The 142,895-nt window shown below is 49.7% G+C and overlaps 1 protein-coding gene across 1 annotated transcript; it reads left to right on the top strand.

The window, feature by feature from the left end:
- Window positions 1-39,872: 39,872 nt before the first annotated feature.
- Window positions 39,873-113,547, top strand: MVB12B (multivesicular body subunit 12B; the record flags this gene model as incomplete). Its single annotated transcript, XM_080709362.1, has 6 exons — window positions 39,873-39,932; window positions 53,723-53,845; window positions 96,743-96,850; window positions 101,543-101,639; window positions 109,638-109,771; window positions 113,425-113,547. 6 exons carry the CDS (start codon window positions 39,873-39,875, stop codon window positions 113,545-113,547), a joined length of 645 nt encoding a protein of 214 aa, XP_080565488.1.
- Between the last annotated feature and the right edge of the window lie 29,348 nt (window positions 113,548-142,895).

Here is a 142,895-nt window from a genome sequence, read left to right as displayed (position 1 = left end):
TAAACCCAAATGGCCAATAAACATATGGCTCGACCTCCTACTACTGGGGAAATGCAAATTAAAGTAACAGTGAGGTATCACTTCTTGCCCATCAGATTGGCAAAAGTTCAAAAGCATGTTCACGCCTACTGCTGATGAGAGAGGGAGATGTAGACTCTTAGACATAGCTGCTGAAAAAGAGAATCAACGCTGGCTTTTGGGATAGCTGTATGGGGGAGAGAATCTATCTAAAAGATGCAGGGAAACATATACAACCCTACCCAAAAGAATTTGTCTTCAGAAATAGGTGAAGGCAATCCAATGTAGGAATGTATAAAGGTGTCGAGGGCAGAGGTATTTGCAGCCTCCAAAAAGCTAGAAAGACCCAGTCAATAGGATAGCGTTTAAATCAAAGATGCAGCAATTAGATTAGAACGGAATCGATTTCTAGTCATTGGAGGCTGAGATAGGGGTAGCGCAGCTTTGAGGCCAGCCATAGTCATTTAGGGAAACTCTCAGCAACTTAGTGTGCCTGTTTCAAAACCCAAAATTAAAATGGCTGGGAGGTATATCTTGGAGGTAGAATACCCCTGGGTTCAATCCCCAGTAACTAACACACACGCACGCACACACACGCACGCACACACACACACACACACACACACACAAGAAATAATGGATCAGTTCAGATATGTTTCCTCAATGCATTGCTAATTGAGAAAATCAAGAAATATATGGAAATCTAGGTTTGGTGGCGCACGCTTGTAATCCCAGTACTTGGGAGCCTGAGACAGGAGGATCACAGGTTTGCAGCCAGCCTCAGCTACTAAGTGAGGCCCTCCGCAACTTAGAGAGACTCTGTTTCAAAATAAAGAATGAAAATATAGGGCTTGGCGTGCAGCTCAGAGGTAGAATGCCCCTGGGTTCCACCCCCAGTACCACAAAAAGAAATATATGTAATACCCATTTTGTTACACAAAGGTCTGCAAGCCTCCTTGTGTCTGACGCAGGGGCGCAGGGAGGGTTTGGAAGGGTGCCCGCCAGGTTATTAACATCGATTCCCAGAGTGTTAGGGAGGGATCGAGGAGACAGAAAAGAGTTAAACAAGAGAGCCCATTTTTTTTTTTTTTTTTGGTGGTACTGGGGTTCCTGGAAGCCCTTCTACCTCCGGGCTACACTCCCAGACCTATTTTATATTTTTGAAACAGGGTCTCTTACGCCAGCGTGGCTGGCTTCGAACCTGCGCGATCCTCCTGTCTCCGCCTCCCAAGCGCGGGGATTACAAGCGTGCGCCACCACGCCCGGCAAGAGAGCCCATTTTTAAAGCATCCTTCAATCCATCGCAGAAATATCTGATATGACGCATTCATGTGCAAACACGTGTGCAAAAGTAGAGAAACAGGTATTTGGGGTGTGACCTTAAAATGTGCTCTGTGAGTTTCTGGGATTATAAACTTGTTCTTTCTACATTTCTACTTCTTAAAAATCTTGTAAGTACAGCTGAGTGCTGTGGTACATACCTGTAATCCTAGGACTCGGGAGGCTGAGACAGGAGGATCAGGACCAAGCCTCAGCAGCTTAGCTAGACCCTGTTTCAAAATAAAAAATAACAAGGGCTGGGGGTTTAGTTCAGAGGTAGAATGCTCCTGGGTTCAATTCCCAGCACCAAGGAAGAAAGGGAGGGAGGATGGCTCTTCGGCTCAGCCTCTGGCCACCCTCATGAGCTACAGGTTCAGGGACCAGTCTGCCTCTTCCACAACTCCATCTCGATGGGCAACTCAAACTGAACTGAGCCAACACAGGTGTCTTCATCCTCTCCCCATCTTTCCATATCAATAAATGGCACCACCACTTAGCCATTAATCAAGCCCCAAATCTAAAGCTTAATCCTCGTTCTTCTGTTTCTCTTCCATCCCATACCCCATCAAAGCGATCTCTAGATCTCTATCGGGTCCAAACTAGGTTCTGAAGCCCATTCCCAGCTACGCTGATAATCTGCCAGATTTGGTCTTTGCAAAGAAAACTTCCTATTTGGCCTGTGATGGTGCACGCCTATAATCCTGGTACTTGGGAGGCTGAGATAAGAGGATCAGAGGTTGGAGGTCGGTCTCAGGGAAGAGAAAAAAAGCAAAACCCTCAGCAGTGAGACCCTGCTTCAAAATAAAAAATAAAAATAGGGCTGGGATATAGCTCAGAGGTAGAATGCCCCTGGGTTCAATACCAGCACCAAAAAGAAAGAAAGGAAAGAAGGAAGGGAGGAAGGGAGGAAGGAAACCGACCTGTTTGAAATTGAAAATATTATGCTGAATGGCTCTTGGAAGTGGTGTGGAAATTCTGTGTCCCCAAAATTTCATCAGAATCTAAGTCTTCTACATTTTCCATAGAGTTTTTCTTCCTCTTGTCTTTGAGTTCGTGTTCATGGCCTGATTTTCGTTTCTGTGCTATAATCCATTACTGCCCAAACTGCTCTTTGGCCACCTCCAAGCAGTCTCCCGAGTCCTTTCTGCGTGTCCCGCAGTCTTGTGACATCTTTGCTTTGCAGCCCAACAGGAAGGGGGTGAGTGGGAAGTGTAAATATAGGCCTTATAGTAGGGATGGCTCGATCAGTGCTAGACTTCACGGGCATGATGTTAGGGTGAAATGTTGTGATGTCTGCAATTAGTCCTTACATGAGGAGAAAGAGGAAGAAGCCAGTGTGAAATCTTAGCAGGTTGTGATGGTGCACACCTGTAATCCCAGTACCTGGAAGGCTGAGATAGGAGGATCACAGGTTCAAGGTCAGCCTCCACAACTTAGTGAGAGTCTCCACAGCCAATAAAGGCCCTGTTTCAAAACAAAAAGCAAAAGGGGCTGGGAGTGTAGCTCAGAGGTAGAGTGGCCCTGGGTTCAGTCTGCACACACACACACACACACACACACACACACACACACACACCCCGTTGCCTTTGCTGACCTAGGCCTCATGCTAAGCCCCACTTGAGTGGACACTGCTAGACCACTCCACAGCCCCCGGCTGTGAAGACCCCAAACCTCCTGGCAGAGCTCCCCTCCCCCAGACAGATGATCTGGGAAATGTGGGGGCTGGGGACAGGCACCCCTGATTTATGACGGCCTGAGGCTTCCGTGGGGAGCAGCAATGTCACCAAAGCCATTAGCAGTCTGGGCAGAGCTGTAAGACATGCCCGCTCAGCACCGCTGCCCCCCCCACACACACACAGGTGCTGCTGCAGGCACCCGGCCTCCGGGTGACCTCCCTCAGAGCCAGAGGCCAGGCGAGCAGGGCAGCGGGCGCGACTGCACTCCTCAGCCGTCCGTGCACTGGCGGGAGGGCCAGGCGGGCCCGGGGCAGGCAGAGGGGACGCTCTCAGAGAGGCCTGGGGAGGGGCTGCGGGGCCGCTGGCACAGGCGACGCCCAGCCCTGGGCACAAACCCACCATCATAGAAGCGTTATAGAGATGAATATTGAACCAGGTCCTGCCATCCAGAGGTGGATCGTTCAGTAGAAGAAAAAGGGAAGGTCTAGGACCTGGGACCAGCATATATGGAGCACCTGCTATGTGCCGGGGAACAAGCTGGGCCGCTGACATGTGTGGTTGTCTTTTGGCGTCTCTGTCCCAGGTAAGAAGGTACTTCACATGCCATCTGACGGACAGAGAAACTGAGGCTGGGGTGAAGTGACCTGCTGGGTTCTCACACAGGCTGCAGTCCCTGCGGCGAGGCCTTGGAGGGTGATGGAGAGCCCACTCCAGGCTGATTTTCGTCCTGCCTTCAGGCCTGGTGAGGTTCTGGACTTCCCAGAAAGGATGAGCCCCTTGGGATGGGTCCCAGGGCCCAGGCTGCCTCCCCTCGGTGGTGATTAATGCCTGGCGGTCTCTCCTCTTGCGGGGAACTCATCACACTAATATTTCCCAGTGTGAACTCTGCGTTGCCCTCGGATGAGAAATCCCACCCCCCTGGCGTTCTGTGCCCCAGACGAATGGGCTCCCATCCTGGAGCCGGTGAGCAATGCGGCCGGGTCTGCAGAGGGAGGTCGATAAAGCCTCTTCATCAGCACCACGGGCCTGCCAGCCCTCGGGGGTCCCTCTCCACGCTGCTCCCCAGGGGCTGGGCCTGGAGCTGCCCTCCAGGATGCGGAGGCAGGTGGGCGCCCAGCCAGGGCCAGAGAAGAACTCAGCTTTCTCCAGCCCCGCCACAGGGTCGGGCTCCTGGGGCCACTTGGGGAACAGCAGTGTCTGGCGACATTTTCCTTTGACTTTCACATTCCCAAGAGCCCAGGCATCAAAACCAAAGTCATAAGCGTGCGCCCGAGGTCCTGAGCGTGCATCTGCTTGGGGCAACTGAGAACTTCAGAGGCCCCGGGCAGGGGAACAGAGGATGCTGGAATCCATGGGTCAGAAAACAGAACCGCTGCAGAACTAAGAACAAAGACATTACAGCCAGCACGGCTGGCCGAGTGCTGCGTGCCGGGTGCCAGATGTTGGTGCACACTGTACACTGACTGAGGCGAGATGGTCCCATTTTACAGCTAAGACGAGCGAGGCCGGGAGCAGTTACAGGCTACGCTGAGCAGAGCTGTCAGGAGGCAGAGCTAATTCCCTCAGCTTCTGAGCTCTGAAACGCCAGGGCGTGGATCCAAGGGAAAGCTCCCCTGGACGTGGCTGAAGTTGGAAAGGGCTAAAGGTCAAAGTCAGGAAGAGAAGGAGGCCACCCTGCCAAGCAGGTACCCGTGGGCTGGTGGCCCAAGAGGGTGGCAGAGAGCGCGAGCAGCTGAACAGGAACCAGAGCCCAGAGCAGGAGTTACATCCGGGCTGTGGTGGGCGGCAGGGCGGGCGAGCAGGAGGCTGCCTCAGGTGGCTGCGAGACACCCCTCCCTCCTCCTCGGTCAGTACTTGGGCCCGTGGACCTCATGCTCCCCTGGTTGAATGGCGGCGTCTCCTGCCCTCTCCCACCCAGAGCTCCTCCTGCACCCTGAGCCTGACCTGTGGGTCATCCTTACCCCGCCCCAACCCCATTCCTGAGTCTCAGCCCAGGGCTCACATTCCACCTCTGAGACCATCCACCCCCATCCTGAGCCTCACCTCACCCCAAACCATTACACCCTAATATTTTTTTAATTTTGGCAGTACTCAAGGGCATTCTACCTCTGAGCTACACCCCCAGCCCTATTTTATTCTTTACGTTGAAACAAGGTCTCACCAAGTTGTGGAGGGCCTCAGTAAGTAGCTGAGGCTGGCTGCAAACCTGCAATCCTCCTATTTCAGCCTCCCAAGTATTGGGATTACAAGTGTGCACCACCCCGCCCAGCTGGATTACCTCCTTTCCAACTCCTGGTCCAGGCTGGCCATCTCACACCCCACCCGGCTGCCCTCAGCCCACCCTGCCTTGGGAGCCAGATGGGGACCCTCTCGGAGGAAAGATGAGGGCATCTGTTGATTAGGATTTGGGTGTGGGGGCTGTGGATGAAACCCAGGGCCTCACAGAGTGCTAAGCAAGTACTCCACCGCTCAGCCTGTCCCAGCCCACTTGTGAATTATGTTAAAGCTGAGAGGGTCCTTGAGCACCTGCAATCCCAGTACTTGAGAGACTGAGACAGGAGAATCGTAGGTTCGTGGCCAGCCTCACCAACCTTTAGGAAGGCCCTATGCAACTTAGTGAGACCCTGTTTCAAAAAAAAATGAAATAGGGCTGGGAGTATAGTTTGGAGGTAGAACGCCCCTGAGTTCAATTCCCGGTTACACCTCCCAGCCCTGGACAAATACTGAGAGTTCCTACTTTTCTTTGAGGGCCCGAAGAACAGGCGGGGCTTTCAAAATGATCTAATTAAAATGCCCTGTGCAGAATCAACCCACAGTTTCAGCCTTAGAACCATAAGAAGGGGCCGGGCATGGTGGCGCACGCTTGTAATCCCCGCGCTTAGGAGGCGGAGACAGGAGGATCGTGCAAGTTCGCGCTGGCTTAAGAGACCCTGTTTCCAAATAAAAAAATATAAAATAGGTCTGGGAGTATAGCCCGGAGGGAGAAGGCTTCCAGGAACCCCAGTACCACAAAAAAAAAAGAAGAACCATAGGAAGGGTGGCCCCCTGTGGGCAGGCAGGGCTGAGCCTGGAGGGGGGCCAGGGGCTCCTGGGGACTGGAGGCTTCCTCTCTCCTCTGGGCACTGGGGGCATAAGCATATTTATCCAGCTGATAAGATTAATCGGGCAGTACTTATGATTTGTATGCTGTTATGTTTTTATACTTGTTGTCGTCTCAATACAGAGGTTTTTTGGAGACGGCCCACAGGCTGGGCAGGCGGCCACTGGGCATGACAGAGCTGGCGGCTGGGTCTAGGTGGCAGGTGGATATGTCCTGGGAGGTGGGAGAGGGTCTCCACCTAAAAGGAACCTTGGAGACGCTCAGTCTGGCCCTCTGTGGCCACCACCATCTTGCAGTGCAAGGGGGAGGCCGGCAGCCCCCCCACCGCGCACCCCAGTGCCGGCCCGGCCCGCCTCGGTGCCAGCTGCCTCCCCCCCAACAGCTGTATTTTTCAGGTACAGTATGACAGGCTGAATCCATTCCTGTTATATATTTCCCAGTAAATGGACAAGGTGAGAACAGTGTCCGTTCAAATCACTATCATGACACTTAATTCTGATTTACTGGGCCTTTTGCTGCAATCTTGAAAGTGCTTCCATCCGTGCTCAGCCGGATCGCCCAGCCAGGCCCCGCGGGGCCCCGTCCAGATCAGCTCCAATAAAAGAATTTAGGGTACGGTGGCCCCAGGTGGGCAGGGGGCAAGCCGGGGCCCGGAGCACCAGCCGCCGGAGACTCCGAGGCCGCCCTTCTCCCACGCCGCCCTCCCTCCGACTCTTTGTCCCCGGCCCTGTGGTTTGCAGCAGCTGGGAAATTTATGGAGGCTCCATAAACGGGTTTTACAGACAGCTGTTAGAGCGTGCGGAGCAAGACTGAGCTGTCGGGGGACCTAGTCGCAGGCTTACAGCCAAGACACTTAAATATTATGGCTGCACATATATAAAAAGTGGGCCGCGTGCGTCCTCCGCTGCCTCCCCTCCCTGACCCAGGAGCACGGGGTCTGGCCCGAGAATAGCAGCGGATCGCAGCCGCTGGCTCGGCAGAGATGAGTGCCCACAGACCCTCGCTGCACTCTGGCTTTTCTGAAAGCGTGGATTTGGGGAGAGGCACGCCTCCCCCAGCCTCTGCGCCCCTGGTCCAGGCTCAGGGCACCAAGGGCTTTTAGTAGCCTCAGGGCTGGGGCCCCAGCTGTCCCTATGGCCTTGGGAGTTCTCTGTCCCCTCCTGGCCCCATCCTTTCTTCCCTTCCAGAACTCCGCCTCAATATGACTTTGTAAGATCTCCCCCGTCCTCCAGAGTCAGGTCTCCTGTTATAAATGCACGTAGCCCCCCCGGACTTCGTCATAACATTTATAACAATTGTAATTAAATAATTATTGGCGTCATTATCTGTTTAATGTCTATCTCCCCCACTGGACAATAAACCGCGTGGAATGGGGGACTCCATTGGCGAGCGCCGAGCCTGGCACTCCATAAATTCGGGGCGAAGGAATGAGAGAATGGCAGCAAAGAACCGGCAGAGACGAATCCCTCGCCACTCTCAGAGCAGGAGACAGGAGACAGGTTTACAGGCCAAGGGAAGCCACACGGTGGGGGGAGCCGGGGAAGGCTTCCTGGGAGAGGCAGCGTTGGACCTCGTGGTGTAGGGGTGCGGGCTTTTATAGAAGTCCCAGCCATGGGGCTCAAGATGTGGGACAGGAGGTTGGTCCCTCAGTCGCTCTGAGCCTCAGCTCTCCAGTCTTTAAAACGGGGCTAACGACTATGTGATGTGGTTGTTACAAAGATCTCAGTACTTGCACTTGGGAAAAGAGTTCCCTAAGCTACGTTACTACGTCAGGGAGCGAGAGCTTGGTACTTCCAGGCAGTTGTTTATGACGGATTAAAAACCACTTCCCATGATCCCCTGCGGCCTCGGAAGCCATGTTTTGTATCTTGTAAACCCAGCCCGAGTAATTTGACGGGGAGAGAATTTTTGACCCAGTGAGAGCTGGTCACAGGGGCCTGTGCTGGACCGATCAGATTTTCTCTCGGGTGACTGATGGAAGAGATATCGGAAGAGCTGGCAGAAGGAGCAGATGCTAAAAGTTCTGTGATGGAAATAGCATTGCATAACAGAATAAAAATTACAACCTAAGCCTATGATGGAAGGTTCCCCCCCCCCCCCGCTTGAGGAGGAAATAGAGGCAGTTAAATTTGACTTCTCACTCAAAAACATACTGCTGTGTGATTTTAGACAGAACACCTAACCTCTCCGAGCTTCAGATTCTTCATCTGTAAAAGAGGAACCATGGGAGCGCTGATCTCAGAAAGCTGTTGTGTGGATTCGGTAAGACGATTGAGTCACCATTCACTAATATCCTCCTCATCGAGGACAACCAGCCTGGCTGCTGCTTATTATTATTATTATTATTATTAGTAGTAGTAGTAGTAGTAGTAGTAGTACTGAAGATTGAACTCAAAGGCATTCGACCTCTGATCTATACCCTCAGCTTTATTTTATTTTAATTTTTTTGGTAGTACTGATGATGGAACTCTTCTACTTCCGAGCTCCACTCCCAGACCTATTTTATATTTTATTTGGAAATAGGGTCTCTTAAGCAGCTAGGCTGGCTTCGAACCAGCACGATCCTCCTGTCTCTGTCTCCCAAGCGCAGGGATTACAAGCGTGCGCCACCACGCCCAGCCTATTTTATTTTTTGAAACAGGGTCACACTAAATTGCTGAGGTTGGCCTTGACCCTAAGATCCTCCTATCTCAGCCTCCCAAGTACTGGGATTACCTGTGTGTGCCACCATAACCTACTCAGCCGAGTCTAAAAGGCATTACAACTGCTTAAGATGTAACTCAACCTGTAGTGTTGGGCCTCTTATCTTTTGTGGACAGAAAAAAAAGGCTGAGAAATCTGTTCAATTTTCAAACTGGGTATATTCTTTTTTTTAATTTATTTTTATTGGTGCATTGTAATCATACATCACATTGGAATACAAGACTTGAGAGGATATACAAGCACACATCATCCAATTAGCCCTCATCCAGTCCCCATCCCACTCCCTCCCCCTCCCTCGATCCCATGCTCGTTTGGTGATTAACTTTGATACATTTGTTTATGTACCTCCTGCTTTTTAAAGAGGCTCCATCCTCCCCTATTCCATACCCTCTGATTGGTCACCTTAATTGCTTCACTGTAGGGCCCTTTCTATAGCTCAACCTCTTCCTGTTGCCCCTTTCCTCCTAGTTATTGCTGATTAGGGGAAGCATCTGCTTTTAATTTTCTGCGATATTTCTCTGTGCATGCCGCGTTGCAAATACCGATCCCACTCTTGACGGCCCCACAAACTGGGTATATTCTACATAGAAGAAGGACAGGTGGAAAAAAATGGGTTTCCATGCAACTCAACGTTAGAAGTAGAAGGATCTCCCAAGAGCATGGAGTTGTGGAGGATCTTGGGCTGGAGATGGAAGTGGAGCCTAAAGAAGTGAATTCTTTGTCTTTCCACGGGGATATATGGACTGGGGAGTTATAGGGCAGGGGCAGAGTGCTTCCCTAGCGTGCATGAGGCCCCAGGTTCATCCCTTGCACCACCAGTTGTGCTCATTTGCATCACCAGCAGTACTTGAGAGTTTCTATTTCCATATGACCTCCCTAACATTTAATATCCAGCTTTAATTTTTTTTCTTGCCAATCTGATAAGTAAAATATGGTCCGTTGGAGTTTCATGTTTTATTTTCTTGATTATGGTGAAAACGAGCATGCTTCAAGTTTCTTGGCCGTTTGACTTTCCTTTTTTATAAATCGACTTTTTTAATCGTTTGCCGAGCATTCTATCGAGCTCTTTGCTCTAGTGTTTCTTACTGATCGTTTAGAATTCTTCATCTAGTGTGTATTTGTTAGAATTTTTTCTTACTGATTTGCTAGAATTCTTTATATAGCCTAGATGCTAATCACCCCGGGAGATGCAAAGGGCCTGATCAAGGAGCCTAGAGTGACACCTCTTGAAATGTGTGCCCAGCATGATTTCGGAATTTCCACGGATCAGTGACTGCCCCCTACTTTTGTCCCTTTGGAATGGGGGCCTTTAGCAGGGGCTGCCTGTCCTGGTTCTTCACGATATATTGGGCCTGTGGCTAGATCTTTCTTTCTGGTTTTTCTGGTTCTTAGATCTCCAAACCACACTGGACTCCTCATCTCTTCTCTCCAAAAAGGGAAGTTTCGGCATCATGTAAGAACCTGGACTTTGGGCCTGAACTTGACCTAGAGGCTAGATAGGGGCTGAGACTGCGCACTGGAGAGGAGCGGGTTGTACAGCAGGAGGGAGAAGAGATCAAACAGGCTCTGACTACAAGAACAGATCACTCTCGATTATGTTATTGGTCCCTCGTGCCCCACCCCTTGAAGTCAGTCTTGGCCACGTAACTTATTTTGGCCAATGAACTGTGAGTGGAAGTGGCAAGTCCCATGAAGCAGAAACTGTTAGAAGCTAATTTGTATTTTGCCACATTCCCATTCCTACTAAAATGACAATCACCACCAACACCGTTGCAGACAGGAAATGCTCCGGGATCCAGTGTGGATCCTGGAAGAGCAAAAGGAAAAGCCACAGCTGACGTGTGTAGATGGGTAGCTTGAGTGGAATATAGACTCCGGCAGTTGCAACATCCTGGGATTTTGGAGAATTTTGTTTCTGCAACATAGCCTGGCTTATCCTGACTAATGGCATGCAAATTACTTTGGACAGAGTTTGGCTCAGAAAAAGTACCATACTCCTTTCTTTCCTCTCTTTTGAAAGTCAAAGAATCCTATTAGAGGGATTAGAGGAAAAAATATGTGTTTGATTTGGTAAAGAATTCAAAGGAATTAGAATGAAGGCTACACAGAGTGGTTTTTTTTTTGGTTTTTTTTTTTTTTTTTTTTTTTTGGTGGTGGTACTGGGGTTCCTGGAAACCATTCTACCTCTGGGCTACACTCCCAGACCTATATTATTTTTATTTAGAAACAGGGTCTCTTAAGCCAGCAAGGCTAACTTCGAACCTGCGCAATCCTCCTGTCTCCGCCTCTCAAGCGTGGGGATTATAAGCGTGCGCCACCACGCCCGGCCAGAGTGGGTTCTTGACAGTAAAAGTGATTCAACAGAGTACGGCTTGGTGGTGCATGCCTGTAATCCCAGTGGGAGGCTGAGACAGGAGGATCACCAGTTTGAGGACAGCCTTAGTAAGACCCTCAACAACTTAGCAAGACCCTGCTACAAAATAAAAATTACAGTAAGACTAGGGGTACAGCTCGGAGGGAGAATGCCCTTGGGTTTAATTCCTAGTCCCCCCCCCCCAAAAAAAATAGACTGGATCAGGAATAACTCAGAATAGAAGCCATATGTCTGGCAGGGAGGGAATGGAACCTAAACTTTCCATCAAAACAGAGAGCACCTGCTCCGCTAAGCCATCCTCTTTCACCCCAAGCTAAATCTAAGCCTCTCAGGAGGAGAGGTATCATTGGAGAGGATCAGAAAGTCGCTCCTGTACCCCAGAGGAAAGACCTCTATTTCTGGCTGTTGTTTCTCTGCCTCTCAGTCTCTCAGCTGAAAACAGACTGGCCCAGAGCAAGCAGCGGGTAGGAAGACACCGATAGATAGATAGTGTAGACAGCAGATAGTGCAGTGTTACTACACTAACACGAAACGCCAGCACACGCTGTAAGCCGGGCCAGAGCACGCCACAGCTGGGGAGAAACGTCTGCAGGGTAGAGCACAGGTAAGGGGATAGCATCCAGGATATATAAAGAATTCTAACAAATCAATAAGAAAAAGACGACTTCCAGGAAGATGGCGACTGAGAAAAGCGGGGCTTAAGAGTCCCGCTAACAACAAATCTCCATTACCACAAAATCAGCACCTTTCATAGCCAGAAAACACCATCACCAGAGAAACAAAAAAATCACCAGGCTCCAGAGAAAAAGCGGACTGAGAACAGAGCCAAGGAGGAGATACACCGGCCTCACGCCCGAGGACGCGGCAGACGCGGCAGCAGCACCATACTGCCGGCGGCACCTGCGAATTCACGGGACGGCTACAGCAAGCAGAGGTGAGCCTCTGCGGAACAGCCAGGCGGGATTTCTCGGCACAGAGGGCATCTAAAGCTCCGAGTGGCCGAGCTCAGCACACGCTGCAGGGATTCAGAGTGGAAATCAAAACCAAGAAGAAAAACTTCAGCCCCACAGCCGAGGGCGTAGCGCGGCGCCATATTGCCACCGGCGGCAGCAGCAGCGAATTCAGCGAGGCCAGTACAGCTACATCTGCGTACTCAAGAACAGTGAGTCAAATTGCGGGCCACAGAGGAGAAATCCCAGTACTGTACTCCCAGGTACTTGACCCAGTGGGGGAGGGGCGGTGGCAGAGATATCACACCATAGGAGAATGTGCAACCTGGCACCCCCCACAGTCTAAAGCATCCTCTATCGACTCTCTGAGTCGGAGACTCTGTGATACAACCCAGTAAAGGAGTAGTGGGGTCTGAGATACTACTGACTCGAGATCCAGAACACCTTAAGTGAAGTCATAGTGACCCAAGGGAAGAACCCAGAGAAGGCACAAACATTCGAAATCATGGGAAAGAGGAATAATACTGGAGCAATGAATGCCCACAACCCCACAACATCAGAACCCGATAAAACAGAAAATCAGAGATTTCTAGAAGATCAAATCAGGAAAATAACTGTAGAAATAATAGAGGTGCTTCGAAAAGAACTCAGAGAGAGCCAAAAAGAGATAAAGGATGCAATTAATGAAGTAGAGTCCTCAATTCAAAGCACAAACAACCGATTAGGCCACATGGAGAACAGAATCTCGCTCTTAGAAGATGAGCAATCCAAAAATGAACGCATAGTTTCTAATCTAGAAAAAAATATCCGACAGCAGGAATCTGATATTGAAGAAATATGGGCCCATTTTAAGAGAGCTAACCTAAGAATAATTGGAATAGAAGAGGGAAAAGAAAGTGAAACCAAAGGGATCAACAATCTCTTCAAGGAAGTAATAGCAGAAAATTTTCCAAACATAGAGCAAGAGGTTGATACACAGGTCCAGGAAACTTATAGAACTCCCTTTAGACAGGATCGGAGAAGAGGATCCCCACGCCACATAATTGTCAAAATGACCAATGTGGAAGCCAAGCAGAGAATCTTAAAGGCAACAAAAACAAAGGACCAAGTGACATTCAGAGGAAAACCAATTAGAATCACTCCAGACTTCCCAAACCAAGTCATGAGAGCCAGAAGGGCTTGGAGTAACATATTCCAAACTCTGAAAGAAAACAACTTCCAGCCAAAAATTTCCTACCCAGCAAAACTTTCTATCAAATTAGATGGAGAAATAAGAAGCTTCCATGACAAACAGAAACTGACGGAATTTATGTCTTCAAAACCAGCGCTAGAGAAAATACTCAAAGAGATTAACTACAAAGAAGAAATAGGTAACACACACCAGAACCAGAGAAACAAGATTTTCCATCCAACAGACAACTAAGATTGGTTATCTGTGGAGATTCATTATTTATGTTAGTCTTTTACCTATCTCTAAAGGGTATTGTTTGCCTTTATTGTTGTTAATTTTTAGGATTTCTAGTTGGAATATTAATATACCTTCAGATATAGCATTTGTGAAATATTTTATCCCATTCTATCAGTAACTGTTAACTCTGTTTACATTGTCTTTGGATATACAATATTTTTTTATTTTTTAGGGAGTTTGTATATTCTTCTGTTGCCTGTGCCATTGAAATCATAACCAAGAAATCACTGCCAATTTCAATGTTGTGAGGTTTTATGACCCAGATTTTCTCCTAAAAGTTTATAGTCTTAAGATTTATATTTAGGTCTTTTATCTATTCTGAGTTAATATTTGTATATGGGATTAGGTAAGGGTCCAATTTTATTCTTTTCCATGTAATTATTATTTTTCAACAATATTTAGTTAAAAGATTAATATTTCCACCACCAAATGTTCGTGGAAACCTTGTCAAAAATAACTTGACAATATAGGGAAGAATTTAGCTCTAGGCTTTAATTTAACTCCAATGGTTTATATATCTGCCTTTAGAATAGTACTACACTGTTTCAATTATTGTAGCTTTATATGGTTTGAAATCAGAAAATATATATCTTCTAGCTTTGTTCTTTTTCAAGATCGTTTTGGGTACCTAGAGTCCATATAACATATTAGGATAGATTTTTTTCTGAAAAATAAATATATAAATATATGATAGTTTCACCTAAAAATAGAAAAAAATATTCTCTGGTAAGAAATAAAGCAAAAAGAAATATTGAAATGTTATCTTTAAGTCATCAAAAGCTTGGTATCAGACAAATGAAACTGTTATGTGAGATTATCATTTTTAATTTTGGATAAATTGCCATAATACTAGATGTTAACCACTAAGCCAAGCATGGGAGGGAGGGAAAGGGAGAGAATGGGGTGGGGATTGGGTGGGGGCTGACTGGGCGATGTGTGCATGTATGTCTACAAAAGTATGTATCTCACTATGATGTATGAATACAGTGCACCAATAAAAAAAAAATTTCAAAAAAAAAAATAAGAAAAAGACAAGTCATCCAACAGAACACTCAACAGATGATAAAAAAGAAGTCAATTTATAAGAAAGGAAATTCAAATGGCCAATGAACTTGGTGAATGCTTATTTTCACTAGTAATCACGGAAATAAAACATGAAACTACCACAGACCGTATTTTACTCATCAGATTGGTTAAAAAAAGAAAGAAAGAAAATTAAAGTCAGACACTAAGTGTTAGCGAGGGTACACGGAAATGGGGACTCTTAAAGACTGCTGGCAAAGGCCAGGTGTGGTGGTGCACACTTGTCATCCAGAGCTTGGGAGGCTGAGACAGGAGGATCATGGGTTCGCGGCCAGCCTCAGCTACTTAGTGAGGCTCTCCACAACTTGGTGAGACCCTGTTTCAAAATAAAGATTAAAAAATAGGACAGGGGGTGTAGCTTAGAAGTACAATGCCCCTGGGTTCAATCCCAAGTACGTCAAATAATAATAATAATAATAATAATAATAATAATAATAATAATAAAAATAAAAAGTCTGCTGGAGACAAATCAAATTAGCTCAACTGTTTTATTTTTATTTTTATTTTTTGTGGATCTGGGGGTGGAACCCAGGGGCATTCGACCTCCGAGTTACAACCCTGCCCTATTTTATTCTTTATTTTGAAACAGGGTCTCACTGAGTTGCAGAGGGCCTAAGTAGCTGAGGCTGTCCTCGAACCGCCATCCTCCGGTCTCAGCCTCCCGAGTGCTGGGATGACGAGCGTGCGCCACCACACCTGGCTAGCTCGACTGTTTTAAAGGACAAAGGATCCACTTGCTCATATGTTCCCTGGAGAAAGTTTTTGCACACAAGCGCTAGGAGGCTGCAGGAGGATGCTGACTGCAGTATTACCCATCTTGAACAAGCTGGGCACATGCCTGCATATACAGTGTTTGGGAGGCAGGAAGATTGCAGGTTCAAGGACAGCCTCAGCCATGTACAGAGCCTTTCAGCAACCTAGCAAGACCCTGTTTCAAGAAACCAAACCCAAAACTTGGACAAAATTCTAAATATCCAAGCCAGGCGTGGTGGCATACACTTGTAATCCCAGTACCTGGGAGGATGAGACAGGAGTGTCACAGGTTCTTGGCCAGCCTCAGCAATTTGTAAGACCGTCCACAACTTAGTGAGACCCTGTTTCAAAATAAAGAATAAAAATAGGGCTTGGGGTGTAGCTCAGAAGTAGAATGCCCCTGGGTTCGATCTCCAGTTCTGAAAAACAAACACAACTAAATACCCATAAATGACAATAAGCCCATATTGTGAAGTACTATGCAAATATTTAAAAGAGGCGAGCCCCAAGCCAGGCGTGGCGCTGCACACCCGCAATCCTAGCATTTGGGAGGCTGAAACAGGAGGATCACAGTTCGCAGACAGCCTCAGCTACTACTTAGTGAGTTAGTGAGGCCCTCTGCAACTCAGTGAGACCCTGTTTCAAAATGAAGAATAGAAACTAGGTCCGGGGGTGTAGCTCAGAGGTAAAATGCCCCTGGCTTTCATCTCCAGTACCACAAAAGAGAGAGAGAGAGAGAGAGAGAGAGAGAGAGAGAGAGAGAGAGAGAGAGAGAGAGAGAGGCAATCCGGATGTGGTGGTGCAACGCTTGTAATCCCAGCATTCGGGAGGCTGAGACAGGAGGATCACAATTTGCAGGCAGCCTCAGCTACTTAGTGAGGACCTTTGCAACTCAATGAGACCCTGTTTCAAAATAAGAAAATTAAAAAAAAAATAGGCTGAGGGTATAGCTTGGAGGTAGAATGACCTTGAGTTCCATCCCCAGTACCGAAAAAAAAAAAAAAAGGGCAACTGTATAGTACCACGTGAAGAGGGCGGTTGGGTAAATAAAGCAGAACGGCACTGGGAAGACAGCACTGTGTGATAAGCAAGCCCCTCCGCTGAGCCGCACGCCAGACAGCACGCTTCCTAGCAAGGGGCAGAAGAAATAGCAGCCTAATACATTGTATGAATAAAAATCCACGAAAAATATTTGAAAGGATGATTCAAATGGGAATAAAAATACTTTCAACATGAAATAACAGAGAGACAAATCTCTAAGCAAAACATTTATCCGGGAATATACAAAGAATAGAATTGCAATTTGGAACATATGAATAGACCAGGGTGGTATCCGATGTGTCCAAAGAGCACAGAGAAAGGTCGGGGTTTCACTGGGAAAGAGAATAGTTATGAGAAGGGGTTTTCTGTGTGTGGTAATGAGGTTGAACCCAGCCCTGTTCTATCTCTGAGCCACACTCCAGCCCCGTTTTATTTTTTTATTTTGAAACAGGGTCTCCTTAAGTTTCTGAGGCTGGCCTCAAACCTGTGATCCTCCTGTTTCAGTCTCCCAAGTACTGAGATTATATGTATGCTCCAATGCACCCTGCTAATCTTTGTTTTTGTGCTAATCTTTCTGTGTTTGTTTGTCTATTTTTACAGAAGTAAAAAGTGACATGGTATTTATGAGCTGCTTATATGAGTAAATGTTTATGATTTTTTTTTAATTGTTTTTGCAGTACTGGGGATGGAACCCAGGGGCATTCTACCTCTGAGATACACCCCTAGCCCTATTTTTTCATTCTTTATTTTGAAACAGGGTCTCTCTGAATTGCAAAGGGCCTCACTGCGATCCTTCTCTTTCAGCCTCCCAAATTCTGGGATTACAAGCGTGTGCCACCACGCCCAGCTATTGCTTATGATTTATAAAGAGAAAAACAGGCTATCTGGCAACTCAGGAAACCCCTCCAGCTGACAGAGAGTCAGAGGGGAGTCAGGGCACTCCCCCCACTGATACATAGTCATTTTCCAGGGTACAGTAGAGGCAGAAACAGCCCCCCCACCTTCAGCGCACTGACACCACTGATCCCATCCCTCTCACCTCTGGAGCTGATGTGCAGGGCGTGGCCATCCAGCCAGCCACTCCTGGGGACTGTGGGCCCTGTTGGGGCTCAGTCATCTTTCGGCGCCGTCTGCTTGGTCATTTGTTTCTGTCTGATCGCAAGCACGGTTGGCAGATGTGACCTAGCTGAGTGCTCAGGAAGATGACGACATGGTGATCACAGAGCCATCCCACTCAGCCATAGTGACCCCAGTTTCTACGTACACGCTGTCTTGGGACACGCTCCCCCCTGCTCAGAGCCCCCATCTCTCTGTAGCAAGCCATTTTCCAAGGCCTCACACTAGCCCCAGCTTTGACCAGCCTCTAGGCCTAGGCCTTCCCTCTGTCCCCATCCCAGTAACTTGGCCCTGCGGAGCAGAGGGGGCACCCCACCCCACCCAGGTCCAAAGCCCACCCTGATTGATTTTAGTCTCAGGGAACATTTTCCCCCAGGGAGCATGTTCACCCGGTTACACTGGGCTAACACATGCAGATTTCTCCAGAGGCCTTGGGAAAGGCAGAGAAGGTTCTGAGAAGGATGCTGACAAGACCCACCCATGCTTCGGGAATTGGGAGACAGGGCTGCAGTGAGGGGCATGGACGGCCAGAGTCCTAGTGATGGATAACATCTGTGCCAAGATGGCGGGCACGGGGTGCAGGAGGGAGGCCGGGCCCTGGGGCAGAGGTGAGTAGACTCTGTAGGATGTAGGGTGACACAGGAATGTCCACACTGCGTGGACGCTGTGGGATGTGGGGATGACACACGATTGTCTCCTTGGCTTCAGGAGGACAGTTGTTCCTAAAACTGAGGTGGAGAACGGGCTTGGGACAGGGGCATCTGAGTCACTCTGGCCCGAGATGCCCAGGGCCATCTGGATAGAAGCAGTCTGCAGGCAGCTGGGTGGACCTGTCCTGAACTCAGGATTCAAGTCTGGGTGGCAGGTAAAATTTAGAGAACACGGATGGGGCCCTCGAGAACGGGGATGCTGGCCTCTGGGGCCAGCGAGCGTGGTGCAGGTAGGCGTGTCGGTGAACTGCAATCTGACCGTCCACAGGCCAGAATGCAGGTTGAGAAAGGAGAGGCGAAGAGTCACAGTAATTTGAGATCCGAGTTTAATTGGAGATATTAAAATGTTGAGATGTTAACAAAAGCCAAAGAGCGGGGCGTTCAACATTTCTCAGCCCTGACGGTGGGACGACAGCCACTGAGGGTTGCTTTAAAATTGTTCCCCAAACCCGTGCAGGACAAAACAGTGGGGCCTAGCAGAATCTTCTGGAGGGGGTGGCAGGGGAGGTGCAGGGTCAGGGGGCGGGTGAGCCACAGCCAGCCACCTGTCCCGCCAGCAGGCACAGCGCCCCGAGCCCTGCCCGGCGAGGGCCTGGTGCCTCTCAAGGCCCAGCCCCTCAGTCGGCTCAGCCCTTTGCTTGTGTCTGCTCTTCCCTGGAAGCCCACAAGAGGGCAAATCATTTCCCCACTTAGGAGTTGAGGACACTGCCAACCAGGGAGACGGCGACTCCCCTGGCCACGGCAGCCAGGATCTGCACAGAGGGCTGTCTGATTTCTCCCAGGATCTCTTGGGTGGTGCATGGTGAGCGAAGCCCGGAGTGGTGGCACATGCCGGCAATCCCAGCGCTATGCAGACTGAGACAGGAGGGCCGCAGGTTTGAGGCCAGCCTCGGGAACTTAGACTCTCAGCAACACAGAGACTCTGTTTCAGAATAAATAAAAAGAGCTGAGGGTGTGGCTTGGAGGTAGAAAACCCCGAGGTTCAACCTCCAGTACCAAAAGTGAGCCAGAGAGAGCGAGCAGAATGAATGCATCAGATACCGCGTATGCTTTGGGGTGGAATCTCTCTATGTTCAGGGCCTGGCTGAAACCCTCATTTTCTTCACTGATTCCCTGTGTAAATGGGGTTGGTCACTTCTTTTTGGGAAACCAATGACAGACAAGAGATAGTGAACGCTGATGGCTCCTGGCCCAAGTGGGAGATCTTTTCTAGGGAAGCTGGCAGGAAGAGGCTGTGCTTCCCCACGTCTCCTCTTCACACACAGATGCTCTCAGCCTCCGTCTGGCTCCGCCACACACCAGCCTGTTCGTTTCTCTCCTTTCCTGTTCTTGTCTCACATTTCCATTGTTTCCTTCATGGCACTGAGCAGACTCAATGCACAGCTCCTCCAGGGCATTCTCCTTTCTCTAGGTCTTGGGGAACAAATGCTCCCCTTGGTGGCACCCACTGGGCCTTTCTTCTGGCGGCTTGTTTCCTGTTCATTTTACCTATAGACGCACACTAAGCAAGGCAAAGTGTGTTCTCCAGGTTTTCTCTTTGCCCTGGGTTATGTCTCTGGAGCCTCTACTGTGGTTCCCAGGTTGTTCTCTAGGTCCAGAAGAGGCCGCTTATTAATTGCTCAGGATGAGTCCCCTGGGCTCCAGGCTGTGAACAGGATCATGGTCCAGCACTGAACTGCAATTTGCCTTCTCTACTCTTGACCTAGGTGGACGGCAAGCTTTTTTGCCTCTTCTGCAGACCAACTACCAAAAAATGTTCCCCATGGGTCTTTTTTTTTTTTTTTTTTTGCAGTACTGGGGTTGCAACCCAAGGGTATTCTACCTCCGATCTATGCCTCAACCCTGTTTTTATTCTTTATTTTGAAACAGGGTCTCGCTGAGTTGCAAAGGGCCTCACTCAGTACCTGAGGCTGTCCGCGAACCCAGGTCCTCCTGTCTCAGCCTCCCAAGTGCTGGGATTCCAAGCCTGCGCCACCATGCCTGGCCCCCACGGATCGCGATAGATAGTGCTGCCATCCTTGTTTATTTGTGTCTGGTCTGAAACATAGTGGACGCCCAATAAATGATACTATTATTATTATATCCACTGCTGTCTTGCATATAAAGACTTGGGGCTCGGAGAGATTAACTAACTGGCCTAATGTCACACATCTGTTTAATGGTATAAAACCTAGAAGTTTTAGTTCTTCCCAGCCCAGGAGCCAGACATGTGAGTGAAGAGTTTGTCGGGATGACCTGGGTCCCAGACGCTGTATTAGTACAACCCCACGGCTGACCCAACAGAGAACCAGCTAGCAGAAGTGAGCGCCTGTATTTGTGAGCACAGTACATGATTGTTGTTGTTATAAACCACTGCTTGAGGGAAGATTTGTCACACAGCAATAGATAATGAGGACCCTGTGAGGCACGGCTAACTCGCTGGCGGACACGAAGATCTATACTGTATCATTTGTTCATTTATCCATCCATTGGCTCAATAAACTAGTATTCAGCTCTGCTGTGCCCCAGGCTCTTTGCTAGGCACCGGGAATTCAGCGGTTAACATGGAATTCGGTGATAAACATGTTTTTCCCATGGATGGACACCATGGGAAAAACAGGAAACTAGAAACTAAATAAAGAAGAAAAATGTCAGTTGGTGACAAGTAGTGTTAAATGCCAAGATGAAAATAAAAAAAGATAGTGTGATAAGCGGAGGCTTTTCTAGCTTGGGTGATCAGGAGGTGGCATTTGAGAGTCAGGAGGGAGTAAGGACTGGCAGCAGAACATTTGAGGCAGAAAGACTTGCCAGCGCAAGTCCCCTGCAGGGGGCTTGGCATGTGTGAACATCCTTCAAGCGCTAGTATGACTGCAAGAGAGGACGTACAAGAGGCAGGCAGGGGCACCATGTGGAGGACTTTATAGGCCAAGGAAAGGAGTTTAGATTATTTTTTTTCCAAGTGCTATGGGGAGCTGCAAGCAGGTAGTTTAGCAAGATGATGTGTCAGTCAGAATAGGATAGGTTCTGCCGCAGTAACAAATAAATCCTAAAATGTCAGTGGCTTGCTCGAATAGATGTTTATTTTTCCTCTTATATCACAGGCTGCTATGTATCTTCTAAATGGCAATCTCAGGAGCTCAGGCTGCCCCAACTCTTGTATGCATTATGGTGATCCTAAAGCCATCTACCTGGGGACAGATAAAAGGGAAAGAAAAGGCACAGCAGATCTTATCCACGACGGCCTGAAAGTGATACCTATCACTCCTACTCACACCTCACTGGCCAGAACTAGCCATATAACCCACCTAACGACAAGGGAGACTAGGAAATAAACATCAAGGAGCACAGAGATATATTGGAGAACTTCAATCATATCTACCACCGACAGTCATGTACTCTATCTTGTGTTTTAATTGGAACTCTGGTTACTGTGTGAAAACTGAATCATGAGCATGGGGAGTCTCTGCTGTGATCCAACTTCTTTCCCTTTTGGGTTTGTCATTTGCGGTCTTAAATTCTAGGCAAACTTTACCTCCTAGAACAAGAAGAAGAATAAAAAATATTGAAAGTCGTGTTCCAAAAGGACAATCGGGTCAAAACAGGGGAAAAGAATTCAAAACCAAATGTTTAATCAGTGGGGCCCTGATTCTCAGAACTTGGGATTTCGTGGACTAGCAAATTCCGAAAATAATTCAGAAGTCAACAAAGAGTTTCTTACAATGAAACTAATAAAGCATGAGCCTGTCACATAAGTACACAGACTGTCGCCACCATTCCATAAAAGAAAGAGCACCTCAATATTTACAAGTTGGAAGGAAACAATAGTACAATGGAGAACATTATTTTATAGTAAAAGCATCTGCTGAATATATATATAATAATATATATATATATATATATATATATATATATATGTTTCTATGTCTCATATCAAAGCGTGTGTGTTCCACACACATGCATAGACACACTAGCTAGACTTGCACAGGTATTGCATGTTCTAATGTTTTTGGTACTTGGGATTGAACCCTGAAACATTCTACATGTGAACTACAACCCCAGATCCTTTTAATAATTTTTTTTTAATTTTTATATGTGGTACTGGGGATTGAACCCCGGGGAATTCTACCTCCAAGCTATACTCCAGCCCTATTTATTTATTTTTTTATTTTGAAGCAGGGTCTTGCTAGGTTGATGAGAGTGTCACTACTTACTGAAGCTGTCTTTGAACCTGTGATCCTCTTGTCTCAGCCTCCTAAGTACTGGGATTACAAGTGTGCACCACCATGACCGGCTATCATTTTTTATTTTGAAACACTAAATTGCTGCTGATGGCCTCAAACCTGTGATCCTCTAGTCTCAGCCTCCCTAGTTCTGGGATTACAGTCACGTGCAAGCACCCCCAGCTGCCCATGAGAACCTTTAATCATCATCACATAAGTAAGTCCAAGCTGTGACCCACTGTAAAGCTACAAGTAGCTGCTTGCGTGAGATGCTGCTTATATATCCTTTCCCTGTACCTTCTTTTTGGATGAATGAATATTTCTTATTCTCACTGTTCCAACAGCACTTTGAACTTATGTATTGATACACTTGGCAAATCACCTCACTCCATTTATTTATTTATTTATTTATTTATTTATTTATTTATTTTTGCGGGTCTGGGGATGGAACACAGGGGCATTCGACCTCCGAGCTACACCCCCTGCCCTATTCTTTATTTTGAAACCGGGTCTCACTGAGTTGCAGAGGGCTTCACTAAGTAGCCGAGGCTGTCCTCAAACCGCGATCCTCCAGGTCTCAGCCTCCCGAATGCTGGGATCACAAACTGCACCACCACGCCCGGCTACCTCACTCCATTTATAATACCTGTGTCATTGATAAATATTTTAAAAGATCACCCAACTTGTTTTCTCTTGAAAATTCCTTCTGGCACCTCATTCTAAGCCTCTCCCTTCTTTAAAATGTAAGCCTAGAGCCGGGCGTGGTGGCGCACGCTTGTCATCCCCGCGCTTGGGAGGCGGAGACAGGAGGATCGCGCAGGTTCGAAGCCAGCCGCGCGCTGGCTTAGGAGATCCTGTTTCCAAAATGAAAATGTAAAAATAGGTCTGGGAGTGTAGCCCGGAGGTAGAAGGGCTTCCAGGAACCCCAGTACCACCAAAAAAAAAAAAAAAAAAAAAAAAAATTTCCGGGCGTGGTGGCGCACGCTTGTAATCCCCGCGCTTGGGAGGCGGAGACAGGAGGATCGCACAGGTTCGAAGCCAGCCGTGCTGGCGTAAGAGACCCTGTTTCAAAATAAAAATATAAAAAATAGGTCTGGGAGTGTAGCCCGGAGGTAGAAGGGCTTCCAGGAACCCCAGTACCACAAAAAAAAAAAAAAAAAAAAAAAAAAAAAATAAGCCTAGTACCTTAGAGAAGAAATGAGACAATAGATAAATAACCCCAAGCAAACCACAAAATCAAAGCATTTGTTTCTTGGCTTTGAGTCTTTAAATTTCATTACTCACCATGGCATGGAGAAAACGAGAAGACAGACCACGAACTGGAAGAAAATATTTGCAGAAGGCATATCCGGTAAAGGGCTGTTATCCGAAATACACAAAGAGTCTTAATATTCAAAATAAGAAAGTAACGTAGTTAAAAATAAGGCAAGGACCTGAACAGATACCTCACCAAGGAAGATATTGATATGGCAAATAAGTATATTTAAAGATGCTCCATATAATATGTCATCAGAGGAATCCAAATTATTTTTATTTATTTTTATTTTTATTTTATTTTTTTATTTTTTATTTTTTTATTTTTTTTTTTGGTGGTACTGGGGTTCCTGGAAGCCCTTCTACCTCCGGGCTACACTCCCAGACCTATTTTTACATTTTTTATTTGGAAACAGGGTCTCCAAAGCCAGCGCACGTGGCTGGCTTCGAACCTGCGCGATCCTCCTGTCTCCGCCTCCCAAGCGCGGGGATTACAAGCGTGCGCCACCACGCCCGGCGGGGAATCCAAATTAAAAGAACAAAATGCTAGCATCGATCTGTAAGAATGGCCCAAATCTCGACACTGACACCAGCAAGTGCTGGGGAGGGTGTGGAGCAACCGGAACTCTCACTCATTGCTGGTGGGGATGCAAAATGGTACCTCCAGTTTGGAAAAAGGATGGGCAGTTTCTTACAAAACAAAAGACACTCTTACCATACAATCCAGCAATCATGCTCCTTGGTATTTAACCAAAGGAGATGAAAACTTAATTCCTCAAAAAACCTCTACACATAGATGATTATAGAAGCTTTATTCATAATTGCCCAAATTTGGAAGCAACTAGATGTCCTTCAGTAGGCAAATGGATAAATAGTGATACACCCAGGCAACGAAATATTATTCAATGCTAAAATGAAAGGAGCTATCTGCTGGATATGGTGGTACACGCCTGTAATCCCAGTACTTGGCAGGCTGAGACAAGAGGATCACAAGTTCAAGGCCATCCTCAGCAACCTAGCAAGACCTTGTTTCAAAAAAAAAAAAAAAAATAGCCGGGCGTGGTGGCGCACACTTGTAATCCTCGCGCAGAAAGCCTCTGGGTTCCATTCCCAGTACCACCAAAAAAAAAAAAAAAAAAAAAAAAAAAATAGGTCTGAGGGTATAACTCGAGGGTAGAATGCCCCTGGGTTAATCCCCAGTACCACAAATTATGTAAATTAATTAACTAAAAATACAAAGGAACTTCATTTTTTAAATACATTTTTATTGGTGCATTGTAGTCATACTTAATAGGATAAAAAAAAAACTTGAGATATACCTGCACACATCACCCAATCAGCCCTTACCCAATCCCTAACCCCTACCCTCCCCCTCCCTCCTTCCCATGCTTGGCTTCCTGATTAACTTTGATATGTTTGTTTAGGTACATCATGTGCTTTAAAGAGTTTCCCTCTTCCCCCCACCCCCATCCCCTCAGATAGGTCATTTTAATTGCTCCTCTATAGGATCTCTTCTTCATCTAGAGTTCCTCCTGTTACCCATTTCTCCCTAGTTTTTGCACATTAGGGAAAAAATCTGATTTCTTATTCTTTGTGACATTTCACTGCAAATGCTATAATTTTGTTCTCCTTTATGGCTGGGCAAATTCCATTGCGTACACATCCTAGAGTTTTGTAATCCACTCATCTGTTGAAGGACATCTTGGCTGGTTCCACGGTTTGGCAATGGTGATTTGTGCATCTATGAACATGGTTGCTCATGCATTAGTTTGGTATTTTGGTTTTCGTTCTTTTTGGTAGATACCCAGAGGTGGTATTGCTGGGTCATATGGTAAGTTCGTTTTCCTTCTTCTGAGGATCTTCCATACTGTTTCCAAAATGATTGCATTAATTTTTTTTTTTTTGGTGTTCAATGCCAACTTTCTTTTTTTTTTACTTTATTTTATTTTATTTTTGTACATTTACTTATTTATTTATTTTCAGAAAAAAATCTGTCCTAACATGAAATATTAACTCTAAACACCCAAAACAATCTTGAAAAAAAAAACACAGCTAGAAGGTGTACAATTCCTGATTTCAAAACTTATAAAGCAACAATAATCGAAACTGTGTAATACTGCTATAAAGGCAGATATATAAATCAGTGGAGTAAAATTAAAAGCCTAGAAATAAATTCTTCCATATACAGACAAGTTATTTTTGACAAGGTTTCCAAGAACATTTGGTGAAGGAAATAATAATCTTTTCTCTAAATATTGTTGAAAAATAACTATTACATGAAAAGGCATAAAATTGGACCTTTACCTAACACCATATACAAATATTAACTCAAAATAGATAAAAGACCTAAATGTAAATATTAAGACAATAAACTTTTAGAAAAAAACCTGGGTCATAAAACTTCACAACATTGAAATTGGCAGTGATTTATTAGATATGACTGCAAAGGCACAGGCAACAAAAGAATAAACAAACTTCATAAAAAATAAAAAAAATTGTACATCCAAAGACAATGCAAACAGAATTAAAAGTTACTGATAGAATGGGATAAAATATTTTCAAATGCTGTATCTGAAGGTATATTAATATTCCAAATAGAAATCCTAAAAATTAGCAACAATAAAAGCAAATAATACAATTTAGAAATAGATAAAAGCCTAAAATAGGTAGTGAATCTCCAAAGATTTTTATATGACCAATAAACACATGAATATCACTCATCATTATCATAATATAACTAATCATTAAGGAAATACAAATAAAAACTATAGTGAAATACTACTTCACATTTGTTAGGCTGGCTGCTTAACATGAATTACCTTGCTCCAGCCCTTTACCTTGAATTTGTTCCTATCTTTACTCGTGAAGTGTGTTTCTTCTAAGCAGCAGATGGATGGATTCCAGTTCTTATCCATTCTGCCACTTTATGTCTTCTTATTGGGGAATTGAGGCCATTTACATTCAGTGTGATTATTGAGAGACAATTCCTAACATGTTAAGATTTTATTTCTGTTTGAAATACTGTTTATTCTTCTTTGCTTAGTTGTCTGCTGGATGGAAAATCTTGTTTTTTTGGTTCTGGCGTGTATTACCTATTTCTTCTTTGTAGTTAATCTCTGAGTATTTTCTCTAGTGCAGGTTTTGAAGACACAAATTTCTTCAGTTTCTGTTTGTCATGGAAGCTTCTTATTTCCCCATCTAATTTGTTAGATAGTTTTGCTGGGTAGGAAATTTTTGGCTGGAAGTTGTTTTCTTTCAGAGTTTGGAATATGTTACTCCAAGCCCTTCTGGCTTTCATGACTTGGTTTGGGAAGTCTGGAGTGATTCTAATTGGTTTTCCTCTGAATGTCACTTAGCCTTTAGTTTTTGTTGCCTTTGAGATTCTCTGCTTAAACTGGGCATGATGGAGCACGCTTGTAATCCCCACGCTTGGGAGGTGGAGACAGGAGGATCGCTCAGGTTTGAAGCCAGCCATGCTGGCTTAAGAGACCCTGTTTCCAAATAAAAAAATGTAAAATAGGTCTGGGAGTGTAGCCCAGAGGTTGCAGGGCTTCCAAGAACCCCAGTACGAAAAAAAAAAAAAATTCTCTGCTTGGCTTCTACATTGGTCATTTTGACAGTTATGTGGCGTGGGGAACCTTTTCTCTGATCCTGTCTAAAGGGAGTTCTGTATGTTTCCTGGACCTGTGTATAGACCTCTTGCTCTATGTTTGGAAAATTTTCTGCTATCATTTCTTTGAAGATATTATTGATCCCTTTGGTTTCACCTTCTTTTCCCTCCTCTATTCCCATTATTCTTAAGTTAGCTCTCTTAAAATGGGCCCATATTTCTTCACTGTCAGATTCCTGCTGTCTGAATTTTTTTTCTAAGTTATAAATTATGCGTTCATTTTTGGAGTGATCATCTTCTAGGAGAGAGATTCTATTCTCCATGTGGTCTAAGCCATTGTTTATAGTTTGAATTGATGCCTTTACTTCAATGATTGCATCCTTTATTTCTTTTAGACTCTCTCTAAATTCTTTTAGAAAGTCCTGTACTATTTCTACAGTTATATTCCTGATTTGATCTTCTGGAGATCTATGAATTTCTATGTTATCAGGTTCTGATATTATGGGGTTGTGGGCATTCATGGCTCTATTGTTCCTCTTTCCCATGATTTCAGAAGTTTGTGCCTTCTCTGGGTTCTTCCCCGGGTCACCACGACTTCACTTAGGGTGCTCTGAATCTGGACTTTGTGGTACTCTCAGCTGCCACTACTCCTTTACTGGGTTGAATCGTAAAGTCTCAGACCCAGGGAGTTAATTGAGGCTGCACGAGACCGTGCGGGTGCCGAGCTGGGTGTTTTCCCACAGGGAGCTGCAACAAGGGTGTGGTATCTCTGCCACCGCTACTCCTTCATTGGGTTGGTCTGTAAAAATTTCAGACCCAGGGAGATTATCAAAGCTGCACAAGTCCCTGGGCATGCAGTGCTGGGATTTCTCCTATAGGTGCTGCAATTTCACTTACCGTTATTATGTGTGCAGATCTGGAGCTGTCGCGGGCCTGGTAATCTCGCCGTCACTGCTGGCAATATGGTGCCGCTGCCATGCCCTCGGCCGTGAGGCTGGCATATTTTTTTTCTGGTTTTGAGCTCCGTTCTGAGTCCCTGGAAGGCATGATGATCTTGTCCACTGGGAGTTTTAGATGTTATTTGCGCTGGAAGAACTGCTGAATTACACCCGAATGATCCATAGCTGCTCACTTCAGCTCCTTGTTTACCTTTCTTCTCTGCAGCCTGGTACTGTGAGGGAAGATGGCACCGGGGCGGCTCTGCCGCCGCATTGCGAGCTGGTTTCTTTTCTGGTCTCTGGTTGTTCTTCTACACTTCTTTTTCTCCGTCCCTTGTGTTTACATTTTTTATTTCTCTGCTGATAGTGTTTTCTGACTATTAAAAGTGCTGATTTTGTGGCAAGAGAGATCGAGTGTTAGCAGGACTGGTAAACACTGCTTTTCTCGGTTGCCATCTTCCCGGAAGTCACAAAGGAACTTTAAATACACATTATTAAGTGAGATAAGACAAACTAGATGATTTCAACTATGACATTCTGGAAAAAGGCAAAACTATGAAGACAGTAAAAACAACAGTGGCTGTGGGGAAGTGCTGGGGAGGGAGAGGTGAACAGGTGAAGGATGGGATTTTCAGGGCAGTGAAACCATTCTGTATGACATTATAATGGTGGACACATGTCATTATATATTTGTCCAAACCCATAGAATGTATAACACCAAGAGTGAACTCTAATGTAAACTATGGGCTTGGAGTGACAGTGATGTGTCAATATAGGTTCCTCGATTGTAACAAACTGTACAGTCTGGTGGGAAATGTTGACTGCTGGGGAGGCTGTATGTGGGGGAGGGCAGGGTGACAGGGGTATATGGGAAATCTCTCTACTTCTTGTTCAACTCTGCCAGGAACCTGAAATTGCTCTAAAAACTAAAGTCTTAAAAAAAGAGGAAAAAAGAGAAAGGAGAAAAAGACAAGAAAAATAAGACCATACACACACAAAATAGATGGCAGATAAATAATCTGAAGGACAGTATGCTTTTGATTTTTACTTGCTAGAGCCAATTTCTTCAAAGAGAAATGATTATTTGAAGTCTTTCATTGGAAGGTTGGCGTGTTAAGAACCAAATTGCTGGGCACGGAGTTTAACTTTCATTGTGAAGTTAAAGCAGTTATCTATCCACCCACACATATACACAAAGGCACAGAGAGGAGATTAGGAAGGAAGAGAGGGAGCAAGCTAACTTCCTGGGATGGGTAAGTGTGTAGGGGGAGAGAGCAGGTGTGGTGGTGCACCCCTGTAGTCTCAGCTACTCTGGAGGCTGAGGCAGAGGATTGCAAATTTGAGGCCAGCCTGGTCAACTCAGTGAGAGCCTGTTTCAAAAAAAAAAAAAAATACAAGATCTGAGGATGCAGCTCGTTGGTAGGGCACCCCTGGGTCCAATCCCTAGTACTGGGGGAAAAAAAGGAAGGAAGGAACCAAACAGAACAGAGGGAGAGAGGGAGAGAGGGAGAGAGGGAGAGAGGGAAGGAGAAAGAAAGAAAGCTTTAAAAGGGTAGAACAGAAGGTTTGGTTACTAGTTACTGTGGGGTGGGATGGGATAGAAGTGGTCCAGCCATGCTCACTGAGTTTGAGAACCATTTGGGATGCAGTGGGGAAGCACAGAGGAGATAGACAGACAATCATACCACAGCCTGGGCCAATACGCTAGCAGATCTGGCCAGGGCAATTCATCGCCCCAGCAACACTCTTTCTGCAGGAGCAACTGTGTTCTTTTATGACATCATCCCTCTGGTCGGCCTTGATTGGGTCAGGTTGGTCACCTGATCATACATAGGCCAATCAGAATGCTTTCCCAGGCTATTTTTAAATGAAGCTTCCCTAGCCAATTCTCCTGTAGTGGTAGAAAAAAGAAGGAGATGCAGAAGTGTGGCAGTCTGTTCCTGCCATGTGGAGGGAGAGGGAAGGTCTGTGGTGAGATAGAACAAGGCCCCGAGCATAGAACGGTCCAAAGCAAAGGACATCAGCTGGGTCGGGGCGTCTGGCCCGAGTTCTTTCTGAGTCCATCTGCAGCCCTCTCCTTCCTGAGGCGCAAGGTGTGGGAGAGAGATGTGACCCTGCCCTGGGTCCAAATCTATGGGGTCCAGCAAACACCTGCCCCTTATGGGATCTGGCAGACCGTCTCCGCATCATTCTGGGATCGGGGCTTAGAGACGGCTGTTGGTACAGCACTGCTGTGATGCAGGCTGTGAGTACCACTGTTGTGGCAGCCATGTTGGATGGTGGACAGGGAGCAGAAGAGAAGAGCCGTCTGTTGGGAGGGACAGAGAAGCAAGACAGATACCCAGGGAGAAGGAAGCGATTCCATGAGGAGCTCAGTGTCTCCAGGAGTTCATATTCTCTCCTCATGTAGTGTGAGCTTCTTTCTGGTCCTGACAGCTGAATGGGTGTTGAACAGCCACATCTGAGTCCCCCTCTAGATGGGGCACCCTGTTCAACTCTCTAGCTCTAGAAGCCTGGCCAGCCCTCCTGATCAGGCTGTGGAGGACCCAGAGCATCTAGAGAGTCAGGGCTCATCGGCAGTGTCCTCCAGGACTCTGGGAACCTGCCCAGTTCTGGAGAGCCAAGTGTCTCAGCATTGCCTTGGGAGACTGGCACCTTCACTTCCCCTCCCTCAGCGTGGCGTCCATGGAGTGACTGAGGGAATCCGCTTTGTCTCCTTATGACTCAAGCTCCATAGGTGTGTGGCGGGGACCACACACTCCTGCTTCATAGAAGTGATGTCCACGTTGTGTGGAATGATTTGTGGGGAAGGAGGACCTAGCCCAGCTCCTGGCATAGGGGCAATTCCAATAAAGGGAAATTATTACGATGCCCAACAATTACCATTAAGGACTAACATTCATTCAGGTAACATTTGTTGAGTACCTACTCTATCCTAGGATGGTGAATAAGAGAATTGAGTACCCTAAGGTGCGGGCTCTCTAAAGCTTCAAGTCTAAAGACAAGAGAGTAGCTTTTCTCAGCCAGGTGTGATGGAGCATGCATGGAATTTCAGTGCTTGGGAGACTGAGACAGAAAATCACCGGCTCTAGGCCAGCCTCAGCAACTTAGCAAGGCTCTCAGGAACCTAAAGAGACTCAGTTTCAAAATAAAAAATAAAAAAGGAGCCAGGCATGGTGGTGCACGCTTGTAATCCCTGCACTTGGGAGGCGGATACAGGAGGATCGTGCAGGTTCAAAGCCAGCCTTGCTGGCTTAAGAGACCCTGTTTCAAAAAAAAAATATATATATTATTTATAAATATTTATATATAATATATATATTTATTTATATATTATATATTTATTTATATATTATATATAATATATATTATTTATATACATACATACATACACACACACACACACACATATATATATATATATATATATATATATATATAGCCAGCAGGTAGAAGGGTTCCATCCCCAGTACCACCAAAAATAAAAATAAATAAATAAATAAAACAAATAATTATAAAATAAAAAAGGGCTGGAGTGTGGCTTACAGGTAGAATGCTCCTTGATTTAATCCTAGTACCAAAAAGAAAAGAAAAGAACAAGGAAGTAACATTTTCTGTTTTGTTTTGTTTTGTTTTGCAGTACCGGGGATGGAAGCCAGGGGCATTCTACCTCCAAGCTACACCTCCAACCCTATTTTTTATTCTTTATTTTGAAACAGGGTCTCACTGACTTGCCAAGGGCCTCACTAAGTAGCTGAGGCTGTCTGCGATCAGCGATCCTCCTGTCTCAGCCTCCCAAGTGCTGGGGTCACAGGCGTGCGTCACCACACCCGGCTCAGGTGTGCTTTTCTTACGTGTCTTCTTTGGGCCAGCTCTGTGGGCCCTGGCCCCTCTTGACTGGAAACAGTACTAAAGGACTCACAATGTGGGTCTGCCATGATGCGGTCCCGTGTCTAAGAAGTGCAGGTCTGCACGTGCTTAAGGCTTCTTTATTTCAACAGCACAGTTTGTGGAAACTTTCTTTCTGACATCCATCCAGTCAAACTCGTGAAAGAGAGCCAGTCACATTCACACAGCGGTCCCACGGACAGACACGTTAGTGCCACCCGCCTGCCTCAGGCTCCTACAAGCACCTGTGTGCAACCTGAGAGTGCAGACCAGGCCACAGAGTGTGCGGATGAGGGAAAAGTTCTGTTTAGCCAGCAAGACTGAAACTGATCAGATTCTACCCTTGTTCTCCTAAGGCAGAATAAATTCCTTCTAGTTCCCACAGATCAATACCAGAAAGTAGCCCTAGGAGTCATGATGTATATTAATGGAAAAAGCCTTCTAGAAGGACCAAAGGGGGTGGGGGAAGTGGGGATCTAAGCTTCGAGAAGCTGCTAAGCTGGTCTTCACCGGGCCGAACAAAGCCCGACGGGTGTGAAGACCTACTCTCTGCTGTTCTCACCTCCCCTACCTCTTGTGGCTCAAGTTCTGTTTGTGGCATGGCATTGACTACTTCCTGGGACCTTACTGTATCCTAAATGCGTTGACATTCCTCTTGCCCCACTTGTACAGGTCATATATGTTCATTATTAGAATTTTAATTATCTCGCTGGGTGTGGTGGCACAGGCTTGTAATCCCAGTACTTGGGAGGCTGAGACAAGAGGATCACACATCTGTGATCAAGCCTAAGCTACTTAGTGAGGCCCTGTGCAACTTAGTGAGACCCTGTTTCAAAATAATGAATAAAAAATAGGGCTGGAGCCGGGCGTGGTGGCGCACGCTTGTAATCCCCGTGCTTGGGAGACGGAGACAGGAGGATCGCGCAGGTTTGAAGCCAGCCGTGCTGGCTTAAGAGACCCTGTTTCCAACAATAAAAAAGTATAAAATAGGTCTGGGAGTGTAGCTCGGAGGTAGAAGGGCTTCCAGAAACCCCAGTACCACCAAATAAATAAATAAATAAATAAATAAATAAATAAATAGGGCTGGAGGTGTAGCTTGGAGCTAGAATGCTCCTGGGTTTGGTCCCCGGTACTGCAAAAAGAAAAAGAAAGGAAAGGAAAGGAAAGGAAGAAAGAAAGAGAGAAAGAAAGAGAGAGAGAGAGAGAGAGAGAGAGAGAGAGAGAGAGAGAGAGAGAGAAAGAAAGAAGGAAAGAAAGTTCTTTTTGCCTTATTCTCCAGTAATGGAACAGTAATTTGTTTTCCCCTTGAACTGGCCAAGAAGGGCTCGTCCCAGAAGGTGGCCATGATGGACAAAGTCAATTTCCCAACTTCCCTTGCGGTTCGGAGTGGCCATGTGACCATTTCTGGCCTCTGACATCTTAGCAAGTTGGCTGGGGAATTTCTGCCTTGAGCAAGCAGACCGGGATGTGAGAAGCTGGGCAGCAGTCCTGTGCCCATGAGGCAACATGCCTGAGGATAAAGACATCGTGTTGATGTCAGAGAGCCCTGGAAGAACAAGACTTCTTAACCTCTTCATTCTCACACATCAAGAACACTGTAGGTAGAGGACTGGGGCTAATAACATACACGCCTAGTGTTCAAGCTACTCTTGGCTGGGTTTTCTTTCTTCGCATTCTTATTTCTTTTTGCTTTCGTTTTTGTGTATCTGTGGTACGGGGGATCGAATTCAGGGACATTCTACCTCTGGGCTGTGCCCACAGCTACTTTTATTTTTTGTTTTGAAACAGGGTCTCGCTAGGTTTCTGAGGGTCTCACTGCACTGCTGAGGCTGGCTTGGAAACTTGGCTTGCATTCATATTTCTAAGCAATACAAATATGCCAAAATAGAAAACGATAGTTTCTGTGTAAACCATTCCCAAGATATCACCATTGTTAAAAGTTAACAAAGCTGGGTGTGGTGGTGCAAGTCTGCAATCCTGGTACTTGGAAGGCTAAGACAGGAAGATCTCAGTTTCAAGGACAGCCTCAGCAATGTAGGCAGACTCTTAGTTAACCTAGTGAGACTCTGAAAACAAAAACAAAAAGGGCTGGGGTGTAGTTCATTGAACTCACTGCCCTTGGGTTCAATTCCCAGTGCCAGAAGAAAACAAAAGAAAGACTGAAAGAAAGGAAGGGAGGGAGAAAGAAAGAAAGAAAAAAGAAAGAGAGGAAGGAAGGAAGGAAGGGAGGAAGAAAGGGAGGAAGGAAGGAAGGGAGGGAAGGAGGGAGGGAAAGAAACTGAGCATGGTGGCGCACGCTTGTAATCCCAGCACTTGGGAGGCTGAGACAGGAGGATTGCTGTTCTCAGACAGCCTCAGCTAGTTAGTGAGGCCCTCTGCAACTCAGTGAGACCCTGTTTCAAAATAAAGAATAAAATATAGGTCTGGGGGTGTAGTTCGGAAGTCAGATGCTCCTGGGTTCCATTCCTAGTACCACAAAATTAGAAAGAGAGAGAGAAAGAAAAAGAGAGAGAGAGAGAAAGGAAAGATGCATGGATTAACATTTGTAACTTTTGGCATATATTTTCAAGTACTTATACATATAAATAAACACACATGTAAAATTGATGGGATTATATAATGGATGCATTTTTGTACTATAATCTGCCTTTTAGTTAACAAAGTAAAGTTGGGATAATTGTATGGTGTGTGTGTGTGTGTGTGTGTGTGTGTGTGTGTGTGTGTGTGACACTGGGCATTGAACCCAGTGGTGCTCTACCACACTCCCAGTCCCTTTAATTTTTAATTTTGAGACAAGACCTTACAGTATAGCTTTTTGTGTGTGTGTGTGGTTGTGTGGTCCTGGGGATAGAACCCAGGGGCACCATGCCCGGCTTTTTGCTTTTTTTAGTGACTAAATAGATTCTCATAATAAGCAGTGCTGATCTAGGCATGTTAATGCTCACTTGTAATCCAACTACTTGGAAGGCTGAGATAGGAGGATTATAGGTTAGAGACCAGCCTCAGCAGTTTAGGGAGGACCTATTTCAAAATGAAAAAAAAAAAAAAAAAGGCTAGAGGTGTCACTCAGAGTTAGAATGCTCCTGGGGTCACTCTTTGGTACCCATCCCTCCTAAAATAAAGCATTGCTGAAAATTGTCCTTGTCCTGTTTTCTGGATAACTTGGTTATCTTGTTGTCAACTTTGGGTAAATGGCTAGACATGGACAAAAGGTATGGGCATAAAAGTTGATGCCTCCGTGAAAACTTTTGTTGAGGGACAACTATGTGTGGTTTAATTACGCTTGGTGAACCAAACAATATGTCTCCGCTCTGGGGTGGACCTTTTAGTCTGGTGGGAAGACTGACAGGTGGACAGGTAAATGAAGAGGGGCAGATTGTGATGATCAGAAAGAAGCTGACGCAGCATGGCCACAGCAGGGAGCTATTTAGAAGATGACCAGTGAAGACTCCCAGGAGTGACGTGTGGGCTGAGAGGTTGAGGATGAGACCCGGCCCCTGTGAAGACCGAGGGAAGTACAAATCACACAGGGTGACAGGGCTCTGCTCGTTAAAGACCTAAAAGGAAGCCAGAGTGGTTAGAGCAGCTAAGGAAAGGGGAGAGGGCCAGGCTGGTCTGGCAGCGTGGAGCCGTATAGAACATGCTGGAGCATTTTGACTTTATTTTACAGGAAGTAATCGAAGGGCATTAAGCAAGGGTACATGGATATGTACAAATTTGTATTTCTTATTTGAACTGGAATATATTAATAGACTGATGGGTTATAAGAGCATTTACGAATATAATGTAATACATGAAAAAAAGCATGTATTCCTGCCCTTGTGGTCCCTAGTTTTATTTACTGTAGCTTTGTGTTACATTTTTGTACCTGTGAGAGCAGTATTCAAAATGTCTTAAATATTTTGCTTTATTTGCTTACCAAGATAAGTTTTCAAATGGGTTTGTCATGTTTATCTCTCCCCTTTCTCTTAATTGCATTGGTTCTTTCATACAGATTTATAAACTGGATTGGGAAGGTACCTTATTTTTCTAATATTGAGACTTTTGGTGCAGTGATTTGTTAACGTTTTCCATTCATGAAGGTTTTTATGTTAGTCAGCTTTTCATTGCTGTAACCAAAATCCCTCACAAGAGCAAGTTAGAGGAGGAAGGTTTCATTTTCCTAGTTTCAGAGGAGTTTGTCCATGGTTGACTAGCTCTAGTGCTCCGGGACTGTAGTGAGGTAGCACAGCATGGCGGAGGAGAGCTGCTCAGCTCATGGCAGCAAGAAAGCAGAGAGAGAGGGAGGAGGGAGAACAGCATGGCAGAGGAGAGCCGCTCAGCTCATGGCAGAGGAGAGTCGCTCAGCTCATGGCAGAGGAGAGCCGCTCAGCTCATGGCACAGGAGAGCCGCTCAGCTCATGGCAGAGGAGAGCTGCTCAGCTCATGGCAGAGGAGAGCCGCTCAGCTCATGGCAGAGGAGAGCCGCTCAGCTCATGGCAGAGGAGAGCCGCTCAGCTCATGGCACAGGAGAGCCGCTCAGCTCATGGCAGAGGAGAGCCGCTCAGCTCATGGCACAGGAGAGCCGCTCAGCTCATGGCAGAGGAGAGCTGCTCAGCTCATGGCAGCCAGAAAGCAGAGAAAGAGGGAGGAGGGAGAACAGCATGACAGAGGAGAGCCGCTCAGCTCCTGGCAGAGGAGAGCCGTTCAGCTCATGGCACAGGAGAGCCGCTCAGCTCATGGCAGAGGAGAGCCGCTCAGCTCATGGCACAGGAGAGCCGCTCAGCTCATGGCAGAGGAGAGCTGCTCAGCTCATGGCAGCCAGAAAGCAGAGAGAGAGGAGGAGGAGAGAGATCTGTGTGGGAGGATGGGGAGAGTGGCAAGAGAGAAGATAAGTCCTTCCAGAGCACATCCCTGACTAACCTGTTTACTCCAGCTAGGTCCCATCTCCCAGTAGTTCAATCAGGCATCAATGGATTAATCTAAGGATATGGTCAGAGCCCTCATGATCCAATCAGTTGCCAAAGCCCCACCCTCCTGCGAACACAGGAGACTTTGGGGGACATTCCAGATCCAAACCCTAACAGTCTTCATTTATATTCTTCAGTAAGACTTTATAGTTTGCTTTCTATGGACTTGGACATCTCATGTTAGGTCATATGTTTAGCTAATGACTTATTTATTGCTCGTGTGAGTATAATTTTTCCATCACATTTTATTTATTTATTTATTTATTTATTTATTTATTTATTTGGTGGTACTGGGGGTGGAACCCAGGGGCTTTCTACCTCTGGGCCAGACCTATTTTTTTTTTTTTTTGAAACAGGGTCTCACTAAGTTGCTGAGAGCCTCACTAGCTGAGGCTAGCTTTGAACCTGTGCGATCCTCCCATCTCAGGCTCCCAAGCACGGGGATTACAAGCATGTGCCACCATTTATTAATGAAAATTGCTAGCACTGAGTGTTGGATATGGGGGATCCCAATAGCAATACCTCCCTCCCTTCTAAATTTGGAGCAAACCGAGGCAGAGATGAAGGAAAGGGATATAGGACATAAAAATACTAATTTTATTATCACTAAAGCTTAATGGAAAGCTTTTGTTCTGGAGCTAAGTAGGCTTGCTGTATTTCTCCTTGAATTAGATACATTTAGCTCTTTTGTGGGATTGCAGGTCAATATAGGGCACTGCAGGTCAAGTGGCTTTCTGCCCTCACAACAGGTTGGTTTACTAAATAGAGCACACGTAAATATTTGCCTTATGCAGATAGCCAAATCCCCAAAGAAAACTCAGAAACTTTTCTTCTTGTCCAGTTCCTTTTCCTAAAATCACTAATCATGCTCTCCAAACTCACATACTTTCCCTTAAGGATAAAGGTTAAGACCAGGAGTCTTACTCTAATGGCGGTCCCTCTATAGAGAAAAGACAGCTTCCCCCTTAGCTGTAAGGAAGGCCGTTGATTTTGGTATTCTTATAATTGTTTGTTTGTTTGTTTGTTTGTTTGTTTGTTTTTTGGTGGTACTGGGGTTCCTGGACGCCCTTCTACCTCCGGGCTACACTCCAGACCTATTTTTTATTTTTTGAAACAGTCCTAAGCCAGCGCGGCTGGCTTTGAACCTGCGCGATCCTCTTGTCTCCTCCTCCCAAGCGTGGGGATTACAAGCGTGCGCCACAATGCGCCCGGTATTCTTATAATTGGCTACATTTCCTAAATCTAGAATGTCTTTAGTTGATGCTCTTGATTTTTGTTCTTAGGGAAACACTTATATCATGAGCAAATAATGAAAATGTTCTCTTCCTTCTCAATATTTATTTTTCTTATCTTATCACATTGGCTTCAGCTTATAACAATTATAGCAGGCATCCTTGTTTCATTTCTGATTTAACTGTTTCAGTATTAAATGTGGCTGTTGATGGCTTCTGTCATTGCTAAGAAGTTTAAGTTTTCTTTTTAGTTTAGTAAGAGTTTTTTATTTATAATTTAATGGTATTGAGATTTATCAAATACTTTAAAAGCATCTATTCTCTGGGTAATAGCCTGTGGTTTATTTTCCTCTAACAATGCAAATCTACAAATATGTAGATTTCCTAATGCTGAATTTTGTACTTCTGAGATAAACATTGTTTGATCATGGTGGGTTTTGGCTTATTTTTACAGAAAGCAGGATTCAAACTGCTACAGTTTTATTTAGTAGTTTTGCAACTACTAAACACCCAAGTGTCTTGGTCTGTAACAGTGGTTTACATACTGGAGGTTGATTGCTGCGCTTTGAGAAGGTGGTCCTGGCCCAGATGAGTTTGAGAAATGCCAGATTAAGCAAACCAGTTGGGTTTCTTACTCCTGGACTTCACAGAGATCTCAATACACTAAAACTTACTGTTAGTCTCCAAAAGGTAGACAGTAAATGGCATGATGCGGCACTTTCTCAAGTTATTAGATTACAGAAGCCCTTTTTAAGAAAAACACCTATTAAATTCTCTGGAGGCGAGAGTTCCATACTTATCTGCAGCTCTCCTTTTTGGTGTTATCTCTGCTGGGTGTGGGTACCAGGGTTATGCTAAAACTGAGACATGAAAATAAAAACATGTCTTTTTTCTTTCTTTCTTTCTTTTTTTTTTGGGGGGGGGGCGTGCACCAGTTTAAACAGCAGAAGGGCTGTGTGTCCCGTGCTGTGTGCTGGGACAGCGGCATTCCCGAGCGACCCAGAGGCTTGGGGTGCACACCAGCTATGTGCACACATCCTTCCCCGCAGGATGTTTTCCTCGACAGCCAGTTCTGCCTGGCATCTTCCTCTTTGGGATCAAACGATTTGGGGAAATCCTGGGATGTGTGAAAACCCAGAGTCAACGCATTAGCAGATCCACGCGGATCGCCCTGCGCGGTGCGTGCTCTCCGGGCACCGGCCGGGACCCTCGGAGCCTGGGGGGGTGGGGGGGGCTCCGCCGGGCGGGGGCCAGCCTGGAGCCCCCTCCTCGCGGCGCGCCGCCGCCGGCGTGGGGGCAGGCCTCCGCGCGCGCTCCCCGCCTCGGAGGCCGGCCGGCCCTCGCCAGGCCCGGTGGGAAGGCCCCGCGCCCCCGCCGGCCCCCGCCCGCGCTCAGGCCGCGCCCGCCGCCCGCCCCGCCCGCCGGCGCTGAGCTGCGGCGCCGGCTCCGCCGCCTGGGCCCGGCCCGGCCCCCGCCGCGCCGCCCGGGCGATGAGAAGCTGCTTCTGCGTGAGACGGAGCCGGGACCCGCCGCCGCCCCCGCGGGGAACAGTTAAGTGAGGCCGGGCGGGCGCGGGGCGGGCGCGGGGCCGGGCCGCGGCTGCAGCGCCCCCAGGGCCGCGGAGGCCCGGGCCGCCGGGCCAGGCCGGGCCGGCGCCGCGGTCACGTGGGAGCACACCGTGTGCACCTGACCCGGGCATCCTCGGGGTGCCGGGCGCTGCCGAGGGAGGGGCGCCCGAGCCCCGGGCCCCGGGGTGCCGGGGCACCCCAGACCCCGGGCGCCCACCCAGGGCGGCGAGGCCAGAGGGAGGGCGCAGGGCCGGGGGTGGGGTGGGGGGGCAGCGCAGGACCCGGGGACAGCGGGCCTCCCGGGACAGGGGGGGCGGGCGAGCTGGACCCCGGAGCATCATTGTCCTCTTTGTTACCAGCGCAGCTGTTCCTGAATCATCAGCCTTTCTCTGCATTAAAGGTGCAGCTCCTCGGTCCCCTCTCCCCGGCGGCCTGTTCGGCCAAGCAGAGAGGAAGACCAGAGGAGGGCACAAGGCAAATGGCCGTTGCCCCTCGCTGCTCCCCGCCCCCACCCGAGAAGCCGAGGCCCCTGGATTTCAGCCGCCGAAGCAGACAGCAGGCCAGCCCCTCTTTAGGGCCTTTGTCTCCGGTGGTTCCTTCTGGGTATAATCACATTGTACATTTCTGGACAGCTGGCCCGGTCTCATCTCATTTTAACAGGGCTAGCAAATCTTATCAGCGGCCCCAGGAAACCCTTAGAAAAGTTAGAAGATAGTAAACCTAGACACGCCGAAAAACCCTCCACTCACTCGAAGGTTGGTTCCAGGAGATAGTGACACCTTTCTCGCTTGCTGGGAACCTTGCGGGGTGCTTTGAGGAACTGTCCCGCGCTCGGAAGATTGAAGTGAGGCCTCCGAGAAATGGGGCACCAAGACCCTCGTAAGAGCGGTTGAGTGGCAGCTGCCAGCTGTCTCTTCTAATCCACGTTTTTTCACGCCTCTCTTCTAGTTTATAGGTCCCTGATGTAAGCTAGAGGCATTTCCCCTGCCCTGCTTACAACTGGCTGGTGGGCCTTCTCCACCCATGTCTAGAATAATGCACCATGGCTCAATGCAAAGGCTTTAGAATTAGGCCTCACCTGTGCACCGTTGAGCAGGTCCATGTACCTTTCCGAGTCTCCGTTTCCGTACCTGTAGAGGAGAGCTAAGGACTGCGTCTGTGTCCTAGGATTATGGTGGGATGTCAGTGAGGCGCTGCAGGAGAAGTTGAGTTCAGTGCCTGCCGCATAGCCAGCGATCGGTAAAAGTTAGCTGTCATTAAGGGTTTGCTAATGGACGAACCCGAAGAGAAGCGGGCTCATTTATTTATTTTTACAGTGCCTTTTGTGGTTTGTGGTTATTATTATTCTCAGGGCAGGTGGGAAGTAATGGTGTAGTAGAGTGGACACTGGGCCTGAGTTAGAGTCTCAGGCCCCCTGCTGGGCCCCACGTGACCTTTGGGAAGTCAAGGAACTTTTCCAAATTCCTATTTTCTCAACTGCAAAAGTAGCTTATAAATAAAACCTGCCCCTTTATTGGGGTTGTTTAGGAAGTCTGAGCAAGCCGCTCGGAGTGACTGTGAGGCGGGGATCCTCCGGAACCTGGAGTGGGGTCCAGCACCTAGCAGCAGGTCCCAGTTCTCTGGGTCTGGTACCTAGTTTGCTGACCATGACTGCGCTGTCAGCGAAAGAGTGCAAGAGCTTGGCTGCTTCGCGTGTGCTTCGCAGCCGCACAACCATGTGTGCACATAGCTGGATCCCCTTTTGGGGCCTTGGCAGAGGTAAGGGAGAGCCCATAATTTAACCTCTCTTTGTTACATGAAGTATCTGCTTCCTGGGACATCAGAATCCAAGTGGTCAGGCCCCGCTTCCGTAGCCGACTGGCAGCGTTCCGTGCTTCCCGCCGGAAGAGCGACATCCTGGCTGCACAGCAAAGTACCGGTGGTGCTGGAGCCGGGCATGGGAATGTCAAAGGCGGTAGTATGACTTGAAGACACAGATGCCTGGGGTGTGGGCCAAAGCCCCTGGCTGGTGGGCTGTGGCTGGCTGAGCGGAGCCTCTGCTGGCTGGTTGTGAACGGAGGCCTGGGCTCCCTGCGAGCTGCTCTCCCTCCCTCTGGCCTCCTGGCCAGTGCCTGGCTGGCCTCAGGACTCTCCTTGCCTCCTGCTGGCAGGACTGCCCTGGGGAACTGTGGTTTCCCCTGATGTCTACAGCCAGCCCTCCTGCCCGAGTCAACTCTCCTCTCTCCAGCTGCCTAGAAGGGAGAGACACAGCAGGGTGTGGATGACATTACCTCCCTTGTTGGGGACATCCTGTGGGCCTGTTTGGTTGACTTGACACACTTCTGGCAAGATGTGGAGCTTGTCCAGGCAGAAATGTGAGAGCCCTGTGGGCTTGGCGCCCAGGGCCGCACAGGGGAGCCTTGTAGGCTCGGCTTCCCTGAGGATGGAGGCTGATCTCCTCGGGCAGGTGGCTGGCATTGCATGAGTTTGTCCTTTATATTTATAGATGTAGAAATAAACACACATATCACACACATACCTACTTAAAGCAGATTCTGGTCACCCAAGCAAAATGTTAAAATAAATCTCCTTATTTTAGAAGAAATAAATGAATTCCCAATGAACTAAAATGCCTGGGGCGTTTGTGAAAATACAGCTTCCAGGACCCCATACTCAGACTTGATGGGGTCCGATCCTGTGGGGGGAGGGACCCAAGCACACTAGGTTAGAATTGAACACGTGCTGTAATTTGAAGAACTACAGTTCTAGATACTTAAAAGAAAGTTTTAAATGCAACACAACACTGACCATCTCAGCCATTTTTAATTATGTAGATCGTGGCGTTCAGTACATCCACATTGCCGTGCAACTAATCTCTAGAACTTTTTCATCTTGTAAAACCGAAACTCTGCGCCCGCTAGACGGCTCCGTTTCTTCTCCCACATCCCCCAGCTGCCGCTGTTCAGCTTTCTGTCTGAGTGTCTGTCTCCGGGCCTTGCTGAGCAGGCAGGTCGCTAAGGACCTCTAGACCTGGGATCGTACAGCATTTGAGTTTTTGTGACTGGCTTCTTTCAGTTAGAAGATCCTCACGGTGCATCATATTGTAGCATAGGTCAGATTTTTCCTCCTTTTGAAGGCTGAGTAATATTCTATCAGATATGTATATCATATCTTATGTATCCATTCATCCATTGGAGCACACTTAAGTTGCTTTCATCTTTTGCCTCTTTTGAACAATGGCCGCTCTGAACATAAGTGTACAAATATCTCTTTGAGACCTAACTGTTCTTCAAGTGTGTGTGTGTGTGGGGGGGTACTAGGGTTTGAAGCCAGGGGCATTCTACCTCTGAGCTATATCCCCATTCCTATTTTAATTTTTTATATTTTTTACTTGGAAACAGGGTCTCACTAAGTTGCAGAGAGCCTCCCTAAGTTGCCGAGGCTGGCCGCAAACCTGTGATCCTCCTGTCTCAGCCTCCCAAGGACAGGTGTCAAACACGGTAATTCTCTGAAGAGTCCTGAGGTGTTCCCCGGATTAGGGAAAGGAAATTCACCTCAGGAGCCTTCGGATCCTCGGCTTTATGGTGAAAAGAATTTCAGCACAGTGCCAGTTAGAGATAAAGGGAGAGGTTCATTTAGGAAAGGGAGGGCTCCGAGACTGAGAAAGCCAGCAGTCCCCAGAGCCTCTTGTGGTCGTTGAAACCTTTTCTTATAGGGGACCCAGAGAAGGGTGGCCAGGGGCACATGATGGCAGTGGCAGGGCCTGTCTCCTTTCTTTGAATTTTCAGGTACTTGCCATTTCATTGGTAGTCTTTGACAAAAGGTGAGAATTCCTCTAGGATTTTTTTTCTACTTTTTTTTTTTTTTAAAGAATCTTAGGAAGTTGAGGTGTGAAGCCACAATGGGGGCTTGACAAACATGAGACTTCCTCAGGAGTTTCAGGTGTGAAGCTAGACCATTATGATTAAAAAGTTGAGGCCCGGCCTTTTGAGGACCCAAGTAAAGAACAGGCCAGATGGGCTATTATTATTAAAAGTGTATAGGCCAGGCCTGCGGAAGACCTTTGTCTAGGAAAAGGACAGTCCAGGTTTGCTATTGTAAGTGTGGCCCATTAAAGACAGTTGTCTAAGAAAGCACAGGCTTTGTAAGGTGAAGCTAAGGATTATGAAGTTTCTAGATTTTAAAACTACATTTTCCCTTTCCTTCCCAATTTGTCCCCTTTCTACCCAATATTTTATTTCTTCATTCCTACCTCACTTGGATCGCAGGCCTGTGCCTCCGGGCCCAGCTGGCTTTTAATTCTTTGGGGTATATACCTAGAAATGGAATTGCTACATTGTATGGAAAATTTATTTTTAATTTTTTGAGGAACTGACATAAAATAACGGCTGCATTTTACATTCCCACCAACAGCTCACCCAAGTTCCCAGTTCTTCTCCATCCTCTCCAGGAGCTGTTATTTTCTGGGTGCTTTGTTTTGTTTTGTTCTTTTTGCTTTGGTCGTAGTTTCATTTTGTTTTAGTCTTTTTGCTCATGGGTGTGAGGTGACACACAGCTCACTGTGGTTTTTGGCTTTGACACGCACTTCCCTAATGACTAGAGCTACTGAACGTCTTAACATGCTGGCTGGCCATGTGTATATCATCTTTGGAGAAAGTTTATTTAAATCCTTTGCTTATATTCCTTTTTTTTTTTTTTTTTTGGCGGTACTGGGGTTAGAACCCAGGGGCATTCTAACTCTGAACTATACCTCCAGGCCTATACTTTAATTCTTTATTTTGAAACAAGGACTCACTAAGTTGCAGAGGGCCTCACTAAGCAGCTGAGGCTGTCTGAGAGCCACGGTCCTCCTGTCTCAACCTCCCAAATCCTAGGATTACAAGCGTGCGCCACCACGCCCGGCTGTTCATATTCTTGAGTAATTTGATTTTCATTTGTGAGCTGTAGGAGTTCTTGTTTGTTGGTTTGTTTTTGATTTTTGCTTGTTTGGTTTGTGTGGTGCTGGGGATTGAACCCAAGGGCGTTCTATCTCCAAGATACACCTCCCAGCCTTATTTTATTTAGAAACAAGGTCTTACTAAGTTGCTGAGAGCCTCACTAAATTGCCGAGGCTGGCTACAAACCTGACATCCTCCTGTCTCAGCCTCCCAAGTACTGGGATTACCAGCATGCACCACCATGCCTGGCTTCCCTAGGAGTTCTCTATAGATTTGGATAGTGATTCTCTCATCAGATACGTGATTTGCTGATATCTTCTCCCATTCTTTGGGGTGCTTTTCACTCTGTGTGTCCTTTGATGCAAATTCTAGATGCTGTATACACATTGTAGCCCCCTAGAGAAGATATCATCTGCAGCTATATTATTATATACAGCTGCATAATTATTATGTTACATATTATACGTATATTGTGTATCATTATACGTATAGATTATTTGACATATTCTCTTGTTATATACAATTTTATGGTATGAAACTCAGGCCCAGTTTGGTTAGCTTGTTGGACGTCACACAGTGTAAGTTAAGCGTCAGAGCTGTGGTTTGAACTGGGGGCCCTCTGACTGCAGAGCTGCACCCCTTTCCCTTTCTTGGCTCTGCCTGCAGAGCTAATAGCATAGCGGCCTCGGGGAGGTCAGAAGGAAGTGGCCTGGCGGAGAAGCCGCGGCTTGAGGGCCTGGGATTCTACTTCAGGCCCCTCTCCCCTAGCTCCGCGGCACTGCCTATTAGTGACGGCAGCGAGGCTTTCTGGTGTTGTTTTGAGTTTTATTTTTGCTGGTTTTGTTTCAGCCTCTTGTACGTTCATTCCAGAGCATGTCTGCTAACTCGCTCTTCTTCAGCAGACCATGTGTGTGGCGCTCCTGTGCCTCTGTCGATGCCCATCCTGCCCGGAGACGTCCACGGCTCCAAGGCCTCATCTTCCAGGGAGGCCGGCTCTCCCTCCCTTCCCCTCTTCCCGTCTCTGCGGTCCCTTGCTTGGGGCCCGTGAGCTCCATGGCTCATTTGTGGCTCTTGTTCATCTCGTGGAGCTTCTCCTGCGTGTTATCCACCCTCAGCGCCGTCCAGACCCATTAAATCAGAAGCTGGGGTCGGGCAGGGCCATTGGAGGTTGACAGGCTCCTGGGGGAACTCTTTTTGCAGGGTCCCTGCCAGGTCCTCATTCTGCCTCGCTGCCCAGAGTTAGCTCCGCTTCTGGACTGCCTGGAAGCCCCGCAGCCTGCCCGCCCCGCCTCAGATGCCCAGTCCTGGGGCATTCCTGTCCCCCTGGGCATCAGCAGCCCTGCATGAGGCTCCGACTGGAAGGCACCAGTGAGGCCGCTGTCACAGGCTCCTGCTGCATATGTGTCCTCCTTGATCCAATGGAATCTGGGCAAATTGGAAAGGAGAGGAGCTGCATCCATCCATTTGTTCTTGACCCATCTGAAATCCGTTTGTTGAGCAAGCTAGGCACAGGGGGACGCAGCCCACCTTCCAACAACATCTGTTCTGCTAGGGAAAGTGTGGTCGCCTTCTAAGAGGCTGTTGGCGTGTGTCTGGGTGCACATTTGCAGAAGTGCGTGTGTGTGCACGTGTGTGTATGTGTGTGCACATAGTGTGCATGCTCTAAAACCGACTGTTTGGATGGTATCTAGATTTTTTTTTTTTTTTTGTGGTACTGGGAATGGAACCCAGGGGCCTTCTACCCCCCGGGCTACACTCCCAGACCTATTTTTATATTTTTTTTATTTGAAAACAGGGTCTCTTAAGCCGGCAGAGGCTGGCTTCGAGCCTGTGTGATCCTCCTGTCTCAGCCTCCCAAGCGTGGGGATGACGAGCGTGCGTCACCACGCCCGGCTGGCATTTAGATTTTGAGTGACAGACCTGTCTGGCTGGGCAGTTGGCAGGTGGAGAGGGTTTGGGGGGACGGGAGAGCAACCTAGAATCTGGATGGTGGGTGGGTGTCTGTAGTGGAGGAACGAGGCTCTCTGGGTTGACCTGTGGTGGGGAGGGAGGTGCTGGGAAGCTCATTCTGAGACTCTTCTCGGTGGAAGGCCACCTTTGGGTTCATTCCGTTCATTTGTCATTCATTTACCAAACACCTAATGATCACCTACCACCAGGTACTTAAATATTGGACTCTGGACCAGCTGTTTTGGCACCAGCTGGAAGCTTTTGGAAATGTGGCTTCTCAGACTCTCCTCCTTCCCAGGCCCTGGGCCCGGGCCCAGGCGTGTTGCTGTAACAGCCCCTCTTGGACACACATGTGCTACAGTCAGATAACTCCTGCCCCCAAGTGCGGGACTGCCCATCCGTGACGCTGCTCTCTGTGACTGTCTGGGGACTGTTGTGCATCAGGGCCTTTGAGGGACTGGGAATGTGGGGGATGTGTCGAGGCCAGCTGAGTTGGGGAAGACAGACAGAGCTAGCCAGTAGGGCACCGGACACACACTCGAGTCTCAGGAGAAATGTCTGGTCCATGAAGGTTATGTTGAAAGTCCTCAGCATCCAGGTGGAAAGACCAAATAAATGCATGGAAGAAACACTCCAGCCCCAAGCGGAAGTCAGGGAGGGTGTGGCCTGGCTCACCCAAGCCCTGGGAGCCCTTAGCCCAGCATGGAGATGACGTCTTAGCATTTTTACCCCGCAGATGCCAGCCATCGGGACATGGCCCCCAACCCTGGGGGGTCATCACCGTCAGGCCTCCTGGGATGGTTCCATGGGCAGGGTGTCCACCATTCCTCCTCTATCCTGATCACCAAGGAGCAATATGCCACCTCCAGGCCAGACCCGATGGGTGCGTGCAGGGACGACCGTCACACCGGCAAGCGGGACACTTCCCGGCTTGTGTAGGGTTGTGTTTCGGGCGGGGCCGGGTTGTAGAACTCGATCCCAGGTTTATTTTTGGAGAGGGAATTCCGAGATATCTCCTATTGCACTGTATGGACGGCTACAGCCTGAGCCCTGGGCCTGACTTACATGGTTTATGAAAAAAAAAAAAAGATAAAAAGAGAGAGAAAGTCTACATTGTTCATAAATGGTTAGTATAAACCTGTGTGCACATAGGGCAGATTGAACTCACCCATTTAGGTACCAAATTCTTCTATTAGAAGAAACAGACCTTTACTGGAAGGAAAAGGAAATGCTCATGATTTAGTTTCCTAGCTGGAAAATTCTTTGTGATCTAGAAGAGCTTAGAAAAATATTTGCTGTCGTTCCCCACTCTCCCAGCAGCCCGGGCCCGCTGCCACCCAACCGTGCCAGGCAGCATGTGGCCAGGGCTTAGCCTTCCGACCGCTCATCGGGTTTCTTGTTCAGACCAAAGTGCAGCAGTGCCGGGTGCCGACCTGAGGCTCCGCAGAGCCTCAGCCTTTGTCCCCTGGGGCCGCCCAGGAGCGGCCGCTGCTTCATGGCTTCTAGTGTTAGCCACAGCCTCCTGAGGAGGTAGGTGTTTGCACCTTTGCTCAGGGAGATGGCCTGGTGGTGTGTGTGTGTGTGTTGTAGTGTGGGTGGGTGAAGCCAGGCCACGGCTTCCTTCCTTCTTTAGGCACTGGGCTGAGTCCTGCCCCTTGCTCGCCACTTGTGGGTAGAAAGGTGCCAGCGCTCAGGAGGCACGAGGGGGTCACAGCTTCCTGCAGACCATGGTGAAGAATCTCCGAGGCACCTGGCTATGGCAGCAGATTTTACGGGAATAGCCCCCCTCAGTGACAGCCCCACTCGGGGGCACTTCGCAGGGCGAGGGAGGTGTGCATCCCTTCACCCCCTCGGCCCCACCAGTGGGTAGATGTGCTCTTGACTGGATTTCAAGCAAGCCGATCACAAGTTCATCCTTCTGTGGGGACTTAATTAACCCACCGATTTTGTCATTTCAATTACCGTTGCCCAATTCCACCTGCCCCCCCCCCCCTCTTACTACTTTGAAATCGTTCTCCTCAAAAGTTGTGCAGTCCTGCCTCCGGCCCTGGCGGGCAGCGCTGGCGCCACTTCTGAGCTGGCCTTCTGCGCGCGGCGGGGAGGCCGAGATGGCAGGGAGGCCCGACGCCTCCTTTGAAGGCTGCACCCCCCGCCCCCTGCAGTTATTACCCCCGAAAGCACTTTAAACTCCTCGGCCCACACCCCGCCGCTCGAAGGGCCTCAGTGGAGAGAGGTCTGAGCGTGGTTAGTTGGGTTTCGATTTCAGTACTGGAGTTGATAAAACGAGATAAACCCCAGGCTCACTAGGGCCGTGGAAATTAAACAGAGATGATATCAAAGTTCCCCTGAGTTTTCAGCTGTGATACAGTAGCTTAGTTTTCTCCCAGACTGGGGCCGGGAGGCAGGCCTTTGATTCTGAAACAATGTTCAACATCAGTTAAGCCCAGCGCCGTGGACTGTCAGGGATTAAGCACACGGTTGTGGTAATTCTTTGATCAGCTACAAGAGAGCGGTGTGCAGTCTGAGTGAAGGGGCTTCATAGTGGAAGTTCATTTCTCTGAGAAGCTGGGTGACAGCGCTGGTGAGGGGCCGCGGTGCCAGGCATCGGGGCCTCCCGGGCACTGCCTGCTGTGCTCAGCCTGGGAAACATCTCAGGCAAACCCTCCCTCCCCATCTCTCCCTGTCTATACACACGTGTGCGTGCACACACATGCACGGCCCACACGGGAACAGGCACACACACACACACCTTGTATCCCCTTGGGGAGGGACCTCTTGGGGGCAGACATCGGAGCAGCTTGCCTGGAGCCAGGCTCGGCAGCCCCCGTCTTGGAATGATCTAGCAAAACCTGTGGGCCCACTCAGGGGAGAGCCAGATGGGATGGAGACTAGTAACCTGCGAGACAAGGTTAGGAGGTGTCACTGGGCCCAGGAGCAGATGTGATTCCCAAGAGCCCAGCACCTTCCTTGGCTGGCGTTGAGAGCCGACTTGGCTTCAGGTCGGCTCAGTGCTAATGTTCTGAACACTGTGTCTGCCCCCTTGCCACCCAAGCACTGCGCCCACCTTTGTCTTTCCCTACAGAGACCCCCTCGCAGCCTCAGCTGGGTGCCCAGGCCTCCCCACGGCTCCCCTGCTCCGAGCTGGGCCTGCGACTCGCGGTGGGTGGTGGAGCCCTGTGTGCTGCCGATCTGCACGCACCGGGCCGTTCATCACCCTGGTCCCTCCTGGGCTGCGCTCCGATCTCCCTCATTAGGCCTGGATTTACCTCCGTCCTACACAAACACGGCCTTAGCTCATTTTTATTGATGTAAATTATTTATGAGGGGAGTGTTGAATCTTGAAACTGAGGTGTGAGGAAAATTAATCCCAGGTTACTTTTATCTTTCTGTACTTTTCTACCCCTTGCTTGACTTATTGAGCTATGGCCAGAGAAAGGAGAGCTTTGGCATTTTAAAATATAATTAGCGTCTAAACCGCTTCCTCGATTGGGCGGAATGTTGGTCTCTGGACACCTCGTAAGGGAATCCAGGCCAGGCTGCCCCTGCTGGCTGCCCGCTGACTGGCAGCTGAGAACTCAGGACCTCAGTCTCCCCTCCCGCACAGCAGGGCTGACCTGGCCCCAGCACCTTGCGGGTGTGCTGTGTGAGTGTGGACTGAGCGGCTCCCTGGGCCTCGCAGAGGCAGGCAGCAGAGGCGTCGGGATTTGGGGTGCTGGGTGGATGTGGGGCTGCTGAGATGAATGAAGCCAGGCTTGCTGCAAGCGGGCGCCACCGTTTTATGTTTATCTGGTGCCACCTCTTGCCAGGAGGCTAATGCTGGTCTTAAACACCTGCTCAGATTGCTCGGCAGGCTCCCATTTACAGGCTTCCTTCAGCGGTCCCTTCTTCCTGAGTCTGCAGCGGTGCCATCTCTTCTGTCTGGAGGCTCCGAGCAGCCCGGGAAACGTGGAGAGCTAGTTAATAAATGGCCTTTTGTTAGGAAGGTCAATTGAAGTGACGGTGGAGACGCTGTTAAAAGTAATTTGCAGTCAGAAAATATGTAATTCAGGGCAAGCTGCTTTGAGCGATGGCCTCTCCATGGATATCTTGGGCGTTTCTCATTAAAGGCTTCCGTGGCTGGGGCTGGGGCTCCCTCCACTGCCGGCCGGGAGCGGCCATTTGTCTCTGTTTCACAAAGGCTGCCTTGATCCCCAGGGCACTGCAACCGGGAAGGGAAGCAGGGGAGGGGGTGCGGGAGAGGCTGGCTGGACTCTCAGCTCTGCGCTGGGTGGGCGGCTGGGCTCCAGCTCGGCCTGCGCCTTTGTCTGCCTCAGCTGGACGCTGAGCGGCCATCTTGGAAGCTGCTGCTGGGCAGCCTCAGTGCATTCTGGGAGCTTTGCCCGAGATGGTCCTCTGTGCAGGAGGAGGACAGGGCTGTCAGCAGGCAAGGTGCTTCCTGCTTGCGCGGACCTTTGCCCTCCCTGCCTCTCTTCCTGCCTTCCTCTTCCTTTTCTTTCTCTCCCCCTCTCTGATAGTAAAGGCTGTACTATCTTTAGGAAAAAATAAAGCTCAACTCACATGTTCTTTATTAAGTTCACAGTGTGATATTTAGCACTGGCAGAATCTGTACGTTCTGTTAACGAGTTGTTAATTGCAAGGCACTTTTGGTAACCAGCAGCAGGTACCAGTATTTTGCAAATGGCAGCAGCCAGTGTCACTTTCATTTTCCCCCAAACACCGGCCATTTCAAGGGCAGAGACTTTTGGATCGGCGCGTGCCTTGGATCAGGCAGGTGCAGATATTTAACTCAAAGCCTGTGCTGGAGGCATGTGTGCATAGGCACCTGATATTTACCTAATGCCTACTGGGTGCGGGAAGCGCCGAGCCCGGTGCTTCATGCTGATAGTCCTGGCAAAGGCGGTTTAAAAATAGGAAATGGTGCCGAGATGCAGCGCGGTCTCTGTGGTCTCTGCTGGCGGGCCGGGTCTCGCGCTGCTGGTTCTCAGTGGAAGGAAGCAAAGCCTTCCTTGGTTTCATTTTGTCATACACAGCAGCGAGTGCGTCCATGCCCTGCGCCCCCTTGCTTGGCTCCCTGCAATGGCAAGCCTGTTTCTGGAGCCTCCGTGGGTCCCTCTGGCCACGGAGGTGCCTTGCACGAGCACCCACTGCTGGCGTTTTTAGTGGCCTCTGGTTTGTTGGAGCTTTATTGTCCCATTCCGGGGATTGAGCTCAGGCATCCAGGCAGGTGCTCCAGGCTGAGATGCCCAGCCCCGCCCTTTCTGGTTATAGCTGAGAAGTAAGGGCTCTCCTCCCGCCCTGCCTTCCTGGCGAGGCAGTGTTTGGATTTCTTTCCGGGCAGTGACCAGCCCTGTGAATTCTGGCAGACGCAGTGGGGTCTAAATGCTACTGAAGGAGGTGGGATTTAACCTGCTCTTTCCCTGCTCGCGCCTCGAAGGCACGAGTCATCTACGGAAGGTGCTTTATGTGCTTTCCGGTGCATGGCCACTCACGACGCAGGCCCAGGGCTCTCCTCACGGCACCTGTCCTGACAAGAGGCCACCAGCAGCCGGATAAGAAATAAGAACTCTGCTTCCCCCACTTACGCTTTCCCTCACCCAGAGCCAGAGCTTGGCTTTAAGTGAGCGCGCACGTGACCTGGGGGTTAGACGCAGCACAGGGGTCTGCCGGTCCTGGAGGGGACGGCGCCTCCCGTGTTCCTGGCAGTTACTGGGCCATTGTGCTCCTGCCCGCCCCCTCCGCGCCCTGCCGAGCGATCGCTGTATGCCGGGGACTTCCCCGGGCCCTGCGTGTACATCGGCTCTCTGAGTTTTTGCCCCAACTCTGAAAGTGTCAACATCACAACTTCGATTGTAGTTGAAAAAAATTGAAGCTGGAAGAGGTTCCGTTTCTTGCTCAAAGTCCCAGCAAGTAAGTCCTGCAGCCTGAACTCAACATTACGCCGTTGCCCGGGGCCACACTTTCTTGGTGTTTGCTAAGTTCCTTGCATGTTTGCAGAGCTCTGCCTGGTGAAAGTCCAGCCTTGCAGTGGTGGAGGCTGTGGGTCTGGAAGCAACAATGACTGTAAGGCAGACAGACAGAAACCGTTGTCAGACCCAGCCGCGTCTCGTTTACCCTCTGTAATGCCCCAACAAGTGCCACGCCAAAATTGTTCAATGCTCTTCCTGAATTTTTCAGGGAGTTAAACTAACATCCCGCCTACCCTATGGTAAATGTAGCAAGCAAAGGCCAACATCCTGCCTACCCTGTGGTCAGCATCCCGGGAACACCGTTAACACCCATAGAGGGTATTAGATGTAACAAGCATAGACCAATATCCTGCTTACATCTTAGAACACTGAGCCCGCTCCAGAGATGTCACAGTTTTGTCAAAGTTACAATTTTATCAGACTTTTATTGGCTGTTCCTTCCCCTACCCTCAGCCACCTGTGGGTGGCTTTTGCCTTTAAAAACCCCTTGTGAGTTCAGCTCTTGTTTGCAGTGCTGGACTGAGCGCCGGACTGCGTCTCTAGCCTGGCCAGTCTCTCTCTAGCCTGGCTAGTCTGTTTTCTTCCACGGTTAAATAAACTGATCTTCCAAGTTGAGTTGGTGCTCTCTTTCCCGTTCCTGTGACATCGGCCTGGGCCCAGCACTCAGGAGCTACCGGCACCTCCTCAGGGATCAGGCAGCTGGATGCTAGAGTCTCTGAGTCTGAAGTAACTCTTCCTGAGGGCAGGAACAGCCCTCCGTTCTCAGAGCTGACCTGAGAGCAGGGTCCAGAGGAGACTTGGTACTTCAGCCAGTTCAGCTACATGGCGCTCAGCTCAGGACACTTGCCTTGGAATTCTGGTTCTGTCTGTCTAAGAGTTTCTGACGATCACCTTAAATGCAAGGTCTGATTTGGGGCTTTCTTTTCCTTTTCTGAACTAGGACCAGTCCACCATGCCTGAAGTCAAAGACCTTTCGGAAGCCTTGCCTGAGACGTCGATGGACCCCATCACGGGAGTTGGGGTGGTGGCTTCTCGGAACCGAGCCCCAACGGGCTACGACGTCGTAAGTCGGGCTGCGAGTTTGTGCATGCTGCTCCCTGATCCGCAGGTCTCTGCCCCAGTGTCCAAGACCGCCCGATGTTCTGTGCAGGGTGCGCTTAGGGACTCATTCACAGGTGGGCGCTGCTGCCGAGGGCACGTGGGGCTGTCCAGTGGAGGCAGCCGAGCCCATCAGGGCCACGTCCTGGTTGTGGCCGTGGCAGAGTCATTTTACCTCTGCGAGGGTCATTTTCACCTTCTGAAAAGGTAAAGTTAAGGGGTTAGATTCAACAGTGTCCAAAGTTCCTCCAAGCCATGACATTTCATGAAAAGGACCCAAGACCCTGAAAGGCCCCGGTGGCTGTCATCTCTCCAACGCGTTTGTAAACGTGACAGATGTGTTTGTCGTGCTTTTGTGTAGTTCTTCAGTTTACAAAAGTGTTCTACCTGGGAGCTCTTTTAGCTGCCACAAGTCCCTGGAAGGCTGAGAGAACAAATAGTTTTTTATCTGCGGTGTCAGTTAGGAGAACTCACACTCCTGTGGCGACTGAGCAGGACCCGCCCCCCAGGCCCGGCGCTGCGCGGCTCACGGCACCTCACCTCCGCAGAGAGCCCGGCTGGCTCTGCACCGGACTGTGCCGTGCGCATTCGATTTGTGGGACTGGGCGCATTTCAGTGGATGAATTCCAATCTGGGTGGAGGTCGAAAGGCACAAAGGGGCTTTGGGGAGTTTAATAGTGAACGTCATTGTGTGTTTCGAAAATGACCTTATTTTTATCTTCCTTAAACAATGTCTTATTCTTGTTTATTGAAAATGTGCATAAGAAACACGTAAGCATAGAAGAGCCCAGAGACCTGACATCCCTGGGAGAGAGGTTGGATGCCTTGGCCCTCCTTGGCCCTAAGGTGGAGGTCCTCAACCTCTGCACCGTTGGCTTCCGGGACAGATGACCAGGTCATTCTTTGGGGTGTTGCTGTGTACCTCAGGGTCTTGAGCAGCAACCCAGGCCTCTGCTTCCCCTTCTCCCTCAGCGGTGACAGCCACAAACGTCTCCAGCATGTCCAGATGTCCCCGGGAGGAAAGGACGGTGGGCACACCCATCCCCCATGGGGAACCACTGTCCCCGGCAGGTCTATGCTGGGTCGCTCAGCGCTGTTCTGGGTTTTATTAAAACACTCCACATCACTTTTCCAACTGTTTGAAAGCTTATAAACGTTTTAAAAGTAAAAGAATGAGGGAATCCTTTTTTTTTTTTTTTTGTGACGAAGATTTGAGTTTCACCTGCTGCCTGTCTTCAAAGCCCTGTTGGAATGTATAACTTTCCATAAAATTGAATCATTAGGTATGGCTTTGTGCCATAAAACTCTTGGGGAAGCTAATAAAAATGTTCCTGATTTGAGAAACTGAAGTATCTCTGGATGAATGAGGTCCGAGCAGTGCCATCATGATTCAGGGGGCAGGGCTGGGCGCTCTTGGTGCCTGGGGGCTGGCGCTGGGGTCCCTCTCCCGGGCAGGGGGCCGGGGTCTGGCGCCTTCCCACCGCGCTCTCGTCGGTTTGTATCTGTCACAGTCTGCTTGTAGCTTTGGGGTCATCTGGAACACTTGGCTAGTGGGCGGCAGATGGCCTTTGGTAGTTTGGTTTTCTGAAAGTCTTGCTAAGCCTGACACGACCACAATCTATCCCTATCATTTTCTCCTAACATCTAGCTCCGGGCAGGAGAGCGCAGTGTCAGATGAGTAAAATTAATAAGCACATTTCATGATCCTGCCGCACCATGCATTTTAGTGGAAGGTGAGCAGGGCAAGGGGCTCGAGCTCGTTTGCCTGGTAATTACCCAGCCTCCTCTTGGCCAAGAGTGGAGCCGCCTTCAGAGCCCTTGCAGGGAGAGGGTGGGAGTCGGCGCTTTGTTCTGGCCTTCGGACTCCTCTCAGATAAGCATCTTCCTCTCCAGGGCCTGGCCCCAAGTCAAGGGGATGGTGGGGAGGGCGGGCAAGAGGAGGTACTTCCCCATTCTTTCCGTCTGGAGTTTGATATTAAGTCAACATCCAAAGCCCAAGTGCAGGGCATTTGATGGTGGCCAGGCTGCAGGAATGCCAGGCTGAGGTCCAGAGGATGAGGAGGCCCTGCTGCGGATGGCACCGGCCCCTCTGACTGTTAACCCCTCCCCTGCACCGACTGCTTTTGGCACCGTGACCTGTGAGACAGGTGCCAGGCGGGCTGCTGGTCTGGGTGGCACAGCTGCTTTAAAAGGCTTCAGATGCTGCTGATGCGCAAAGGAAGAATGGCCAGGAGTTCACGTCGGAAAATCTCATTCCATGACTGTCATTCCTGGCTCAAGGAAGCTTCTTGAGCTAGGGATTGGGGGATTATGTGCTAAACTTCTCGATTTGTCGTCACGATTTCTGCGCTTTCCCCCCAAAAATGACCCTCCCCTTTGTATCCTGCAGCCACGCCTTTATATCTGGGAGTGACTGGGGCTGGCCTTCCCCGCTGTTGGAGGTGGGGTGGGTCTGTGGCTCTGGGATGCCGCAGAGCCTGTATCTGACTGGATGTCGCAGGTACGGGGCCTTTGCCGAGGGTATTGGGTGCTATTTCGTCACATATGGGCAGTTGATTTTCAAAGAACTGGAATGCCGTAAGAATCACTTCATGCTATAGAAGTAAAAAGTACAGAAGTCAGATTCTCTGCAAAGAGTTTAACCTTTGATCTGGTCGCTCTGAGATGGTGTCTAGTGGGTGTCAAGCGGAGCATCACTGAAGATGACTGGTGGATGTCTTTCCAGTGACATGTGTCCTTCCTTCTGCCTCTTTAGACAAGGGTGGAGACTTTGGACCATTGCATCTGTGAACCCACTTTTCTCTACTTCTGTGATGCCCTCCGCTCTTCCTCACTGATTTTGGAAAACAAACAAACAAAAAATATGCTCATCCTTCAGAACCCAGTTCACATGGCTCCTAAGCAAGTCCTTTCTGACCGCTGCTCCGTAATTTATTTATTTACTCACTGGTTTTGCAGAGTTGTACTGACTACCTGCTGTCATACAAGGCACTGAGTCCAGGGTTCTGTGAAGTTGGGCTTCATAAGGTGAGAAGTCAGAGGTGAGATCTGTGGATGAGTGAGGTCAGATCCTGGCCTGCGCTGGGACCAGGCAGAGGAGTTCCGTTACTGTTTGGAGCCGGGGAGTCAGTGAAGGGCCAGGGACAAGAGGCTCTTGGTCAAGTTTGTTTTCCGACGCTCACAGGAGTATACTGCAAGAAAAGCAGCGGGAGAGCACAGCGTGGAATCCAGCCGGCCAATGTAGCGGCCAGGAGTGCAGAATGCCAGTGGCCCGCACCGGCCATTCACAGTGGGAATGCAAAGACAGGGATGACCCAAGGGAACCCAGGCAGGTAGTCTTCTGCAGTAAAAAGGACTGAACTCTGGCGGTGGATGAGGAGTCAAGGAAAGGGGAGAGTCAGAGTGACGCAGACCCTTCTGCGCAGCTGGGCAATGTCAAGGTTCTCTGTGGAGATAGGATTGTAGACAGCCATGGGGTGGGTCGGTTATGGACACGTTGGAGCTGGAGCAGCTTGTGTGCTGTGCAGGGGCAGCCCTGGGACTGGGGTCTGGGGAGAGCCTGGGGCCCATCACTCTGTAGCAAGGACCGGGCACAATAGGTCTCTCAGGGAGAGGCTGCAGGACCGTGCCGGGTTGTGCTACTCCATGTTGGGTCCCATGGGCTGACGCTGGTTACGGATAGGCAGAGAAGGTGCAGGGGTGGGATTGCAGTGGGCTTGAGGAGGTGGCAGGTGGCAGTGAGAGCTGGGGTGGACGGCCTTTGAGGAAGGGAGGCGCGGAAGGTGGCAGCTGAGAATGGTACACCTTTGTGTAAGGCGGGCATGTGCTGAGCACGTGTGGTTGCCGGTGGGAAGGGGCCCTCGGTGAGCGAGGGTCTGGATGCAGGAGAGAGAGGCTGATTCATGAATCAAGGCCCGGGGGTTGGGAGCAGAGGAGTTGGGGTCATAGCCCGGCGGGGCGAGGGCAGGGCTTCTGTTGGGCTAGCTCTTCTTGCTTCCTGTTGACGTGTCTGGGAGCCAGGGTGGACCTGGCCTCTGGCCTCCGCGTGGCCTCCAAGGGCAGTGTACGCACTGGCCGCCCAGAAGTCAGCACCTCTCACCTCTCTCCTCTTTTCTCTCTCTCTCTCTCCCATGTCGTTTTCTTTCAGAAGTGTTGAAACTAATTGGGCAACAAAACATTTCTTAAAAGCGGTTAAGTCTAACTGTAACTTATATGTGCCCAACACGCAATAGAAGTCCTATTTTCTGAGTAGTTGGAGTTTCACATGCTTGAACTATCAGATGTGAAGGGCTGTCATAGTTGGCTTTTTGTTGCCATGACTTATTTTAGCTCATGGCTTCCGAGGTCTAGTCCAGGGTCAGCTGGCTCGGGTACTTTGGGCCTAAGGTGAAGCAGAGGGTCTTGGTGGAGGAGTGTGGAGAGGGGATCTGCTCCGCTCATGGCAGTAGAAAGCAGAGCAAAGAGACGCAAGAAAGAGGTCAGGGACCGTCACCCTCCTGTGCACGGCCCTGTGGTCGGCTCTTCAAGTAGGCCCCGCCTTCCAGGGTGTCCACCCCTGCTCAGCTCGGAAGCCCTCACGGACGAACTCAGTGACGAGGTCATTCCCGCGATTGCTGCTTGCTCAAGTCCCTCCATGGACGATTCTGAGTCCAAGATGATTATTTGAATATTTAATATTTATGGTCGGCTGGGGAGGAGGTAGATTGACAATTCTCCTTTCCTCCTGAGTCCTACAGCCAGCACTTTTACTTTTATAGAAACTTTAAGCAAGGCGTCGTAAAAGTTAATCAAACACAGAAGTCAGCAAATTGGTACAGGCCAAGATAGGGAAGGTCACTGAAACAGTCCTGTGACAACTCAGAGGAAGGAAGGATAAAACAATATCAGGTGGAGAAGACATCAGAGACCCCCTCATCACCTGCATCAGGTCACTTGGAATTGTCTGACAAATCCCGCCCGGCCAAATACTATGACTCTTCAGGATGTGAATCTCAGGGTGAGGTTCTGTGATGGGTCTGGACAGAACGCTTCCTATCCGAACCCATAACGGGTTATGAGGCCCTAGGACAGATCAGCTCCTCTCTGGGCCAGTTGGCTGAGGTTAGGGAACAGAGGGAAGGATCAATTTGAAATCCTAGACCTGCAAATCAGGGCCTATTTTTCAAGAAAGAAGAAAGAGAGAGACAGACAGACAGACAGGAGGGCGGGGAGGGCAATCAAGAGCTCAGTGCTGAAACAGGTTCAGGCATGCTCGTATTTTTATGTAGTTCTCAAGGAATTAAAAATTGTTATGAAAAGCATGTAAAGATGGTAACAATATCCCGTTAAAAGCATATGGTGGCTATCAAGTGGAAAATCCAAGACACGGTCCTGTGTCTGTTCTGATCACAGCTGTGACAAGATGTCCAGAGAGCTGGCGCTGCGGCGGGAGGCGGAGCGGGCAGGAAGCGCCCTGTCCCTGGCGGCCAGAGGACCAGGAGAGCCCGGCCTCAGGCGCTGCCCCTCCAGCGGCTGTCCCGGGCCCCAGGAGCAGAGAGCGGGCAGCAGCCCCTTGGCGTCTCCCACTCTGCACACAGCCGAGCCGGCCGGGCGGCTCCTCACTGGGAAAGTAACCGCGGCCTCCAAGTCCCGCTTCACAGATCGGTTTATTTTCAGAACCAGAGCTTGTTTTGATAAAAGGCACCAGGTGTTCCTCCTTTTTGTTTTGATAGAAAATACATTAAACTGAGGTTTACTGAAAACACGGAAAGCGGTTTCAGGCCTTTGTTTCCTGCGGTCTGAATTTACAAACTCCTGTCCGTGGTCCTGTGTTTGTGCTTCCTGGCCCTTTGTCCTGCTGAGCCCAGCCAGGGGCAGAGCTGCCCATGCGCAGCACCCTCTGCCTGGCATCTAGGAGGCTGCAAGATACAGATGTCTGCTGCAGTTTTTTTTTTTTTTTTCTCTTTAACTAGGGTTTAACCCAGGGATATTCTACTTCTGAGCCACATCCCCAGCCCCTTTTTAATTTCTAATTTTGAAACAGGGTCTCACTAAGTTGCTGAGACTGGCCTTGAACCTGAAATCCTCCTGTTTCGGCCTCCCAAGTGCTAAGATTGCAGGTGTGCGCCACTCTCCCGGCTTCAGCTGCTGCCTTGATGGCTCTTTGAGAAACAGTCAGGCCTGGCCATGGCCTGGCCACGGCAGAGCTGGGCTTGCCTTCGGAGTTTCCCTCCCCCACCAGCCATGAAGTGCTGCACTGGCCCAAAGGCTTGGGCTCCTGCTGATGACGGACCTCGCAGTCATCTGGACAGTGGAAGGACTGGTGGTTCATGCGGTGATCTGGGACCTCCTTCTGCACACTGGAATGTCCTGTTCACTCAGTCGTTAGAAAGGCTTTGAACAATCAATCCTCAGTTCATTGCAAGAAAAAGAAGAGGGGTTTAGTTTCATTGTCCTCTCTCTCGCTTTAAAATTAAGCTTTTTATTTTGAGGCAGTAGTAGACTTACATGCATTTGGAAGAAATAATACAGCAAGCTCCGGTCCATGCGTTTACCCACTTCCCCCCACTAGCAGCTTCTTTTGGATTCTAGTTAAGTCTTACAACCAGGATATTGACATTGTGACAGTCAAGACATAGAACACTTCTGTCTTAAAATACACTCAGGGTTTTGTTTTTTATTCAGGTGTGATGCGGCCGATAGATCAGGGAGGATTGCTATTGAAAAGACAGTTTGTTACTCAGTCCCTGGGAGGAGCAGACCGGCCAAGCCAGCGGGGCGGGCGGGGAGGACGCCGCGGGCGAGGGCAGAGCATGGGCCCGTGGCCAGCAGACTCAGGCCTGTCTAGTTTCAGTAATTTCAGTGGGTTCTGGGGTACAGGGGCGGACCCTAGTTTAAGGTATCTGGCCCAGGCTGACACAGTACAGAAGATGCTGTCCTAGAAGCAGGAGCCTGATGCCAGGGGGCTTAAGGCATTTGGGACAGAGGATTGGTTGGCTTGCATGTCAAAGGTGTGCTGGAAGACAGGCACTTCCCGTCTCTAGGGATTAGCTGGCCTTAAAGGGGCAGTCCCTCCCTGGGTCGACAGGGGCCCAAGACATGAAAGCATCATAAAATAGAGGGGAATCCCACAATACAGTTCCTCACCGCATAAGCATCCCTTGTGGCGCCCTTTAACATTTCACTCTTGACACCACCTTCCCCAGTCACCACCAGTCTCTTCCCCCTTGCTATACTGTGTTATTTCAGAAATGTTACATAAATGTATTTATACCAGTGTGGAACCTTTCAGGTTTGGTGTTTTTCTAAGTCTCAGCATAATGCTTTGGAATATTCATCCAGGGAATCTATTGCGTGTATCAGTAGTCTGTTCCTTTTATTGATAAAAGCATCTCATGGTATGGACGTACCGTAACTTGTTTAACCGCTCACCCACGAAGGATGTCTTGGTGTTTCTAGTGTGAAACTATGATGAATACAGCTGCTGTAAATGTGCACATATAGGGGCAGGGCATTCATTTGACCCCCCCCCCCCGTGCCATTCTGGCATGGGGCTGAAACTATCTTCTGTATTTCTATCTTTTTAATAAACTTCTTTAAATCTTCAAAAATAAAATGCTCACATATAGACTTGTGTGAATCTAGGTGTTTATTCCTCTGGAATAAAAATGTCCAGGAGTGCATTTGTTGGTTCATATGATAATTGCATGTTTAATTTTTTTAAGAAAGCACTAAACTACTTGTCTCTGTGACTGTAATGTATGAGTGATACAGTTTCTTCACATTATTTCCAGCATGATATTGCCTATGTATTTTTTTGTTTGGGGCCTTCCGACAGGTGTGGCAGTAACTCATTTGGTTTTTACTTGCGTTCCCTGGTGACTTAAAGGTGTGTGACATCTTTTCATGGGACTATCTGCTGTCTGCATAGCACTGATAAAAGTCTCTTCATGCTGGTTACTTACTCATTTTCTAATTGGATATTTGGTTTTTACTGCTGAGATTGGAGAGTTCTTCATATAATCTGTGAGTCTTGGGTTGTATCTGTGATTTGCAGATATTTTCACTCAGCCTATATATGCCTTTTGACCTTAACAGTGTGTGTGTGTGTGTGTGTGTGTGTGTGTGTGTGTGTGTGTTTTACTGGGGATTGAGCCCAATGGCATTCTACCTCCTAGCTACACCCTCAACTCGAGTCTCACAAGATTACTGAGCACCTCACCTAGTTGCTGAGGCTGGTTTTGAATCTGCAACCCTCCTGTCTCTGCCTCCCAAGAACTAGGATTATAGATTGTGCCACCATGCTCGGCAATAGGGCCTTTATTTGTTTATTTATTTATTTATTTATTTATTTATTTAATTTTTTGGTGGTACTGGAGTTCCTGGAAACTCTTCTACCTCCGGGCTACACTCCCAGACCTATTTATTTTTAAAATATTTTTATTTGGAAACAGGATCCCTTAAGCCAGAGCGGCTGACTTTGAACCTGTGCGATCCTCCTGTCTCCGCCTCCCAGGCAAGGGGATTACAAGCGTGCGCCACCATGCCCGGCATGTTAATTATTTTTAGATGTTAGGTAGAATTCTCCAGTGAGCCAGTTTGAACTGGGAGACTTATTTTTTGAAAGTTTAAAAATTTTTAAATTTAATTTTCTCAGTAGTTGTAGGCTTATTCAAATGATCAATTTTCTACTAGGTGAGTTGTGATCGTTGCTGTTTTTCAAGTAATTGATCTATTTCACCCGTGTTTTTAAATGTATGTTTGCGAAATTGCTCACAGCACTCACTTGCTCTTCTCCTTGGGTGGTGTTAGGGATTGGACCCAGGGATTCTAGCTCTGCCCCAGCCCTATTTTATTTTGAAACAATCTCCCACTAAGTTGCAGAGAGCCTCACTCTAAGTTACTTAGACTGGCCTTGAGCCTGTAACCCTCCTGTCTCAGCCTCCCAAGCCCTGGGATTGCAGGTTGCGCCACCGGGCCTGGCTGGCGTGTCCTTGTTCTTTTGCTATGTATAGTCTGTAGTGTCAGATTCCAACATGGTTTGATGATCACAGTGATGATTTGTGTCTATTTTTTATTTCTCAGGCTTCCTGGAAGTTTGTTGATTTTATTGATGTCTTCAGAACACCGACTCTTGGTCTCATTGTTTTGTCTCCATTTTTCTGTTTTTCAATCCACTGATTCCTGCTCGCTGTTCTTTCTTTCTTTCTTTCTTTCTTTCTTTCTTTCTTTCTTTCTTTCTTTCTTTCTTTCTTTCTTCTGCTTGCTTTGTGTTTATTGTACTCTGGATTCCTCAGATGGGATCGTATCGATTGAGACGTTTCCTTATTTCTAATATATGCATTTTATGGTATAAATTTCTTTCTCAGCACTGCTTTGTGTCCTACCGATGTTCATTTGTTTTGTTTTTATTTTCTCTGCACTCAGTATACTTTCGAATTCTCTTTTGGACATCTCCTTTGACCCAGAGATTGTTTAGAAGTGTTATTTAGTTTCCAGGTACTTGGAGATTATCTTGTGACCTTTCTGTTTTGATTTCTAGTTTGATTCATTTTGCTGTGGTTGGAGAACATGCTGTTAGTAATTTTTTTTTTTTTTTTTTAGCACTAGGGATTAAGCCTAGGGATATTCTACCTCTGAGCTATACTCCCAGGCTTATAATTTACTTTTTATTTGGTAACAGGTTCTTGCTAAGTTCTTAAAGGCCTCACTAAGTTGCTGAGACTGGTTCTGAACCTGGCATACTCCTGTCTCAGCCTCCCAAGTACTGGGATTACAGGCATATGCCACTATGCCTGGCCACTGCCAGGGACGTTAATTTCTTAAAAACTGTTTTCATAGCCCATGAGGTGAGCTGCGTGGGTCTGTGTTTCAAGAACACTTGAAAACAACACGTGTTCTGTTGTTGGGTAGAGTATTCTCTAAATGTCACTTGGATTCTCTTGGCTGACAACACCATTGTGTTCTACTGTATTAATCTTGCTGTTTTTTTGTTTAGTTTTTGAAATAAGTATGTTGAAATCTTCTAATATAATTGTAGATTTACTTTTTTTCTTTTCAGTTCTATCCATTTTTGATTCACAGGACTGCCATCAGGTGATTTCAGGTCCCTGTCTCTCTCGGTGGATTGACAACCATTTTGTGACTGCTCAATGTCCCTTTCTCTCCGGTAGTTCCACTACTTTTGTGGTCTATCTTCTCAGATACAGCTACCCTTGCTTTCATTTAGTTAATTATTCTGCATCTTTTTCCATATGTTGACTTTCATTTGGCTGGTAGCATTCTATTAAACCAAGTTCCTTATAGACGTTTGTAAGCTCTTCCCCAATCCACTCTGCCAGCCTCTTTCTTTATACTGGTGTATTTAGACCACTTAGACTTATTATGATTAATGATATGTTAAGGTTTCACCATACCATTTTATTTTTGTTTTCTGTTTATTTTGGGGTTTTTTTTGTTTGTTTGTGTTTTCTTTATCTTGCCTTTTTGTTGGGTTAGTTGATAATTTGTTAGAACTTTATTTTAAGTATATTTGAGTATATCTCAGTATAGTTCCTTTTTAGTGGTGGCTCTCGATATTACATTGTGTGTGGGAGGGGCGCATGTATCTTTCTGCCTTTTTTATAACAATCTTCCAATATCATAATTTTACCAGTTTACTTGAAGAGTAGAACTTTTATGCTCTTTACCCTCCCTGAAAATGTAATCGTCTTAAATATTTCCTCTACATACATTTAGAACCACATCAGATAGTGTTCTAATTTGGGCTTCTATCATCAACCATAACTTAGGAAACCCAAGAGGAGGTCAATCTACTTTATTTACTCATGTTTTTGTTTACCATGTTTTTTTCTTTATCTGAAAAAGCCTGTTTCCCCTTCATTCCTGAAGGAAATTTCACTGGATGTTGGATTTTGAATTGACAGTTCTTAGCACTTGAAACACGACGTGCCCTTCCTTCAGGCCACTGTGGTTTCTAATAAGAAACCCCTCGTCATTTGAACTCTTCTTTCTCAATGAGGTTATCATGTCTTTCTCACCGCTCTTCGAAATTTTTACCTTATCTTAATTTTTCAGGAATTTAATGAGAATGTCTCTTGGTATGGATTTATTGGGATTCTCCTGGTTTCTTGACTCCGTAGGCCTGTCTTTTGCCAAACTTAAGGAGTTTCTTAGGCATTATTCCTCCGGGTGCGTTTCCAGACTGCTCCTCTGGGACTCTGGCGACGTACGTGCTGGCACTTCGGTTATAGTTCTGCAAGCCCCTGAAGCTCTGTTCATTTTTTTATTTGGTCTGTTTTCTCCCTGTTGTTCATACTGGGTAATGTCTGCTCTTCTCTTCCGGCTCGCTGATTCTGTTTTCTCCCCCATCTGCTGGTGAGCTTACCCGCTGAGTTCATTTCAGTTCTTGTATTTTTCCATTCTAAAATTCCAGTTTGGTTCTTCTTTTTTTTTTTTTAAATTTATTTATTTATTTTTATTGGTGCACTGTATTCATACATCAAAGTAGGATACATACTTTTGTAGACATACATGCACACTTTTCCCAGTCAGCCCCCACCCAATCCCCACCCCATTCTCTCCCTATCCCTCCCTCCCATGCTTGGCTTAGTAGTTGACATCTAGTATTATGGCAATTTATCTAAAATTAAAAATGATAATCTCACATAACAGTTTCATTTGTCTGATACCAAGCTTATGATGACTTAAAGATAACATTTCAGTATTTCTTTTTGCTTTCTTTCTTACCAAAGAATTTTTTTTCTATTTTTTAGGTGAAACTATCATATATTTATATATTTATTTTTCAGAAAAAAATCTATCCTAATATGGAATATGGACTCTAGGTACCCAAAACGATCTTGAAAAAGAACAAAGCTAGAAGATATATATTTTCTGATTTCAAACCATATAAAGCTACAGTAATTGAAACAGTGTAGTACTATTCTAAAGGCAGATATATAAACCATTGGAGTTAAATAAAAGCCTAGAGCTAAATTCTTCCCTATATTGTCAAGTTATTTTTGACAAGGTTTCCATGAACATTTGGTGGTGGAAATATTAATCTTTTAACTAAATATTGTTAAAAAATAATAATTACATGGAAAAGAATAAAATTGGACCCTTACCTAATCCCATATACAAATATTAACTCAAAATAGATAATAGACCTAAATATAAATCTTAAGACTATAAACTTTTAGGAGAAAATCTGGGTCATTAAACCTCACAACATTGAAATTGGCAGTGCTTTCTTGGTTATGATTTCAATGGCACAGGCAACAGAGGAGTATACAAACTCCCTAAAAAAAATAAAAAAAAATTGGCCGGTCGTGGTGGCGCACGCTTGTAATCCCCGCGCTTGGGAGGCAGAGACAGGAGGATCACGCAGGTTCGAAGCCAGCCGCGCGCGCTGGCTTAGGAGACCCTGTTTCCAAATAAAAATGTAAAAATAGGTCTGGGAGTGTAGCCCGGAGGTAGAAGGGCTTCCAGGAACCCCAGTACCACCAAAAAATAAAAATAAAAAAAATAAAAAAATAAAAAAATAAAAAAAATTGTATATCCAAAGACAATGTAAACAGAGTTAACAGTTACTAATAGAATGGGATAAAATATTTCCAAATGCTATATCTGAAGGTATATTAATATTCCAACTAAAAATCCTAGAAATTAACAACAATAAAGGCAAACAATACCCTTTAGAGATAGGTAAAAGACTAACATAAATAATGAATCTCCACAGATAACCAATCTTAGTTGTCTGTTGGATGGAAAATCATGTTTCTCTAGTTCTGGAGTGTGATACCTATTTCTTCTTTGTAGTTAATCTCTTTGAATATTTTCTCTAGTGCTGGTTTTGAAGACATAAATTCCTTCAGTTTCTGTTTGTCATGGAAGCTTCTTATTTCTCCATCTAATTTGATAGAAAGTTTTGCTGGGTAGGAAATTTTTGGCTGGAAGTTGTTTTCTTTCAGAGTTTGGAATATGTTACTCCAAGCCCTTCTGGCTCTCATAACTTGGTTTGGGAAGTCTGGAGTGATTCTAATTGGTTTGCCTCTGAATGTCACTTGGCCCTTTGCTTTTGTTGCCTTTACGATTCTCTGCTTGGCTTCCACATTGGTCATTTTGACAATTATGTGGCGTGGGGATCCTCTTCTCCGATCCTGTCTAAAGGGAGTTCTATAAGTTTCCTGGACCTGTGTATCGACCTCTTGCTCTATGTCTGGAAAATTTTCTGCTATTACTTCCTTGAAGAGATTGTTGATCCCTTTGGTTTCACTTTCTTTTCCCTCCTCTATTCCAATTATTCTTAGGTTAGCTCTCTTAAAATGGGCCCATATTTCTTCAATATCAGATTCCTGCTGTTGGATATTTTTTTCTAGATTAGAAACTATGCGTTCATTTTTGGATTGCTCATCTTCTAAGAGCGAGATTCTGTTCTCCATGTGTTCTAATCGGTTGTTTGTGCTTTGAATTGAGGCCTTTACTTCATTAATTGCATCCTTTATCTCTTTTTGGCTCTCTCTGAGTTCTTTTCGAAGCACCTCTATTATTTCTACAGTTATTTTTCTGATTTGGTCTTCTAGAAATCTCTGATTTTCATTTTTATCGGGTTCTGATGTGGGGTTGTGGGCATTTATTGCTCCAGTATCATTCCTCTTTCCCATGATTTCGGATGTTTGTGCCTTCTCTGGGTTCTTCCCTTGGGTCACTATGACTTCACTTAAGGTGTTCTGGATCTCGAGTCAGTAGTATCTCAGACCCCACTACTCCTTTACTGGGTTTTATCACAGAGTCTCCAACCCAGAGAGTCAATAGAGGCTGCTTTAGACTGTGGGGGGTGCCAGGTTGTACGTTCTCCTATGGTGTGATATCTTTGCCACCACCCCTCCCCCGCTGGGTCAAGTCCCAGGGAGTACAGTACTGGGATTTCTCCTCTGTGGCCCGCAATTTGACTCACTGTTCTTGAGTACGCAGATGTAGCTGTACTGGCCTCGCTGAATTCGGTACTGCTGCCGCCGGTGGCAATATGGCGCCGCTGCTACGCCCTCGGCTGTGGGGCTGGTGTTTTTCTTCTTGGTTTTGATTTCCACTCTGAATCCCTGCAGTGTGTGCTGAGCTCGGCCACTGGGAGCTTTAGATCCTCTCTGCGCGGAGAAATCCCACTTGGCTGTTCCGCAGCGGCTCACCTCTGCTTGATGTAGCCGTCCTGTGAATTCGCCAGTGCCGCCGGCAGTATGGCGCTGCTGCTGCGTCTGCCGCGTCCTCGGGCGCGAGGCCAGTTATCTCCTCTGTGGCTCCGTTCTCAGTCCGCTTTCTCTCTGGAGCCTGGTGATTTTTTGTTTCTCTGGTGATGGTGTTTTCTGGCTATGAAAGGCGCTGATTTTGTGGTAATGGAGATTGGTTGTTAGCGGGGCTCTTAAGCCCTGCTTTTCTCGGTCTTGGTTCTTCTTTATAATTTTCTGTGTTTTGGTTTGAGTAGGGCTTGACTGTGTCCCCCAAGGCTTCCTGGGTTGAAATTGCATCTTCAGGAGGTATTACGTGGGGGCGAACTCACTCTATGGTGTTTGGAGGTGGAGCCTTTGGGAAAAGACTAGGTCAGGCCATTGAGGGGGAGCGTCCTGGCTCTAGAAGAGGGAAACTTACGTGTACTTACATGTCTCCTGTCTCTCTCCGTACGATTCCCGGCACCGCCCCGAGGCATCACCAGCAAGAAGGCCCCCCAGCACCAGCTATGGCCCCTCAACCTTGGACCTTTGAAACCACGAGCCAGAATAAAGCCCTTTTTGTTAAAACTTACCAAGTCTGAGGTGGTGTGTTATTAGCCACAGACAACAAAACAATACATTATGTACTTCCCAAGACTTTCTGTTTTCTCATTTGTTTCAAATGTGTTCATAATGGGCTAATAAACCATTTTTACAATAGCTGCTTTAAGTATTTTTACAGATAACTTTAATGCCTGTGTCATTCTGATCCTGCATCTGTTGACTTCCATATTTTATTCAGTATGAACTTTCTGTTTCTTCATCTGATGGGTAATTTTTTTAATGAAACCTGGACATTTATGGTATTGTGAGATTATGGATCTTATTTAAACTGCCTCTGTGTCTTCTCTCTGTCTGTCTCTGTCTCTGTCTCTGTCTCTCTCTCTCTCTCTCTCTCTCTCTCTCGTAGTACTAGGGATCGAACTCATGGAGAGTCTATTGCTGAGCTACGCCCAGGCCATTTATTTATTTATTTATTTATTTATTTATTTACTTTTATTTTGGCCTCAAACTTGTGATCCTTCTGCCTCAGCTTTCCTAGTAGCTGGGATTATAGGTGTGTGTCACCACCCCTGGCACACTAGCTTCTTTGGATCGTTGTGGCAGAAAAAGGCGGGAAGTGCTACCTACCTCTTTATTGCCAGGCAGGGGTAGAAGTGCACTTTCCCAGCTCAGCTGCTGTGGGAGCTGGGGCAGTGGCTCCTCTTGGTATTTCCCTCCCTGGTACCAGTGCCTCAGGACAGCTCCCCTGGGGGCCTCTGCAGACCTCCCAGGGCTGGGAGGTGGCCTCATTAGATACCGCCGTGAAAGTCCTGGTGGACTCTCGGCTCCTTCAGTGTTGCCCAGCTGGAGCCTGAGAAAGGGAGGGGTACTCCTACTGCCCATCAGGGATGAAAGCCCCCCCATGGGCCTCCCCTACCATCCTGGTGGGGGCGTTGGGACCCCCCCATTTTGGTACAGGTGGAAGTCACCCCTCAGTGACATGGATGGGACTGGGCCAAGTGTCCTAGGAGGCGTTGGGCCAGAGTTGTTACTGTAGACACGTCTTCTGTCTTGCTGGGCTGCCCTTTGACTAGAGAAAGTGTGTTATTGTTGTTTTGTCTGTGTTATTGCTGCTTCTGCTGGTAGCTTCAGCTCTAAGTCTGGGATATGCAAGGCCAACAGAAGATGGTGGACCTCACCCCGTTCCCTCAGCGAGGAGCTCCCTGGCTGGTCTGCCTTTCCCTCACCGCTCAGTGACCCCTGTTGGCTTCCAGGGCTTTTGGTTGTGCTTTTTATATTTTGTAGGGAAATCTACACCATGTTCCTGGAAGTGGAAGCACCGGCCTGCTCTAACTTTATGTTAATTCAGGGTTAATCAGAGAATCCCTTCATTTCTGAGCCTGTCAGAATTCTTTCCAAAACATCTTTGCTTTAGCCTCACTATTCTGTCTATAAGCAGAAAGTATGTTCCCGTGGGCTTGTTAAAACCTCTCCCGTAGCAGGGCATGGTGGCACACGTCTCCCAGTACTTGGGAGGCTGAGACAGGAGAATCGCAGGTTCTAGACTATCCTCCACAGGCAACTTAGTGATATCCTGTTTAAAAGGGGGAAAAAAAAAGGTGGGGCTGATAGTGTATCTCAGTGGTAGAGCACCCCTGGGTTCAATTCCCAACACCACCAAAAAGCAGTTACTCCCTAAAAGTCTGCTGAACTCTCGATGCTTCGCAGCACCTTTCTTAATTTTTGTAGTTCACATGCCATTGTTAAAAAGCTGTTCGCATGAGGGATGGGACGCACAGGCAAGAGGAGATGTACCTGGACTTTTGGATGCGGGGGGCAGCTCTGTACTGAAAGACTGAGATCACCATGGGATGTCTCCAAATACAGAAGATGAGGCAAGAAGGAGGTGGGCTCACAGGGGACCGTCGCCGTTCCTTCCATCCGTCCACCCACCCACCCACTCATGTCTTGTAAAGGGCTGGTTTGTTTTAAGGGCACAAGTATTATACACATATATTTTCCTTGTAAAATATTTACACAGTAAATCCCCATCAACTTCCCTTTCCCAGAGGTAATACATTAACAGTTTGGTTTCATCTTTTTTGTTTTGTTTCTTGGTACTGGGGATTGAACCCAGGGGCATTCTATTTGTGAGCTATACCCCCCAGCCCTTTTTTTATGTTTATTTTGAAATAGAGTCTTGCTAAGTTGCTAAGTGTCTCAAGAAGTTACTGAGGATAGTCTTGAACCTGGGATCTTCCTGTCTCAGCCTCCTAAGTACTGGGATTACAGGTGTGCACCTTCACGCTGGGTCCCTCCAACCCTCTTTCTACAGGTCGTCCTGTGTCTATAGAGAGGCTGTTCAGTCTGTTGGTCAGAGCACAGACTCTGAAAACGTACCTGGCTCAATCTCGGGTCTGCTGCTTGTTGGGTCTGTGCCCTTGGTCAGGTTACTTTACCTCATCGGGCCTCCATTTTCTTGTCTCTAAAATGGGGATTAACAGCAACTTTCTTGATGGAATTCTGGTGAGGACTGAAAGAGCTAATGTTCTTAAAGTATTTGAACCGTGATCGGCACCAGCAGGGTTATTGCATCTACTAGCCAATTATTCTTTAAGCAGATCCCGTAAGTAACGTCCCTAGACCTCCCTTTCCCTTGTCAGTGCATGTAGGAGTCTGCGCGCCACAGCGCCCCGCTCAGCCTCGCCCTCGTCGGGACTGCTGGTGACTCGCTGTTCACTGCCCTGCCGGTGAGCACAGATTTCTCTTTTGATTCAAGAGAGGCAGCGCTGTGACAGGCAAACTGTGCCTGCATCTCAGGGTGTGTGCTGCGGAAGGCGGATGTGCGCGTTTTCAGGTTTCACTAGTTCATGCCAGATAGCTTTTCAAAAATGCTTTACCACCATTTATATACACTCCAGGTAAACAGTGTGCAGGAATGCTTGTTTACCTCATCCTTATTCTTCCTCTTTATTTGCTTTAATTTATTTTTTTTGTGGGTCTGGGGTGGAACCCAGGGGCATTTGACCTCCGAGCTACACCTCCTGCCCTATTTTTTATTCTTCATTTTGAAACAGGGTCTCACTAAGTTGCAGAGGGCTTTTCTAAGCATCTGAGGCTGGCCGTGAACCGCGATCCTCCGGCCTCAGCCTCCTGAATGCTGGGATGACAAGCATGTGCCCCACGCCCGGCTCTCTTCCTCTGTATTAATGGCCTTCTCTAAATTCTGAGCTCACTGTGTGAACTCGAGGTTCTGGGATTGGTCAGGAAGCCGAGCATCTTTTCATGTTATTGGCTATTTGTGTGTGTTTTTTTTTATTTTCTTTTTTTTAATTGGTGCATTGTAATCATATATCACATTGGAATACAAGACTTGAGAGGATATACAAGCACACATCATCCAATTAGCCCTCCTCCAGCCCCCATCCCATTCCCTCCCCCTCCCTCGATACCATGCTTGTTTGGTGATTAACTTTGATACATTTGTTTATGTACCTCCTGCGTTTTAAAGAGGCTCCATCCTCCCCTATTCCATACCCTCTGATTGGTCACCTTAGTTGCTTCACTATAGGGCCCTTTCTATAGCTCGACCTCTTCCTGTTGCCCCTTTCCTCCTAGTTTTTGCTGATTAGGGGAAGCATCTGATTTTTATTTTCTGCGATATTTCTCTGTGCATGCCGTGTTGCAAGTACCGATCCCACTCTTGACGGCCCCAGTAGTGGCCTGGCTACCCGGTGGACTGATCCAGACCTTGCTGGCTCAAGCAGCGGCCTTGCCTCATGGGAGGCCCCGATTCTGGTATTGCTGGCCCCGACACTGGTCTAACCCCTCAGCTGGCTCTGATCCCGGCCTTGCTGGCCCCAGCACCAGCCTAGCCTCAAGGCAGGCTCTGATACCGGCCTCGGAGGCCTCAGTAGCGGCCTTGCCTCACGGAAGGCTCCGATGTTGGCCGCTGGCCCCGGCACCGGCCTAACCCCTCAGCAGGCTCTGATCCCGGCCTCGGAGGCCCCAGCTCCGGCCTTGCCTCATGGCAGGCTCCGATCCTGGCCTTGCTGGCCCCGGCATCAGCCTAACCCCTCGGCAGGCTCCGATCCCGGCCTCTGAGGCCCCAGTAGCGGCCTTGCCTCATGGCAGGCTCTGATGCCGGCCATTGGCTGCGGCACTGGCCTAACCCCTCGGCATGCTCTTATCTCGGCCTCGGAGGCCCCAGCATTGGCCTTGCCTCACAGCAGGCTCCGATGCCGGCCTCGCTGGCCCCAGCACCGGCCTACCCCCTCGGCAGGCTCCGATCCTGGCTTTGGATGCCCCGGCACCGGCCTTACCTCGCGGCAGGCTCCACTGCTAGCCGCTGGCCCCGGCATTGTCCTAACCCCTCGGCAGGCTCCAATCCCGACCTCAGAGGCCCTAGTAGTGGCCTTGCCTCCTGGTAGGGTCCGATGCCAGCCGTTGGCCCCGGCATCAGCCTAACCCCTCGGCAGGCTCCGATCCTGGCCTTGGAGGACCCAGCAGTGGCCTTGCCTCACGGCAGGCTCTGATCCCAGCCACGCTGGCCTCTGCACCGGTCTAACCCCTCAGCAGGCTCTGATCCCGGTCTTGCTGGCCAGCACCGGTCTAACCCCTTGACAGGCTCCGATCCTGGCCTCGGAGGCCCCAGTAGTGGCCTTGCTTCATGGTAGGCTCTACTGCCGGCCATTGGCCCCGGCACCAGCCTAACCCCTCCGCAGGCTCTTATCCCGGCCTCGGAGGCCCCAGCACCGGCCTAACCCCTCAGCAGGCTCCGATCATGGTCTTGAAGACCCCAGCACCAGTCTTGCCTCATGGCAGGCTCTGATCCTGGCCTCACTGACCCCAGCACCGGCCTAACCCCTCGGCAGGCTCTGATCCCAGCCTCGGAGGCTCCAGCACCGGCCTTGCCGCACGGCAGGCTCCGATCCCAGCTTTGCTGTGTCCGTCGCCGGCCTAACCCCTTGGCAGGCTCCAATCTGAGCACCCTCTTCGCCCAACCAATTGTCCCACGTTCTCAAGGGTGCGTGGTGGTAACATTCTGCCTCTGGGGTTATTATTTCAAAGGTTCCAGGTGTAATGCATCAGATCTCTGCCTCCCCTGAGTACTGGCCACTGCTATTGCCACTGCCTCCACCATTTCAAATCCTTCCCAGGCTCTTTTTCCACTCTGAATGTTGTCCAGTGTTCCTAAGCATGTGTGATGGTAGCATTCGACATTTGGTGTAATTTCTCCAAAAAAACTAAGGTTGGTAGGATCTGATTTCTGCTTCTCCTGAATACAAGTCTCCACCGCCATCGCGGAGACCACTTTCAACACCGCCTTTCTCCTTGGTCTCCACTAAACTCTCTCCTTACAGGTGATGTCCAAGATTCTTAACAATATAGAGAAACAGCAGTTCTCCTTCATGGGGAATTTTTCCATAAGTTCCAATGCATTTAGATAAGTTTTGTCTGCATCTCCAGTGTCCTGGCATCCGCCACGGCTTTCTTAACTCCTCTCTGATATTTTTCCTTTTCCTTTTTCTTTTCCTTTTTTTAATTTAAATAAGAGAAGACAGTATATGTGGTTTGAGGAGGTAGTGGGATCAGGCACTCAGTAGCACTGTGACCTGGTCGGTTTCCCCATGGGTCCAGCGTGCTCCACACTACTCTGCCTGGGGCCCAGAGTCCCGCGACCCAGGCCCCAGTTGGAATGCCCCGTGCGACCCTGCCCGGGACCCAGGGTACTGGGCCCGGTTTCTCCAGGGTTCTGGTGTGCTACGCGTGGTCTGGCCCGGGGCCCAGAATCCCGCAACCCAGGCCCCGGCTGGCGTGCCCCGCGCGACCTCCACCCGGGACCCAGCATCTTACTGTGCTCAGCTTCTCCAGGGTTCTGGCGTGCTACACGCGGTCCGGCCCGGGGCCCAGAGTCCCGCAACCCGGGCCCCGGCTGGCGTGCCCTGCGTGACCCCCGCCTGAGACCCAGGGTACTGGGCCTGATTTTTACAGGGGTCTGGCATGCTACGCGCGTCTGGTCCGGGGCCCAGAGTCCCCTCCTTCGTATATTTTATATATTAATCTTTGGTCAGTTGTATAGACTACAAATATTTTTCTCTCAGATTATCAGTGTCTCTCAGATTTGTTCATAGTATCAGACTGTGTTGATAAATGTGTTTATCAATTTTTGTGATACATCTGTCAGTCTCTGTCCTCTTCCTTCCTCCCTTCCTCTTTTTCTCCCTTCATTTTCTTTCTTTTTCTTATTTCAATCCTTTAAACGACCCACCTAAATGCTAAAACTAGAATGGGAAATTTATATAAAAATATATTTACAGAGTCTCAAAGTACCTCCTGCAAAACACTTATTAACTACAAAGGAATAAAGGTACGAAAACCAAGCAGATACTAGTGAGTGATCCAAGCTCACATCGTCAGTAATGAGACAGACGCCACTTGTCTCCTGATAGAGTGCACTTAGAAGGATGCTGCATATAAGTTAATAAATGACAAATATTGTAAACACACACATACAGATAAGTGTATGTGTATATAGGGAAAAGAAGAGGAAAAGCAAAGGGGGTAAATGTTAGTTAATAGCTTAGAGCATTTGGGGACAGGATATACATGAATTCTTGTATTTACTTTTATAACTTACCTCCAAATCTGAAATGTATTATATTTGTAACTTACCTCGAAACCTGAAATTATTTCAACATAAAAACTTTAAAAAAAAAACAAAAGAGAAACAGCTGGACATGGTGGCCTATAATCCCAGTACAGGAGGATCCCAGGTTTGTGGCCAGCCTCAGCTACTTAGTGAGGTCCTCTGCAACTTCGTGAGACCCTGTTTCAAAATGATGAATAAAAAATGGGGCTGGCGGTAGAGCTTAGAGGTAGTTAAATTTCCATACCCCCCCCCACATAACCACTAACAAGACATAAAAATGCCTGGCTATTCCAGGATAATAGGAATATTACTGTATGTTTTTTGGCAAATACTTCGCCTTCTTGTATTGTTTTACCTTGTTAAGCACCCAGGTTTTTATTTTGGAGTAGAGCCCCAGGTGGAGTCCAACTTATTTTTTCCCCAGCGGATAGCGTGTTCAGAGCATGCTGTCCCCGCAGGATTGCTGTGCCACCGCCGTCAGGTACGAGGGCCTGAGTGCGCAGGTGAGCACGTCCCCTGGCTCTCCACTCATTCCTGTCCCGGAGGTGAGCTCCAGCGCAGTGCTTTTCTCCTCAGGGTGGGGCCTTGCGTCAGGCATACAGCTCTCCAGGGATACGACCGGAAGATGCTATTGCCTCATCCTCCAGAGACTTCTTCACCCCAGGCTGGTGCTGATGCTGGGGGTCTGCCCACGAGCCCTCAGGTCGGGGATGTGAGGCCACAGAGCCAGCTGGTGTGACTTGACAGCAGCCCCGCTGCAGCAGGCGCAGGGCTGGGCTAACCACACTCAGTCTGGGTGAGCTTCTGCAGCTGGCAGCCAAGCGTGCCTTACCACCCCGCCTAGACTCTGTGCTTGGCCTCAGCCCGGTATCCAACTGATGCCTCAGCCTCTCACTCATCCTGTACCCGCAGGCTCACCTGACTTAGGAGGCCGCCGGTGACCAGGGCGAGAAATCTTTATGTGTTGATGCCTCTACGTGGGCTGCAAAGAGGGACCTTTCCAGATTGTGTCGAGGCTGTGCTTGGTTTCATTTATCTATTGAACCGATTCTTCTATAATAACACAGTTTCAGCTATTGAAAGTACATAGCTTGTAGATAGCTTTGAACTTAGCAATTCCTTGATTTTTCTAAAAATTGAGGGGAAATGGTCTGTAACGTAAAATTAACCATTTTAAAGGGAACAGTTGCAGGGCATTTAATACATTCACAGTAGTATTGGGCAGCCAGTCCTTTAATTCCAGAACATTTCTGCTACCCCAGAAAGAAATCCTATACCACTAAGAAGTGGCTGCCCCTCCCTCCCCAGCCGCCAGCCTCGGCAGCCGCCGTCCCACCGTACAGCTGCCTCTGCTGGGCGGCTCGTACGATATGAGGCCTTTTTCATTTGGCTTCTTTCACGAAGCATAGTGCTTGCAAGGTTTTTATAGCTTGTCTTAATCTCAGATGCAGCCATGTCTTTTTTTCTCTTTTTCATAAATGTTTGGCTATTATCATGTACCATCTTTTCTAAAAAGAACTTTGGTTCAGCTTGTCAGATTGCACAAAATATTAGGTTTCGATCTCAGTACAGTTCCACCAAGTTAAATAAGTTGATCTGAGGGAAGCAGCGTATTTATTTATAATACTGCAGCTCCCATCTAGGAACCTGGTTTATGTTTTTGCTTATTCGGGTCTTGTTTGGTATCCTTCAGTAAAGTTTACAGTGTTTCTCCCATGTCTTGCCATTTCCTTATTTTATGCACGTGTCTTTTTTGTTTCTGTCGTAATGGTTTTTCCGGCTTTACTGAGATACAGTTGACACACATTATGGGGCTTGTACTTCCAGTGTCCTGTTGCTGGGTTCAGACTCACCTCGTGTACACCTTTGCAACGCGTCACAGGATAACGAACCTCCCCACCTGGCGCTGGCCGGCCCCGGCCACCTCCTGCCCCTCCGTGACGCAGCCCTCGCTTACCCCCCAAGGGGCCCTGGGAGCCACGGGTCCACTGCAGCCCTTGTAGGGATTGCATTTTCCACAACTTTACCTAGTTTTTCTTTTTCATTTTTTTTCTCTCTCAGACTTTCTTTTCCCTCTGAGTGCTTATCTTGAGATGGATTCTTATCACCGAGTGTGAATCCACTTCATGAGTGGCGCTCCGTTGTGTACCTGTGTGACCGTCCACCTGATGGTGGCTACTTGGGTGGTTTCCAGTGGGGGCTATAAAAAAACAAACTGCCGTGAGCATTCAGACACGTGTGCTTCCGTTTCCTTAGGGGGAATAAATACCCAGGACTGGTTGGCCGGATTACATAGTGGATGTATGTTTTAACTTTTAGAGCAACTGCCACACTATTTTCCGAGGGGTTATATCATGTCACAGTCCCACTGGCTGAGCGTTAGCGTCTCACCTGTCGTGTATCCTTGACAACCGGATGCGCTCATTTGTAACTCTGCCTTCCGGGAGGCGTGTATTTGCTTATAGGTTTAATTTGTATTTCTCTAATAACTAATGGTTTTGCACTCTTTCATTGTTAGTGTATCTTTTTTTGGTGATGTGCCCATTCCATTTTTAACCTATTTTTATTGGATTATTTTTCATTTTTATATGGAAGAGCTCCTTGTATATTTTTTTAAAAAATTTTAAAAATATCTCCTTTGTTGGCGATATATTTTGCAAATATTTTCTCCTTGTCTCTAGCTTGCCTTTTTCATTTTCTTTGCAGTATGTTTTTTCCTTTTCTTTTCTTTTCTTTTTTTTTTTTTTGTGGGTCTGATGATGGAACCCAGGGCCATTAAACCTCCGAGCTACACCCCCTGCCCTATTTTTTATTCTTTTTTTTTTATTTTTAGTGGTACTGGGGTTCCTGGAAACCCTTCTACCTCCAAACTACACTCCCAGACTTATTTTTTATATTTTTATTTGGAAACAGGGTCTCTTAAGCCAGCGCGGCTGGCTTTGAACCAGCGCGATCCTCCTCTCTCCGCCTCCCAAGCACAGGGATTATAAGCGTGTGCCACCACGCCCGGCTTTTATTCATTATTTTGAAAGAGATTTTTGCTGGGTTGCAGAGGGCCTCACTAAGTAGCTGAGGCTGTCCACGAACCGTGATCCTCAGGTCTCAGCTTCCCAAATGCTGGGATTACAAGCGTGTGCCACCACACCTGGCTAGCAGTATGTTTAAAAAGTTAAAAGTTTTAAACTTTGGTAAAGTCTAGTTTATTTTTCGTTTTCTAGTTAGTGTTCTTTTGTATTGCTTTTATGAAATCTTTGCTGAACTCAAAGATTTTTTTCTTCTAATTCCTTCTAGAAGTTTTATGGTCTTACTCTTATGTTTAGGCAAATTACTTATTTCAAGTTATATATGTATGGTGTGATGGCTTATGGGTCACTTTTTTACATATTGTTGTCCAATTGCATCACCCTGTCTTTAAAGATGATCTTTTCTGTTTCCTCGAGCCACCTACTTGTCTTTATGCTGTGCTCACACTCTTTGATTACTGTTGGTTTATAATCATTCATAAAATGGGACGATCCTTTTGAAGTTATTGTTCTGGGTCTTTTGGATTTTAATAATAATTTAAGACCCATCATGTCAATTTTTACCAAGAAAGCCTACTGTGACTTTTAGTAGGCTATATTAAATGTATAGGCCGGCTTTTAGATAGCTGACATATCAACAGTTTTAGGTTTTCAGGTCCATGAGTATGGTATAGCTCTAGCTCTTCATTTACTTAAATCATCTTTCATTTCTCTTAGCAATCCCTTATTTTTCAGTGCACAACTTATACAGATCTTTTTTTTTTTCAGTTTTATCCTATGCACTTCATAGTTCCATGCTGTTGTAAATTATTTATTTATTTATTTATTTTTTGGTGGTACTTGGGTTCCTGGAAGCCCTTCTACCTCCAGGCTACACTCCCAGACCTATTTTATACTTCTTATTTGGAAACAGGGTCTCTTAAGCCAGCGTGGCTGGCTTCGAACCTGCGCGATCCTCCTCTCTCCGCCTCCCAAGCGCAGGGATTACAAGCGTGCACCCACCACACCCAGCGTAAATTGTATTAAATTGTTATTTCATTCTTTATTTTGTATGTTAACATGGTATTATGAATTCTTATTAAATTTATTTTTATAGTTTTAAAATATTCCTTATAGCTGGATGTGGTGGCACACGCTTGTAATCCCAGTACTTGGAATACCGAGACAGGAGGACTGCAGATTTGAAGCCAGCTTCAGCAGTTTAGTGAGGCTCTCAGAAACTTAGTGACACCCTAGTTCCAAATAAAATATAAAAACAGGTCTAGGAGTGTCACCCAGAGATAGAAGGCCCTTGGGTTTCATCCCCAATACTCCCCAACACACAGAATTTCTTAAAGTTTTTCACATAGATAATGGTGTTTTCTTCGAGTAAAAATAATTTTATTTCTTCTTTTCTAGCCTGTATTCCTTTCTATTCCTCTCTCTTGCCTTTTTGCACTGTCTAGAGAAGCCAGTGCAACACTTAAGAGAAGTAATGATATCAGACATCCTTACCACACTCCAAATCTGAAGACAAAAGCCTTCAGTGTTTGATCATTTAAGTATGGTGTTGGGTGTTGGTTTATTTATAGATACTGTTTAAAAGGAAGTATCCATGCTGGGCGTGGTGGCGTGCGCTTGTAATGCCCGTGCTTGGGAGGCAGAGACAGGAGGATCCCGCAGGTTTGAAGCCAGCAGCGCTGGCTTAAGAGACCCTTTTTCTAAATAAAATAAAATCTGGGAGTGTAGCCGGGAGGTAGAAGGGTTTCCAGGAACCCCAGTACTACCAAAAAAAAAAAGCATCCTCCTAAAGAATTTTAAGCATACGTGGATGTTGAATTTTGTCAAGGGCATCTATCAAAATGATCAAATAGTTTTCAACTTTTAATGTGATGAACTACACTGGCTGATATTTGAGTGTTAAACCAAAACTTGCATTTCTGGAAACTGCATGTGGATATAATATATAGTCCTTTTGTATATTGCTTGATCCAGTTTATTAAAATGTTGTTAAGAAATATATGTCTATGAGAATTACTGGTCTGTGATTTTCTTTTCTTATGATGTGTTTAGTTTTGATGTTAGGTTAATACTGGTCTCACATAAGGAATTTGGAAATGTTTCTTCTAATCTCTTTTGTGAAAGAATTAATATATATTTGGTATTATTTCTTCTTTGAATGTATGTGTAATTTACCAGTAAATGTCTCTGATGTGGGAAGGTTTTTAACAGTAGTTTGAGTTTTCAAATAGATGTGCTGCTATTCAGGTTATTATTCTTGAGTGAGCCATGATAATTTGCATCTGTCAAGCAATTTTTCATTTAATTTAGGTTTTTTATTTTTATTTTGTTTATTTGTGTGTGTGTGGGGGTACTGGGGGTGGAATCCAGGGGCTTTCTACCTCCGAGCTATACTCCCAGACCTATTTTCTACTTTATTTGGAAACAGGGTCTCACTGAGTTGCTGAGAGCCTCACTGAGTAGCTGAGGCTGCTTCGAACCTGTGTGATGGTCCTGTCTCAGCCTCCCAAGGGCTGGGATTACAAGTGTGCGCCACCAGGCCAGTCTTGATGCAGATGGGTTTAACTCTACCAGTCTTGCCCTTTGTTTGCTGGAATTAAAAAAAAAAAAAAAACTGTTTCCTTTTCCCTATTTTCCACAATCTTTTTATTGATTGATTAATAGACTGAGATAAGGGTCTCACTATGTTGCTCAGACTAGCTTCAAACTCGGGATCGTGCTGTCTCAGCCCCTGAGTACCCACCATCCTTTTGGTTGTTTTTATTTCATTTTATTTATTGGCTTGCTACCTCTCTCTCTCTCTCTTTCCTTCTTTCTTTCTTTCTTTCTTTCTTTTCTTTTCTTTTCTTTCTTTCTTTTTGTGGTACTGGGGTTCCTGGAAACCCTTCTACTTCCGGGCTACAGTCCCAGACCTACTTCTTATATTATTTTAATTTGGAAACAGGGTCTCTTAAGCCAGCGAGGCTGACTTCGAACCTGCGTGATCCTCTGTCTCTGCCTCCCAAGCGTGGGGATTACGAGTGTGCACCACCACGCCTGGCTTCTACCTCTATTTCTTTTGTTGTTGTTTAGTAGTTGCTCTTGGGTTTATAATGTAAATCTTTTGCTTATCACTATCTACCTTTAAGCCACACACCACTTTATATCTAGTATAACGTTTATTTCTTCCTTCTCGACCTTTGTGCTATTGTATTTATTTATTTATTTATTTATTTATTTATTTATTTATTTATTTATTTTGGTGGTACTGGGGTTCCCGGAAGCCCTTCTACCTCCGGGCTACACTCCCAGACCTATTTTATATATATATTTTTTTTATTTTGAAACAGGGTCTCTTAAGCCAGCGAGGCTGGCTCTGAACCTGCGCGATCCTCCTGTCTCCGCCTCCCAAGCGCGGGGATTACAAGTGTGCGCCACCACGCCCGGCGTTTTTATTCATTTTCTTCTGTGAATGTCATAAACTCACCAATACATTATTATTTTTGCTTTATATTTTTATTATCTTATAAAAAGTCTTAGGAAATAGTAAAGTAGTCTTTATAATTGTTCTTTTATCATTACTATTTATGGATTCTCAGTCAGCAATTTCTTTCACTACTTTAAAGGTATGGTTCCATCACCTACAGCTTCCATTGTTTCTTACGAGAAGTCTGCTGTCATTCTTACCTTTGTTACTTTGTTCCTCTGTACACATGGCTGTGTCTTTTCATGCTGTTCTGATATTTTTTTCTGCTACTGGTTTTAATCATTTTGATTACAATATGCTTTCATGTAGTGTGTGTGTGTGTGTGTGTGTGTTTGTGTGTGTGTGTGTGTGTGTGTTTGTGTGTGTGTGTGCGCGCGCACGTGAGTGTTATTAAGGATTTAACCCAGGAGCATTCTACCTCCGAGCTATACCCTGTGCCCTTCTTTTTATTTTGAGAAGTGACCGTGTGTTAGCCTTGAACCCGCGATCCTTCTGTCTAAGCCCTGCAAGTACTGGGATTATAGGTGTGCAACACTGTGCCATGCTTGTTGTAGTTTTCTTAATGTTTATTCTGCTTGATAGTGATCTTGAGTTTGTAGGTTAATAGTTGTCATCAAATTTGCAAAATTTCTGGTCACTATTAAAATATTTTTTTCTTCTACCAGGGCTCCAATAACATGTATATTAGATCGCTTGATATTTTCCCATGGCATAAGTAGCCAGAAAAATATGTGAAGTGAAATAGAAAGAACTAGAAAATAAAAATAAGAGAGTCTTATTAAAAATAAGACAAGTCTCTTACTAAAATTAAGAGAAAAGGAGCTCGAGAAATTGAGAACTGAGTCTTAAAACAAGCATAATAAATAAAAATGGTAAATCTAATAGTAAAAGGAAATAATTTGAGAAGGAAAATAAAAGTATAAGAAGACTTGAAAAGTATGAGACATGATGTACATAGCTTTTATGTACAGACATATATGACTAAAACTGAAAATCTTGATAAGTTAGATAATTTCTGCTATCTAAGAAGAAATTCTATCACAAGACTGTACCCAAGAAAGAACTGGAAATGTAATTAGATGATTATTTCCAACAGGAACACTAGGCCCAAATTATAACATTCCCTCGGACTTTCAAGGATAGGTAATTCCCGCATTGTAGAGACTACACCAGAGACTACACCAAGGCTGGATAATAGAGAGGGAGCTTCTCTGCTTGCTTTAGAGACTTTAACCTTGATAATTGGCATTGCTGTTCCATGTGGTACTGTTTTACCCCACTGCACTCTTTTTCTTTTTTAACACCCCCTGTCCAATTTTTTATTCTTTATTTTGAAACAGGGTCTCACTGAGTTGTGAAGGGCCTCACTACGTAGCTGAGGCTGGCTGTGAACCTGCGATCCTCCAGTCTCAGTCTCCCGAATGCTGGGATTAGAAGCGTGCGCCACCACGCCCAGCTTTCCATTGTACTCTTTATTTTATTTTCACTCAAGTTTCTTTATTAATGGTTTTCAAGTTGCAAAAATAACATGTTTGTACAAGTGGAATAATATACTCAATACACATATATACACTATAGATAGGCAGAGTTAATCACTGATACGCAGTAATCAAGCCATTCAGAACTCCCAGGCCACCTCTGTTCCCAACTACCTGAAAATATGGAACGCTTCACGAATTTGCCTGTCATCCTTGTGCAGGGGCCATGCTAATCTTCTCTGTATCGTTCCAATTTTAGTATATGTGCTGCCAAAGCGAGCACCCATTGTACTCTTTAAATGGCAATTGGTTGCACCAGACCTGATGGCGCACGCTTGTAATCCCAGTATTTTGGAGGCTGAGACAGGAGGATTGCAGGTTCACAGCCAGCCTCAGTTACTTAGTGAGGCCTTCTGCAACTTACAGAGACCCTGTTTCGAAATAAAGAATAAAAAAATAGGGTTAGGGGTTTAGCTTGGAGGTAGAATGACTCTGGGTTCAATCCCTAGTACCACAAGAATGAATGAATGAATGAATGAATGAATGAATGAATGCTACTGGTTGTGGTTTATATATTTTGTATCCAGAAAAAACGATTTTTAAAATATAGGGCTTCTTGCCAGGCGTGGTGGCACACGCTTGTAATCCCTGCGCTTGGGAGGCGGAGACTCCCAAGAGTAAACTGCTTTGACTGTCCTCTCCCCCTCCAGCCTCACGTTGCCCGCTGGACTCTGCTCTGTCCTTTCTTACCTCTGCTTTGCACACACACACGTTCTCCTCCCTGCACAATGACATTCTGGCCCTGTAATTCAGTAGCATCTTTATTTCCAGGTCACCTCTTTCATGGCAGCGCTGGGTCAGTGTGCCTCTCCCTGTGCACCAGGCCCCCGGAGTTGGCGAGCCCATGCCTCCACTTCGCTACGCTCCCAGTACCCAGCACACTGCCTGGGCGCACGCACCACCAGGCGCGCCAAGAGCATCTGTTGAATTGAATCAGCTGGCTCTTTCAGTTCTGCCTTTCCGCGTCCGGGATATTGGATGCCAACATCCAGCTAAGTTATGTTTGTGTTAAACATGAATTGAAATGCAATTACAGCTGGCGATGTGGCTTGAGAGCTGAGTAATAGAGCAAATAAGAAGAGGGACTTAGTCACGCAGCCACTTCATCTCCTTGGCTTCCGCGCCTCCTGTCACTGAGTGTGACTCATGAACAGCACGGGTGCAGCTTGTCTTCTCTTCAATCCCAGCGCCTGAGCTCTTCCTGCCCTACTTGTCTGGCTGGGTCTCTTCTGGGCCCTTCTGTTGAAACCATCAGGAAGCGCAGAGCCAGGCCTCGCACTCTGACTGAGGCTGCTGGCCCCAGCTGGAGGCCGTGTCCTCCACTCTAGATGCTTTGTGCAGATAGTGTGGGCCGAGGAGGTGCCACCCAAGGGTGCTGAGTCCTGCCCCAGGCCCTGGGAAGCCATGCAGGCTGCTGGATTTTCAGCCAATCCCAGGATCACTAGTTTCGCTGTTTGCTTAACTGTAGCCAGTTAGGAGCCCGTCAAAGCCCTCAGCCCTTCACTTGGCCTTCTGGATTGCATTCTAAAACTGTGTCCCATCTTGGCCTCTCTTGAGCTCAGGCTTCGTGCTCTGAAGCAAGCACTTCAATGTCTGGAGGCGTCGCACGGGCCTTCAGAGCCTTTCAGACCTGCCTGGTGGCTTACGAGCTATCATTTCTGTGGGCTCCCTAAGTCACTGCACGCTCCTTCCTGTCACCCACTCTACACTCCTGGGTTCAGACCGAGGTTTTGGCAAGCTCTAGAGAGAGAGGTATTCCTCCATCCCGAGCCCGCTGCTCGCCTGGCCTGGGTCTGCCCGGCCGCACGCATCCCACCCTCACCTGCCTGCTAGACACGCGCGGACTCCTCCACCGCAGAATTCTATCAAGGCCTTCCGCCTGCAGGCGGTGCCAGGAACCAGAAATCAGTGGGGACCATCGTCCCTGCCTGCATGGACCTGACACTCCCAGACAGAAGATGGCAATGAGGAAAGTGGTGGTGGAGAGTGGGTGGTGGTGTGTAGGAGAGCCGGGTGTAGGAGAGCTGGTATAGGAGAGCCGGGTGTAGGAGAGCCGGGTGTAGGAGAGCCGGGTGTTGGAGAACCGGGTGTTGGAGAACCGGGTGTAGGAGAGCCGGGTGTTGGAGAGCCGGGTATAGGAGAGCCGGGTGTTGGAGAGCCGGGTGTTGGAGAGCCAGGTGTAGGAGAGCCGGTGTTGGGGAGCCGGGTGTTGGAGAGCCGGGTGTAGGAGAGCCGGGTGTTGGAGAACCGGGTGTTGGAGAACCGGGTGTAGGAGAGCCGGGTGTTGGAGAGCCGGGTGTAGGAGAGCCGGGTGTTGGAGAGCCGGGTGTTGGAGAGCCAGGTGTAGGAGAGCCGGTATTGGAGAGCCGGGTGTAGGAGAGCCAGGTGTTGGAGAGCTGGTGTAGGGGAGCCGGGTGTTGGGGAGCCGGGTGTTGGGGAGCCGGGTGTTGGGGAGCCGGGTGTTGGAGAGCCGGGTGTAGGAGAGCCGGGTGTTGGAGAGCCGGGTGTTGGAGAGCCAGGTGTAGGAGAGCCGGTGTTGGGGAGCCGGGTATTGGAGAGCCGGGTGTTGGAGAGCCGGTGTAGGGGAGCCGGGTGTTGGGGAGCCGGTGTAGGGGAGCCGGGTGTTGGGAACCCGGGTGTTGGGGAGCCGATGTAGGGGAGCCGGGTGTTGGAGAGCCGGGTGTAGGAGAGCTGCGTGTTGGAGAGCCGGGTGTAGGAGAGCAGGGCCCTTCAGGGCCTCTCCCTTCCCGAGACTCGTTCCCAGGTGGGTCCTCATCTCTGCCCCACTCACACATCCCCGTGTGTGCTCCAGTCTCTCCCAGACACAGTGCTGTCTCCTTGTGCTGAGCAGACGCCACCCTCCCCTTCATCTTGCTGGGACCCCCAGCACCTGTCTCCACACGCCCTTCCTCTGGACTATTCTTCCACCTTCTCCTCTTCCCCATCTACAGCTTTCTCCTAAGCCTCATTTTTCTGACCTTACCTCAACTTTGGACACTGAATCAATTTCTCCATTTCTTAATAGACTTATTTTCTGAATGCAAACTAATGTGTGTTCATTGTAGACTGCTTAGATAAAAACACAAGGAAAAAAAATGACCCATAATCCCACCACTCAGGTGAATTTAGCATTTGACATATACCTGTAGTTTTCTGTGTGTGTGTGTGTGAGCAGTAGTGCGACTTGTCCGTATGACGGTGTCACCTACACGTAGCATTTCATTTTCTTGTTGTGTTAGTGCAGCATCTCCTTAGGTCATGACGTCGCCTTCTGTCACGCTTCCTTCTTGAACTCCTCGTATCGCTTAACTTTGCTGTCGCGCACTTTCCACCTTGCCCCGCCGCGGTCCCTCTCCTGCAGTGGCCTTTCACCCGGAGCGCACAGCCAGCCCGACCACTCCTCGCCTGGCCTGGGTCCGCCCGGCTGCACGCAGCCCACCCTCACCCGCCTGCTAGACACTCGCGGACTCCTCCACCACAGGATTCCGGTCTTCTCTTTCCTTTCCGCTCCCACCCAGTCCCCACCTCCCCAAAAAGGTGCAGCCGCCCACTGCCCCTCTTCTGAACTTCTTCCACCCAGCAGAGCCAGAGTCGTGGTCCGAGGGCTGCCCCCAGCCCTCCTCCTCCGGTTCCTCTGCGGCAGTGCTGTCTTGGAGTCTGGTGGCAGCCTGCTGGGTGAGCGCAGAGGCAGGTCCCCTGCCCTCTTGGCTCCCTGATTCGACCCTCCTGTCAGCGCCCTCTGAGGGAAGGATGCCTTACTCCCCCTGGAATGTGCTCAAGGGCGGCTCCTGAGTGCTTTGTAAATATTTGCTGGAAGCAGAGTAAAGATCTGTGGCCTGAAAGATGGATCTGCCCAGCGCCGGGGCCGGAGCAGGTGGAGGTCTCTACCCGGCGTGCCGGGGAAGCTAGATAGCCGGGTGGTTGCTGTGTGTTGGGTAGGGGTAACACTTGATCTGCTTGCTTGCTTTCTTCAATTATTATCACAATCGAATGAGGGAGGATCTGTGATCTCCATTCGTAGAGACAAGCCGAGGCTCAGAGTCCTTAGAGCCAGCGTCCAACATCTCAGAGCGTCTGTAAGTGAAGCGGGAACTTGAATCAGGTCCGTCCAGTCCAGGCCCATGCCTTAAATTGCCACGTTCTCTGCTTTCCTGGCCCGGGACAGTAGGTGTTGGGGGGTGGGTGGTTGTCCCCAGTTCCAGCCAGAGAAGAGCCACGGAGCACTGGGCTGTGGGCAGCAGAGACAAACCACCCCGCCGAAACACCATTCACAGGGAAATCACCTCTCGCTCTCCAGCTCCGGCATAGGAGGGAGGAGCAGGGAACCTTAAAAAGCAAAAACAAATATGTAACGCCGAGCTCAGTGGCACATGCCAGTAATCTCAGTACTTGGGAGGCTGAGACGGGAGGATGGCAGATTCAAGGTCAGTATGTAGTACCTGAGTGAGATGCTGTTTCAAAACAAAAACTAAAAAGGCTGGGGTGTGGCTTGGCGCTAGACATCCCTAGGTTCTATCCCCAGTACTGTGCACACACACAAATGCCAAGCGGTAGTGCAGGCCTATAATCTTAGCTAGTCAGGAGGCTGAGGCAGGAGGAGCACATGATCGAGGCCAGCCTGGGCAACTCAGACCTTGTCTCAAAATAAGAAACAAAAGGGCCGGGGCTGGGAGTGTACCTGTGTGGCAGAGCACCCCTGGGTTCAGTCCCCAGTACTGCAAAACAAATTACAACAAAACAAGAATAAAAAGAAAAAGAACTCGTGGCATTCCAATCTTGTTTCTTATAGCATATCTGATGTGTTTTCTTGTTATGGCTCTGTGCTTGCTCCTAGTCCTTACCAATAATCATGTGTGTAGACATTATTGCTGTTTCCCGCCTTTCGTTGCTGCTCAGAGTCACGGTGCGGCACACTTTGTGGGGCCTTGAACTCCCAGCCTCCGCGCCCTTCCCGCTGGTGTGGGCAGGGAGGCCCTGCGGGGCAGGCTCTTTCCGCCAGGTCCCGAGTCTGTTTACCTGTGAAAGAGGTGCCAGGGCACCGCAGGCGCTAGCACGGGCAGGGCATTGCGACACAGCTGGGTTTGAGGAAGGAGCCCACGGGGAGCGGGGTGGCGTGGTGTCCGGCATCGGCCTCAGTTACAGAGACGTGCACTACATTTCTTTTTGCCAAAAAAAAAAAAAAAAAAAAAAATTAGGTATTTCAGCTGAAGGTCTGAAGCAGCAGCCATGAGCTTTCTTGTCCAGAACACTAACAATAAGATGGTGCAAATCAAATCAGAGCCCGAGAGCCGCCGGGGGGTCCTGACCGGCCACCTCGCCGGCCAGGCGGCTCCCCCTCCGCCTTGCAGGTGGCAGGCGGCCTTTGGGGCTCACCTCCTGCGAGGATGGGTTAGGACGGGGTAGTCAGGCTCCTTGCTGCGCCCAGACGGCTCTGATTAAGAATTTAAGTGGCGCAGCCGTCTGGCCCGGGCCAAGTGTATGTTTGCAAAGTCGATGATCTAACATGTCCAGAGGCCTTTGAACTTCATTCTCGCTCATAGCTTCAGCCAGATATTTCCTCTGGAATGTCTGCAGCATTTCCTGGCCGCCTTGGCTGCTTTTCATCTGCCCCAAACACCTTTGAATTGTGGGTGGGCTCCCTTTAAACACCAGGGTGTAAAGAGGCTGAGGAAGCGGGTGGCTAGCAGGGTCTCTGTGGGCCTTCTCCCTGCACCCGGGAGCTGGACAGCAATGCTGAGAAGACTCTGGCGGCTTCGTGATTACTGCCCGGCTCCTCGATGGGGGGCCGAGTTGGGGCGTCGAATGGTTTATGAGGTTTCCCTCAACTTGAAATCCAGCCGAATGTAAATTTCATACCCCATCCAATGAGGTTTTTATATAATTGAGATTTTTTTTTATTATAAAAGCACTATATGCTCATTAACAAAAATGGGAAACATACAGGCAAGCAAAAGAACATTAAAAAAAAAAAAAAGATACTCAGAAACTCAACCCTAGGGAACTGCATAGTGGCTCATGCTTGCTTTGTATTGGCTGGATTCTTTCCCCAGGTGTTTTTTTCTTTTGTGGTACCATGGATCGAATCCATGGGTATTCTGTCTCCAAGCTATACCCTCAGCCCTTTTAAAAAATATTTATTTATTTAGTGGTGCTAGGGATTGAACTCAGGAAAATTGTACCTCTGAGCTATAACCTCAGCCCTTTTTTTGTTTTGAAGCAGTCTCACTAGGTTGCTAAGAGTTTCATTAAGTTGCTGAGTCTGGTCCATGTCTGGCGGCTAGATCCTTTTCTATACAGATAAATTTTCAAATCTCGAGTTGGAATCATCTGTGCACGCCATTTTGTAACTTACACTTTCCCCTAAACCGCCTGTGTTGGTCCCCTCAGTCCATCCACTTCCCAGCTGTCCTTCCGCCTGCAGGTCGGGCCCTCTCCATCCAGGTGCCTACCCGAGCCGCCTCAGTAGAAGGGGTCCCGGCCCTCTCCCTTCAGCTGCAGTCCCTGTCACCCCGCTTTATGCAAGGCGCTTGCTAAGATGTTCTTCCATTTGCTTATGTGTGCGTCGCACGTCTTCTTCTAGAACGTGGCTCCTGGGGGTCACTGGCTGCCCGTCTCCTTCAACACTGTCCTTGGGCACCTGAACGTCAGTACGCCTCCAACAGAGGAACAGATGAATGACTGTCTGCTTTACATAAAGCTGACGCCCTTTGCAGAAGAGGAATTCCATGGTCAGGGCACATGCGCGCTTTAAAGGCTGCTGATATCTGGCACCAAACTTGTGTAATTTGAGATTGACCACTTGATAGCCCAGGAGTTGCAGCTATCACCGACAGCCCCCGCAGCAGCCAGACCCCCGGCCCCTTTTAAAGTGTCTTTAGAAAAAATTAAAAATAAATTAAAAATAAATAGTGTCTTTATTTTGACAAAGGAAAGGTCACACCTTTGCTCTCCTTTGAGCTTAACAACGACCCGAGCTGAGCATTGTTGTTCGCGTTGCTGGACCCGAGCTGAGCATTGTTGTTCGCGTTGCTGGCCGTCTGTGCTGCTCCCGTGAACTGGTTAATGCTTAGCCTGCTCTTTATTGGCGAGTTTGTCTTTTCCTTGTTGCCTTATGAAAGCTGTTTGTGTATATTCTCTAAAATAAGTGGTACTGGGAATTGAACCCGGGAGGCTCTACCGCTGAGCGATACCCCCAGCCTTTGTTTTTTTAATTTTTTTTTTTTTTTTTGAGACAGGATTTCACAGTTGCCCAGGCTGGCCTCAAACTCGGGATTCTTGTGCACCGCACTATGTGGCTGTGATGTGCTTTTTCATAAGCAATTTTTTCTCCCACTTAACACATCATGGATATGACTCTACGTGTCTACATCATCCCAAAAGATGAAGAAGCCATTGTATGGACATAGCACAATTTATTTAACCAATATCCTCTCTTCCTCAACTTCATCTGTCAGAATCAGACAATAACTGTGCCTAACTCTTGGTGGTGTTGTGTTAAATTAGTAACTCTATCTAGGGAGAATGAATAGCAGGTAAGATGGCAGAGACTGAAAGGCAAAGGCCAGAGTGGCCGGGAAGCCAGGACACAGCGGAGAACAGAAGAGACAGGCGGCGTCTGTGCGTCCTCCAAGGGCCCGCCCCGTTGGCCCCGCGTGGACCAATGCTGTCCCTTCCCAAGGCCTGGTGGCCTGGGCTCGGGTTCTATGCGTGTGTGTCCTGATACTCTCTTACTTGCCAGGGTCATCGTGAGTACTTCTGTGTCTAGTGTAAGCCAAGGAACCTAATTAAAACACGGCCTTCCATGGATGTCTGAATAAGACCTTTTAAAACCACTAGATCTGCTGGCTGGGATCTACGTCTCACAAAATAAGCCATTTTGGTGTAAAAATTAGTACTATTGGGCCGTAGACTATTTTCTGCTACTGTAACAAGATGCCGCAGACTGGGTAAATTATAAACAACAGAGGTTTCTTTGTCTGGGGGTCTGGAGGCTGGAAGTCCAGGATGGAGAGGCTGACTGGTGAAGGCCTCTTGCTGCGTCTTGACATGGCAGAAGGCACCACAGGGCACCAGAGCACAGGGGACGGAGCGTGGCGGACCTGTCCTGCTCCCAGGATGACGGCTTAATCCCTGTCGGGGCCGCCTCCTGCCACTGTCTGGTGGCAGTCACGTCTCTACGCGAGTTCTGGAGAGGATGTTCAGACCACAGCACACTGCTTTCCCTCAAAGCCTCGCGGCTCCAGAAGTGTCAGCGTCCCCCCTGCGCCATCCAGCTTGCCTTCGCTCTGGTCACCTGGGCTCTGTCCAGTGGCTCTTTCTGCCTGGTCCTTCTGCCCGGCATGTTCCAGCGTGGCTGCTCCAGGCAAGTCAGCGGTGCTGAAGGCCTCACTGAAGGCGGGGGCCGGCTGAACTCTTCTGACCTGGAGGTCGTGTACTCAGTGACTCCACGTGTACTTAAGTTCTTGTTTTCTTACCTGCAGACCGGGGAGAAAACAGTACCTATGTCATTGGTTGTGGGGCGATTTAGTGGGAAACCGCCCATGACTTGTTCTACTAGCATCTGGCGAATGGTAAGTAACGGGGAAGACTGCAGCGGGGCCTGTCCCTTCGCCCCGGAGGTCTCTCGCGGTGACCCTGGTTCCCATGCGGTGAGCAGCGCCTCAGAGGCCAGCACAGGCAGCGGGCCTGCGGGCTTCCTCACGCACATCCTCTTCTGTGACCTCTGTCCCCAAGCCAGAAAAGGAAACCGGACGCTGAGCAGTGTGAGACGGAGGCCGAGCGGGTCCTGAGAGGTCCGAGCGGACCTCGCTGTTGCTGGCAGTGGACACTGCCCTCAGGGACGTGGCTGAGTGCCACAGCCTCTCTTTGGGCCAACCAAAAGTTAACTCTTGGTGGACTCTAGCAGCAAGGAAGGCCAAAACCAGCTGCACGTACTGCTCTGGACACAGTTACCTTTTTGGGAACAGCACATGGCGCTAGGAGTGAGCTCGCTAACCTGCTAGCCAGGAGCAAGCTTATTAAACAGCTGACCAGGAGTGGGCACACTAGCCAGCTGACTACACGTGGACTCGCTAACCAGCTAACCAGGAGTGAGTAAACTAGCCAGCTAAGCAGAGTGAGCCACTAGCCAGTTATCTAGGGGTGAGCTCCCCAGCCGGGGAAACTCTAGGGGTGAGCCTAAACAGGAATGAGCATGTTAAACAGCTGACCAGGAGTGGGCAACTAACCAGCTGATCACACGTGAGCTCACCACCAGATACCAGGAGTGACCGCTGCCCAGCTCACAGGAGTGGCTCGCAGGCCACGCTAAGATGTCCCTCGGGTGGTGATGCTGGTGACGTCTGAAAGGAATCTGCCTCTCTTAACAAAGCAGCCTATGCATTTAAAAAATATTCGAAGCTGGGCGTGGTGGGCACACTTGTAATCCCAGCATTCCGGAGGCTGAGACCGGAGGATCGCGGTTCGCGGCCAGCCTCAGCTACTTAGTGAGGCCCTCTGCAACTCAGTGAGACCCGGTTTCAAAATAAAGAATAAAAAATAGGGCAGGGGGTGTAGCTTGGAGGTAGAGTGCCCCTGGGTTCCATCCCCAGACCCGCAAAACAACAACAACAACAACAACAACACCCACCAGAGTCACTGCTTTCAAGCCAGAGTTTTCTCTTCTCTGCCACTTCATCTCCACTTTCTAAATAGCTTGATTATTCTTATTTCTTGGTTTACCTATGACAGTCATTTTATTTCTTATAATCTCCCTTCCTGTAAGGCAGTATCACAGATTTTTAGTAAATTAATGCTCAGTGTTCCCCCACCGGGACAATGCAAACATTGGGTACCACTGAATAAAAGAATGTACTGAAGCCGGGCGTGGTGGCGCACGCTTGTCATCCCAGCATTCGGGAAGCTGAGACTGGAGGATCGCGGTTTGCGGACAGCCTCAGCTACTAAGTGAGGCCCTCTGCAGCTCAGTGAGACCCGGTTTCAAAATAAAGAATAAAAAGTAGGGCAGGGGGTGTAGCTCGGAGGTCGAATGCCCCTGGGTTCCATCCCCAGACCCGCAAAAAAAAAAAAAAAATGTCCTGAGGTGTCTTTTCTTTCTTGCGCCACCTCCACCTCCTGTTTTTCTTGGAATTAAACTTGTTCCATTTGCTTAGCTGTCCAGGTACCTATTGGCTTTTAAATTACATTTTAAAAATTCTCTTTACTCTCTAAATTCATTCGTTTTTCAAATACCTTTAGTCCCATTGTTTTCGTTTGTCTAAAAGCTTCAGCACTCCTGTCGCCTGCCCGTTACTTTTTCTTTCTAGTGCAGTTCTGGCTACTCCTCATTTCATATTCCCCTCCCCCAGGGTGGCGGCCATGACCTTGTCCTCCCGTGGAGGGCTGGGAGCCCACGTCTCCCTGCTGTCCTGTGGGCTCAGCCTCCAGGAACTTAGGGTCCCTCCTTATTGCTTTAATCCCATTTGCCGATGCACCCTGCAGTACCTTCCTAAGAAAGGGCCCCTGGGCCTTGCACATCTGCACAGCCTGTGCTCCGCCCTCGAGTGGCGTTTGACTTAGGTACGGGATCTCAGAATTTTGAGGGCATCCTTCCCGTTTAGATTCCTCTTGGTGACCGAGAAGCCTGCTGCGTCGATTCCCCTTCCTTTATTAGCAGCCTGCTATTCCTCTGCAGTTTCTGAGGTGGTCTCTTTACCCCAGGGGTGGGGAGTCTGCCCCTTTGCTTCCCGGGGGTCTTCTCATTCTCTGAGCTACAGCGTCCAAGAGGCCCTTGGTGTGGAGGCTCACCTCACCTCCATGTTTACTTCTCTTTCCCGAGCTCTCGTTAATTGGGTGTCGTAGTGCCTTTCTGCTTTCTTCATTTTTCTTTCCTATAGTTTATCTCTTCATCTTTGTATTTTGCCTTCAGGAAAATTTCACCAATATTCTCTTTTGGTATTTTTTTAATTTAAAATTTTAGCTATAGCTTTTTGATTTACAGTCTCTTTACCTTGTTCTCATGTTGTTCATGTTTCCTTTTCTCAGTGTTGTGTTCTTGTTTGTTGTGGGCAGTACGTCCGCACGTGCACCTGAGGACTTGATTGTAGCTGGTCATATGCCACCCTGGCCCTGCCCCCACTTTTTGGCATATCATTCATGTTTGAGACTTTCCCCCAGAGCCTGGTGGTTTTTGTTGCCATAGGAGTGAGGTGCTGGCCGGGGGCTGGAGCTCTGTGGGCAGGGGCCAGTTGGCTGGCGGGCTTGGCAGTGGGGCCTGCCGCAGGGAGTGGACCTCTGCCGGGGACACACCCAGAGCCTGCATGATGGTCCTCAGGAGTCCTTCAGCACCTCTAGGGACAAGTCCTTCAATATCCAGCATTTTAGGGAAATGTCTGGAAGCAGGAAGGAGGGTGAGCTGGGCTGTGCTGTCTCTGCAGAGGTATACTTGGGATGGGAGTCACTGCTCTGTTTACGGACCTTGCCCAGGCCACCCACTTCAGTCCTGAACTCACGCCCCTTCCCTGGCCTCACCCAGCAGTACCTGGTAGCGCTGGGCCCTGGTCTCTGATCAGCCTCTGTGGCTCTGTCCCCTGTAGGCCCTTAGGCCACACTCCTCCCTGCTATGTCCCTACCTTCCGCTTCCCATAGCTCCAGGGGTTGTTGGCGTCTCTAGTGTCCCGTCCTCTCTTGATCCTTATTCTAGCGGTGACCCCAGGGGGGCAACCTGTCCATTTCACACAGGGGACACTGGCCTTGCTCGCACCACTGGGTTTTGAGTTCGGGTCTGCCTCTGGATCCCATGCTGCCTGTTCCCCAAGGGTCTTTGGTCTGTCGCCCTGCACCCCAAGTCTGCCAGCCTTCCTGGTCCTGGGGCCCCCTGGCTGGGCCTTGCTGGATGGGCTTGGGCTTGAGAGCTCCCATGTGGGCCGTGAGGTTGGGTCACTCAGGTGACCTCTCCACGCTGGCATGCGTCTTGGAGCTCCTTAGCTCATCTGACTTGGGAAAGGAAAGAGGTGAACAGGCACTTTGTGTGCCTGGCTGGGAAGAAGTGTCTGGGTCCCCCCTGTGGCGGGAGGCGCAGAGGCCACAGCCTGGAGTCACCTGCTGTCCTAGAATCCTGACGAGGCCATCACCGAGGAAATGCTGACAGAGTCCTGTCTGGTCCCAATTTCTAGCCATGTTTCTGCCGTGTGTGTGTGTGTGTGTGTGTGTGTGTGTGTGTGTGTGTGTGTTTGTGTGTGTTGGGGCAAGGGGGTTACAACACACATACTTGAAGCAAATAGTTCCTAAAATTGTCCCCATACCAGCCCTCCTTCAGCTTTCAGGTCACATAGATTTGCAGACGTCACATAAGGTCCTTTCTTTTCCCTTCCATGTATTTGCTAATTCACAATTGTTCAGTTTGGAAAACAAGAAAATCTCTATTGTCAGCTGCCTTCCAGCTTTCCTAAGGCAGCCTCCGGGCAGCCAAGTGGGCTCCAGGAATGTCCTGGGGAGGCCCCCGCAGCACCCCACCTCGGGGAGGTCAGAGGCCTTGTGCAGTGCAGCCGGTGTTCAGTGTGCAGAGATGGGGAAGCCGGGGGCCGTCTCATGGAGGGGACAGAGCTGCTGGTTGTCAGAATGGCCGGGAGCCTGTCAGGTCAGGGACTGGATCCCCGTGCGAACCTCAAATGCACAACCACAGAGCAGACTGGGTCTTCCTGCTCTGGGTCTTCCCAGGGGCCCCCTCCTGGTGCTGGCCACCGCGTGGATGTTGTCACCTTATGCTGCTGGGTGAAAATATAGACCACGCCCAGCCACAGAATACCTGAACAGCCGATGGACAGAGAGGAAGAAAATGGCAGGCTCCCCAACCCTCCCCTCTCGCCCTCCAGTGCCTCACGCCTGGACTCCAGGCCAGCATCCGCCCTGTCCAGGGATGCATATCAAGTCTGGCTTCACGCTCAAGCGATTCCTGGAGGACTTCCACAGTGTTCTCCTTCCGGGGGAACGAATGGCTTCCAGTGAGCCTGGAAGCAGGGCACCCCATCTGGGTTTATTTTCCTATCACAATGCACTTTCTGACCTTGAACTCCTAGGGCTGAGCCAAGAGGACCATGGGGCCAGAGTGTCTGTCGCTGCTGGCCCCAGGAGCGGCTCCCACCCCACCGGGCTTCCTTCTGCCCCGCTCGAGTGGGTGGCCGCGAGCAGCCGAATGCGCGGGCTTCCCAGCCCCCCTGCTCCATTGCAACACAAGTTGTTCCTTCCTCATTAGAACCGTTTCTGTCAGGGTGTCTTTAATCAATGGCTTCCCTGGAGACAGTATTTTTAGAAGTTGTATTTTTCACTCTCCCTTCGCCCCTTTTGGAGTTCTCTTCCCTGTGCCTCGGGGAGTGAGCTAATGAGATGCCAGGAGAGTTCGGGCGGTGTTAACTGGGGCGGGTACGGCGCGTCGTCCTGGCTTACCTGTGACGCTCTCCTCTGTCTCTCTGGCGCAGGTGGCACAGACGGCAGATGGCGTGGATGCCGACCTCTGGAAAGACGGCTTGTTCAAGTCCAAGGTTACCAGATACCTGTGTTTCACGAGAACATTTTCCAAAGAAAATGTAAGTCTAGTGCTGGTGTCCGTCTGCTGAGTGAGCAGGAGTAATACACGTTCCTGCTTGGAATCTGCTCCCTTTTTCTGTGTTGGTTTACCTTCATGGCCGTGTTAATTTATCTGTGGTTTCAGTCAGCTGGGTAGAGTCAGCAGCCAGAGACACGTTTCACTGATTAACGGTATTCTTAGCCACATACCCAGGTGTACTGTGAATACCATTAAAGTGTGTTCTCAAAAGGAAACCCGGCACTCTCTCTCCCAGCTCTTTGCCCACCTTCCCTCTGAGGGACAAATCACAGGGTGGCATGGCCTGTCTTCCAGCTGAGCGGGGTTGATGCTGGCCGGCAAAGGGCAGCCTCTCTTGGGGCGGAGCCGCTGTCACCCCCGCCCTCACTGGCCCAGGCTCGCAGTGTCTCCAGAGCGACCTTCTTTTTGTGTCTGAGTCTGTAACCTGGAGCATTTCATTATTTTTGTAGATAGGCACCCACATGTGCAGATTTCTCTTGGTGTGCTGCTTTTGATGCTTGGGCCCATACAAAGGAAGCTTTAAAGATACCTGATAATCCTTTCCCAGTAAGGCAGTATAATGGTGGCTTCAAAATAAATGCTTTAGTGAGCATCTACCCTGGGGAAGGCCTGCCCTGGGGACTCTGCAGGCAGCAGTTCCCTCCCTGCTTTCCAGACGCGAGGAGCCTGGGCGCAGAGAGTTGGCGCTTGCCAGGGTCCCCTGTACCCCCCGGGACCCAGGGAGCAGTCAGATCCTCATTTTTATGGGGAACATCATATTGTTGGCCTACATATTTATGTTTCTAACGTAAATACATAGCTTTGGAAATATCTTTACCAATTTGTTTTTGTAAGTTCTGTTTAACAGTATATGTTCACGAGTAATCAAAACAAAACTAACAATAACTTTAGACCTCCTCATTGGGGCGAGGGGAGGTCTGTCTCTCTCCCGCAGCCCAGCCGGGCCCCATTACCAAGCCGGCATGCCCCTCCCAGCGCTTTCTGACTGTGGTCATCACAAGCTCGCATACCCTTTGGCCACCCATTCCTGTTGTTTGTGGATAATTCCTTGCTAGGAGAATTATCTCTCATGTGCCCAGGACACAGGAAGAAGACTGCCTTAACCCCCTCCCCAGTTACAAGAGCCGGTTGTAAGGAGCTGAGCTGACATGGCGTCCTGGCCCTGAGTACTGGAAACGTTGTCATTCCAGAGGTGTGAACGAGCTTTAGTAGAGAAAGGTTGCGGCTGAGCCAGAAGTGAGCTTCCAGGGCTCAGTGTGGTCCCGGGAGACCCCAGGGAGCAGGTCCCCGGTGGGCGTTGGGCTTGTGTGGCCAGGGGAGCCCGCCGCCCCATCCTGTGACCCTTTTTGGTTTTGTTTTGGTTATCTTTTTTTTTTTTTTTTTTTTTTGATGGTACTGGGGGTGGAACTCAGAGGCTTTCTACCTCTGGGTTATACTCCAGACCCATTTTATATTTGTTATTTGGAAACAGGGTCTCACTAAGTTGCTGAGAGCCTCACTAAGTAGCTGAGGCTGGCTTTGAACCTGCGCGATCCTCCTGTCTCAGCCTCCCAAGCGCAGGGATTACAAGCGTGCACCAACATGCCCGGCTCTTGGTTTTGTTTTGGGTGCATTTTCCCTCAAAGGCTGTGGGGTGTTGGTTCTCCAGGCCAGAGAGTCCCAGCACCTCTGGGACTGGGGGCCAAGACGAGTCCTGCATGACGAAGAGGTCACAGGGGCTTGGTTGCCTGAGTGTCTGGAGTAAGTGCGTTATAGAAAATGCCCTGTTTCAAGCTTTTTTGGCCACTGAACAGCTGTTTACTGGGCGGTTGCGGGAGACCTGGAGAAAGCTCTCCTTGCTCTGAAGCTCTGTGGGAAGGAGGAACATTTCACTTTTGGAGAGAGAATGAATGGGTCCTATAAGGGATCCTAACGACCAAATCAAGGATTGAACTTGATATGGGACCAAATGGGGCAGGTGGCAGGGGCCCCCGGCCCATCCAGAGTGAGGCAGGAACAGGCGTGTTATGCTCCATCGCGCCCAGCCTGTCCTGGTCCCGAGGTCTGAACCAGGAGGATGTGGGATATCAAGACGGGGAAGATTCCTAATTAGGTGACTTGAGACTCCCAGTGTAGGAGTTTGGGGAGCCTCCTTTGGCACCTAAATTCTTTCCCCCAACAATGCTATTAATACAGGAACCTGGCTTTGGAGTGACATTGCTTTCTGGGGAAGGATCGAGATTAATTGCACTTTTCATGCCCTGTACTTTCTGCATTACCTGTAATAATAATGTACATAGATTAGGTAGGGAGGATATTAAACAGAAGGATTTATGAACATTTGAATATTAAGTTGGTTATCTGTGGCTACCTTAAATGCAAGGTTGTCAAAAATAATTACAGTATACTAGCAAATACTGGCTACCAGAGACAATATAAATACCCTGAGTCAGTGCATATTGGGCTTTTGGCATGAATCATTTGCTCAACAAGGATTGGGAATACGTTCTTCATATTTATGAGGAGGAAATGAAAGAGAGCGCTGGTGGGGGAAGGGAGAGGAACCAGCAAAATTAATGGTGTCGCAGACCCAGCGTATTAAACCCAGCAGCACAGGCAGCCCCACGCGAGGAGGGCCATTCCCGGGCCGCCGGAAGCGCCCGCACAGCCTCCCGTTTTGTATGCACGGGAGGGTCTGCGGTGCTTCTTTTAACGGCCGCGCTAGGGTTTTACGATCAGGGGCATTTGTAGGGAGCGCGGAGGGTGAGGTCGCTAAGTGGTTTGCAGTTGACTTCCGTAAAACCCAACTTGTCAAGCGGGAGACATTCAGAAGGATACTGATGAATGCCCATCCATCTACGGGGCAGCAAAACATGCCCCGTTGTTAATTTCTCAATGCAGAGAGCAGCGATGACATGGAAAAGCAGCTGCCAGGGGAAAAAAATGATGATCGATTAGATGAGGCGACTGGAAGCAGCCCACGCTTGTGAGTTAGGTTGGCGGCTCCCGCCCCTCCCTCGCAGCCAGAGATTCACTCCCCGGTAGGGAGGGCTCTGCTTCCCACCCACATCGTCTTCGCAGGATCCAGCTACCCGAGATGGAATCGTATTGGGTGGTTGGCGACTACAGTAATGCCGAGACCGAGAAATGGTTTGGGGATACCCGGGCCACGGAAACACAGGTCGTAGGTTAAGGTTTCACGGGCCACTTTGGTCTTCCTGTTTCAGTTTGAAGAATTTATTTTACTGGTCTATTTTTCATAATGTACTAACTACCTGCAGGATTTTTATGACACAGTCTTGACTGGCCCCACCAATCCAGTTTGGTTTCTGCTTCTTGGTGACTCACCCAGTTGGAAAAAAATATACCCCAGACACTTAATTTATTCAGTAAATAGTTACTGGGCACCTGCCATGGGCAAGAATTACAGTAGTATTTAGCATACAGTCAAAGCAGGGATGGTTTGGGCTCCATGGTTCTTGAGCTCCGGAGGAGAGAGAGAGATATTAAACAAATAACCTCACACAGATACAATGATAAATAGACAAGAAGGATAGAGAGAGAGCCTCGAGAGAGTGAGGCCTAGTGGAGATGGTGAGGACCCTGCTCCGCTCAGAGGTGCCGGCGCCGTGCGGGGGCGGGGCTTCCCACGTGGGGACCGAGGTGGAGCCCTCTGCTCTCGGCATGGCTGTCCAGGGCAGAGCAGTGTGCTGGCCGCTGGTCACCGTCCAGGGGAGCAGCCCCGTGAGCTCACCCTGGCCCCGAGAAACTCCTGGAAGAGGGGCGTGCGGAGCGCCTCACTGGGACCCGACCCGGGGAGATTTGGGGTCGGAGTCTGTCACTCTTTCCTTAACTGGTTCTGACTAGAGAGAGGGGACAAGGCTGTAAAAGGCCCTGACGATGTTAATAAGCTCTCCACTGTGGGCCTGTGCATTGAAGTTGGAGAACAGATTTCTTTAGAGCTGTTTCCTACATATGAAACGCAGCTGCAAGTGCCGGCGTGTTCACAGAGAATTCTCCCTTGCAATTACAGGAGGGCTCACCGACTTCGAGAGATGTTTTCACACCAGTTACGGGAACTGCGCACTGTGGACCCCACATACTACTAAATAGGAGCTTTAAGAGGCCCTGGTGCATGTCATTTTAGAAAAAGTATAATGCGGAGGCAGTCCAGCTTTCGCTCTGTGATAGTTTATGATTCTTGGGATTTTGCAAAAGGTATCTAGCAACTGCAACGTGTGTGGGTACACAGACGGCGATCACTTAGGAGTCGGGCTGATTCCCTGCCAGGTTCAGATGCGGCTCTGCCCGGCAAGTGCCCCAGGAATCTGCCCTTTCTAAAACCGACTGGCCCTGATCTGCTGCTCAGGGCGGGCGTGGCGGCCGGGCACGGAGACAGGTGTGCACAGCCGCCCTCTGCTGGGTCGCGTTCACAGTGACCGCGGCTGCTCACCCCGCTGCGGAGGCCACTCCGAGTGAGCGGCTCCGAGGTGCCACAGATGAAGCTCCTTCCCGGCGGCCACGCGAGTCCCCGGGTAACCGCCGGGGAACATTAAGCGTCACCTCCTCTAATTAACCTGCTGTCGTCAAGCTGCACGAGTCATTGTGTTAAATATGCATCCAGAAGCCACGGTGGCCAAGCGACTGCAGCCGCTCAGATTAATAGTCTGTGTTTCTTCTCTTTCCTCCCAAGAGCCACTTGGGGAACGTGTTAGTGGACATGAAGCTCATTGACATCAAGGACACGCTGCCCGTGGGCTTCATCCCGATTCAGGAGACGGTGGACACACGTGAGTCTCCCTTTAGTCCTGCTCACCTCAATGAGACCCTTCCTCCAGGTACATTTTTAGATGTTTTGACATGCGCTTTTCTCGGGAAACATTCTAGGAGGCCTTCCTGCATGCCAAAGCCTGCTGCCTTTGACATGAGCCCTCCTGGGCTCTCTGGGGTTGCGGCGTGCTCGGGGTCGCCGCCTCTGAGTGAGCAGAGGGTCCTTCCTCCTAGGATGGCGCCCCCGCTGGATCAGCGTGCTCCAGAATGGAGCACGACCCGGCGGCAGCGGTCCCTGGTCCTCGTCCTCTGGCGTTGCCCAAGATAAGATTGGCAGGAGACCGGGAAGCAAAGGGGGAAGAAAAAGGATGCCCTGGGGTCACGAGTGCGGTGGAGGGCACCTCATGGCGCTCGCGGAGAACGAAGAAAAGTGAAGACCAGAAAGGGTCAGCGCACGGAGGCGGGTCTGACCCAGCGCTCTGACCTCCAGCACCTTGAGGCCTGTGTGGCGGGCGCGGAGCAAGTCACCAGGCATCAGGAGCTGCTCCCGGCCCGGGAGCCGGGGCTTCTGGTCCTACAGGTCTGGGCCGGGGTGGCTGAGCGTGCTGGATGCCCCGAGATGCTGCGCTTCCCCATCCTGGAGCACCAGCACTCGATTACTTTTAATTCTCATTTGGCAACTTTGGGGTATCCGCAACAGCGAGGCAGTGAATAAAAATCAAACACAGAGCCTTTCTCTAGGACACGTGGCTGCTTTGGGAATCCTGTATCTCTCTCTGTCAGACTCACTTGTGTTTCCTTAGTTGGCCCCGTCCTGGACCACTTGCGCCATTTCCCGCAGATCAGACTTCGTCTCTACGCCAGCAGCTGATGTTTTAATGAACCAAGCGTAGCCGCTTTTGTCTCCCTGACGGTCTCCCCGCTCTCAGACACTGGGTTTCACGTGGTTGTCTGCTGCACGTGTTAGCTCATCCTCACAGGAGCTGGTATTCGTCACATCTTTCCTGTGCGCTCGCCCCGATAGACGGCTTACCTACCCGATGTCCTCTCATGCTCAGAAAACCCCTCATTAGAAATGGGTATCACTATACCCATTTCCCAGGCGAGGAAAGGTGAGGCACAGTAACTACTTAGGGATTAAAGAACTTAGGCAAAGTTACAACCTGCCTAGAGGTGGGGGGGGGGCTAGAACACACACAGTCGCTCCAGCCACTTCTCACCACCATGCCACACCAGGAGAGCACGTATGGGGCACCTTGTACAGGTGGATTTTATATATTTATGGAGAGGGGTGTTTTGTAACAACGTTATTAAGATATACTTCACATACCATACAATCCACCCACTTCAAGTATGCAGTTCGGGATTTTTTTTTAGAAAACATGATAATCATATGTAACCACTAGCGCAGGCAGTTTCAGAACTTTTTTTTTTTGTACCAATGAAAACCAGAGCCATTAGCAGTTGCTCCCGTCCTGTGGCCTCCCGTCCCTCCCACCCCGGGCCCTGCCGCCCCTCGGCGACCGCACAGATCTGCTTGCTGTACCCATTTCCTATGAGTGGAACGAAGCCGTAGGAAGCCTTGGTGTCTTCTGTCTGCTTTCACTGAGCAGTGTTTTCGAGGTTGGTGTGTGTTGTAGAGCGAGTCGGGACTTCATTCCTTTTTCTCACCAAATAACATCCCCTCCGTGGGAGTGTGCCGCTGGGGCTGCCCATTCGGCTGGCCGCTGTTTGGGTTGTTTCCACTCTGGGCTCTTGTGAACGGCGCTGCTGCGCACGCTCCCGTACAGGCTTCCCCGTGGGTGTTTGCAGTCCCCTGGGCGTGTGCCGCCGTGTGGATCACCGGGTCCCGTGCTTCGTTGCTTGAGGACCTGCCGACTCTTCAGAGCAGCCGCCCCGTCCCACGGCCCCACCAGGGCAGGTGAGAGCTCTGGCCTCCCCACGTCTTTACCAGCACTTGTTATTGTCCTTCCTTTTGATTCTGTCCATCGGAATGTGTGTGCAGTGGCCTCTCGTTGTTGTTTTGATTTGCGTTTGCTACTGGCCATTTACATACCGCCCCTGGAGAAATGTCTGTTTTGATCTCTTGATCACCTTGTGATGAGGTTGTCTTTTTTATTATTGAGTTGTAATACTCTTTTAATATATTTTTGATAGAAGTCCCTTATCAGTGGGATGACAAAGGTTTTCTCCCACGCTGCGGGTTTTGTTTTCACTTTCTCGGTGATGTCTTCCAAAGATGATGTCTTTGTTTTCACCTTCTCGGTGATGTCCTCCGAAGCACAGAACTCCAGCTCTGTCCGGGATCCTCTTGCTGATGTCCTTTCTGGTTGCACGTTTGGTGTCGTATACAAGGAACCCCTGCCTAATCCAAGGCCGCTGAGTTCTAGGCCAGTGTTTTCTTCTAAGAGTTTTACGGTTTTAGCTCTAACGCTTATGTCTTTGATCCATCTTTAGCTCGTTTTTGCGAGCGAGGGCCCAACTTCATCGCCTTGCGTATGCATATCCAGTTGCCCCAGCACCATCGGTTGAAAAGACTCTTCTGTCTCCGCATCCTTGTTGAGTATCACTTGGCCGCAGTGGGAAGTCTTATTTCTGGGCTCTGAGCTCTCTTCCAGCAGTCTGTTCAGCTTTCCTTCCGCGAGTGCCACACAGTCTGGATTACTGCAGCCTTGAATCAGACCTGCGGCTGCCAGTCTTGCTCTTTTCCAGGATCACTTTGGCTATTCTGGGTCTCTCCACTTTCCACACAAATATTGGGATTAGCTTGTCAATTTCTGCAAAGAAGCCAGCTGGGATTTTAAGAGGAAGGTGTTGAATCTGTCAATCAGTTTGAATATATAAAGATCTGAGTGATTTCCTTCGGACGAATCGCCATGTCCTGGGGGTTCCCGGCCCCTGCGGGCACATCCCTGGACTCGCAGACCTCAAGCAGTTGCAGCCACTTCCCGTGCCTCCTCCAGGCATCCAGGTTGCTGTGCCCCTGCCTGCAGTGCCAGAACACCCATGCCTGTCCTTCCAGGCTGAGCGTCAGCACGCCCGCCACGGGACACACGTCAGAGGCCGCTGGCGCTCCTCGGCTCTCCAGGCCCCGCGGGTATCAGGGGCACGTGGACAGGAGCTTCACACACACTCACCGCAGGAGGGAAGAAGTGGGCGATTGTGAGCCACGCGGTGCCAAGCCAAGGATCCACCTGCCGCCCACGTGGCGTGACGACCCTGGATTCTAGGACATCTGTCAGCCTTCCGGCAGCGATGATCTAAAAGACCGACCACATAACTTAGAGGAAAGGAGATTTATTTTCTTACGTTTCGGGTTCAGTCCACGGAGGCTAGGGACCACAGATCTCGGAAGCCCAGAGAGGGAGAGGCCAAGTGGGCCCACATCAGGAAGCGGGAGAGCCCGGGAGGAGGAGCCGACCCCCAGGGAAGCCTCCCCCAGCCACGCCCTGCCACCAGGGAAGTCCTCTTCTGGGATTACAAGCCTCATACTCATTGACATCAGCTTCAAACATTAAAATGTGGGCTCTTTAGGGACATTCTGTATCTAACTATAAAATGTTTTATATCTAACGTTCCGTTTGGCTCTGCCACTTAAAACTGTGGGGCTCTGGGTAAATCCCCTCCCCTCCTGAGCTGGGGCTTCCTCGTGTGCAGAGCGAGGGAGCCTGCTGTCAAGGCTGGCATCAAGGCCGTTCTGTGTCCTCAAGGCCGTTCTGTGTCCTCCTGCCGCTGTGCCTGTGGTCAAGACCATGTTCTTGGGTCACCCCAGGCACCCGCCCCCGGCCTCGGCGATGAGGGCTCATCACTCTCTTGCCCAGTTGATACCCAGAAATGCTAATTCCCAGTCCCACCAAGGATATAGGCACATGCCTACCGTCCATGGGCCTCTGGCACAGGTTTTCATTTTATTTAGTTTTACTATTTTTTTTTTTTGTGTGTGGTACTGGGGTTCCTGGAAGCCCTTCTACCTCTGGGCTACACTCCCAGACCTGTTTTTATATTACTTTTATTTGGAAACAGGGTCTCCTAAGGCAACGCGCGCGGCTGGCATTGAACCTGCGCGATCCTCCTGTCTCTGCCTCCCAAGCGTGGGGATTACAAGCGTGCGCCACCACGCCGGGCTTGCTATTGTAATTGTATCTACTTTTTTTTTTTTTTTTTTTTTTGGTGGTACTGGGGTTCCTGGAAGCCCTCCTTCCTCCGGGCTACACTCCCAGGCCTATTTTATATTTTTGAAACAGGGTCTCTTACGCCAGCACGGCTGGCTTCGAACCTGCGCGATCCTCCTGTCTCCGCCTCCCAAGCGCGGGGATTACAAGCGTGCACCACCACGCCCGGCGTATCTACTTTTTACTTCATTATCTTTTAGCAAGACTGGACACTTCCACAAGCGTTTGCTTGTTCCTTTTGCTTATGCTTATGTAGTGTGTTGACAAACTAAAGTTGCATTGTAGACGTACATTGGTGGCTCCCTTTCTCCCCGTGCTTTTCATAGTGTTTGTTTTTGACAGTCAATTGACTTACAGTGTCTCCGTGTTGATAGACTGCAGAGCTGCTTGGGATTGCACATTGTGCTTCTGTGTGTGTGTGGTACTGGGGGTGAAACCCAGGGGCTTTCTACCTCCGTGCTACACTCCCAGACCTATTTTATACTTTATTTAGAAACAGGGTCTCACCAAGTTGCTGAGAGCCTAAGTAGCTGAGGCTGGCTTCGAACCTGCACGATCCTCCTGTCTGAGCCTCCCAAGTGCGGGGATTACAAGCGTGCACCACCACGCCCGGCTCCCATTGTGCATTTTCCTCTCGGTCTGTGGAGCCAGTCGGATGAGGAGGTCGAGGGCTGAGTCCTGTGTGGCCCAGGGCTTGAGGCTGGGGGAGGTCCTGGTGGGGAAGCTGCCCACGTGTCTGGGGCTGCATTGGTGCTGTACATCCGAGGATTCTGAGTCGGGTCCCGGGCTCTCCATCAGGGGCCTTACATGCACAGGAGGGCGGGTCAAGGGGAGCCTCTGTTTCCAGTCATAGGGCCATTCCCTGGAAGCACTACCCAGAGGACAAGGGATGGTCAGTCCTGTGTCGAATGAGAGTGTCTAAGGCCCCGACTTCATAAAGTCAGCCCCAAAACCTGGGACTCCTGTAATCAATTTAAAATACAGTTTGTTGCGACCGTGTAGCACTTAAAAACAGGAAGACTGTTTGTTTTAGTAAGGTGCTGTGTACATTCTCTGTGTTCATTAGCATGACTGAACACATTTCTATTGACTATGTATAATATGTTTACTTAAAATTAGGCCTGCTTAAGCATGTGTAATGAGTGGCTCCAGCCCTCAGCCTGCTCCCGCTGCAAATGGAGGAGCGGAGGCGCGGCCAGAGCAAGCGCGATACCTACAGCAGGGTTTCCTCGAGGGAAGGGCCCACCTTCTTACACTTCCAAAGGCTGAAATCTTTGAAGCTGATCATCTGAAGGTGGGGGTTGCTATGGACCCCCTGCCCCCAGGCCACCATTGCCGCCTCATTAGGACAACGTTTGGTGTCTGGACTTGGGACATTAATACAGTTCATAGGTCTAATCTAGCCCTCAGCTTGTACACCTGCAAAATTTTGAAGTCAGGACTTTCAGTCAGGCGCTTTAAGAAAATACCTCCTTAGCCGGGCGTGGTGGCGCACGCCTGTAATCCCCGCACTTGGGAGGCGGAGACAGGAGGATCGCGCAGGTTCGAAGCCAGCCACGCTGACTTAAGAGACCCTGTTTCCGTTGAGGTCTATCCCGATGAGGCTTCCCTCGTAGCCCACACATCATTGGAAACGCCTCATAGAGTAATGCTGTGGTTTTGCTTTACTCACAGGACTATTTATTAGGTCTGTGAGAAGGAACTACAAGACAGTTAAAAAGTATGCAACACATGAAAGTAGTAATAATATCGTTTTAATCTTAGGTATTGGTATTCCATAGATCTCCACTATTCCTGAGTGTGATAGGAATGAATATGATTTGAACTCTGTTTAAAGAAGGTAGCAGCAAATGAGGACCCAAGCGGATCATCTACCCTAAAAAGTGTGGTATAAGGCTTTCTGTTTCTTTTGTTCCTGGCTGCTGTTGATAGGTTGACAGAAGGACTTCATGTAGATGCAGGGGCCTTTTGCATAAGTTCAACTTCTAGGATCTTAAAGTCATCTTAAAGTCATTCCTCAAGGAGACCAGATACAAAAGATGTCAGATGGAATTTCAAGGTTGTCGTCAGAATATCCATAATTTAAGTGGGAAGAAAAGAGGCCCAGTTGAAACTTGGAGCTGATGGGACAACTGTGGACTAATCCTCAATTTTTTAAGAAAAGGTATCCTGGAGATAAATCTCTTCAGTTTTGACAAGATTTACAGCATCAGCTTTAGATGGAACATCCCAAGGTGATACTGATACCTGAAGGAATCCAAACATTTGAAATCTCATAAATAAAGATTTATTGGTTCTTAAAAAAAAAAAAGAGACCCTGTTTCCAAATAAAAATATAAAAATAGGTCTGGGAGTGTAGCCCGGAGGTAGAAGGGCTTCCAGGAACCCCAGTACCACCAAAAAAAAAAAAAAAAAATTAAAAAAAGAAAATACCTCCTCAGTCCCCAAAAATACAGCAACCAAACAATACCATGGATTCTATTTCCCCATAGCACCCACGGGCAGGAGGGACCTTCGCCTTATTTACTCAGTTCGAATGTGCCGTAAATGAGCATATGTCCTGCCGCAGAACTGGACCGTCTCAAAAGTGAACAGTAAGCACAGACATTAGTTATGCGCCAGAGACTTACTTGTAATTTTGCGATTTTCATGGTAAGGTCCCTGTGGCTGTTTGTATTGAGCACTTACTGCAGGCCAGGCTCTGGCCAAGTATTTATCACTGTTACCACATTGCATCCACCCAGCATCCCTATGGGGTGGGGTCTCACCACCCCCTTTTACAGATGACAAAACTGAGGCTGGAGGCCTGAAGTACTGGCCCAAGGTCACAGTGCCAGGAAATAGCAGGGTTGGAATTTCAGCCCAAATCCAGCTGACTCATAGATTGTTCGAAACCTGTGTTCAAGAGCATAAATGAACGACATCAGAAACACCTCATCGGTCAGTACTGGTGGGCGCAGGGGCACCGACTCCTTGTGCTAAGATGCCACGGTTGAGAGGAGGAACCAACCGCATCTCCTGCCTTCTGCACAAAACCTGCTCCAGGGGACCAAATAGTCAGTGAAGAAACGCTACTTTTTAAAATGTAGGAGAACTCCACTAATCAACACAGAAGAAACAAGATCCGCCGGAGCCCGAGCCGGCCTTCACTGTCACTCCTCAGGACGTGGGGGCATGGCCGATTTCTCCAGCCCACCTGTGACCTTACGGAATCTATGGGGCAGAGAGACCCAACAGCGATCGCGACGCAGGGACACGGCCTGGATCAAGGTCCACACAGACCAACGGTGCGGGGAGGGACGACCGGTTTGTGACGCGGAGAAGGCCTGCACCTCACTGTGCTGGGTGACGTCAAGGACTCCTGTTGGTCTCACCAGGGAGGACTGGGCGTGCTGGTGTCCTGCGTCAGATGCCTGCTGAGCTGGTGCTGGGGACAGGATGGGGAGGGGAGGGATGAAAGCAGCCTGTCCCTTGTGGGCAGTGCCAAAACCGGGGACAGGCGCATGTGGATTCCGTCCACCTTGAGGTGTGTTTGAAGACTTCTGTAATAAAAGCCTGGGTGGTGGGACGCACGAACACTCAGAGCATCCGTGTGCGGGCGTCTACGCTGTGTGGCCGGGGCCTTCAGAAGCCTTCCCAGGGCCGGGCCCTGGGTGTGGAGCAGGCTGACGTACGCGTGGCCCCTGGTTGTCAGGGCCTGCCCACTGCGGCCCCAGGGGAGGCGGGGGAGGCCCAGCCCTTCTGTCGGGTGGGCTTCTGCCGCCGCAGGGGACGTGACAAGATAATGGTTTTAGAACAGGCGGCATCTCCAGGGAATTCATACCTTCTCCGTGTCCTTTCCTGCAGAGGAGGTGGCTTTCAGGAAGAAGAGGCTATGCATTAAATTCATCCCCCGGGACTCAACAGAGGCTGCCATCTGCGACATTCGGATCATGGGCCGGACCAAGCAGGCCCCACCTCAGTACACGTTTATCGGGTCAGTGTTGGTCACGCAGGTCTCGTCTGCTGCTTTCCGCCAGTCTCGGGTCACTCCTGGGGCCTGGGGCAGGGCGCTGGCCACTCCTGGGGCCTGGGGCAGGGCGCTGGTCACTCCTGGGGCCTGGGAAGGGCACTGGTCACTCCTAGGGCCTAGGGTGGGGCGCTGGTCATTCCTGGGGCCTAGGGTGGGGCACTGGTCACTCCTAGGGCCTAGAGTGGGGCGCTGGTCACTCCTGGGGCCTGGGAAGGGCACTGGTCACTCCTAGGACCTAGGGTGGGGCACTGGTCACTCCTGGGGCCTGGGGAAGGGCGCTGGTCACTCCTGGCCTGGGGTGGGGTGCTGGTCACTCCTGGCCTGGGAAGGGCGCTGGTCCCCCCACACCTGGCTTCCTGCTGTTGGCCGCATCCCAGGGCCTCGCGGCCAGGTCCCGTGCAGTCCCCCCCAGGCACATGCCGAGCCCCGCTCGGTGCCTCTGGGCCCCGCTGGGCCTTCACTTTCCACGCTGCTGCTTCAGCCTGGGGCGCGCCTGCCTCGCACCCCTGGGATAGACGTGGGAGAGACTGAGGCTAAGCCCGCTCTCACACATCCAAGGAGCGCAGGTTCTAAGGGGGCTAAACAGCACGCAGGAAAGCAGCTGTGGTTGTGTTAGAAGATGAAGAAAATGTAATGCGGTGGCGGCCTGGGGCAGGAAGCCACCCCTGGGCAGGGGCCTCAGTGTCAGAAGGAGTGGAGTCATGAAGAGGAGGAGGCCGGGCCTGCTGGGCAGAGCGGGAGAGTCCGACGGCAGGAGCGAGCGTGGCAGGTCCTGGGGTCAGAGAGCACCTTGGGTGGCCCGAGGGACGGGGGCAGAGAGGGAGGCGGCCCGCAGAGCCTCCAGGAAGTGGGGCTGTCTGGGTTCTATAGCCGTCGGGGGGCCCCACGTCTGGAGAATGACACGTACTACACGGCTCCATGAGAGTCTGCTGGCAGCCTTGGGTCGCCTGAGGCCTCGGCCTATTTCTGTCCTGCTCGCCCGCAGCCTCAGGACAGAGCTCAGGTCTGGCCCCGCAGTGGCTCCATGAGCACTAGGAATAAAGAAATGTCAGGATTTCACTTGGGGCCCTTTTGATCGTAAACGACAGGAAATCCCACGCGGGCTGGCTTAAGCACAAAGAAGGAAGTGCTTCCCTTTAGCCCAGGCGACACGGGTTCAGGGCAGTGGCTTCCGGCGGCCGTGAGGGCGTCTGGAACTCAGCACCGAGTTTGCCAGGCTCCCTCCCTGCCTGGATACCCTGGTGGATGCACCTGACACCCTTCTCTCCTGGGAAGTGCAGTCCTTTGCCCCAGGCTTAAGGCCAGAGGCCAAGAGCAAGTCCGCGTTCCTGGCAGCGCACCGGACGTTCTAGAATCCAGTCTTTTGGCCTTGACTGATCTAACTAGGGTCAGGCGCTGGCAGACCTGTCACCTGGTTTTCTGAAAAATATCATTCTCTGATTGACCAGGCTGAGTTGGAAGTAAGACAAGATCAGCTTCATAGGAGCTCGGGGGTGGACAGTGAGGAGGTGACTGCTCCCCCAGAGTAGGGAAGGAAGGAGAAAGGCTGGGAGGGAGGACGTGAGCAGGGCTGCCGGTCCAGGGAGAGAGAGATGTTTGCTGCACTCAGTGAGTGGGAACCTGGGTCTCCCTGGATCGGCGTGGTAGGTGACTTCTGGCCCCTTGGCCGGTCACCTGCCTCATCACCGTGGGCAGCCAGGATGCGGCCCCACCTGGCTTCCGAGGCAGCCCCTGGACCCGGTTTGTACTCTGGCTTCTGAGGTTTCAGCTGAGCCCAGAGCTGCCTTTTACTCTCCAAGCCAGGGCCTTGCTGGTATCCCAGACACTGGGTCGCGGCGAGACGTGCCCAGTGCGGGAGCCTGGGGAGCGGCTGTCACAGAGGGAGACGTTCAGTTCACCTTGTGCAGTGCGGCCTCTCCAGACTCCAGCTGTGGATGCAGAGTCTGAATCAAGACTTTGTGGCTCTCGGGAGAGACTGGAGCTGGGTGCAGACAGTGGCAGAGCACAGGTGTAGCACACCTGCTCTGGGCTCTGGCCCCAGAATGCACGCAATCATGAATGCACTAAGTAGCTGAAGCTGGCTTCAAACCTGCGATCCTCCTGTCTCAGCCTCCCAAGCACTGGGATTACATGCATGTGCCACCATGCCGGTTTAACAAAGGGGTTTTTATTTGTTTTGTTTTGTTTTTGCGGTTCTGGGGATAGAACCCAGGGGCCTTCTACCTCCAGGCCACACTCCCAGACCTATTTTATATTTTATTTGGAAACAGGGTCTCTTAAGCCTCAAACCTGCGCGATCCTCCTGCCTCTGCCTCCCAAGCGTGGGGATTACAAGCTTGCACCACCACGCCCGGCTAACAAAGGGGTTTTTAGATCATTGAGGGATAAGACATTAGAAGAGTGGAGGGTGTTGGGGGGAGTAGGGAGGGGCAAAGGAAGAACTGGAACTCGTGAGAGTCCACCTGGGGAGGGGTGGTGTTAGGGAGGGACCCGAAGGAAAACACCAAGACCTGTGTGCACGTTTGTGACTTTGAACTTCTCTGATGTACAATTACAACACACCAAGGAAAGTACTAAATAAAGTACAGGAAAAAACAAAAAATTTTGTACATCACTGAAGATTCAATGAATTTTTTAAGTTTTTTTTTTTTGTGTGTGTGTGTGGGGGGGTCCTGGAAACCCTTCTACCTCCGGGCTACACTCCCAGACACCTATTTTTTATATTTTTATTTGGAAACAGGGTCTCTTAAGTCAGTGAGGCTGGCTTCGAACCTGCACATCCTGTCTCCGCCTCCCAAGTGCGGGGATTACAAGCGTGCGCCACCAAGCCTGGCCGGTTGTTATTTAAAAAAAAAAAAAAGCCACATTTCATGGCGTACTCCGGTAATCCCAGTACTTGGGAAGCTAAGACAGGTATATTTCACGTTCACGGCCAGCTGCAGTCACTTAGCAAGACCCTGTTTCAAAATGAAATGAAAAGGGCTGTGGTGTAGCTCAGAGGTAGAATGCCCCAGTACCCAGAAAATGCACCGTTTCCCCTGTGGCTTCACAAGGGCTTGGGGCCGTCCACGGGAGGCAGAGGCCTGGCATTTGAGAAGGCATCCTCAAATTAGCCACGGGAGCCGAGGCCCAGGTGTGGGGAAATCAGCGCAGCTGGTGGGAGTCATTTCTCTAGTGAGACAGAGCTGAGGTTTAGAATAGCTCCTGGCTCTACTGGGAAGCCTACTGGAAGTATCCACAGAATGTTTCTTTCTTTTGTTTTGTTTTTTGATGAGATGCTGTTCCCTTTCCTTCTGGTCCCAAAGACGCAGTTCTGTGGGGCAGTGTGCCTGCCTCCTGACGACTGCGTGCTGTGGGGTGGGCCGTGGAGGCTGAGCCTGAGTGCCAGGAAGCCACACCCGGGCTGCGTGCGCTCTTGGGTGTGGTGGTGTGGGCACATGTTTTTGCAGTGCAGGGGACCGTCTGCAGGTAACACTCAGCTGTGGGATCCTCCCTCTCATGGCTAAAAGCTGGGCATAGGTGTCTGTCGGCCCACCTCTCCATCTCTCACTGCTTTGCGGTTCAGGCTGGTGCTCCAAGCTCGCTGGAACCATGAAGGCTTCTCTTTCCTCCTGCAGGGAGCTGAACAGCATGGGGATCTGGTACCGAATGGGCAGAGTGCCACGGAATCACGACTCTTCTCAGCCCACCACGCCCTCGCAGTCCTCTGCCGCTTCCACCCCCGCCCCCAACCTTCCCAGGTGAGACCGCCGCTAGCTCCTCGTGGAGTCTCGGGTCCTTCTGCATGACATGTAGAGAATGTCCCCTTAGTGTCTGCTGAAAGAGTGCAGAATATAGCTGGATTCTTGTAGAAGCTCAAATTGTGCCTTTGGAGGATGGTTTTAGTTAGAAGTCTGTGCATTAGAGCCGGGAGTGGTAGTGCATACTTGTAATCCCAGTACTTGGGAGGCCGAGGCAGGAGGATCGCAGGTTCGCAGCCAGCCTTAGCTGGCCCTCCACAACTTAGTGAGACTCTGTTTCAAAGTAAAGATTTAAAAATAGGGCTGGGGGTGTAGCTCGGAGGTTGAATGCCCCTGGGTTCTATCCCCAGTACCACCAAAAAAAAAAAAAAATCTGTGCATTAGACTGTAAAGGCCATTCTGTATCTTGGGCATATGCTAAGGGCTCTTCAAACAACAGAATATGCACCTTAAACCTGGCTTTCTATTGGAAAAGGCTCACAGCTCCGCAGGTGTGCCTGTGCAGGGCAGCCACAGGACTGGAGCATTCCTCTCCACTTGCAATAACAACTTATTTGAAGACCTGCCCAGTCTGCCTATAATTGTATTTGTTTTTGTATCAGTTCTTCCCCGTGAGCCACAAACTAAGTTGGCTGTTTGGGTGGTAGAGAAAAGAGAGAATTTTTAGAAGAGATGTTAATTTTTGTGTGTGTGTGTGGATCTGGGGGTGGAACCCAGGGGCATTCGACCTCTGAGATACACCCCCTGCCCTATTTTTTGTTCTTTATTTTGAGACAGGGTCTCACTAAGTTGCTGAGGGCCTCACTAAGTAGCTGAGGCTGTCCGTGAACCACGATCCTCCGGTCTCAGCCTCCCGAATGCTGGGATTACAAGCGTGCGCCACCATGCCCGGCTAGATGATGTTAATTTTAATAATTGGCTCCACGGCGGCATGATGAGCAGGCTAGCCGCTCTACAGCTGGCTTCAGTCACAATAAAGGGAGTCAAAGTCTATGCCTTGTGCAAAAAGCAGGTAGTAGAAAGAATCCCATCAAATGAAAAGCCCAAGCCAGGTGTGGTGGTGCACGCCTGTCATCCTGGTACTTGGGAGGCTGAGACAGGAGGTTCACAGGTTTGCTGTGGAGCTCGGCAACTTAGTGAGGCCCTCTACAACTTGGTGAGACTGTTTCAGAATAAAAAATAAAATGGGGCTGGTGACTGGGGCGTAGCTCAGAGGTAGAAAGTCCCTGGGTTCAACCCCCAGCCCCTCCCCACAAGCAAAGTAAATTTTGAAATAAAAAGCCCGTGCATCACCAGTAGTAAATGCTTTGGGGGCAAGTGACCAACAGTGGGCTGAGTTGGAGGAAGGGTCACGGAAGGGAATGAGACGGCGAAGCGTGTTGAGGAGGGGGTAGCGCCCTCTGGGGACCGAGGCTGCGGCAGAAAACCTCCACCTGGGGAACCCACACAGCCGAGCAGGACCTGTCGGGATCAGGGCAGGGCAGTCGGGTCCGGTGGGGTCCTCCTGGCCACCACACCACACCTGCTCACGGTCCCTCCATCCCCTCGCCGTGAATAAGGTCCCTGTAACGGGCCCTGCAGCTCCAGGGCACGTCCGCTGCGACTGCCCCGTAGACCTCTGGCTTCTCTCAGCCCGGAATGCCAATCAAGCTTTCCGCTGGCGGGCAGTTGTTGGTCCCTCAGGTACACACAATGAGGAGCTAGCCAGCAGGTGCAGTGGCCATGTGAGGCCAGCCGGGCCCCTGGTCGCTAGCTCCTTCTCTCACTGACAACAGGGCGGTCACCGCTCTGTCCTGGAGGACTGTCCAGAGCCTGTGCCAAGGCCCGACACCCATGCTTGGGTCTGAAGCAGAGCTTCTCTGTTTAAAGGGCACCTGGTCTAGAAGGGCCTAGAGGTGGCACCAGTGCCTGCTGGATAGCGAGGAGCCCAGGTTCTGCCCGAAGCGTGGGCGAGGGCATTCCCGGGAGCCAGAAGGTGCGCGCGAGCGGGTCACCTGCGCCTGACGCAGGCGCCCAGGGCTCCCGGCCTCGGGCCAGGCGGGGTCGGAGAGCAGTGCATCAGAGCAAAGTGTGTACAAGGCTTATATAGTTTACAACCTCTGTTGTACAGTTTATGGCTTACAGTGGCTGCAAGGAAATTGGACCAGTTTTGTTTTACTTGCCGAATAAAACAAATGTCAAAATAGTCAATATAAAATGTATTCTAATTTGGCCGAGTTAAGTCAGCCAGTGCGCACTGGGTCCCTGGATGTACCGTAGGCTTACGGCACCTGCGCGTCCGGAGGGTGCCTCTTCACTCCTCCCGGCTGTCTCTGTCTTCTGTGGCCTGGGAGGCAGGCTTGCTTTTGTTTCTCTACCCAATATCTTTGTTTAAAAACCAAAAAAGCTCATGACTTGTTTTAGTTTCCCATTGAAGACTTCTGAAAGGGTGGGTTAGTTACTGCTTGAGGTGTCGGGTGCCCACCTTCCCCAAGGTGAGCTGTGGTGCTGGGTGTCCAGGGCAGCCTGCAGGGGAAGGCCAGCGGCCTCTGCGGCCCCTGCATCCTGCTCCCAGGATTCCTTTCTCCTGTCTCCAGCCCCCGGCCCTCTGGTAGCCTCCCCTTCCTTTCCTCTGCTCATGCGGACACCCGCACGCCAGGAGTGTCCCATTGCCCGCTTAGATGCGGCCCAGGGCCTTCCCGGAGCACGGGCTGGCTCCTCCCTGCTGGAGGAGCCCATGCTGTGGTCCCCTGGGAGCGGCTCGAGGGCAGAGCCAGGTCCTGACCCCCAACTGTACCTGGGGCACTGCTAGATCTGGGCATACTCTGGAGGAGCCAGAGCCGTGTTCCCTCCAGAGCACGCCCAAGTCCCTGAGCACTGTGGGGTCTTTTTGATTGTGACGGTAACACTGGCTTGTAGGAAATCGGCGGGATATAGAAAATAACGGGAAAACAAATCTCATTTCCAGTGAGCAAATGCCCAGCGCCTGTGTTATATTTCCTTCAAGACTTTTTTCCTGTGTACTTTTTATGTAGGTGATGTCGTAGCTTCTAATAACAAGTGTGTGATTTGCTCTGTGTTCTCATGGAGAATTAGACCGCAGATATTTAGAAACACTCTCCTAGTGTGGCCTTTGTGTAGATCCTGGATCAAATTACTCAAGCCACAGCGGCTGGAGCGTGGTGACGCGGCGCCCTCTACTGGTAGCAGGGAGGAGTGCGGCCGGGAGCCCTGGGTCAAGGCTTCTTTCCCCCAGATCCCTGGGGCTGGAAGGGAGAGGTCCAAAGTGCACAGGCTGCCTTCTACAGCCTAGGCTTTCTTCTCAAAAGCTCAAAATGCATGCTGTGTCTCCATTTCTTTTGCCATTATTCAGATTTCAAAGAACCCCCAACTGTTTCCTAGAAGAGCTGTCGTCCCCAACTTTACTTCAAACAAAAGGGGCATTTGGTGCTCCTCACAGATGACGGGCCATCACGGGAGCGCCTCACGCCCGGCAGTCTTATTGCCTTCTCTTTCCGGAGGCAGACACTGCCCCTGGGAACCAGAGCTTGCTGCCTGTGCCTCCGGTAACTGCAGACAGCACTGGTGGTGCGACTTAGTCACAGGGTTGTTCTTCCAGCACAGCAGGTCCCTGGAGAGCCAGGGCGCTCCTCCGCTGTATCCAGTGAAATGCATGCCCTGTTTGATGGGATTTGTGTCAAAAGGCGGTATCAGATGGCTCCACGAGGCTTCTCTTTCTTGTGCAGAGTCTAGCTCACCCACAGACATCTCCGTGCGTATCTCTTAGCAGTTTCCAAGGATGGAAGGCCCCCCTTCCTGTTCTGGGACTTGGCACCTCTGTTGTCCCTCCGGGAAGCAGTGGCTCCACCCTCTGCCCACCCACTCCATGCACCTTGACAGCAGGGTGGGCTGCCCTGGGGTGTGCTAGGAGGGGCACGCCTCCCCAGCCCTCTCTGGTGGGCTCCACTGTGCACGCCTGGTACCTGTCCCAGCAGGTAGTGGGCTTCTCAACTTGGGGCAGGGGTACGGATGGAAGAAGCACCTTCCCAGCCTCGACCAGAGCAGCCCCGCTCCCTCCTCCACAGGGGTCTCACATTCTGCTGGGAAGGAGGCTGCCTCCGGGACAATGATTTGGAAAAGCTCCGGGAAGCAGGGGTCCACAGCTGATGGAGCTCCAGGAAATGCAGAATAAACGAAGGGGTGGCTTTAAGTCAACCAGGACGAGGCCCTGGCGGGCTGCTGCCCGGTCTGCTGAGCCGGGGAACCAGCGACTTGATAAAGACATCAGGCACGCGCTTATCAAACTTGTAGATGACACAGAGTCATTAGGGAGAGCCAAAGTGCTGACGGACAGAATCAATACTGCACATCTCCTCCACCGTCCACACCCAGGGGAGCCAGGAGAAAGGCGATGGGCGCAGACAGGCACCCCGGTGTCACAGAGCCCACAGCTTGGGCACCCGAGGACCCCTGGCCTGCAGCCGGCTGTCGGAACCTGCCATGCATGGCAGGGGGCGCCTGCCACATGCTTGGGCCATGCCTACCGCCCCAGGCCACGTAGTCACCTGAGTGCAGTGCTGGGTTTTGAGCGGAGTTGGGGACGGGCGGCTGGCTGCACACGTCACAGTGGACAGTGCGCCCAAGTGGGGACCGAGGGGCTGCTGGGGGCTCCTAGAGCAACGTTGGAGCAGGTGGGCTGAAGTTACAAGGCGGCTGGACTCAACGTTTTTATTTATTTTTTATTTTTGGTGGTACTGGGGTTCCTGGAAACCCTTCTACCTCCGGGCTACATTCCTAGACCAATTTCATACTTTTTTATTTTTGGAAACAGGGTCTCTTAAGCCAGCGTGGCTGGCTTCAAACCTGTGCGATCCTCCTGTCTCTGCCTCTCGAGTGCAGGGATTACAATCGTGTGCCACCACGCCCGGCAGGGCTCAATATTCAAAATCAGAATGAATGAAACTTCCCAGAGGTGGAAGTTCTGTTTCACTGAGGCGGCCGCCCTGGGGGTCGTGCGCCCCCAGCTGACTGGCTGGTCAGCATTCTGGTTTTTCAGACCTGTGACATCAGAATAATGGTGCTTTTTTTGGTATTGAGGATTGAAACCAGGGGCATTCTGTTTCCAAGCTATACGCCCAGCCCTTTTTTCTTAATTTATTATTTTGAAATTGGATCTCACTAAGTTGCTGAGGCTGGCCTGAAACCCGTGATCCTCCTGTCTCAGCCTCCCAAGTACAGGCCAGCATCACCGTGCCTGGATGCAGTTGTGCTTCTTAAGTCTATTTAAGAAGTTATCATCTTCCCTGGCCCTCAGGCAAGGTTGGGAACCTCCAGCAGCCGGGGAGGCTGCAGGGAGCGGGCATGGGCCCAGGAGGCCTGAGGGAGGGGCTGTAACGGAGACTCGGGTGAGGCAGAGATTCTGCAGTGGCCCCAAACCCAGGATGGAGGTGCAGAGGGCCCTGGGCAGGGCCCTGCTGCATCTCAGCCCAGCCATGGCTCCCTGAGCTGACGAACACTGTCCTGTCAGCTTTGGAATCTCTCTGAAGTACGTGGTCAAGACCCCAGCCCTCTACCGCTTGCATATTTCTTGTCAGTGTGGACCTGGGGCCAGAGCTGCCCAGAGCAGAGTGTCTGTGCCACGTGCGTCCCATAGCTGCACCACGCCTTCCACCAGCGAGGAACGCCAGGTCCTGCACAGAACAGCCCAGGAGGAGAAGGAGGGCCTAGGGCGGGCCGCGGGCACATCCTGTGACCCTCCACTGACACTGTCCCTCCCCCAGAGAGAAGCCTGCTTCCCGCTGGAAGCCCCAAGCGTGCAGTGAGCCCCCAGCCACAGGCCCGGCCAGCAGGCTCTCCGGTGAGTCGGCCGGGCCTCACGCGCGAGGCGCTCCGGCACTCCTCGGAGGCGTTCTGGAATCTTCGGTGATTTGTCAGCTACCAGCAAGTTGTCAGTCACGGATTCCGAAGTACGTTTCCTGGTGACAGACATAATCGTACTTAACTTTTTGCGTGGATGTTATCAATCTGTGACAGATACTCCGGGAAATGGGGTATTTTGATGGCAGAAGATCTGCCACGCGCACTTAGCCTCCCTCTCAGGGACACCAGGACTCAGTCACAACTCGTGCATGTCGATGTCAGCTTTTGAGAACATAGATCCTTGCTGACCTCAAAAATCGTTCCATCACTCCGGTCCCAGGGCTGTCATCTAAAAGGTTAATGGCCCTTCCTGCAGGAGAGAGGGAATCGCGCCACGGCGATCTAGAATTCAGGCCACGGCGCCCAAGCTCGTCCCGTCACACCTGCTGTCAAAGCCCAGGGGCGGCCGGGCTCCATCCTGCCCCCCGATTCCGCCTCCCTGCTGGACCCGGGGACCAGCTACTTGCTGACTGGCGGCGTGAGGCAGGGGTGGGGCTGGAGCCCCGACAGACAGCCTCCTGAGTCAGGGGTGGGGCTGGAGCCCCAAGTCTACACTGACAGCCTCCTGCGTCAGGGTGGGGCTGGAGCCCCGAGTCTACACTGACAGCCTCCTGAGTCAGGGGTGGGGCTGGAGCCCCGAGTCTACACTGACAGCCTCCTGAGTCAGGGGTGGGGCTGGAGCCCCAAGTCTACACTGACAGCCTCCTTGAGTCAGGGTGGGGCTGGAGCCCCAAGTCTACACTGACAGCCTCCTTGAGTCAGGGTGGGGCTGGAGCCCCAAGTCTACACTGACAGCCTCCTGAGTCAGGGGTGGGGCTGGAGCCCCGAGTCTACACTGACAGCCTCCTGAGTCAGGGGTGGGGCTGGAGCCCCAAGTCTACACTGACAGCCTCCTTGAGTCAGGGTGGGGCTGGAGCCCCAAGTCTACACTGACAGCCTCCTTGAGTCAGGGTGGGGCTGGAGCCCCAAGTCTACACTGACAGCCTCCTTGAGTCAGGGTGGGGCTGGAGCCCCGAGTCTACACTGACAGCCTCCTGTGTCAGGGGTGGGGCTGGAGCCCCAAGTCTACACTGACAGCCTCCTTGAGTCAGGGGTGGGGCTAGAGCCCCGAGTCTACACTGACAGCCTCTTGAGTCAGGGGTGGGGATGGAGCCCCAAGTCTACACTGACAGCCTCCTGCGTCAGGGGTGGGGATGGAGCCCCAAGTCTACACTGACAGCCTCCTTGAGTCAGGGTGGGGCTGGAGCCCCAAGTCTACACTGACAGCCTCCTTGAGTCAGGGTGGGGCTAGAGCCCCGAGTCTACACTGACAGCCTCTTGAGTCAGGGGTGGGGATGGAGCCCCAAGTCTACACTGACAGCCTCCTTGAGTCAGGGTGGGGCTGGAGCCCCAAGTGCCCTCAGGCTGCCTCTGTCAGTTTCAGTTACAGGATGGTCTTTGCACCTCAGGTGGCGCCCGTCACCTGCCCTGTCGTGGCAGAGCTGGAGCGAGAGGCCCACGCTGCTCAGCCCCGGGAGGCCGCGCGCCCTCTTCCTGGAGCGCTGGAGCTGGCGCGGAGGCCTAGCTAATAGGATCGTCACTTGCCCGAGGGCTGTCCGGGCCCACGTAAGGCAGGGTGCTAGGGGGAGGCCTGCTCACTCCGTGACCTCGCCCCGCAGTAGCACAGGGCGCGCTCTGACCTCTTCCACAGTGGCCAGAGATGCCCGGCGGAGGCGACGCCCGCCCGGTCCCCTCGAAGGCAGGCGTGGCGCCTGCAGCTCATCACGGGCACCTCGGACCCGGCAGCCCGCCACCTCGCTTCACTGTCTTTCCCCGTCACACGAAAGCCACGCGTGCGTTATGCTTAACTCTCAAGATGGGGCACGCGTTTCCTTCCTCTGGAGGCAGAGCGGAGGGCAGGGCCTCCGGGGAGTGCCGGCATTTGAGGGGTGCTCCCACCCACTCCCGCGGCAGCCCGACAGCGGCCGGGGGCTTCGCGGCTGGTGTTAGTTCATTCCAGCAGCCTGTGCTTGTATCTTTGTTCTCCCCAGCTGGCCCTTCCCCGTGCCCGGCCGGTGCTGCGGGTTTTACGTTCTATCTTCCCGACTGGGTTTCTGTTCATGGAGGACAGGTATTCTCACAGTCCCCTTTTATCCTTTAAGGACCCAGAAAAGGCTGGTCACACAGAAATAACGGGATGGCAATTGTATCAGTGCATCCCAGCCTGGCAGAGCCCCAGCCACGGCATCATGTCAACACGGGACAGGTCCGGTCAGAGCCGTGTGGCCCGGGGTGGAGGGGACCGCGGAATTCCAGGTGCCTGGCACCTGGGGGTTATTTTCAGGAAATATGTATTGAATATACAAAGAAAGCCAGCGTAGATGCATAGGTCCGGCACCACATGCCTGTCCACCTCTCTACCACCGTCCATCTGTCCATCTGGCCAGCAGAGACTTGCGTTGCGTTGACTGGGTTTCAGGCGCTGCTCCAGGGCTTTACAAATAATGACTCGTTTCATCCTAATCTCAGCTCTGTGCGGCGGGTTCTGCTCCATTTTAAACTGAGAAAACAGGCCTGACGTCCGGTTCCTTAGGATCTGGGCCCTGCAGGCCAGCCACTTCAGCTTGCAGACTGCCTCCCCTCTGCCTGTGGTCACTGGGCTGCTGGGTTGGAGGAGGAGCTGAGCCTGAGCCAGACGAGGTGCAGCCACCCAGGCACCCTGGCTGTCCTCACGGGGCGTTTCTCCAGGCCCCTGACCCGCAGAGCTGGCGGGTAAGGGGTCCCCAAGTGTGCTGTGTGTTGGGGACTCAGCTACCCAAGGCTCCCCTGGACGCTCAGTGGTGTACAGTCACATTCTTAGATGTGCAAAGAGTTGGCAGGCATGGTGGCGCACACCTGTAATCCCAGTACTTGGGAGGCTGAGATGAAAGGATTGCAGGTTTGAGGTCAGCCTCAGTAATTTAGTGAGGCTTTCAGCAAGTTAGTGAGCCACTGTTTCAAAATAAAAAATAAAGTAGGGTTGGGGCTATAGCACAGAAGTAGACTGCCCCTGGGTTCAATCCCAGAACTGTTAAAAGAAAATAAAGCCGGGCGTGGTGGCGCACGCTTGTAATCCCCGCGCTTGGGAGGCAGAGACAGGAGGATCGCGCAGGTTCGAAGCCAGCCGCGCGCGCTGGCTTAGGAGACCCTGTTTCCAAGTAAAAATGTAAAAATAGGTATGGGAGTGTAGCCCGGAGGTAGAAGGGCTTCCAGGAACCCCAGTACCACCAAAAAAAAAAAAAAAAAAGAAAGAAAAGAAAAAAGATGGTGGGTGGTGGGGGGCAGGTGCATTTGAGCTGGGAATGCTGCCTGAGGGGAGCACTGGAGCCAAGGCCTGGGGGGGGGGGTCCCCAGCACCTTCCCCTCCGGTGGCCGCTTGGTTGGGCCTCAGCACACTTCCCAGCAGTGTGGTTTATTCTGGGGACCCTGAGAGTGGCCTCACAGAGGCCTGTGCGGTGAGACCGCAGGCACATCTTCAAGATGCTGGCGGGCGGAGCCACGGCTGTCCCCGGAGCAGCACCGAACTCTTGCTGGTGTCAGGGTAATTCTGCAGGAGAAATTTCATTAGAATGCAGTTTGGTATTGTTAGATATGAATGATGAGTTTAGGCCGAGCAATACACTTTTGGATATTAATTTTTAATACGGCTTCTTGGGAAGCCGGAGCGTCCATTTAATGAAGAACTGACTACTAGTCAATAGGGCTCCCACCCTGCGCCGGCCTCAGCGCCCAGGCTCTCCCCTCAGATCTTGGCCAGGGACTCTCGGCCTGTAAATGCACTGTCTTTGGGTGTTTTTGAGGCTCCATGAGTCTTATTTTTCCTGGTGGCCGTGATGGTTAAGTGCGTGTTCCGGCGGTGCTTGCCCTGAGAAGCGGGGTTATAAATGGGGCGTCTTTCCTTCCCGGACCCGGCCACGGAGCAGGGGAGGGCTCTTTGTGCAGTCGGCTACAGCTCCGGGGTTTGGAGAAAGGCCTTTTTCAGGATTATGAAAATAGTTTTCCGTGTGTCAGAACAGATTTATCAGTTCACTTTAGGGTCGGTTTTGTGAACCAGACCATTTAGAAGAGGGTATTTTACCTTTTATCAGAGTGGAAGCTGACAGTCTATTTGCAGGTAGCTCGACGGAATATTTCACCTGCGTCTCTCAGTGTAAATCTACCCGCCAAGTAAAGTAGAAATGAGTGCTGCACCAGCGCCATTGCCCAGGATTTTAACCCCCACACACTATGCAGTTCTATTTCAAGGCGGGGATTCAATTATTAATTTGTATATTTAATAAAATCATTTGCGTGCGGTAACTTTCAAAAGGCCTTTTGAGTTTATTTGGGCTGGGTTTTTACCCACGGGTAGGGTAGAATTCAATTCAAATATCCTTCTTGAGTAGCAGATGTTTCGTTTCCAGTTGAATAATAATTTTAATAATTATTATTAGAATAAATACAACCATCATTATTTCGGCTAGTTTTCTGAGCATGTTGTGCTAGGCTTTGTAAACACTTGAGGAATGTGTGTGTCTGTTTACATACATACACACAGGGTTCATTTTACAAGCAGACTGTGAGGCCAGTAAGTCGTGTCCCTGTTTCAAGGCGGGAGAAGGGCTAACCTTGGAGGGATCGGGCCTTGCCAGGGCGGGGAGCTGGGCTTGAAGAAGCAAGCACCCAGCCCAGGCCCGCCGTGGCACCTGCCAGCCCATGTGCCCGCAAGGGCCCATGGGCCTCCCAGTCTGCAGGATGCCTGCTCGTGTGCCCTGCAGCCAGCGGTGTGCCCAGCATGGGACCAGTTCCCCAGCTGCTGAGCTGGGCTGGGCATAGGGGAGTTCTGCCTCGGCCCCTTGCTAGAGGCCTGTTGTCCTTGGTGCCCACTATCCACGGCCACCCTGCATCCCTGCGCCCGCGCACACAGCCCGCCGGGAATCTGAGTTTGGCGCCCCCCCCCCATACCGTTGAATTTTGGAATGGAAGATCGATGAAAAGCTAGCTGTACCCGGATGTGCCTGGTGTTTAGAAGTGAGGTCAGCAAGGTTTAGAGGCTCGCTAACTGCTTCAGTTTATAAGATTAGACTAGATCATCTCCAGCGTGGGGCGCCCACCCCAGGCTCGGCCTTTCTCTTCATTTCTTTCATATGGAAGGTGGGTGTTCCGGCATCGCAGGGTTCGAGTGTAAGACGACTTCAGTGCGGTGAGTGGACCCCTCGGTCTGGAGTGTCCCGCGGCTCCGAGTCTGTTTCCTTTCTCATTTTATTTTCTGAAAAGTCATCAATAACTTGAAAAATGGTAGACTGATACAAGGATTGCAATTTAAGCAACAGAAGCCTCCGAAACTTGACGGCCTTTGCACTGGCCTTCCTTGGGAAGCTTTTTCTCGGCCCATTTAAATCTCCTGGGCGGAGATTTGGCGTTCATCCTGCCGCTACGCCTGAGGAGCTCGGGGTCCAATCCAGGTGTGCGTCTGCAGTCGGTGCGCTCCCTCTGGATTACCGGTGGTGAACGAGGGGCGGAGGGTCTTCTCCCTCTCGAGGTATTAACGGGGGCTGGGGTCTGCCTGACTCTCTAACCTGACCCCGAGGGAGGCCAGGTGTCTCCATTCCATACAGTGCACGTGGCATCTTCCAGCTCGCGGAGAGGCGAGGTCACTGCCGGAATGGACCTGGTCATCAACAGGAGCTGCCAGGACTCGCGGGGGTGGGGGGCGCCGTGTGCCGCAGCCCAGAGCCGGAGGTGGGACCGGGCGGGTGCCTGCTGGCGTTTCCTGTCACTCTGGCGGCAGTTTCACTCCTCATACCTCTTCGATTCTAAATTTCAGAAGTAATTTGTCACTTTCGAAGAGAGCGTCATTAATAACCATTATTTAGAACCGTCGCGTCTTCCTCTCCATGTGTGAGCGTCTGAGTTAAGCAGCCAAAAAATTGGCCTTGTTGGTGGCAAACGGTGCCGCCGTCTTGACAGATCGAGCCCGCCCCACCCGGGGCAAAGACCGCCCCTCCTGGAATTCATTAGTATCATTACCAGAGACGGTGTTGTAAACTGAGACCTTTTTTTAACCGCTTGGAAAAAATTTCTCCTTAACTTTTTTCATTTTATTGTACTTTAAAAGAAAGGAAAGATTTTTCTCATCAAACATTTGAAACAAAATAGTTCAGAGGCCCAGACGTGAGATCCCTCGGGGCGTGGGCATTCAGCAGTTGTGAATACAGCTGAAGTGACACTCGCTCACCCTCGGGCTGTGGGGCAGAGGCCCGGGAAGAACCCCAAACCTTCCGGACCGTGGTTAAGAAAAGGAATTGCCATTCAATGTATGTTAATGCACGTTGTTATCCTTAGCATTAAAATTCCACTAAAGTACTAATAATTACTGTTAATATCTTCCAGTGGAAACTTACGGTGAAGGAACACTAGTAGAAACAGTATTTAAGGGAGAGCTGCCGGCATGATAAGAATGCAAATAAGTGTTATTAGCCTAATGATTTTGCCGTCGCCATGGCTGTGCGGCGGCAGTGTTGTGAATATGTCATCCGGCACCCGTGAATCTGGAAAGTGTGTCAAAACACAACTTCAATTAGTTTGCTCTAATTACGGCTCTGGAGAGTTTGTAACGACATCACTCCTCATTAAAAGAGATTTTCTTATATGGATTGATGTAATATACAAAGGAAAGTTTCAAAGTTCCCGACGCCATTTGCTCCCATCACAAGCGGGCTCGGAGCAGGCGTGATGGATCCGGGGTCCCCCGCTGTGGCCGGGCCGAGATGGGCAAAGCGGCGCCATGCGGGACAGCGCTCAGCCCTGCACCCGGCTCCGCTTCCTGCTGCAAGTGGCCGCTGCAGACGGAGCCGTGAAGATTCCCACGAGCGGGGACTGAACCCGCCGGCGCGCGCAGGAGACAGTCGAGCGCCCGGCACTCGGCCGTCCTGCATCCTGAGCTCCCCAGGCGAGTCAGGGAGCAGAAGGGATTCTACACCTGCATGGCCAAGGGTGGCGTGCAAAGTCAGCTTCGGGGGCCTGGGGGCACGCGTTACTCTACTTTGGGCCTCGTCGTCGTCTTTGGGGCCTGTGTGTGCGTGTGCTCACGGGCATGAGGGGTAACTGCCATCCTCCCCCCACTCACGGGCACTGTGAGCTTGGGAGAGTGATGGCGTGCCCCCGAGCCTCAGTTTCCCCTTCCGTAAGATGAGGCTAAGGACACCGCCTCTGCAGGATCGTTATGAGACCGGCAGGGGACCGGGAACCCTCGCCTCTGTCCAGGGTTCATTCCAGAATCGAGTCCGAGCTGATGGGTTCACTCCCTGGGCGGTTCTCTGGCCGCAGCGCTCCCTCCAGGCCCCGCACCCTGCCCCGCAGCGCTCACGGGGGAGCGGCTGGGAAGGGGTTAAGGTAGTAATTGTGTAAGTCTTCTAGGCTTTCTCCCAGTTCTGCGATAATTTGATGAAGAACTTCACCCTAATTAAATATTCAAATTAGGAATAAGTGTCAATATGGCTTCCCGTTGCCTGGAATGATGATTAATTGTATTCAAAACTCCAGTGGCCCACTGTAATCTAAACCGAACCGTTGTTCTTGATTATTTCTGTACGGCACTTGCCATGTTTTTGTTTTAAGATTTAAACTAGTAATTGATTTGCCATATGCCGTCGAGTTGCACATACTTCAAAGCTGTGCGTGTAGGAACTTGGGGAGGTTGGTGATCTCCGTGGTCTTCCTGTGACAGGTTTTGTTGTGTTTTTTTTTTTTTTTTTTTTTTTTTGCTTGTCCAGTGCAGAGTGATTTGGTTGGGGGCCGAGGTGCCCAGGAGGGAAACTCACTATATAATCAGTTATATATTGGAGGCTCAAGTTATATTGATCACGGCAAATGGGTTGCTCGAGCGCGTCTGTACTTTGTGCATGGCGTGGTGGAAAGACCGTGGGTGCAGGTAGTAGCCCAGTTGTTTTCTTTAGCTGTGCAGCCTGGGGCCAATTCCTTACCCTCTCTGAACCCCTTTCCCCCTACGTGTAAAATCCCGCTTACCCTGCCGAATTGCTTCAAGTCGAGCGTGAGGGTGAATAGTGCGGGTGCTAGGTGGCGACTGTCCTGGTCACGGGTGACCACAGGAACCGAGCCAGGCCCGACGGCTGAGGCCGGGCCACCCCCGCTGCCCTGGCGCCTCCGAGCGTCATCTCAGGGTCACGGTCGGGACACACAGGTCGCCCTCCCTTCCCGCACCTGTCTCCCCGCAGCCCGCCTTTGCGGGAGACAGCAGTGGGTTCAACAGATGTTGACCGTGTGGGGTGTTTTATGCCATTAGTTTAAAATCACAGCATATAATCTTATAGTTCTTCGATGCAGATCCTTTGATGTTTAGAGCTTTATGCTTTGTGACAGGAGATTTAGGTATGTGTTTCAATATGCTTGTAGATAAATTTCTAAAATATCTGATTCTGACCTGGTTTTTTAAACTATCTTAGCATTAAGCTTAGTATTTGGCATAATAGGAAGTCAATTAAAAATGAGTGGAGCCGGGCGTGGTGGCGCACACTGGGGAGGCCGAGACAGATTCGAAGCCAAATAAAATATAAAAATAAAATAGGTCTGGAAGTATGACTCCTGGGTTCCACCCCCAATACCACAAAAAAAAAAAAAAAAAAAAAAAAAGAGTGGACGGAGCCGGGCGTGGTGGTGCAAGCCTGTAATCCCAGGACTTGGGAGGCCGAGACAGGAGGTTCGAGGCCAGGCTTGGCAATTTAGCGAGGCCCTTAGCAACTCAGAGATACTATGTGAAAATAAAAGATAAAATTGGGCTAGGGTATGGCTCAGAGGTAGAATGCCCCCAGGTTCAATTCCCAATACCCACCCCCCCACAGAGAATGGATGGAGTCTGTTTCCACCTAATAATTACAGCAGCCCCAATCTCAGGAGCCTGCCACAGCTCATGATTCCTTGGGCGGGGCCACCTTCACTGGGTATATTTGGAGTTCCATTCCAGGTCTGGGCATAGAAAGTTTACGAGCTAGTTGGAATCATTCTAGAGGAAAAGGTCCATTTTAGGTTTTACAAAAACCCTCTTCCCTGTGCTGGCGCCGATGACAAAACAAAAGCCGAAGCATCTCATCAGACTGAGAAGCGGCAGTAACTGCTCAGGGCAGCTTCCTGCCGAGGCTGGCTCCACCGCCAGCGAGATCAAAACCCCCGCGGCAACTGGAAATCTAAGGCCTAGAGCCCTTAAAATGGCTGACCTTTGCTTTTAGTAGAGCCGAGTTCCAAGGAGAGCGTCCAGCATCTTCCCTTCTCCTCAGCACGGACGCCCGGGGTCCCCGGAGCAGGACCAGGGCCGTGAAGCCGCGGGGATGGACCTTCCAGCTGAAAATGATGCGTTTTAATTACCTTCAGGGCGAGCCGGGGCCTGGGCATATGGTCCTTAAGAAATAGGGCTCCCGGAACTGTGCGCGCGGGCGGCGGCCGGGGACACCGGACACCGCCAGCCTCGGAGGCCGGCAGCTCGGAGGTGCTGATTAAATGCCAGCAGGTGCAGAAGGCCCCTTCCCGCCACTCCGCCCTGCGTGCCAGGTGTTCCGTAAGAGGCTCTTTCTCCATTAAGTGGCGTTCATTAAGCACGGCCTCGCACCTGGCACTGAAGCGATGCGCCACAGATGACTTCTTCCCAGGGGCGTTGGGCCGCAGTAACAGGGAATCGTGGAGCCGTTCGCCGCACCCCGCCCCGCTCGAACGCCATTGCTGCTTCTGCAGATTTCTTCCTCGGCCCCCGGCCCCCAACCTGTTGCAGGGGATAGGTTGGGGGGGATGTGTGTGGTGTGTGTGTGGAAAAGTAACCCCCCCACCACCACCACCCAGACAGACAAATAGAAAAACCGTGGATTCTTGTCCTAAGCTAAGAATAAGTATTCATCGCTTGGACAGCTGCTGCAGATTTAAAGAAGTTTATTAAAAAGATAGAAATATAGAGATAGTTATAGCCCTGTGCCGGAGCGGGGCACAGGGGGGCAAATCGAATGAAAATGCCAAAGAACTCCAGTTTACTGAGTTTTTATCCTGTCTAAGTCCAGCAGGTCCCTCTGATTTTTGGAGATCATGTTACCCCTTATCTCCAACCCCGGCTCTGCTTCTGTTATCTCTCCAGCCGAATTTATGGCCTAAAGGGGGAGACATCTCTGTCTCCAAACACAGGCCCAGATTTATGGCCTGAGGGGGAGGCATCTCTGTCTCCAGACACGGGCTTTTACCTTTCGTCTTCTCCCCCAAAATGTGTTAAATTGTTCTTAGGAATGCAAGGACATGTTAGCTAACCCTGGCTTTCTTAGTAAAGAAGACATATTTCAAGATTGGACATCTTTCCCAGTATTGACACATTAATACATTTTAAACCCTCTTCCCAATACCAGTACAAACCCATGTCCCCCAGCAGACACAGGGTGTAAGAAACAAGACGCCCTTTAACTCCAGGTGTGCCTGGAGTCTCCACATCCTTCTGACCACTTCCAGAAAGATTTCTCTCCCATTTTGCCATCTTCTCTCCGATAAATCGGTTTCTCATTGAAAAAGAAAGTAACGTTGAAATATGTATGAACAGAGCCAAGTGTGGTGGCACAAACCTGTCATCCTAGTGTTTGGAAGGCTGAGACAGGAGGATCACAGATTTGAGGCCAGCCTCGGCACTTAGCGAGACCCATTTTAAAATAAAAAGGGTTGGCTGGGCGTGGTGGCACACACTTGTAATCCCCGAGCTTGGGAGGCGGAGACAGGAGGATCGCGCAGGTTCGAAGCCAACCGCGCTGGCGTAAGAGACCCTGTTTCAAAAAACTATAAAATAGGTCTGGGAGTGTAGCCCAGAGGTAGAAGGGCTTCCAGGAACCCCAGTACCACCAAAAATAAATAAATAAGTAAATAAATAGGGTTGGTGGTCTGGCTCAGAGGTAGGATGCCCCTGGGTTATCAGTAACACGCACACACGTGCACACACACACAGTATAGCAGGGTGGGATGGGCGGAGGGCCACACTCTCCCCTTCTTGGCTTCTCTCGTCAGCTGCCCTGGCCCGGGGCCCTCCGCTGGGCGCTGGAGCGTCCTGCGCTCGCCGTCTGCACAGAGCCGCACCCCTAGGTGCCCCGCAGAAGTGGATTGTCCTGGGGAGCGTGTGTAGCCTGAGATTCTGGGACCCTCCTTTTGTCTGGTTGCTGCTCGTTTTTCCTGGCAGCTGCGTCTTTGCAGTTTGGCTGTGTTGACAAGAGCGCGCCCGGCTCGCCGCCGCTCTTTGCTCTGACCTGGCTAGGTGTTACATTAACATCCTTGTTCTGCGAGACTCCACTTACTGCTGGCTGGGTCGGCTGCTGCGGGTCTTGGCTCTGAGCGACGCGGCCCCAGGGTGGATCCTGCCCCCCCATCGCACCCACACTCTGCCTCCCGCCGCTCAGCCTCCCGCCTGAGCACCCCAGTGCCCCAAGCCCTGTAACCATTGTTTTCTAGCTGCAGAACATTCTGAGCCCAGCATCTTATGCTGGCTCCTCCACGTTTGGGCGGAGCATCATGATCACAGGTGTGAACCTAGCCAGGTGTGGTGGCGCACACGCCTGGAACCCCAGTACTTGGAGGGTCACAGGTTCGAGGCCAGCCTCAGCAACTTAGTGAGAACCCTGTTTCAAGGTAAAAAATTATAAAATGCTGAGGGTATCGCTCCTGGGTTCAGTCCCGGTTAGGCGGGGGGGGGGGGCAGAGAGAGTGTAGCTCTTGTCATTTTCCTGTGAGCATTCAAATTCCAATTCTGGCAGATTCTGTCAAAGCCAGGCTGTGGCCCCAGGCGCATCTGCAGGTGGGGACCTCAGCCCTGGCCGCGGTGGGGCTGGCTCACATGATATGTGAAGGGTCAGGTCCTGGACAGGGCCAGCTAACATTACCATTCTCAGTCCTAAGTATGGCATTTTCTGCATTTCAGGCAATTTCCTCAGATTTCTATAAAGAAAGAATAAATGCAGGTCTTTTCCTCCCATTTTTCTTACATCTGAATTTTGAAACATCTGCCACAGTTTGGCTTGGTTTTGCTTTTTGAGCTAGGCTCTCAGAATATTGTCCAGGGCGGCACTGAACTCCGGGCTCAAGCAGCCCTCCTGCCTCAGCCTCCCAGGTGTCTGGGACGGCCGGTGTTCGCCACTGTGCCTGGCTCGGAGCTGTTTTGGGGTTTTGTTCAGTTTTTGTGAGCTGGGGGTGTTGTACATACTCAGCCAGTTTGCTGCCTCCGAGCTGCGCCCCAGCCCTTGGAGTGTTTCTTATCTTATTTCCTCTACAAAAGGGACAGAAATGACAGTCGGGGGTTCTTGTCTTCACACATCAAGGGCAATTTGAAGGAGTAAAAAATTTCGTAGTCCTATCTTTTTTCACCCGCAAAACTTGGTGGCTCCGTTGTCTTCCAGTCCTTGGGGTGACGGGGAAAGCCTGATGTCACCACCAGTGTCCCCTGGCACTATCCCAGCTGAGAACTTTTTCAGAAGCAGCACTGGCGTGTATATTTAGGTGTATTTTCAGCTTTGCTGAAGTAGAATTGATATATGATACGCTGCACACACTTAAAGTACACAGCTTGATGGTTTTTGAAAATCTAGGGCATGAGCACGTGCACCTGCAGAGCCCTTGTGCACCTCTGCAGTATAGCCCGCTCCTCTGGCAGCCATGGACTGCCTTGCACCTCCTAGGACTTCCCAGGGACGGAATCGCGCCGCCCGCCCTTTCCTACCTTCCTTGTTTGCACTCACTGTCACTGACTTGAGATTGAGCCGTAGCATCAGTAGTCCGTTCCTTTTTGATTGCTAACTAGTCTCCATCACGTGATACACCACACCTTGTCCCGTTATCTCCCCAGTATTGAGCCTCCTGCTTGGGGGATAACAGCATCTCCCATTATTGGGCCTCTACCCGTTCTAATATTTTACTATTACAAATGTATTTGTGGACAAACCTTTGTGTAGACACACCTTTTCCTTTCTTTCTCTGGGGTAGAAACCTAGAAGAGTGATGGTGGGGTTGAACGACAAGGATGTCAGTGTAGACTCTTTTCGGAAGCGGTGATGCCGTTTTACATTCCCATGGCCAGTGCCTAACAGTTGTGGCTGCTCTGCATCCTGGCCAGCAAGCCAGGCGGCGGCCCTTTCGTTTTCGGGATTCCAGGAGATACCCCGCAGTACCCTGTGGTCGTTTTTACTTGCGTTCCCCTCATGACCGGGGACGTTGAGTGTTCTCGGGTGCGTGTTTGCTATTTGTACTTTCTTTAGTCAAGTGTCCCAAGTTCCTGGCTCTCCCTATAAATTGGGTTCATCTTCTCAAGAGCCCCAGGTATACCCTAGAGATAAGCTGGTTATATGTTTCATAAATATTCTCTGCAGGCCTCTGGCTAGTTTTTCATATTTGTTAACAGTATCTTTTCAAGAGTAAGAATTTTAAAAGTTGATGAACTCCTAATTTCTTGGATTATTTTTTCTCTCTAGTTGGTGCTGTTTCGAGTTCTACTTAAGAATAAAGGAAGAGCTGTCCCAGTTGGGTTTTTTTTTTTTTTTTTTTCCCTGTACTGGGGATGGAACCCAGGGGCATTCTACCTCCAAGCTACACTCCCAGCCCTATTTTTTTCTTTATTTTGAAACAGGTCTCACTGAGTTGCAGAGGGCCTCAGTAAATAGCTGAGGCTGGCCGTGAACCAGGATCCTCCTGTCTCAGCCTCCCAGATGCTGGGATTACAAGCGGCCTCGCCCGGCTCAGTAGTGTTATTAAAATCATTGTGGCCTTGTGGCTCCTCTGAAGAGTCTTTGGAACTCCAGAGATTCCCAGAGCATGCATTGAAAACGACTGCCCTAGAACCTGGTTTTAAGGCAAATTTCAGCCCCAGAAAAGAGAATGGGAGTTGTAATTTCATGCCCCAAGGTGTGTATGGTGTGTGTGTGTACACATGTGTGTGCGTACATGTGTGCAAACATGTGGGTGTGTAGAGCTGGAAGATCCCGTGAACCTGTCTCTGAGCCGACCCCACCTTTCTAGCCACGCTTCTCCGCGCTGCCCTGTCACACACAGTTGCTGGGGACGGCAAACCCCGCTGCCGTCCCCCACAGAGCCCATCTTCATTAGATGCGGCCACTGTGTCCGCAAGATTAATAGTAACATTTTAAAAATTCACACAGACCTGGAATCAGCACTAGAAAATACAGATTTAAATTAACAGGGAAAAAGCAGAATCCCATCAAAGGAAATAAATCGTGCCGGCGACTACTGTCATGTCATAAAGCGTGCTCTCTAACTGAAGGGCCTTTCTCCCGAGCTGTCTGCGGCTTAGTGGCCATGTTAATTGAATAAGGTGCCCCACACTGACTTGGGGGAGAAAATGGAATTTCCCTCTGCAGCTGTTTAGCTGGGTGGCTGGCAGCAGCCTGCGGAGGCTGACCTGTGGTACAGCTCAGCCTGTCCCTCCCGCCGACAGGCCACCAGGGGCAGCCACGGTGCCCGGCAGGGCCTGCCCTGCCTCCTCTGAGCAGTCCTGAGGGCCGGGGCAGGGCCTCTCCCTGGGATTTAGGGACTGGTCCAGTTCCATTCTAGTTATAAAACAGCTTTTGGAGTAATAATCCACCACTGGAGTCACCAGGAGCTCCTGGGGGTGGCTCCAGGTCTTCTTTTCCCTGGCTGCTGTCCTGACCAGAGCGTTTCCTGGGTCTCCGAGTCGACTGTCCTTAGTGTGGTTGGGATCTGTGCTCACCTTTGGGGCCCATCGAGTCACTCCGCTGGAACTGCTGTCCATCGGGCACCAGCCTCCAGATTGTCTTGGACGCGTCTGTCTGGTTTAAAGCTGTCTGGCCCTTGTTCATTCTTAAGACGCCTCTGGCTCGTGCTACGGGGGAGCCACGGCCCGTGCTCACCGTGACGGGCCTTCCATCTCTTCTCTCTAGCCCCAGAGTGGCGCCAGCACTGGGCGAGCTGTTGACCTCATCCCACACCTCGGCCAGAAGCCTGTGCTCAACCCATCAGAAGTCTTAAGTATAAACACAAAGATTTTATCTTTCTCAGCAGTTGTCATGGGCAGGAGCATGGGCTCAGGCCATTAAGTAGTCTTCTAAAACATTTTAAAAGATGACAAAATATTTCAGTCCACAGCGGTCCCATAGTTTTTTAACCAGTCCCCTATTATCTGATATTTCATCTGGTTTTGGCATGGGGCTTTATAAGCAATGCCACACAGAATGTATTTACTGTTTATGTAAAAAAAAAAAAAATCTATGAATCAGAAGCGGCTGCGTTTTCCAACCCTGTCGCGCGCAGTGACGACTCTTACACGATCTTCCTCAAGCAGTTTTATTACCCCAGGTTCTTGTACAGTTCCCGCAAATCTTCTTCCCGTAAATCTTCTCTTCTCTCTCCCCCTTTTTCCCCCCAGAAATCTTCCCCTTATATAGAGCCCAACAGCCAATCAGCAGACTGTTCACGTGCACAACTCATGGCAACAGCCAGTCCATTGGCTGTTGCCCTATGGCATGCGGTGTTCCCGTGTATCTCATGCTCTTGTCGTCACTTCCTGAAAGCTGTTTACCACCTAAGTGCTCTGGGGAAGATTTCCGCTCAGCGCCATCTTAGCTCTCGGACTTACTGGCTGATGGGCGGGGCCCGTCACAGTTCCCCCTTTTTTGTTTTTTCAGACAGGAGAGGACAGAGGACTCAACCCCTGTATGTTTGGAAGGGGCTTCTAGGCCCACCACCTTTTGCCAGGGACGGGACAAGAATCAGTGGCAACCCGTATGCAGTTGAGCATGCCCTCCTCGGGATGCACCCTCCCGGGGTCCCGAGTGCAGTCCTAGCTGGCATCCTGTCATTAAGACTTTCCCATCGCCGCAAGCCATATTTGAGGGGATTGTCCCAACTCCATGGCTGCAAATGCCTGAGCTATGAGCACTTTATCTGTAGCGCGCTGACGGATTAGTTTTCTAAGACAGTAGAGACATAAGATACACAGTAAGACCAGACAAAGACCAAGAGCACCCAGTCCAGCCCACTCTTTTAAATGACGAGCTGCTTGTTGGATCCAGGACATCAAGGTGCGGGCCATCACCGGGTCAACTTGAGTAGTATTGGTTTTGATGATCTCCAACCGCAACCGTCTTGTCAAATTGTCAAATTTCGATGACCGGTTATCTGTAGGATATGCAGAAAGCTCGCAAGAAAGATTAGCGGCAATAAACGCATTATCATTAATCATGACAAGGGGAGCTAAATCCGTGCAACTGCCATTTATCCCACAAAGAAGCCACAGATCAAATAGGTTAGAATGAAAGGCCATGGTCAGGCTCTAATAAGTAAAATTATAACCTGCAAAAGTAGAATTTGCTCCTGTGCCAATTTTAAGGGGAAAAGGTAAAAGGATTAAGCGGGGAAGAACTTGAGCAGAATGACTCAAAGGCAATAGAAAAGAAAAAGCAGTCAAAAGCCCCCATTGTGGATCACTTCCTATCCTTGGAATTCCACAGTATCATGGTCCCCAAAAGAATCAGTCGATGGCTCATCATCCTTTTGTTTCACCAGACGAGTCAGCCGCTCTGGAACCCAGACAGGATCGGCGCCGTTCTGTGGAAACACACAAACAGAGCCTCTGGCCCATGTGAGCACTGGGTCAGGTCCCCTCCATTGCCCTGTGAGGGCATCCTTCCAACGCACGAAACCCTGGCTCGTACCCGAGGGGGCAAAATGACGATCGGCAGCAGTCTTGCCATTGACATCTAATTGCAAAAAATTCAAAGTAAAAAGGGCTAAGGATAGGCGCTGCTTCGGTTTCATATTGGTTCCAATTCCCTCTTTTTGTTTTATCAAGCATTCTTTAAGAGTACGATGGGCGCGTTCCACAATACCCTGTCCCTGAGGGTTGTACGGAAGGCCATGCTTTAGAGTTATTCCCATCTGTGAACAAAAAGATGTGAATTTTTGGGAAGTATAAGCCGGGCCATTATCAGTTTTTATTTCTTTAGGCATATTCCATGCTGCCCAGGCCTCAAGGCAATGATTGACGACGTCATGTGCCTTTTCCCCGGCATGAGCAGATGCATGAATAATTCCAGAGACAGTATCTATGGAAACATGGATATATTTCAATTTTCCAAATTCAGATATGTGAGTTACATCCATTTGCCAGAGATGTAGAGGGAGCAAGCCTCGTGGGCAAATGCCCACATGTGAGGGGTGTAAAAAAGGGGCACAGGCATTACAGGTTTTTACAATTTCCCGAGCCTGATGTCGAGGGATTTTAAATCGCTGTTGTAATGTTTTAGAATTTACATGATATTGACGGTGAAATGCCTGTGCCTGTTGCATTTGAGTAAGAGAAAAAATCATATGTATCTTGGTGAGTTTATCTACTAGATCATTTCCATATGTAATAGGGCCAGGTAATCCAGTATGTGCCCTAACGTGCTGGATAAAGAATGGTGTCTTTCTTAAATGTATATAAATCTGGATTTGGCTAGCCATAGAATGAATAGGAGTATGTAAAGAGAGTTGACCCGCGCATTCAAGCGATCTAACCAGATTAACCACATATTGTGAATCTGATAATAAATTGAAAGGAGAAGAAACTCTCTTAAAAATTTCTAAAACAATATTTAATTCAACCAGTTGTGGAGAGGTATGTGAATATTGGATGATAACAGGATCGCTTCCCTCTATTAGGTAGGCCCCCACACCAGTTTTGGATCCATCAGTAAAAATGTTAATTGCATTAGCTACAGGTTTGTTTTTAGTGACCAATGGGAAAATGAGAGGATGTTCCAGAACAAAATGTAACAATGGATCTTTGGGAAGATGATTGTCTATTTCACCACTGAAAGAGCACATAAGTATAGCCCAATCATCAATAGTGGCTACCAGCGTTTGTACTTGCAGAGCAGTGTACGGTACCACCAGCTTATCGGGCGTTCTGCCAAAGTGTTGGATGCACTGCTGAATGGCTTTAAGGGCAAGGCTTGCTACACTGGTGGGATAATATTCAACTACCTTTTGAGGGGAGACTTTGGGGTGAATCCAAAGAAGGGGTCCTTGTTGCCAAAGAACACTAGTAGGCTGTTTTTCAGTGGCCAGGATACAAGCCCATAATGGCTGTCCAGGGGTCACTCGACGGAGAGACGCTTTCGTAAGTGCTTGTTCTACTAATTGTAACGCATGGCGGGCCTCATCGGTAAGGACGCGAGGAGAATCTAATTGAGGATTGCCTACGAGCAGATTATATAAAGGTTTCAAGGCATGGTTAGGAATTTGTAAAAAGGGTCGAACCCAATTAATGTCTCCCAACAGTTTTTGGAAATCATTGAGGGTTTTTAATTGATCAGTGCGGATGATTAATTTTTGAGGCAGGACTGCATGGGGGAGAACAATGTTGCCAAGAAAGTGTATATTTTCTCCTCTTTGTACCTTTTCTGAGGCGATGAATAATTGATGAGTTTCCAAAATCTTTACAAGGTGACAATAAGCCTCCTCAAGTATGGAGGGATTTTTTGTGGTTAACAAAATGTCATCCATGTAATGAATACACCGAATTTCTGGAAATTTGGTTTTTACGGGCTCAAGAGCACTATTTACATATAATTGACAGAGGGTAGGGCTATTGGCCATTCCTTGTGGGAGGACCACCCATTCATATCTACTGTCAATTTCCTCTTGATTAATAGAGGGAACAGTAAAAGCAAAACGAGGAGTATCCGCAGGATTTAAAGGGATGGAGAAAAAACAATCTTTTATATCTATGCTGATAAGTGGCCACTCCTTCGGAATAGCAGAGAGGAGTGGAAGCCCTCGTTGGACTGGCCCCATAATCTGCATTTGGCTATTTATGGCTCGGAGGTCGTGTAATAACCTCCATTTTCCAGATTTTTTCTTTATCACAAAAATCGGGGTATTCCAAGGAGAGGTGGATGGCCGGATATGGCCTAACTGTAATTGCTCTTGTACTAATTTCCTTGTTACTTCAAGCTTTTCACGGGAGAGAGGCCACTGAGGAACCCATACTGGATCTCCCGTCTTCCAGGTAATGGGAATTGCCTCCTCAGTGGCTACTGCACAAAACCCAGTTCCTCGCGACCACTCTTTTCTTTAGTAGGAATTGGGCTTTTACGTCCCTGGAGGTGTTTTCCCAGCCCGTAGGAAGGGTGGTAGCCCTGGCGAAGGAGAATATTATGGGCTTGGGGGAAATAAGATGTATTTTGTAAGGAATATCCCATGTCCACTAATAAATCTCTTCCCCAGAGGGAAACTGGCAGCTCCAGCACATAGGGTTCAAACTGCCCCTTATGTCCCTCCTGATCTTTCCAATGTAAAGCCCTAGCACTGAGGTCAGGGGTTTTAGCATAACCCAAACCTCTAAGTTCTCCGGTAGCCTTTTGAGTGGGCCATGAAGATGACCAATCTTTACAGGCGATGACACTTTTATCTGCCCCAGTATCTAAAAGTCCTAGGATTTGCTTGCCTTCCACGTCCAAGGTTATCAAGGGACGAGTTCCCATATCAAAGGCAAGAGATATTAACTCATTTCCTGAAGAACCGAACCCACCAATACCGCGTCGTCCCTCTGCTGAAGGAAACATACCATGTAGACTGGGAAGCAAAAGTAACTGTGCCACTCTATCCCCAGGGGAAATGGCAACGATACCCCGGGGCGCTGAAACCATCACTTTGATAATACCGGTATAATCCTCATCTATAACCCCCGGATGGACTACAAGTCCTTTCATGGTAGAGGAAGACCTTCCAAAAAGTAAGCCAACAGAATTAGGTGGCAGAGGACCTTGAAAATCTGTTTCAATAATTTGAACCCCCATTTGTGGCGTTAATACCAGCCTGGAGGTGGCACAGAGGTCCAATCCTGCCGAACCTGGAGTGGCTCGCCGGACTGTTCCGGAGGCTGTAAATTGGGCCACTGAGGTGGCTGTGTCTCCATGGCCCCATACACCTGAGGGTTCCCATATTTTTGTGGGCCCTGGGAACGAGGGCCCGCCCTCCCGTTTTTTGTCTGAGTATTTGATGATTGCTTTCCAGTATAGGGCAAGGGGTTGCCATCGATATCTTTAACCGAACGGCACTCAAAAGTAGGATGCCTTCCTTTTCTACATCGACGACAATACTCAGGAGGAGAAGGATAAGATTGGGACGCCCTACACTTAGGACAATCTCGTTTTAAGTGTCCTGTCGCTCCACAGGAAAAACAATTGCCATTTTTGGTACTATTCTTACTTTGTTGTCCGGAGGCCTGTATAATGGCTGCAGCAAGTCCTGAATTGGTTAAGGGTCCTCCGAGTTCCCTGCACACCTTCATCCACACCTCTAGGCCTTTATGTTTGTAAGGAGTGATGGCCTGTCTGCATTCTTTAGTGCATTGCTCATAGACCAATTGTTTAATGAGCGGCATGGCCGCGTCAGAATCCCCAAAAATTCTTCCCGCAGCCTCTACTAGACGGGCAACGAAGTCTGAAAAGGGTTCAGTCAATCCTTGAGTAATCTTTGTAAGGTTACCAGATACCTCTCCTTTGTTAGGGAGGGCCTTCCAGGCCTGGGTAGCGAGTCTGTTGATTTGTTCATACACCTGTTGTGGATACCCAAGCTGTTGATTAGCAAATCGTCCTTGGCCCATCAGCATGTCTATATCCCAGGCTGAATTTCCTGCTGCTCGATTACGTGCAGCTTGTTCAGTGGCATATTCTATATAATAAGCTTTCCAATCCAAATATTGGCCAGGATTTAAGGTGGCCCTAACTAAATTTTGCCAGTCTCCTGGGGTCATGGCATAGCGATGTAAACTCTCTATTATTGCTATATTGAAAGCAGCTGACGACCCATATGTGCAAACTGACTCTGCGAGATGCTTAACTGTTTTAAAGTCCAAAGGCTCATGATAACGATTTCCCCCCTCCTGCAGCTGGAAAACTGGGAAAGCTTGATTTGCTAGAAAAATTCCCGCATCTCTCCACATCTGACTACTAAAAGAGACACCTTCTCCTGCTCCGGGCGCAGAAGGGTTATACGGAGGAGGCGAAATTTCCTCTTTAATCAGTTCAAAAGCTTTCACTTGTTTACCAATGGCCTCTAATTCCTCCTCAGAGTCATCTTCCCCCTCTGACTCTGAATCCTCCTCACTGGCCACTTTAGAGGAAGCTGAACGTTCCTCTTTTACACCGTCTAAAGCTGCCTGGCCCTCCTGCACAAATTTTCTAAAGCGCCTTTCTTCCAAACAGGCACGAATCAGCCGACAAAGCGGCCGAGTCCCTCCTGTGACAATACCTTGTTCTTCGGCGCGTTCTACGTCTCTTCCCAATTTATCCCAGCTTGCCAAAGAAAGATTCCCTGATACTGTAAACCATGGCGCTACCCTATCTATTTGTTCGAGAAAATCTTGTATTGTCTTGTCCCTAAGCTTTAGGCCTCTACTTTTCAACAAAGCTTTCAATGCTTTATGCAATGGGTGAGATGGACTATTTCCCATCTTGTCGAATCAGGACCAGCCCGATTCTCTAACTTACTTACACTAAAAAATATCCTCCTTAATGGAGCCCCCTTTGATCGGGGAAAATACAGCGCTGTTCCTCGCTTTTCCGCGAGCCTCGCTTATCCGCGAGCCTTATTTACCTCCTTAATGGAGCCCCCTTTGATCGGGGAAAATACAGCGCTGTCCCTCGCTTTTCCGCGAGCCTCGCTTATCCGCGAGCCTTATTTACTAAATATCCTCCTTAATGGAGCCCCCTTTGATCAGGGAAAATAACCCTCCGTAAACGGAGCCTCCTCCTCCCTTTCCGGAGTCAAGGAGTACTTACCAGCCGGCTGCCCTGGACTGCCGAGGTTCTGATCAAAGCGAAGGTCCCCGTACGGGCCAACCACTTGTCGCGCGCAGTGACGACTCTTACACGATCTTCCTCAAGCAGTTTTATTACCCCAGGTTCTTGTACAGTTCCCGCAAATCTTCTTCCCGTAAATCTTCTCTTCTCTCTCCCCCTTTTTCCCCCCAGAAATCTTCCCCTTATATAGAGCCCAACAGCCAATCAGCAGACTGTTCACGTGCACAACTCATGGCAACAGCCAGTCCATTGGCTGTTGCCCTATGGCATGCGGTGTTCCCGTGTATCTCATGCTCTTGTCGTCACTTCCTGAAAGCTGTTTACCACCTAAGTGCTCTGGGGAAGATTTCCGCTCAGTGCCATCTTAGCTCTCGGACTTACTGGCTGATGGGCGGGGCCCGTCACACAACCCATTAACCGACCCAGTCCTGGGGCCGAGGAGACAAGAGGGAGGGCTTCCTGGAAGATTCCCAACGTCGCTAATTACAAGTCGGGACTGGATTCACTCATTCACTCCGAGTGTCAGGTGATCTCACAGGATCCTCCCGGCACGCACAGCCTCCACGGCGCCGCACGGTAGAGACCCTGTCTATGGACACAGAACCCAAGCGGACAACCCAGGGCAGAGGGAGGGGCTGCACAGAGCCCGGTGGGAGCCATGGCGGGGCGGGGCTGGCCCCAGAGGAGCAGGCTTCTGGGGAGCCAGAGGAGGGTTTCGGGCAGAAGGAGCCGCAAATACACGGGCTCTGCGGCAAGAACTGGAGCCCAGAAGATAGAGGACACGGCCACAACCGTACGGAGGCCCCTCGCATCTAGTCAGGAAAAACTCAACACAGGGACATGGGAGGAGAAAACCAACAATAGCTCACACCTGCCTCCCACCCCAGAAGGACCCGGGGGGCCCGCTCACGTTCAGTAGCCGCCTGCTGTCTGAAGGAATTGCCCTAGAAAATGGGGCACCAAATCCATGGGATTTGGCCCTGCTGTCCAAGTGTTAACAGTCTTGAGCGAGGACCCACAGCACCGTTCAGCCTGAGGCGAGCCCCGGAAAGGTCCTAGCAGGGAGGGTGGCGAGGTCTTGAAGGATGAATAGCGTTCGGAAATCAGGCGAGGAGCAATGGAGACGGACTGACAGCCAGAAGCCTCTGCGCCCCTTCCCTGCAGCGGGGCCTTCATCCTGCAGAGGCGCAGGTGACCCGTGTCCCCAGCACACACTTCATTCCCAATAACGAGAGGCCTGCAGGAGCCATTCTGTGCTTCTGTCCCCACATCCTGGTGTCCTCTGTCCAGAAAGAGAGGAAAAAAATGCAAATAAAACGAAGAATTAAAAAGAGGAGAAAGAGGCTGGATGCACGCTGGCGGCACACATCTGTAATCCCGGTACTTGGGAGGCTGAGACGGGAGGATTGTAGGTTCATGGCCAGCCTCAGCAACTTAACAGGGTCCTCCACAACTTAGACCTTGTTTCAAAAAAAAAAATAATAATAATAAGACTTGGAGTATAGCGCAGAGGTAGAACACCCCTGGGTTCCATCCCTAGGACCAGAGAGAGAGAGGGGAGCCCTTCTGCCCCAAGGCTGCCGAGGCCGGGGCCTCCCCTCGTGATTCTCGCTGAGCC

The sequence above is a fragment of the Muscardinus avellanarius genome (genome assembly GCF_963383645.1).
Source record: "Muscardinus avellanarius genome assembly, chromosome: 13".
NCBI lineage: Eukaryota > Metazoa > Chordata > Mammalia > Rodentia > Gliridae > Muscardinus > Muscardinus avellanarius.
This window is presented reverse-complemented; position numbering and strand designations above follow the sequence as displayed.